We start from the raw sequence: 144,179 nt of genomic DNA on the forward strand, positions 1-144,179 counted from the left end.
GAAGATCAGTCCCAAGCTTGTGTTGTCCAATAAAGGCGCCAATGCGCATTAGGCGTCCGCGTTCCGCTCCTCGTCTAGGGCCTGCTCTTCCGCTGTCAAAGGTCCCACGGGCTCGGTAAGAATGGTGGTTTTCAGCCCCACACCATGCATGCAACAGAGCATTCGCTCTTCCCACAGTTCATACTCATCGGCCTGTCCGTTGAATATGGGCCACCTGCTCTTCTTCCGCTCCATCTCCCTAGGTAGCGTTAGCTTAGCTTAGCGTTCCGTTAGCTTCCCGATAGTCTCTCTCGATGCTAACTAGCGTCACACTTGCTAACTTGCTACTCCGTGCTAACCTGCGCGCATCCCGCCATCCGAGGTTATCACACTTCGTGTACTTCTTTTATCAAACTACTAAATAATCCAACGTTATCTGGGCCCATAACCTGTTAGAAGACTAGACTAATACTTTATGTCTATCTCTGCGCAGATGAAGTAGATTATTAAACCGTTATAAAGAATCGTACTGACTACCGAACTTCTGCTGGAGGGAAAAATGCAGCCTTCGTTTATTCGGTAGTTTTGAGAGAAGAAGAAAATGAACAGCGTCTCAGTGACGTAATCAATCCGCGCATGCAAGCGCAACACCGCCCACTTGTGGACAAACAAAGTCGTAAACAAAATAGTACACAGTAACACATAGCCATACAAATACACTGGTGTCATATCTCAACAGAGATGAATATAAACTAAGCTCAAAAACTAAGGAAATTTGTGTAGCCGGTTATTTTCTTGCCCGGTGCGGGATTCGATACGGGGTAAACTGCACCACAAGGCGACATCACTAACCGCTCGGCTAAAGGGTCAGACTCGTTAGCTAGGGACTAACGTGTGTTATTAGTAGTTTACAGTCGTCACTCTACCCGGAAGCGCGCCCTCGCGCTTTGTTATTCCCGCGCTCCGAAGAGAGACTTCTGAGGATCTGCACACTTCCGGATCACACTACCAAACTTGAAGTTTGCCACTACTGTTGGAGCAGCCGAGAAATGCACAGCTTCTTCCCGACTTCCCTAGATATCGTTGTCAAATGTAACGTTCAATAATGTTAAAAAGATAAAAGTAGAAAATTGTACACTTTTTAGCACAGCTTGCATTCAAACGCGTGCGTATTGTAGGGAAGCGCCACCGCAGTAATGGCGACTTGTTAACTTCCGGTATTTCGCCGGATTAGTCAATATGTTGTTTCCTCACAGCAAGAAGGTCCTGTGTTCGAACCCCAGGCCGTCCAGGGTCCTATCTGTGTGGCGTTTGCATGTTCTCCCTGTTGTCTGTGGGTTTCCCCCGGGTGTTCTGGTTTCCTTCCACCATCAAAAAGACATGCATGTTATGGTTAATATTCCTGCCTGTGTCCTTGAACTAGGCAATGGAAAGAACTGGAGTTGGTCCCCGGGCACTGCAGCTGCCTACTGCTCCTATATAATAGGATGGGTTAAATGCAAGCGCGTGGGAAGATATTTTACGGGGGGGGGGGGGCTGCCAACTAAAACGAAAAGTGTTGTGGCGAGCCAGCGTGGAAGAATGAGTCGAGAGGCAGGCCTCTCCCGTCCCCCTTACACCGCACGACCCTAGGAGTGTTCTTTTATTCACACCGGTCAGCAGGACTACCCGATGTTATCCATTCTGGTCACATTAACAACTGGCGACATCAGTCCCAGTCACGGTCCTACAGTCAGTTAGTCAGTAAACGGTCTCCTACTTAGAGTGAGTCAAACTCCCAAAACAACAACACAAGAAAAACAACAACATGAGCACCACATCATTAAAACACAATTTTAAATCTAATATTAACAGTCCCATCTGCCATTGCGCTCCCCCAACGCGCCGACAGTCAGAGCGACCGCCTCCCCCGGTCGCTACAGTATGACGTCTTTGTTTTGTTTGTAAGGTGCGTGTATAGAAGATTTGGAATAGAGTGTTTACTCACTTTATTATTAAAAATGTACATTCCAGGCAGCCCTATCCCACTGTTTAAAATAAAGGTATGTTTTATTTATTTATTTATTTATTTAATTATTTATTGTGTAACCCACTCAAAAATAACCTACAAGCAGGCTTAGGTTGTTTACAGTCTAATTTCTCATTTCTAGGTATATTTTAATTATATGTTTCACCTGCATATTATTTTTAGCCCAGCAGAGGGCAGTAGTGGTGCCGCAGCTAGAGAAACCTACCGCAACGTCTCAGTGAGAGGAGGAGCGAAGTCGAAAACAGCAGAGAGCAGTAACTTGAAGTTGAAACGCGAGCTCAAAGAAAAAACGGAATTGAAGAAATAGTTAAAGGGTTTTCTCCACAGAACCCGCCTCTAAGCAAGTAACAAACGGAAAGGGATTGAAATTCCGGCGGGGATTTTCGAGAATTGTATTCTTTTCTCCGGTGAGTGTCTTACTAAGTGTTCGCCATGTGCGTTGCTAGCAAACAGCGTAATGGATTTGTTTCATAAGTAGAGCGTGTAAAGTTCTCTTTATGAGAGTGGGTTTTTTTCTTTTCTTTTTTTTTGCTGTTAACTTAGTTCTTTGCCTTAAATTGTGGAAATTTCTTGATGAGATGTGCCAACGTAAACAATAAACGAATCGGAGTTGATCTCAAGTCAAACTAACGAAAGTGTTATTAGAAGCCATGTTTCAACATGTGCAGCGACTGAGAGAATCAATTGTATACCAATTGTAAGCTGCTATATGTTCATGGATATGGATTTTTTTGAGTGATATTAGTGTCAGATCTGGTCATGTCTAGTTTGATATGTCGTTGAATGTTGCCCTGCCATGCAGGGTTTTTTTTTGTGGTTTTTTTTTAATGAGGTGATTTGGGACAGTCCATTGGACAAATCGCCAACGGATGCGCGGCAGATGAGCAGAGGGCGTGAAGAGGAACATCTCGCCAGCAACCGGAACTGTTCTACTCCACATGTCTTCATTTCATCGGGCAGATAAGCGCTGAGATCTCCCCACACTTAATACAAAAACAAACTACCCAGGTAGATGCACACGGTTTGCTTTTATTTTTTTGAGGGGGGGGCTATTTCATCAGAGCCCTGAAAGGCTTTTTAATTTTCTATTTTTTCCACAACTGATGTTGTTTAAAGACTAAAAAAGAGAAAACATTGATTTTCGCAACTAAAAGGGACAGTACAACACAAAAAAAGAGAAAACAGGATCATAATATGTTTAATGTTACAGTAAAATAAATGCCGGCTGTTTGACTAAAACGTAATAGGTGTTTTTGGTGTTTTCATTCCTCTACTCCTGTTTGAAGAGTACCTTATACAAGCACTTGCAGTCTATAGTATATCTATCAAGTGCCCCCTTACGTTTGCATTTGTACGGTAGGACAAGCTTGGCATACTGTAGGGTCTAAGATGTTACACAGCCAACTGCCACAATGGGGGTGGGGGGGGTCTGCACCCCCCACTAGGGGGAGCTGCAGCCCCCCACTTCCCGCAATAATGGTTAAATGCAGAGAGGAGTTTCATTGGAAAGCGGTTTGGATAATGGATGGATGGATAGATACAATGCCAAATAAAGTGTATTTGTCTTGGACTATCTCTCATAGGTCACAAAACCAAGGGACCACAGCAAGAAATCTCTTTTAATCTAAAGCACGTTAAAAAAAAAAAGCAGAAATATATACCTTTGCAGTTTTCTGAACAAAAACACAACAACAAAGGAAAAGCAAAACAGAGCAAATGCTTAGCTGGCATGTAAGTGGAAGTCATTTTGCAAAAGGAAATGGTTTTCATAAACTGCAGGGCAAAAAAAAGTTAAATATAAAGGTAATGTCAGTGCATGCAGCGAAAAAGTTTTAATCTGTTTAAATAGAAACGACTGCAGAGATGCTGCTTTCAAGTGGTGTCAGAAATATAGAGACAAAAGACTTTGGGGACCCAACAAAGTTGTAAATGTATCAAAAATTGATGATAAAAGTGATGCATTTTTACCTTTGATATTATTTAGCATTCTGCCTCTAAAACTCCCACAAACATCAGCAAAACTTGTCAAACCAGTACATTCCCACATGAGCTTATAAATTAATCAAAACAAAACATTCATTACTCGCATAATGAGCATTTTTCTTCCCTTCACACCAGCAGCCAAGCACACAGCAGCCCTGCTCTGCCTGGTTAATAAAATAAAACAGCCACCAAACACGGCTCTGGTTACAAGCCGTTGATGACAGAGGCGTCTAGCCGCTGAAACATGAGATGAGCAGAACTGGAGGACGGTGAAAACCGAAGCAGGCTAATGGGAGGCAGGTGCAGTTTGTCCTCTCATCAGGATGCCCCTCGCCTCTCTTCTCCCCCTGACTAATGTCCAACCTCACCCCGCCTCGCCTTGGGAATCAATCAGACTCCACAGCCGCCCTTTGTGTGTGTGTGTGCGCGCGCGCTCTCGTTTGTTTGTGTGCATGCTTACGTGCATGTGTGCACGCACTGCATGTGTGTATGCATGTGCATGCTTGCATGCATGCTTGCCTCGCACACATCACATGCATGTGTGTGCATTCACAAATGCACGCGTGTGTGCATGCACACACACATCGTGCATGCATGTGTGTGTGTGTGTACATTGCCTTGCTAGTTCAGGTTTCCAACTGCTTCGAGTGCTGTGAAATCATATTGCATTGATTTCAGATTGAAAAAAACGTGTGATGCGTACTTAATAGTTTCATGAGTACTTGTGATGAGCACTTGTAATTGGACTGATTGTCATGAGAGCATGACACTGTCAAAGAAAAGGAGAAAAACACAAACACCCCCTCCCCCCAACTTCTTAATAGCTATAGACGTCTCATGAACGGCGAATCTTAGAAGAGACTCTTAGCAAGTTCACTTCAAACGCTTTCATGTAACTTCCTGTGGCAATCAAGACGAAACAAGAAACATCCCTGAACAAGTGGTAGGGGTAAAGCCTTCTGCAGGCACGCACGCATGCCCAAATCTTCCAAATCCCAGTTGATAGCTGACCCCCCGCTGGGAGACAGACAATGGTTTGGCTCTCCCTGCTTGTCTTATTTACACCACTATGCAGACAGATGAACATAATACAGTTAAAATTAGTGAATAAATCCTAAGTGATGTACTTTGCTGGTCAATTCTCTTTAATCAGCTCACTTGGTTATACATTCAGTTATAGCTACCCGGTGCCTTTCAATATGGCAACTCTGATAATTAATACCAATTAAGCCGTGTTATATTTAATTTGAATAGTGTGCCTTGTTAACAAGGGGTCCTCACAATTCTCATGAATATTTGAAATCACAGCTTGACTAGACCCAAACTCATTAAGCGGAAACTGGCGACATATATACATGTATAATTCAAACATCTTGTCTAGCAATGAGGCCATTTTCTTTTCCGTTCTTCTAATTCTCACCATGTTTTTCTTCTCTTCCACCTCCTGCTGCTTTCCATTCTGAAGCAATGGAAGATGCTTACCAAAAGCGTGGGTGTTTCCACCACTGGTAGATTGAGTACTCCCCCAGTCGGTGACTCTTAGTAGCTTCCAGGGATGAAGCAAGTCAACCATAAGAACCGGCAGAGCACTGTGGGGGGTGGGGAGTGGGGTGGACAGCCAGTCAACAGCCAGTCAACATCTGTAAGTCTCCTCGAGGTGAAAAGGAGAACACACAGCCCCAGAGACTGTGGTTGTACGGTGCAACCGGCTCTCTGGGTAGTGCTGACAGGAGCCCCGGGGCCACCCGCTGCAGCCGGGTGTCAAATCCACCCTTCATCTGTAAAGAGATTAATGAGCGTGTGTACTCAGAGAGACTCCCCGTGTTCTTACCCTGGCTCTCACTGAGGAATCAGGGGGGTGGGGGGTTCCCACTCATTACCTGAGATGCTAAATCAGTAAATTTCACTCTAAAACCTTTGGATTTGAGCATTTATAGTGGTTAATTCGTGGCGCAGAGGCTAGCAGGCGTGAACTTTCTATCATTTTGTATAGAACTCAAGGTTGTGCCCGAGGAATTAACAGCCGCAACAGTTAACTGGGCTCCAACGAAACATGGAGATTTAAAGCATTAAACATGAAAAAATTGGTGGATTTAGGAGCAAATGTATTTTCATGCAGAAAAAAGTGTTCGACACTTTTCATGAGCGAATAAAATAATCAGGAGGTTAGAGATTTTCCCTGAGGTGGAAAATGTCTGCTGCAGTTTCCTGAGTCCGGCATCTAATGGGTTAAGTAAAGTAAAACATGCAATTAGTCCTCACACCATCTGTCTTGTAGCCAGCATTCAATCCCTGATGTAGCTTCTAATTTATCTGTCTGCCAGCAAGCAGATTGGCTCTAGGAGCCCCAGAAATATAGCTACACACCTGTACAATAAATTACCTCAATGAAAAGGGGGAAAAAAAATCAATTAAGACTTATATCAAAATGTGTGGTCTCTCGGTCTGTGCATTTATACCATGAAATATATGCTAATTTTATGCATATTCATCTTGTAATTTTACTATATATTCATGCTGCAGCCTTATTTCATGTGGGATAATCTATTCAGAGAATGAGGGTAAGTTACCATCATGTCCTCTTGCCTCTTGACTTGGTGCAAAATTAATTTCTTACCAAAGAAATTATCAGTAAAAATCTGTCTCTTACACTGTCAGTTAAGACATATATCACCTTAACCATTGCACACAGTGTTACATCCATGAATATACACAGGACCGCCCTCAACACCTCGTGCTACCGATTCTTCATCTGACAGACCAAATGGCCACTCACACACGTATGTGTACCCGCTTATTCACATTTGGTCATATTGTGTAATACTTGCTAAGCAGAAAGGGCCCTTCAGACAGGCAGGGCACTACTGTAGTAGACAGGGTGCAGCAGGGGGGAGGTGGGAAACAGCGTCACATCTTCTTATGCTGGTCGAGAACTCCAGCACTTCCTTTGCTAACACAAAATCTCAAGACTGCTTCTTTAACTTAAACGCTTCTTTTGTGACTAGAAATGTGTTGAAACAAGATGAACTGCATACAAAAGCCCACTCCTGGCAGAAGTCTGGCCTCCACACTGAGAGGAACTTTGGTGCTGCACAAATAAATCCTGTTTGTCGCTGTTTCTATTCCTTCACTTTTAGTGTTTTGAGAGATTTTAGCCAACTTAGTTCATGGTTATCTCAGAGTATGAAAGCTTGCTTTTAAATTTTAATTCTAACCCATGGTAGGCATGGCCATCAGGAATGTTAAAACTATTGCTCTCAGTGTGAGTTTATGAGTTAAAACAACACACATTATTTCCAGCGGCACGGTGGTGCAGTGGTTAGTGCAGTCGCCTCACAGCAAGAATGTCTTGAGTTCGAGTCCCGGTGTAGTCCAACCTTGGGGGTCGTCCTCTGTGTGGCGTTTGCATGTTCTCCCCGTGTCTGCGTGGGTTTCCTCCGGGGGCTCTGGTTTCCTCCCACAGTCCAAAGATGTAGGACAGGTGGATCAGCCATACTAAATTGTCCCTAGGTGTGTGTGTGTGTGTGTGTGTGTGTGTGTGTGTGTGTGTGTGTGTGTGTGTGTGTGTGTGTGTGTGTGTGTGTGTCAGCCCTGTGATGGCCTGGTGGCCTGTCCAGGGTGTCTCCCCACCTGCCACTCAATGACTGCTGGGATAGGCTCCAGCATCCCGTGACCCCAATTGGGATAAGCGGCTTGGATAATGGATGGATGGATGAATGAGAACATTCACAGACATGGATGGACATTATTTCCAATTTTTGTTGTGAATGTGTCATTTGTTGGGGCATACACCCTTACTACTCCCCTCTCTGCTGTGTCAGGTGAATGAATTCATACTTTGACTGAAATAAGAGAAATACCCTCAAAATCATTAACACGGTGGCGGTGCTTAATTGATATCTCCATTGAGATGTGGCATTCTCTAAAGAAGAGTGTTGTACCAATACTCATAGGGTTAGGGGTTCAATTCCCAAAGGGGCCAGCCGTGTTAGAAATGTTTTGTGGTTTGAATGTTGGTCAGGGGACAGACAGGAAGAAACGGGAGAGGTCTGTCAACGGGACACAACTGTGTCCAATATACACCTATCAGCCAAAACATTAAAACCACCTGCCTAATATTGTGTAGATACCCCTCGTGCCACCAAAACAGCTCTGACCCGTTGAGGCATGGACTCCACAAGCATGGCCAGATTAACCCACCAGGGGTCCCCGGGGCATGCACGTCCATTGGGCCCCCGCCCCGTCAGATAGGCTACGCAAACAAAACTAAACATGTTAAATGTAAAATTCATGCAAACACCCAACATGGTAGTCGACGCTATGCCAATCTGCATGGACCTTGTAGCTTGGGGCCCTGCATCAGTAGAGACTCTAGTTTGGGGTCCCCGCATCAATAGAGACTATCTTGGAACAAAAGTCCCTTGTAGGGTATGATTGGGGATCCCTACTATACACAAACACAATACCCGTGACCTTTTTGGGCCCCTCATGATCTGGGGCCCCGGGGCACTCGCCCAGCATGCCCAGTCCGTAATCCAGCCTTGTCCTCAAGACCTCTGAAGGTGTCTTCTGGTATCTGGCGCCAAGACGTTAGCAGCAGATCCTTTAAGTCCTGTAAATTGTGAGACGGGGCCACCAATGCGCGATCAGATTGAGATCTGGGGAATTTGGAGGCCAAGGCAATACCTTGAACTCTTCGTCATGTCCCTCAAACCATTCTTGAACAATTTTTGCAGTGGGGCAGGGCGCATTATCCTGCTCAAAGAAGCCACTGCCATCAGGGAATACCATTGCCATGAAGGGGTGTACCTGGTCTGCGATGATGTTTAGGTAGGTGGTACATGTCAAAGTAACATCCACATGAATGCCAGGACCCAAGGGTTCCCAGCAGAACATTGCCCTGGGCATCACACTGCCTCCACCGGCTTGCCTTCTTCCCATAGTGCATCCTGGTGCCATCTCTTCCCCAGGTACACGACGCACATGCACCCAGCCATCCACATGATGTAAAAGAAAACACGATTCATCAGACCAGGCCACCTTCTTCCAATACTCCATGGTCCAGTTCTGATGCTCACGTGCCCGTTGTAGGTGCTTTCGGCGGCGGACAGAGGTCATCATGGGCACTCTGACCGGTCTGCAGCTACACAGCCCCATATGCAGCAAGCTGTGATGCACTGCGTGTTCTGACACCTGTCTATCATAGCCAGTGTTAACTTTTTCAGCAATTTGAGCTACAGTAGCTCTTCTGTGGGATCAGACCAGATGAGCTAGCCTTTGCTCCTCACATGAATCAATGAGCCTTGGGCGCCCATGACCCTGTCGCTGGTTCACCGGTTCTTCCTTGGACCACTTTTGTTAGGTACTGACCACTGCATAACAAGTACACCCCACAAGACCTGCTGTTATGGAGATCCTCTGACCCAGTCGACTAGCTATCACAATTTGGCCCATGTAAAAGTCACTCAAATCCTTATGCTTGCCCAATTTTCCTGCTTCCAACACATCAACTTGAAGTACTGACTGTTCACTTACAGCATAATATATCTCACCCCTGGATAGGTGCCATTGTAATGGGATGATCAATTTTATCTCTTCACCTGTCAGTGGTTTTAATGTTTTGGCTTATCGGTGTCAGTGTGTCTGCATTCGAACAGACAGAGAAAGAAGCCTTGGATCTGTGTGATACTCTAGATTGTGTACAGTCTATAGCTGACCGTAAAAGACTGTATGTTTCACTGGTAGCCAGTTAAGTTAACGCATTAAGGAAATTTAAAAAAAACACACACACACAAGAGACATAACAGAACATTCAAAAATTGAGTATCACTTTGTATCACAGACCATAGGGTATTAGATATCAATACTGATTTGAGTATTCACAGTAGCATATGTAAGAGTATAAGAATGTAGACTTTCTCTGTTTGTAGAAATATCAGACTTGGCAGGGAAGTAAAGGAATTAATAGGTACCGTCTGAACAATCCCTTTTGAACTGTTGTTTATAGCCCTGGAAAATGAGACTCATTTACTGGCTTGACTTTGCCTGAAAAGGGGATTATTGACTGAGAGCTTGTTACGTGGTTGTGTTGTGTTGAATAAAGTGTGCACAGCGTGCCAGAATGTTCCTCTCACCCTCAGACTACCTGAACCCCGTTACATTAAGGAACACACACACACGCATGACTGAAAGGCATCATGGATAGGCATCCACCATATGCTGTGCTATTTTATTTGGTCTAATAAATCTCAAACTGAAATTATGTTGGACATCTATAGTTATATAGTATATTTATGTTGTATTATGTTGTCCTCACTACAGCATAGAAGCTGCAGCTATCCAACTAGCTAAACTCTTGCAAAATGATGATTTAAGTCGTAGTCAGCTTTATTTGCTATTTACTGTGGCTCTTTACACCATCTTACACAGAGTGAAAACAAACAAAAACAACATAAACAATCACCATATTGTTGGTAGCATGCGTTTTTGTTTTTTTTTAAATGTAAATACATGTAAATAAAACCCTTTTAATTATAAACAAATCAAATGCTTTTTTATGCAAATAACTTTTTAACATTAACTTATAAGTATAACAATGAAATTATGTACTTACAATATTGCCTCTGCGGCGTTTACAGTGTGGGTTGTCTCATATTTGCTTGGGTTTGTAACTAAACGAACGCACATGTTAAACAAATTCACCCAGCATCCTGGAGCCTGATTTTCCACGTTGATTGCTGGTGGCACATACGCATAGCCAAGATCGCCACTGGCTAATGTGGGGGGGGCTAGTATTGTTTGCATGTAGTGGCTCATTTGGAAAGACAGAGGGCCCCCGTCTTGTGGTGAAAGGATTGTTAGGGCTTACTTGAAAGGTGTCATTTGCAGGGGGCTGAAATGTTGAAGGGCCAGCATTAATGGCCGCTTGCGTTGGGGAGTCGGCAGGTGGATGGCTTTTTTGTACTTGTGGGTCAAAATGAGACTGTGCATATTCATGTGTTCGCTCCGTTTAGTCTTCCTCTGATGGACCCGCTTCATCCAATACAACACGATTTTCCATTGCATCTACTGCTTCCCACACAGTCACTTCGGCTTCGGCAGCCGCTGCCTCTCATAGGATAGCGAGCGTTTCTAGCTCAGTTTCTAGCTCCCCCCCCTTCTTTCTTTCTTTCTTTCTTTTTCTTTTCTTTTTTTTTTTGCCTTGTCTAGCTGCGCTTCTAGGTCTTTAGCTGCTTTCTCTTTCTGGTATTCAGCTTCTCTTGCCAGGTCATTTTGCCAGGGCTGAAGCCCCGAATGTTTTGCGTGTAGCCCAAATATAATTTTAAATTTAAGCCTATGTGAAGTCTGACCAAAAAACGTAATGTGTGTGAATGTCCGATAGTCTTCGCAACATAGCCTATCAAAATAAATGCAGGTATCTAAACTAACTCTGTGTGTGTGTGTGTGTGTCTGTCTGTCTGTCTGTCTGTCTGTCTGTCTGTCTGTCTGTCTGTCTGTCTGTGTGTCTGTGGGAGGGTCTGATGGTCAGGGCTGAGCGACGTCCCAGCTTGGTGGGGACGTCCGCGGGACGTTTACAGGACATTTATAACATCTCTGGTCCCCACCACAATGTTCTCTGAGAGACGGTACCGGGACCTTATTGACGTCCGCAACAAGTTCTTGTTTGGTCCTTCAAAACGTATTGAGAGCGTCCTATTTTTGTCTCTCATAAAGGGGACGTTAATGGAAGTTTCCTAGGACGTTTATTTACTTTTGTGCTCACACATACAATATTATATATTAATATATATGCATTATATATATATATATATATATATATATATATAATAAATCAATCTTATATAGCTCTTTTCTAATACTCAAAGTCGCTTTACGATAAACGGGGTGAAACAAGACAACTGATAAACATAGCACAAACATACAGGGGTGGATGGGAAGGGGGGCTACGAGAGGGAGAAGCAGCAGCCACACACGACACCAGCAGTACTCTCCGACTTAAACAGACACAAAAGGGCAAGAAAAACAAAAAATAACAATACTGTAGATGTTGATTTTCTGCAGGGGTTTCCTGCCGTAGCCTATTCCTCTCCTGAGGTATCCACTAGGCAGTGGCAGTATTTAACCCATAGCTGGGGGCTGGTTCATGGCCATCAGGGAATATCCACACACTGGTGGGCCTGCGTACCGCAAGTCTAAGGGCCAGACCTCCTCCGAGTCCCTTGTAGTTCAGCCAGGGTCCAAGGTGTACCCAGTTACCGTGTGTCGCCACGAGGTGGCACTACATAGGGCTTGCTGTTGGAGAGGCTATGTACTGGCATAGCAGGGAGAGATGTAACATGCTCGGCTCTCCTGTTCACATTTCTGCTAGCCAGCGGTGAAGGTTGAGAGTGAAACGTGACAACCACAGAACACTACACCAACACACTAGACGCTTCACAACAACCCCACTTCTTACACAAGAATGTCTAACCCTAACCCTATACATATACTATATATCAACAAGGATACAGGAAAAAAGATTTTAATACATTGCAGTACAGGCCTGCTTCGTGCGTCTCGCACTCTTCAATTATAAACAAATCAAATGCTTTTTCATGTAAATAACTTTTTTAACATATAACAATGAAATTATTTACTCACAATATTGCCTCTGTGGCGTTTACAGTGTGGGTTGTCTCCTATTTCCTTGGGTTTGTAACTAAACAAATGCACATGTTAAGCAAATTCAGCCGGCTTCCTCAGCATGACTGAGAGGATGTGATGACTAACACTTATCAAAATAAAGGTCTTGTCAAAATAAAAGTCCACCAATCGTTATGCCTTAAAGGTAACACATGTGTAGTTGTATAGTTGTGTAGGCGGTACAGTGGCGCAGTGGTTAGCGCTGTCGCCTCACAGTAAGATGGTCCTGGTTTCGAGCCTCGGGGTAGTCCAAATTTGGGTGTCGTCCTCTGTGTGGAGTTTGCATGTCCTCCCCATGTCTGCTCCGGTTTCCTCCTGCAGTCCAAAGACAATGTAGGCCAGGTGAATCAGCCGTATTAAATTGTCCCTAAGTGTGCGTGTGTGTGTGTTTCGGCCCTGAGTTGGACTGGTGGCCTGTCCAGGGTGTCTCCCCGGATAGGCCCCAGCATCCCGCGACCCTGCTTAGGATAAGCGGCTTGGATAAAGGATGGATGGATCTATAGTTGTGTATCGGACAACTTTCATCACATGGCAAAATCCTACATGCATCTCAAAAATATGAGCAACTTTAATAACATCATTGTTACATGCTGTAAATCAAATTGCAACTCTAAATGAGCATTTTAGGTTTACTTTCACTATGCCCAAACAACAAATAAACGGGGAAAAAATGACACAGGTGGTTTTATTCTCTTCCCTTGCCACTGAGCATTAAAAGTGTCATTGGCCAGTTTGTTCACAAACCTCCCTGCACAGATTTTCCATGCCAGACCCGGTATTGGGCCATGGCTCTCTTCAAAAAAATGAAGTGCCCAGTCAATTAGATTCGAATCTGATTGTTGACAACCGTTTTTATGATTTGGGGCACTCTAACCTTAGTGGCCAGTTGAGTTCTATGGAGAGGCTCTTACCAACATAATACCTGGAGTAAAGTCTGGCATGAACACGACCAATTGGTTTGGAGCACCATGGATAGACCCTCGTACCATGGATGAGATGCTGTGGCATGGTCAAAACAACACCGCACAAAGCTGGATGTGGAAACCCCCAGACGCTCTAGGGCCTAGCCTCTCACATGTCTTTCCTTGTTGTGGAATAGACCTTACCATGAATCTTCATTCCCATTACTATCCTCTCCCAATCTGCTGTCAAGGTAGCAACTAAAGTGGCTAACTGAATTTAACTCATCAATATAACTAGATAACTTAGGAGCAAACTAAGTGATCTACCGTGTTTTTTCCCCCTTTTTTTCTCCCCAATTGTACTTGGCCAATTACCTTATTTTCCGAGCCGTCCCGGTCGCTGCTCCAGCCCCCACCCACCCTCTGCTGATCTGGGAGGGCTGGAGACTACCACATGCCTCCTCTGATATATGTTAGGTTGCCAGCCGCTTCTTTTCACCTGACAGTGAGGAGTTTCGCAGGGGCGTAGCCAGGACTTTTTTACTGGGGGGGGGGCAGCCATTTAATTAGGATGGCACTTGTCAAAACTACCATTTTAAAACTACTTTCGAAGATTACGATAGCCCTTTTAACAATGCCATGGATTGTGTATAGCCAAAGGGTATGGAATAGTATCATTCATCTAATCTACATGTCCCATGCACGGGTGTTAATGCAAGGGGTATGGTTTAAGTGTTGTAAAGTGTTAAGACCGAAGACAGAAATGTCATTTAGTATTTCAATTGCAATTTCAATTGCATGAAGGAAAAATGTACACAATGAAGCCAACATTTCCATATCCTGGACACACAAAACTAAATAAACTACATCACTTGGATTTGCCATGCTGCACTTACACAGTCTTGCTTTTACACTTGGATTTACACACGCTGCACTTTTTACTCCTCATTAAATTCTTTCTTGATCTTAAAAATCCCTTAAAAATAGCCCATTGGGCTCATAACTTTAGTGGCAGAGGACAAGACTTAATAATAATACAGTGCATTCAGAAAGTATTCACACCCCTTCACTTTCCCCACATTTTGTTATGTTACAGCCTTATTCCAAAATGGATTAAATTCCTTTTTTTCTTATCAATCTACATACAATCCCCAATAATGACAATGCGAAAAAGGTTTTGTAGAAATTTTTGCAAATTTATTAAAAATAAAAAACTGAAATATTGCATGTACATAAGTGTTCACACCCTTTACTCAGTACTTGGTTGAGGCACCCTTGGCAGTGATTACAGCCTTAAGTCTTGTTGGGTACGAAGCTACAAGCTTGGCACACCTATATTTGGGGTATTGCTCCCATTCTTCTCTGCAGATCCTCTCGAGCTCTGTAAGGTTAGATGGGGAGCGTCGCTGCACAGCTATTTTCAGGTCTTTCCAGAGATGTTCAATGGGGTTCAAGTCTGGGCTCTGGCTGGGCCACTCAAGGACATTCACAGACTTGTCCCGAAGCCACTCCTTCATTGTCTTGGCTGTGTGCTTAGGGTCGTTGTCATGTTGAAAGGTAAACCTTCGCCCCAGTCTGAGATCCTGAGCACTCTGGAGCAGGTTTACATCAAGGATCTCTCTGTACTTTGCTCCAGTCATCTTTCCCTCGATCCTGACTAGTCTCCCAGTTCCTGCCGCTGAAAAACATCCCCACAGCATGATGCGCCACCACCATGCTTCACTGTAGGAATGGTATTAGCAAGATGATGAGAGGTGCCTGGTTTCCTCCAGACGTGACGTTTGGCATTCAGGCCAAAGAGTTCAATCTTGGTTTCATCAGACCAGAGAATCTTGTTTCTCATGGTCTGAGAATCCTTTAGGTGCTTTCTGGCAAACTCCAAGCGGGCTGTCATGTGCCTTTTACTGAGCAGAGTTTTCCGTCTGGCCACTCTACCATAAAGGCCTGATTGGTGGAATGCTGCAGAGATGGTTGTCCTTCTGGAAGGTTCTCCCATCTCCACAGAGGAACGCTGGAGCTCTGTCAGAGTGACCATCGGGTTCTTGGTAACCTCCCTGACCAAGGTCCTTCTCCCCCGATTGCTCAGTTTGGCTGGGCGGCCAGCTCTAGAAAGAGTCCTGGTGAATCCAAACTTCTTCCATTTACGAATAATGGAGACCACTGTGCTCTTCGGGACCTTCAAAGCTGTAGAAATGTTTTTGTACCCTTCCCCAGATCTGTGCCTCGATACAATCCTGTCTCGGAGGTCCACAGACAATTCCTTTGACCTCATGGCTTGGTTTCTGCTCTGACATGCACTGTCAACAGTGGGACCTTATATAGACAGGTGTGTGCCTTTCCAAATCATGTCCAATCAATTGAATTTACTACAGGTGGACTCCAATCAAGATGTAGAAACATCTCAAGGATGATCAGTGGAAAAAGGATGAACCTGAGCTCAATTTTGAGTGTCATAGCAAATGGTGTGAATACTTATATGTACATGCAATATTTCAGTTTTTTATTTTTAATAAATTTGCAAAAATTTCTACAAAACCTTTTTCACTTTGTCATTATGGGGTATTGTGTGTAGATTGATGAGAAAATAAAGGAATTTAATCCATTTTGGAATAAGGCTGTAACATAACAAAATGTGGGGAAAGTGAAGGGTTGTGAATACTTTCCAGATGCACTGTAGGCTAAAGTTAATAATGCATGTATTTCAGCTTCCATTTGACTGTTTCTGTGCAGGTGTGTTTTTGTTTTTTTTACCCACTCGGGACAGGGAAAGGGGGCGGGGGGGCCATGCTCTGACCACTGGCCCCCACGTGGCCACGCCCCTGGAGTTTCGCCAGGGGTACATAGAGCGTGGGAGGAGCCCGCTATTCCCCCCCAGTCCCCCCCCCCGAACAGGCACCCAAACCGACCAGAGGAGACACTAGTGAAGTGACCAGGACACATACCCACATCCGGCTTCGCACCAGCAGACACAGCCAGTTGCCTCTGTAGGGACGCCCGACCAAGCCGGAGGTAACACAGAGATCCCCGTGTTGGTAGGCAATGGTAGAGACTCCCACACCACCCGGACGCCCTTACAATCTGGTTTTGCCTTACGCAAAAAGCTTTGACTTTTTATTCCCATTGCTGATTCATTGACTTCCGCTTCCGAGCGGAAGTCAATGAATTCGTGCTGCCGCTGTGGGAAGATGGCAGCACGAATTCACATTTGCAGTGGCCTGACCCAGTGCCAGTGTGGGAATTTAGTTTGCGGTGGCTTCACCCAGTACTGTCCATGTAGTGTCTTTGTCCATGTCTGCGTCTAAGTTTGTGTCTTCGTTTGAGCTTGGTCTGCTGCATCCTGTGGGCCCAGGGACCACAGCCCTGCCCGGAGCTGTACCTGAAGAGGAAACACCGAGGGCGGTTTGACAGGACGCGGAAGCGAGGCAGGCTAAGCTAACTGCTAGCCCATGCAGACCGGTAGTTCCGATAACACCGAGGGCGGTCTGGCGGCGGCCTCGCCTAGTGTTGACTGTTTTTGGTGTCGTCGTGTGGAGTGCAGGGAGGTGTGTCGAGGGTGTCTGGCTGGGAGAACTGGCATTGGATCGGCTGGGGGAGCCTGGTCTGCTGCGTCCAGTGAGCCCAGGGACCACGGCCCTGCCTGGAGCTACGCCCGAGGAGGAAACCCCGAGGGCGTTCTGGCAGGACGTGGAAGCAGGGCAGGCTTAATTAACTGCTAGGCCGTGTAGACCGGCAGTTCCGACACTCATCCTGTCTGACGTTTGTTTTATTTTTTTCTCTTGGACAGTGATTTTTTTTTTTTTTTTTTTTTTGGTAGTTTGATATATGGTTCTTGTAGTTTTTGAATATGTGTTTCTGTCTTTGTGTTGCGTGGCTGTGGGCTGGAGGAAACAATATTTCGTTTCATTTCACGTACGTAATGTATGCTGATTGAAAAATATGCATTATAGTGTAGACACATGGTATTGCGGTAAACACTGAGAGGAAATTGGCCCCATCTTCACAAGACAGCTGATGATGATCATGATGACGAGGAAGCACGCTGCCTCTCCCATAGGCTGCATAGACAGTTTTTACTCACGGCAAGGTAAATGGCCACCATATGGTTCCAGTCTTGAAGGGATGTCTTATGACATTTAATCTCTATGGTTAAACGCCCTGTGGGTTCAACAACTCATCAGATGTGCACTATTGTTGTCTTGCCTCCAGCACAATCTCTCCAACCAACAACATATGGCAGCAAGCAGGCAGTTGATCAGTGGAATGGAGAGCATGCCCAATCAGTAGAAAATATTCAAGTTAACGAGTACTGAGCCAAAAGAGGGCTCCGCAGTTTCTGCAAACTGATTAAAAATAAAACAGCTACCATTAACCAGATTGTGTGGACACAAATCTAAAATAATTAGGGGCATGCAGATTAGATCAGGTAATCCCAAAGCCCAACTAACTCGCAACTGCTTTCATTTGTAGTCATTCCCATGAATCCAGCTTCAAAATGGTTGGCCTCCGCGGGCACTCTCTGCTGGGTTTTGCAATTCAAATCAAAGAAAAAAGCCACGAGCGACCAGAGCTTTCAAAAGAAAATAATACCCAGCTTCGAGTCCTGTTTGAAGCATTAACAGAAAGAAAAGAAACCACCTGTTGATTCTGAAGCCATGTGGTGAAAGGATTTTTTAACTTTTTTTTTGGCCTACGTGCCAAATATTATAATTTGCAAAATCGAATACAATACATCAGCGACAAGAACGCCTTCTCTTCTGTGAGGCATGATGCTGTCAGCTTTACTGTCATGGCGTTGTTTTCCTTTAGCACCGGAACAATTCATCAGCCTAGACAGGGAATTTATGAACAGAACAAACTATGAATACAATCTTGAGGAAAATCTTTCTGTTGTTTGCAGGAATACTGAGGAGTTTCAGCTCTCAGTGTGGCCATCACCCAAAACACCAGGCCAACGGGAAACAACGATCTGGTTGAGTCAGAGCCCAAACCCAAGTCCTATTGAAAATCAATACAATTACAAGATCTGTGCAGTCCATTAACAGTCCCCTGGAAACTGGACTGAGATTGAACAGTTATGTAAGGAAAGGGAGAGTATGGCTCCAATCAGTGAGCAAAGTTCAGACACCTTTTTAACCCGAGTTGTGGCTTTTGTTTTGTTTTTGTTTTTTCCTTCTTTTCTCCCCAGTTGTATCTTGTAACTACCCCCTACTCTTCCGAGCCGTCCCGGTCGCTGCTCCACCCCCTCTGCCAATCCGGGGAGAGCTGCAGACTACCACATGCGTCCTCCAATACATGTGGAGTCGCCAGCTGCTGCTTCTTTTCACCTGACAGTGAGGAGTTTCACCAGGGGGACATAGCGCGTGGAAGGCTCACGTTATTCCCCCCAGTTCCCCCTCCCGAACAGGCAACCGACCAGAGGAGACGCTAGTGCAGCGACCAGGACAAATACCCACATCCAGCTTCCCACCCGCAGACACAGCCAATTGTGTCTGTAGAGATGCCCAACCAAGCCGAAGGTAATACGGGGATTCGAACCGGAGATCCCCGTGTTGGTATGCAACGGAATAGACCGCTACGCTACCCGGACGCCCCCTCCGCCACCGAGTTGTGGGTTTAATTCATGTAAAAGGTATGTAGGAAAAAAGAAAAGAAAAAAAGGGTATATAGACCATGTACTAATTATTCTAAGGGTACATTTGCACAACCCAATTATTACAGATTTTCATTTTTAATTGAATTGACCTTTTGCAAAGTCACGCCCCCCCCCCCCGAATTACTGTTGCTATGCCCATCAAGCATTTCAGAACCAACCAAGAAGTAGCCAGAAAACCCCAAAACATGAATCAATGCATTCCCAGAGAAAATAAGTGATGCATTTTGGAGTAATTCATCCTTAATGTCATCCCGTGAAAGGCTGAAGGGGTTACAGTATGCCGTGGTGGGATACATTCAGAATATTAAAAGTAAAACTGACTTGCGTGGACTCCGGGCTGCCGGGTGCAACTGTAATTGAGGGTAAAGCTTACCGGTCACAATCAAAGAATGAGAAACCCCATCGACCAATTCTGAAACACATTTTGGACCAATTGTGTTCTTGCACTGTAGGGTAAGTTAAATATTTCAGCTATTATTGGAATATTTTTAATAATCCATTGTCAACATCACTGTATTATAGTGTTGATTTTGGTCAAGGTTCCCCATGGCGTTCTTTTATCCAGGCTTTTTTGGGGTTCTGTATAGGCTCCTGGGGGTCGCAAGGTGGCCAGGGACATGCCCCAGGGCCGGGCGAACCGCCCCATGTTTTTTTGTTTTTTAACCTTCGGACCAGAACCGGTATTTTCGACAACATAAGGCAAACGAGATGCCTCCGCTGGTGTGATGACTTTTCCGAACGGCCGGTCCCCACCTGGAGCACACAGAGGGGGGAGAAATGTTTAAAATAGGCTGGATATGGGGAGGTGAGACTAGCCAGAGACCATCCCAGCCAGCCCGGTATCACGAGATGTAGTGTCATAGTCACGAAATTTAATCTATGAAATCGTCCTGCGGGACACGATGTCACTGAAATTTTCTTGTCTGGGGGCCCTTGTACTGGTGGGTTTGGTGGCTTGCCAAATGCCAGATCCACAGGCGTCCGTAGCTCCCAACTAAACATTAATGCAGCTGGGGTGCACCCCTTAGACTCCTGAGTGGCAGACCGGTATGCCATGAGTACCATACCAAGGTTCCGGTGGAACAGCTCAACCAGGCCATCACTTTGAGGGTGTAGGGGAGTGGTCCTGGTCTTCTGCACCCCAAGGCAACGACACACCTCCCCAAACACCTGGAATTCGATAATTGCGTCCCTGGTCACTATGCAACTTCTCTGGCACCCCAAACCAGGTAAACATCCCCTCAATGAGGCAGTCTACCACTGTGGCTGTAGATTGGTCAGGGATGGCATAGGCCTCGGTCCACTTCGTGAAATAATCCATCCCTGTGAGGATGTAGCGATTACCATCCTCTGTCACAGGGAATGGCCCAGCCACGTCCACTCCAATTCTTTCCATGGGCGCCCCCACCCTGTATTGCTGCAGGAGGGCGTGGGATTGTCCAGCCAGCCCCTTCTTTGCATTGCAGGTGTTACAGTTACGGCAGAACCGCTCCACCTCTCGCCGGCACATTCTCTAGTTGAATCCCACTTCTGACACCAATGCAGCAAATTCATGAGGGCAGTCCTGGAACCGTCGCCACAGCCGGGATGTGAATCCGTATCTCCCGCACCACGGGCGACAACGTTAACCAGTCGACTAAAGGGTCCGACTCTTTAGTCGACTGGTTAATGTGTAGTTATCCGTGCACGTTACACTTCCCCCCCCCTCTTTCGGGAAAAGCACCTCCGTGCTTCAGCATATCAGCCCCCTCACGCCTCTGGGCGCACGCACTTCCGATGACCTCACGGTCTCACCATCCCACTTCTGACACCAATGCAGTGAATTGGGGGGACAGCCCAGGACCGCCACAGCCAGGACGTGAACCCATATCTCCTGCACCACAGGCGACAACGTTAACCACTCAACTAAAAGGTCCGACCCATTAACCAAGGCCTGACGTGTCTACTTATTCATGCACGTTACACTATATTTGAAAACACAAAACTACCCTAACCCTAACTGTTATTTATCCACATATCAGGCAGCAGAAACGACACAACTTCTCGGTAACCGTCTACATCAGCGCTCTTTATTTTCCTTGCTGCTTTTTTACATGTCATTTTCTTACGTCTCCCTTCTACTGCCCCGTCTAGTGGGCGGCGGACTAACTACAAGATATAACACTAACCCTAACCCTAACTGCTGTAGTTTTTGTGTTTTCAAATAGATGTAAGTGACCGGCATTCTCCCGGGAGGCCAGACCAGCCAATCTTGATAACGTGACTCGCGCAAGGAAAACTTGGCCCGTAGGAATGCATTGGATACAACTTTGTGGTGCCAGACAAGAAAATTTCAGTGACACCGTGTCCCCCAACACGATTTCATAGATTAAATTTCGTGACTATGACACGAAATGTTGTGATGCCGGGTTGTCCCAGCAGACCCTCCCCGCAGGTCTTTATGCTCTGAAATGAAAGGTGGAACCTGGCTAACCTGTGACTAGCATAACAAAGACTAGCTTGGTCTAGTCAGAAAGGCACGAACTGATGAAGCCTCTTGGATGAGAGGCGAAACGTCTTCAGGGATATATACCAAGTCCAGTTGCACTCGATTCAATTCCTTTGGATAACCATGACCTGGATGAATGAGAACATTCACAGACATAACAAAGTTATGTTAGTGGGCTAGCTATAATTAGCTATCATTAAATTAGGTATCTCTGGCCACAGACTAAGCTGGTTACGTTCATCAGGTACGTTAATCAGTAATACGTTGATATGTTGATAATGGTAATAATCATTGTGTGGGTAAAAGTAACAGTAATAATACTGTAACGTGCATAGATAAGTAGACACGTTTGCCGCTGGCTGACGTGTCGGACCCTTTAGTCGACTGGTTAACGTTGTCGCTTGCGGAGTGGGAGACACGGGTTCGCGTCCCGGCTGTGGTGGTCCCGGGCTGTCCCCTTAATTCGCTACATTGGTGTCAGAAGTGGGATGGTGAGACCGTAAGGCCATCGGAAGCATATGCGCCCAGAGGCGTGAAGGAGCTGATATGCTTAAGCGTGGGGACACGCTTCCCGAAGGAGGGGGGTAGTGTAACGTGCATGGATAAGTAGACATGTTGGTCCTTGACTAACGGGTCGGACCCTTTAGTCGACTGGTTAACGTTGTCGCTTGTGGTGTGGGAAACACGGGTTCGCGTCCCGTCTGTGGCGGTGCTCCCGAGTGCCCCCCCCCCAAATTCGCTACAATATGTTAGCTATATTAGCTATCAGTAATAGCAAGCTTAGGTTGGAGCAGACAGGTATTTTTGTTAATTTTGAATGGATTTAGCTGGCCATGGGGTCTGCTATACTGCGAAATCCATTGCCGACATTGTGCTCCTTGCATTCTGGGTTTCAGGAAGGGAAAGAAAATTACACCCCCTCCAAACTTTTCAGATATCTAGTATCCGATTTGCAGATCCCATAGGCACACCATTTCAGCATTTTGCTGTCTGTTTGAAAGCTTGATGGACCTCCCTCACATAGAAACCGTTGCTAAGGTAGGATTGGACAAGCACCGTTCTGGGGCGGTACTTTGCGAAAGGTCAATTGCTCTAAAAAAATAAATGGGACTTTTTTCTGCTTTTTTTTTTTTTTTTTTTTTTTTTTTTTTTTGCTGTTGCGTTATTTGTTAGGTTTAGGTTGTGATGAATCAAGAAATGGTTCTCATTTTGAAAAGTTGTGTAAATATTCTTCAAGCGCTATATTCCAGCTCTGTATGTCATTATAAAACAGGGGTCGGGAACCTTTTTGACTGGGAGAGCCATAAAAGCCAAATATTTCTAAATATATTTCATTGAGAGCCATATAGTATTTTTAACGTATAATAAATTAAATATGTCTTACTTTTAATGCGACTTCTGGTGCTGCATGGTTTTGCTGATGGCCTTGTAGTCTGGTTCATACGTGGTGAGGTTGAGCTTCATGCAGGCGTTGAGGCTTCCATCAGTTAAACGTGAGCGTAGGTTGGTCTTAATGTTCCTCATATGCGAGAATGACTGCTCACATGAATATGTAGAGCCAAACATGGTCAATACGGCAATACTCACACGCTGCATTGTGTGGTATGTCACAGGAAGCTCGTTCCAAGTTTTAAGAATCAGCTGGTCTTCAGGTTGAAGATTTTTAATTTCTGTCCACTTGTGTTCCCTCGCCAGCTCTGCTCGCTGTCGCGCAAGACTTTCCAACTCTCCATTAAGTGACTTGAACTTACTCATCCACATGTCTGATGCCTTCAGGTCAGCAACTTCCAGCTCAAAGTCTCCGATAGAGACCCCGGGGATGCATGTCAGGTCGATTTTGTCCACTGCACACTCATGTGGATGAGTGATGAACTTGAAAAGACCAGTGCGCGCGCGAAATTCTCCAAAACGTGCTTTGAATGACTGCAGGAGATTGGACGTAAAGCCAGCTAGCTGCTGGAGATCCAGATGTTGAGTGGAGTCACTTGCTAAGCATGCATCTCTAAATTGTTGCAGTCTTTCAAAGTGCAGAAGACGACCTGTTTCAATGTCCCTGAGAAAGACTCCCAGCTTGCTTTCAAATGCAAACACTGCTTGTTGAAGGGATGAGATTGTATTTCCAATACCTTGCATTTTCACATTGAGCTGGTTCAGATGGCCAGTTATGTCCACGAGATAGTGAAACTGCAGGAGCCAGTCAGTGTTGTCTAGCTCAGGATGCTTGACGCCTTTCATTTCAAGAAAAGTCCGGATTTCACTCAGGCAAGCTGCAAAACGGCTGAGCACCTTCCCCCTTGACAACCAACGCACGTTGCTGTGTAAAAGCAGACCGGGATAATGATTCCCAACTTCTTCTAACAGAGCTTTAAACTGGCGATCATTTAAAGCTCGGGCAACAATAAAGTTGACCACTTGAATGACCAGAGACATCACCTCGCCAAGCTCCTGGCCACACGTCTGAGCGCAAAGCGCCTCCTGGTGCAGGATGCAATGAAAACTTAGGATGGCTCTCTTTTCATGTTCACGGAGAAGCGCTACAAATCCTTTGTTCTTCCCCAACATACAGGGTGCACCATCAGTACAGACAGAAATAAGTTTATCCATCGGTAGTTTTTTTTCTTTAGCAAACTCCATGAAAGACGTGAATAAATCCTCTCCTCTTGTCGTCCCTTTCATTGGCAAAACAGCCAAGCTTTCCTCTCGCAGTGTGTCACCTGCAGCATACCTGGCAATTATACTGCACCGAGATAGATGGCTAACGTCTGCTGACTCATCTAACGCGAGAGAAAAGTATGTCCCGGCGTTTATGTCCTTAATTTGTGTTTCCTCGACTTGATTTGCCCTCATGATGCTACGATCGTGCACAGTTCTTGCTGACAGGGGCATGTCTTTTATTCGTTTGATTATCTTGTCTTTATTCTGGAAGTCATCAAACAGTTCATTGGCCACATCAAGCATGAATGTTTTGGCATACTCGCCATCTGTGAATGACTTTCCATTCCTTACTATTGCCAAAGCCCCCGCAAAGCTAGCGGAATTCCCGTCACCTTGCTTGGTCCACACACGTGGTTGCTGCTGACTCGTCTGCACTCTCCGCTGTAGCTCCTCGCATGCCCTTTTCCTGCTGTCTGTCCCCCGCTGGAGATTTCCATGCAAATGAAGCATGGTGCGTATCGAAGTGCCGCTTTGTATTTGACCGTTTCATCGATGCAATGTTATCATTGCATATTAGACATACCGCAGATCCTGCTCTCTCCACAAATGCAGATTCCTCTGACCACGCAGCCTGGAATGCACGGTAACCATCGTCTTTTTTTCTTTTCGCCATCTTTTCCGTTACAAGGGTTGAAGCGGATAAACTAGTTGGCTATCTGATAAAATTGATTTTTTTCACCTTTACAATGACCCGGACATGCTCGCAAGCCATTGGTTCCCGACCCGACCCACGGGTGACCCGTGACCCGAAATATCACAAGTATTTTAAAATCAGTTCCAAACTGATTTTTTTTTTAAAAAAAATGTTCAACTCAAAATTGTCTGGGAGCCATATGCCGTCACCAGAAGAGCCATATATGGCTCTTGAGCCATAGGTTCCCGACCGCTGTTATAAAATGTCACCATTGTCAATAGGATTATATATAAGGACAACTTATAAAGAAACTGTCTTCAAAATTCAAACAATGCTCCAGCAACGAGTCCACCAGTATCCTGAGGGGATATTCACAATATACACCATCCATGAGCCCCATCGCTCACAAATCTCCTTAAATCTCTTCAGGACTGAAAAGTTTCCACTCGCTCCTCAATAAGAGAACTGTCTGGCACACAGAATGACAATCTGTCCTTTTGGTAAGATAAAAGAGAAGGCCACTTTGTGTAACAGTTCTCCATGCTGTAGTGTGGAGAACTGTCACACTGTAGTGTGGCCTTTCTCCTGCCAGTGCGAGAGTATGAGCTGAGAGGCTGCCTTGACATTCTTCTCCATTCTGTAAAGTGGTGGGTACATCTCTATCTTGGACTGCACCAAAGAGACTGACTTTTAGAATAAGATCAGATCAGATAAGATGTACTTTATTAATCCCCGTGGGGAAATTCATCCTCTGCATTTAAGCCATCCTATTGTATGGGAGCAGTGGGCAGCTGCAGCACCTTTGGGACCAACTCCAGTTCTTCTTCCATTGCCTTGCTCAGGGGCACAGGCAGGAGTATTTACCCTCCTAACATGCATGTATTTTTGATGGTGGGAGGAAACCGGAGCACCCAGAGGAAACCCATGCAGACACAGGGAGAACATGCAAACTCCACACAGAAAGGATGCGGGACTTGAACCCAGGACCTCCTTTCTGTGAGGCAACAGCGCTAACCACTGGGCCACCATGCTGCCCATGAGCATCTCTGATGGGTTTTCTTTTTTGTTTTTTTTTTGTTTTTTTACACTATTCATCATTTACCATTTGTCACATTCTCATTAACAGTTGTTGAATATTGGGGGCGTCTGGGTGGCATGGCAGTCTATTCCGTTGCCTATCCAACATGGGGATCACTGGTTCAAGTCGTGTTACCTCTGGCTTGGTCAGGCATCCCTACAGATATGTGGGTATGTGTCCTGCTCACTGCACTAGCACTTCCTCTGGTCAGTCGGGGCGCCTGTTCAAGGGGGAGGGGGAACTGGGGGGAATAGCGTGATCTTCCCACGCGCTAAGTCTCCCTAGCGAAACTCCTGTCAGGTGAAAAGAAACAGCTGTATCGGAGGAGGCATATGGTAGTCTGCAGCCTCGCCCCCCGCCCCCCCCCCCCCGGATCGGCAGAGAGGGTGGAGCAGCAACTGGGACAGCTCAGAAGAGTGGGGTAATTGGCCAGGTACAATTTTGGAGAAAAAAAAAAGGGGGGGGGTTGCTTGATTTTACAAATTTCATAAATACCTTGATAAATGTGGAATAGAGTTGTGAATTTTGGGATTTGAAGACTGAAAAAAAAGCAACCCCACCATTTCAAACCAGTTTATTATTTTCAACCTTGCTAATGTGGCTTAAGTTTCAAAGAGGAAACTGATACTAGTTCCCAATCCACAAAGCACTTGGCCTTGACCTTCTCTGAACACAGAGCCCTAAAGTTTCAGGCACCACGTGACCAAAGGTAAATTCACACTGTGATCTTATCTGACGTGTCACCCTGCGGCTATTGGTCATCAGTTTGTTTTTTTTTTTGTTTTTTTTTAAGTCAAAAATACATATGCCCAAAAGGGCACAGGGTTTGGGTTATTGCCTTGCCATGTGAAAGCCTCGTACAATCAATGATAAACATTCTCATAAGTACATCACCCTGGGATGTATTTCACATTTGATATGCGATTGTCTATAAAATCCAAATCTATTGTTTGACCCACTTTAAGCAAACTCACAGGTCCTGTTTTCTGCCATTTATCATCCTTTCTTTAAATCTCAGGCTTCATTAACAAGGGAACACAATGTCAAAGAACACAATCCATATACTGTTGTTCTCTCTGTCTCCCCCTCTCTCTCCCTCTGTCTCCCTCCCTCCCACCCCCCTCTCTCTCTCCCCCTCCCTCCCTCCCATGCTGTCTTTCTCCTTCCCGCCCACTCTCTCTACCCCCCTCCCCCTCCCTCTCTCTCCCTTGCTCTCTTGCTCCCCCCCACCTCCAGCTACCACCATTAACCCCTCCAACTCCTATTTCTTTTTCCATAGGACCCTTGTAACCTAACAAAAGCAAAGCTCATGAAGTGAGCACCTGGTCGCCCGCTGATCAGTTTCTGACATGTTTGCTGTAACTGGGTAACATAATACCTGAACAGTCGCGAATATTCAATTGCATGCTTCCTTTTACCCTCACATACACACCGAAGAGGCCCTACATCCATTTGTGCACAGAAAAATGCACCGACAACATGTCAAATGCCTTGCCAAATCCTCTACATTGCAAACTGGAGATGGTGCCAATGACAAAAATTGCAACCAAACTGTTGCGGGGGTTTGGAGTTCATGAAACTGTGCAGATGTATGAAATTATCGTTACAGTAGTCATTACTGTGTTAGTGAATGCCTGCTTGGCTCTATCGGTATTTGGAGACCTGCTGTGGGAATGATGAATGTTGTCAGTTGAGTGTTTCATTTATGGCAACTCAGGTCAGCCCAGGGAATGACTAGAAAGATAGTACGATGAAATATTTCCATTTCTTTAATTTCCTGTCAATTTGACACATCAGGTGGGGTTTTATTTGTTATCGACACAAGGCTAAAATTGTTTCTTTAAGGAAAGAAAGATTAAAAAGCTTTGACTTTTCTCATATCCTGTCTATCAAATTGTGAGCGTTTGAACATAATTTGCTAATTGATATTCAAAGAACCATCAGTCCAAAGCTCATCAGCCATCTTGTATCCTGTATTCAAACAAGCACGCATGTGGCCAAGCAAAGCCATGTTGGTTTCAAACCAAACATTTTGATTTAAAGCTGATGGGTCTTTTGGACGAGGGTGAGTGGACTGAGAAAACCAAGTGGAAGCAGTCTATAATCATCATCATCGGTCACTCAGGGTCAAGTATGACCGTCCTCCCTCTGGGTCTTCAGGTGGGCATAGAGGCCGATCCTGGAGCTGCATAATGGGAGGACGCCTGCAGGTGACAGCTTTTTACATGGGGTGGCTGATGCACCTGCAGCCACTACATGGTCCTTGGCAGGTCAGGAATCAGGAATCAGAATAATGTATTGTCATTTCTTTCATGTACTTGCATATACAAAAGAATCAAAATCCCGTTTTCCCCCAGCCCACAGCAGTGCAACACAAAAGACAAAAACACACATCCCAAATTTCCCAAAAAAAATGACACCACCAAAAACATACAAAAACGGAGAGAACAAAGCAAAAAATAAACCACACACAAACAGCTAACAACACAGTCCACTTAGTGCAACACAGTCCACAAATTCCACTGTTCAGAGAACAAACGCCAGCCTGGATGACTGTCGGAACTGTCAGTCTGCATGGACTAGCAGTTTAGCCTGCCCCGCTTCAGACCGCCCTCTGTGTTTCCTCCTCAGGTGCAGCTCTGGCAGGGCCGTCCCTGGGCCCACTGGATGCAGCAGACCAGGCTCCCCCAACCGATCCAACGCCAGCTCTCCCAGCCAGACACCTTCGACACACCTCCCCGCACTCCACACAATGACACTAAAACACAGTCAATGCTCGGCAAGACTGCTGCCAGACTGCCCTCAATGTTATCAGAACTGCCAGTCTGCGTGGGCTAGCAGTTAGCTTAGCCTGCCCCTCTTCTGTGTCCTGTCAGACTGCCCTTGGAGTTACATCTTTGGGCGCAGCTCCGGTCAGGGATGTGGTCCCTGGGCCCACAGGATGCAGCAGACCAAGGTCTCCCAGCCGATCCAGGATCGGCTTTCCCAGCCATCAAACAAAGACAAAACAAACTACAAACTTAGACACAGATTTGGACAAAGACACTGCATGGATGGTACTAGGTGAGGCCGCTGCAAACGTAACTTCGCACCACCATCTTCCCAGACCGGTACTGGGTGAGGGCGCTGCAAACGTGAATTCACACCGGCATCTGCCCACACCGGAAGCAGAAAGCGGTGGTGGCCAGAGTCCAATGGCATGGAGAACCAAAACGATTGAGGACCATCCTCTGTTCCAGCCTTCATCCGCCTTCACTGCCGTTGTGACCTGGAGACATCTTCCACCACTTCCACCGTTGAGGTCTTTGTTGGATTGCGCTTCATCTGGAACCACCCCCTTGATCTATCCACCTTGGGTGACCCTACAAGGAGCCAGGTTCTGGACAGCATAGCTCTTGGCATCATTGGTACACACAAGCTTCTCCACCATGGTAAGGTGGCAATCCAGGAGAGGTCTCTATAATGACATTAAGTGAACATTTTCCTGTATATATAGCGTTTTTTTCCGAAACAGTCAATGGTGTTGTGAGTGCTCGACTAATGAGGAGCGGAATACAGGAAAAAAATATTTTAATGCATAGCAGTACAGGCCTGTTTCATGCGTCTCGCACTCATCAGGTGCTAATGTTTTTTTTCACAAGTAATCATAAGTTTATGTTGCTCAGCATCACGCCCCTAATTTCGGTTGGACAGTGACCAATCAAATGGGGAAACATTCAAATTGGTTGCTGTGCATCATTGGTTGCTGTGCATCATAAGTACCTACCCCATTAGTTGTTATAATTTGAATGTTTCCCCATCTGATTGGTCACTGTCCAACCGAAATTAGGGTCATGATGCTGGGCAACGTAACTGTATGATTCTTTTGGAAAAAAACATTAGCAGCTGATGAGTGCGAGACGCACGAAACAGGCCTGTACTGCAATGCATTAAAATCTCTTTTCCTTTATCCAGATACAGGAAAAAAAGTTTTCCTGTATCTGTGTTGATATTCCGCTCCTCATTAGTTGAGCACTTATAACACCATTGGCGGTTTTGTAAAAATACGCTATACATATATATATATATATATTATAAATCCTCTCCACTTACACAATGTGTTTACATACAAAGTTTGCAGGACTGGATCATAACACTGTCCAGCTCACAGTTCATATAGGTTTTAATACACATCCTCCCACAACCTTAAACACAATGACTGACAGACGATTTCAGAAGTTCCCACGTTGGGAAGAGTCATCCAGCAAATAAGATTAGGTATTTTCATACTTGTGTCTTTGTCAATCGTGTCTTATCATGATTATGATAAGCTGCTTTTTAAAAATAAAGCAGGATAGAGGTGCACCAAGTTTGTTTAAAACAGGATATCTGGAAAATTAATTCACCATTAAGACATTGGACAAATAATGTACATTTAAATGCCTTCAAGGAAAACCAAATTCAAGCATTTCAGGTAGAAATATCAGCACAGAAGAGATTCATTTTCAAAATGTAGGCTATCATAGAGGCAGATCAATATAAGCGGGTCATATGCTCTCCACCTAGTTAATTAAGTAAAATCTGTAGATGGGCACTACAACCATGCCCTCCACCGTGCTGCTGAAAACAAGCACAGACTCAGAAAAGAGTGAGTTACCAGAAAGGCCCAAACTACGTCCTCAACCACTTCTTCACACCTTTGCCCACATTGCCCCAAAATAAGCAGCTCCAGGATCAGCCTCTCCACCCACCTGAAGACCCACAAGGACCCAGAAGAAGGACAGTCGTACTCAACCCCGAGTTACCACCGACTATGAGCTACATTCAACTCACCAGATGGACAGAAATCAACCCAGAATGAACCGTTATTCATTACTGGCCCCTGTGTTGCTCAGCTTCAATGATATTTCCATAAAGCCAATACTTAGTTTAGAAAGAAATGCCATCTAAATACCAAAGAGCTGCATAATCAACAAATAATGATACATATATGTAATTGGTCATCTCTTCTCTTCTCTGCCCATCAGGTTCATCAAGAGGCAAGGCCGATCCTCTCCATTCAAAACAATTACCTTTTACAGAGGTGACTCCCCCTCTTCTGATGAGCTAATTTTAGAAAGGCCATGAATGTTTCAGCACAGAACATATCACTCATCCTACAAGACAGAAGAAGGCCAAATGGAGGGTTTATTGATTTATTCATGTGGCCCTTCTCTGTCACTGGTACCATAAATGCAGGCAGATTAAGTCATAATAAGGTTTAGAAATTCTATTTCATGGAATAATGAAACTTCAGTGAACATCTATTTTGGGCTTGATCTGATTTCAGCTACTGTATTAATTTGCTGGTAATTTGAAGGACATCTCTTCATGAAGAAATACTCCATGGTCAAGCTGAAATAGCTGATTAATAAAATTGAGAACTTCTAATTTGTTAGAATGTACCTCATAGGTCTTATTAATCCTGTCCAGCTTTGTGTTTACTTATTCATGTCTTACACACAAACATTCATGAAAAAGAACTTCCCCTGCTTACAGAAACATTATTTTGTCATGCACAACATCCATCCATCCATCCATTATCCATACCACTTATCCTGCTCTCAGGGTCACGGGGATGCTGGAGCCTATCCCAGGAGTCATTGGGCAGCAGGCAGGGACACCCTGAACAGGCTGCCAGGCCATCTCAACCCCCCTCCCCCACACCACACCACACACACGCACACACAAACGGACAATTTAGTATGGCCGATTCACCTGACCTACATGTCTTTGGACTGTGGGAGGAAACCCACACAGACACAGGGGGAACATGCAAACTCCACACAGAGGATGACCCGAGACAACCCCCAAGGATATACTACCCCAGGGCTCAAACCCGGGACCTTCTTGCTGTGAGGCGACCACGCTAACCACTGTGCCACCATGCTGCCCTGGAAGAAGACATTAAAATCCTGGTTTTCATACCACTTCCTCAAACTTAATAGTGATAAAACCGAGGTCCTTAGTAGGTACTAAATCTACTTTGACTAAACCTGATAGTTTTCCCTAACTATTGACAATTCTATAGTTCCTCCATCGCCTCAGGTTAAGAGTGTGGGTGTCATCTTGGACAGCACATTATCTTTTGTAGCTCACATCAACAATGTTACTCGGTCTGCATACTTCCACCTACGCAATACTAATTGGCTTCGCCCGTCACTTACACCTAACAGCACAGCCATACTCACTCACACCGTGGTTACATCCCGTAGTGACTACTGCAGTTCTATCTTCTTTGGTCTTCCTTCAAGTGTCTTCATAAACTTCAATTGGTCCAGAATTCAGCTGCCCGTATCATTACCAGAACTCCATCCATAGATCATATCACTCCTGTTCTTCAGCAACTCCATTGGTTCCCTGTTAAATACTGTATTGACTTCAAGATCCTCCTCCTCACCTTTAAAGCCCTTAATAGCCTAGCTCTGTATCTTTCTGAACTCCTTCACATCCACACACCCTCCCACACTCTGTGATCCTCTTCTGCTCTCCAACCCACTACACTATTGGCCCGCTTGACTACCATGGGGTCTAGAGCCTTCCGTCATTCTGCCCCCTGCCTATGGACCTCTCTCCCATAAGACATTCACAACATTGACTCTTTCAACCTTCAAATCCCATCTCAAAATGTACCTTTTCAAACTGGCAAATTCAGTCTGATCCACACTTCACTGAGTTTTGTGCAGATGACGATTTTATACTTAGCTGTTGTATTAACTTTTTATTGTCTACCCTGCTGTTTTGATTTTATGCTGTCTGATACAGTGCTGCTTGTTTTTTTAACTGTGTTCTGTCAGGGTGTCCTCAAGTGCTCTGAAAAACACCCACAAATAAAATGTATTATGATTATTATTATCCATTAAACATATTTAGAATTATATCCTCTGTTACTGGTCTATTAGGTCACTCTTGAAAATTGCATTAGAAACTGTTTCCTTCCAAAAGAAAGGAGAGCTGTGAGTACATGGTACATTGGAGGCTAATCAATGTCATCTTAGGAGAGAGGGTGCCGTGCATTGTACCACTTTATTTTGAAATAATCATCATCATGTCACTCCAGTTATGAGGCAATGACAACTTTCCCATTTAATCTCATAACACTGCTCCTATACAATAGGATGGGTTAAAAGCAGAAGACAAATCTCATTGTAACCAAACAACTGTACAATGACAAAAATGTGGCTTTTAAAAAAAAAGGGAAAAAATGGTACCGACAGAGAATCAGCCAATCAAGCCTTAAAAAAAATGGTTTCAAAACACTGTGCAGAATTGGGTAAGAGGAAAAATTAGAACTTTTAATGACACAAAAGGTAGCTCCCCAGTAACCAACTCACTGGATTTAGATATGAAAGACTAATTTAAAGAAGAATCCGTGATGGTAGCCGGTCTGAGATCACATAACATGAAAAGGACATTGTTATGCTGTGACAGAGCCCGGCCATGTTTGTTGTGCTCTGAGCTTCACTAGCACCCTCTTTCATTTATCATGCTGTTTTTCCTTTAAAAACTCATAATGAGAGGATGATTTCATATTTCTACATGGCTAGCAGTGCAAATTATTGGCATAAGCACCACTGGCAAATGACTTTCTGCTACAAAACAAATTCCACACTGACTTTGAGGAGCAAATACTCAGCAAACAATAACTTGAGAGAAAACACAGGGTGAGGCTATTAAGGGACGCCACCCTGGAGAGTTTGGCGTAGGTTTACAAATTTTATTGATGGGATTTTTTTTTTTTACTGTTGATTCTTACTGTTTGTATGGATAAAGTCAATCTGTGCAGTGAACCAGTTGAGTTGGTGTAGCTGGGCTATCACAGCTAAGCCTTTATGTTACTTCAAGAGTGCCATCTTCTGGTGCATGTTTTACCAAGGGCCCTGTCTTCCATTCATGTTCATTCTATTCACCAGTGCTGATCAACAACATATTTGATTGTCCTGTGAATTTCACAAGGACATCTAAATGCAAGGTACAACAGCTGTCACACACTTTAACAAATAATTTAGAATGCAGTTTGATTAGAACCAGGAGATAAACATAAGAAGAAGAAAAAATAACCTGGATGAAAACAATCATTTCGCCGGCTTTTTGTACATTCTAGCAAGGAAAAAAAGCTCAGCTGAATCCTTCCTGCAGGCTTTTGGCTTTAATACCCTAACACCGCTGAAAACATCGGACAGCTTCTCCTGGAGTTTAGGAGCGAAAATGCCATCCCAGTATTTACAGACCAGAGTGCCCTCTGGCTGTAAAACCCTCTCAGCCAGGTCTAGCAAAGTGAAACACATAGTGATGAGCTTCTCATGGTCCATCTCTTTAAAGCCACTGGCATTGGGTGCCATGTCACTCAGGATGACATGAGCTTGTTTGTTGGGGAGAAGTTCCAGTATCCTGGCATGTGTAACAGGGTCAGTAATGTCATGACTGGACAAAAAGTGGGCCCCGTCCAGAGATGCTATGTTGAGGAGATCGATCCCAATAACTGTACCACATGGCAAATCCGTATCTAGAATGAAAGAAAAAAAAGTGTTGTCTTAATTCACAATGACATCTACCACTAATAAACCACTTGCAATACTTCATTTCGTGAAAAATATTTTGTAAGTGTGTAATAATAAATATTGCAGTGATAATAGTGGTTTCACTATTTGTACATGTCCAATAGTCAGGTTTGGCTTATTTTATAATCCATCTGATATCTTCATACCTGCTGTAACACAAATCAAGTTCCCTGATGGGGATTATTTAAATACAATCTCATCTTGCCTTATTTTATGTCAGCCTCAAACATCTCAATTCCATAGATTCCTAGAGAGAAATCACTCACTTTTCCCGTTTGAATTGACCCTCTCAACAGCTACTTGACTCCAAGCACCCGGCGCAGCGCCACAATCAACAACGCTGTATCCCGGTCTCAAAATGTCAAATCTGTCGTCTATCTCCAACAGCTTGAAGGCACTTCGGCACCGGTAATTAAGGTCATGAGAAGCCTTTACAAAAGGATCGTTCAGCTGCCGAAAGAGCCAGTGCTGCGCTGTCGTAGTTCTGCCTTTCAGTGTTTTGGGGCTCTTCTTCAAGAGACGTAGTGAGGTGTGCAGACATCTCTTATGGACAGCGGACAACCACATTGTTTGACAGCTAGCAACATTGCTAGTGTAGCGTACGGTCAACTGCGCATGCGCGAAAGTAAAACTTCCAATTGGTCGATACTCCCTGTTTTTGTGTTTTTTTTTATATGGGAAACTGGCTGAAATAAATAGTTCCTAGTTCGCTATTGATAGTCTACACCTTTGAGTCCATTCGCAGTATTTGACGTGTTCTCAACAGTAATGAAAATGTTTTTGTGGCTTTCCTAATACATTTCATTGTTTGGAATTAACAGAGCTGCCCTAATTAGACACAATAATTCTCTAGGTTTTTAGTCCTAAAACACACGAGTATTTTTAAACCTATGTATCTATTTATTATCTAATTTCTTTATATATATATATACACACACACACACACATATATATATATATATATATATATATATATATATATATATATATATATATACATATATATACATATATATACATATATATAAAACCAACTGGAAGATTAGACAATGATAATGGATGGCTGGATGGATGGGCTGATAGAGAGGCTGTGGGATCTCAAAACCTGACTAAACAGAGTCTTTGGTATTATAGCATAATTCGAGTAGAAAGGTATCATAGATGAAAGGTGCAAATCAAAAAGTTCAGAAGCATGGAGGACAGTTGCTGAGCTGTGTTTTACAAAATACAAAGTGTATATGCATCATGTTGGTGTTCAAATGACCTAATTTAGTCCATTTAAAGGCTGCAGACCATTGTTCCCGGGTCAAATTCCCCGCATATTCCACGTGAAAGGGTGTTATCTTAATACACAAGTCATTTCAATGATAGAACACGGTGCTCTAAAGCGGAGAAGATAAACCTCTGGTCTTCGCAGGAGCATGGACGGACAAGAAGTATGAACCGAGTCAAACTGGTTTCAAGTCGGGCACATTTAAAGGTAACGCTATAGTGCTGATCGTGTGTGTGGTGTGACTTGGCCATCGAAACTGGTACAGGACTTTGAAATCAGTATAAATTTGTATAAATACACACGTAACGCACAACACACGAGGCTGCTCGGTGTAAGAGCGAGTTAGTTATTCATCGCGAAAATCAGCTTCTGCCGTCTGCACACTCATTTCCCCGCTCAGGTTGGACCACTATTTGTCAACGTCGAGAGTGAGTACGTCGAGATGCTTGAAGTGTTGAATGTGCACACTAATAATGAGGGGCGATGTTGGCATGAAAACTATGATGGGGGGGCCACATAATATTCACTCAAGGAAATGATGCGGTCTTACCGTAGAGATATAGTCACACGACGAACAACCTGCGCGCTAGCGAGAGATGGAGAGGCATGCTGTATCTTTGATTTTAGTCCGTTGAGGTTTTATTTACGAACGCGAAAAAACATCTCTTAATTCTTGAAAGATGACAAAGTCATGCGGTCACTGTGGTGTCAAACTTTTTTATTTTCCTTTTTTGCTCAAGGGTTAAAGTGCTAAATCTTATTGTGGTTAAATAACTGACGTGTTTCATCATGATGATTATCGTAACTTAACATTGGCCACCATATCCGTCCCAGTAGACGTGTAGCCAGTAGGTCTACAGAGGTACAGGCTAGATGAAGAGAGAGCTTGTCAACCGTGCCCAGCAGCAGCATATCTTGTATTTTGTACTTTGTTAAATTTAAAGAAATTGGTTTTGAACAGCAGTAAATGAATGAATGGGGGGGGTGGAATGGTGAGGATGCAAGGAATAGAGGTGACAAAGGTGTATGGATTTAAATACTTGGGGTCAACTGTCCAAAGTAACAGGGAGTGCAGAAAAGAGCTGACGAAGAGAGTGCAGGCAGGGTGGAGAAGCATGTCAGGAGTGATTTGTGACAGAAGGGTACCAGCAAGAGTTAAAGGGAAGATGGTAATGAGACCAGCTATGTTATTTGGTTTGGAGACAGTGGCACTGACGAAAAGACAAGAGGCGGAGCTGGAGGCGGCAGAGTTGAAGTTGCAAGGATTTTCATTGAAAGTGACGAAGAAGGACAGGATTAGGAACGATTATATTAGAGAGACGCTCAGGTTGTGGGAGGAGAGATGCTGGGTATATTGGGAGAAGGATGCTGAATATAGAGCTGCCAGGGAAGAGGAAAAGAGGAAGGCCAAAGAGGAGGTTTATGGATGTGGTGAGAGAGGACATGCAGGTAGGTGGCTGGTGTGACAGAGGAAGATGCAGAGGACAGGAAGAAATGGAAACGGATGATCTGCTGTGGCGACCCCTAACGGGAGCAGCCAAAAGTAGTAGTAGTAAATTCTGAACAGCAGTAACACAGTTATGATCGTGACAATTGGGTTTATCATAAACACACCAAATTTGCCATACAGTGTTTATGGTACGCTGTTTGTTTTGGTAGTACAGTGCCATATGCTAAGACATCACGATATTTTTTATAACAACACCTTCTTGCGGTGGGGTTGTGTGATGACAACATTAAAGAAACCGATATTGAACTGTTATTGCTTAAACAGGTGACATGTTGACCCCCAAGCTGCTGACACTAGTGCTGGTGGTTGAGCCGCAGCGAGTGCTGCTGGGCATGAAGAAGAGAGGCTTCGGAGCAGGCAAATGGAATGGCTTCGGAGGCAAAGTGCAACCTGGAGAGACCATCGGAGATGCTGCGAGACGGTAAACCAATTTGTCAATGATTATTACTGTTGTTGTCTGTGTTGCTGTTGTTGTTGTTGTTTTGAAGAAATTATAAAAAGCTGCTGTCTGGAGTGCCAACTGTCTCACATCCAAAGACTTGATAACTTTAAAATCTATCTGTGACCACTTTCAGAGACAGGGGTCTCCAATGTCTTCTAACTGATGGCAACAGGGCCTTCAGTATGCCATGGAGTATATGTGCATACTACATGAAATAAAATTCACAGCCTTATTCATTCACGCGAAATGTAAAGACAGCCTGAATGACATTAGCAACAGTTGTTCTGCCCAAGAGCCCTCTGGTTGGTGGGTCAAAAGAAAAAAGAAAAAAGGGGTCAATTCCCAAACTTTGGGAGGGAGGCCCGATAAGACAGAGATTTTCCTGACCAAAAATGAAGAGAAGATGGTACCTGTGGGCCGAGGAGGGAAATTATGTATGATTTATAAGTATAGTGTTAAGGCTATTTTGATTTAACAAATAAAAGGAGAGTTGATTAAATGAATAGCAAAACGAAACATAGTGAACAACTATAATAAATGAATGGGTATGTAGTGAATAATCATGCCGTCCTCACTATGCCCGAGCCAGCTGAAAGCCTCTGACTACTGAGGGCCAAAACCTTTGGCTCTATGTTTGTTTGAAGTTCTGGGAAGACATAATTAAAAAGTGATGTCAAATCACTCATAAGACCTGGCACGTCATCTTAATAATTTATCTGTGTCAATAGACTCCTAAGAACCCAGCAGCAGAGCCATAAATAATGACTCGCCTTGACTCCTCATCTCAACTCCTAACTTCCTTCAGCAGCAGTACCCTCCTCCTCTGCGCATTCACCTTCACACCTGATATGTACCGTATATGTACCCTTGTTAGAAATGTGAATTATGCGTTTTAATGACTGGTACACTTGTTGCTAATTAGATTACATGATGTTGCACCATATTTTCCGCTTCACTTCCTCTTCATCTTCCTTGCAAACTGTTTAAGAAATACTGTGATTCTATAAGCCATATCTGCAAATTTGGAAATTTAAACTACTACTACTACTATTTTCGACTGCTCCTGTTAGGGGTCGCAACTGCGGATCATCCGTTTCCATCTCTTCCTGTCCTCTGCATCTTCCTCTGTCACACCAGCCACCTGCATGTCCTCCCTCACCACATCCATAAACCTCCTCTTTGGCCTTCCTCTTTTCCTCTTCCCTGGCAGCTCCATATTCAGCATCCTTCTCCCAAATACCCAGCATCTCTCCTCCACACATGTCCAAGCCATCTCAATCTTGCCTCTCCTGCTTTGTCTCCAAACCGTCCAACCTGAGCTGTCCCACTAATATAATCGTTCCTAATCCTGTCCTTCTTCGTCACTCCCAATGAAAATCTTAGCATCTTCAACTCTGCCACCTCCAGCTCCACCTCCTGTCTTTTTGTCAGTGCCACTGTCTCCAAACAATATAACATAGCTGGTCTCACAACCATCTTGTAAACCTTCCCTTTAACTCTTGCTGTTCTGTTGCAAATCACTCCTGACATGCTTCTCCACCCACTCCACCCTACCTGCACTCTCTTCTTCACGTCTCTTCTGCACTCCCTGTTACTTTGGACAGTTGACCCCAAGTATTTAAATTCATACGCCTTCATCACCTCTATTCCTTGCATCCTCACCATTCCACTGCCCTCCCTCTCATTCACACATAGGTATTCCGTCTTGCTCCTACCAACTTTCTCCTCTTCTCACCTCCACCTCTCCAGGCTCTCCTCAACTTGCACCCTACTCTCGCTACAGATCACAATGTCATCCGCAAACATCATAGTCCACGGAGACTCCTGCCTGATCTCGTCTGTCAACCTGTCCATCACCATTGCAAACAAGAAAGGGCTCAGAGCCGATCCTTGATAATAACAATAATAATAATAATAACAATATATCAAACATATATAGCGCTTTTCTAACACTCAAAGTAGCTTTACAATAAACAGCAGTGAAACAAGACAACAGATAAATATAGCACAAACAGACAGGGGTGGATGGGAAAGGGGGGGGGGGCTACGAAAGAGAGAAGTGGCAGGCACACACGACACCAGAAGTACTCTCTGACTTAAACAGATACAAAAGGGCAAAAAAGAAAAAAAGAACAGCTCTGTAGACGTTGATTTTCTGTAGGGGCTTACTCCCGTAGCCTATTCCTCTCCCGAGGTATCCACTAGGCAGTGACACTATTTAAACCATAGCTGGGGGCTGGTTCGTGGGCATCAGGGAATATTCACACACTGGTGGGCCTGCGTACCTCACGTCTAGGGGCCAGACCTCCTCCGAGTCCCTTGTGGTTCAGCCAGGATCCAAGGTGTACCCAGTTACCGTGTGTCGCCACAAGGAGGCACCACATAGAGCTTGCTGTTGGAGAGGCTATGTACTGACAGGGAGAGACTTACTTGCTCGGCTCTCCTGTTTGCATTTCTGCTAGCCAGCGGTGAAGGTTGAGAGAGACGTGACAGGCACAGAACACTACACCAACACACTAGACGTTTCACAACAACCTCCACCCAGTGGCGCCCCCAGAAATGTTTCATAGGGGTGGCCAAATGGGGCCACTGAAAATCTTGGGGTGGCACACCAAAACCAAAAGCCATGACTGAATTTTGGGAATTCTATGATGCTGTTGTAGTATACTGTATAGCCTAGTGGAAAACTGTCAATATGAGAGTTAAGAAAAATATACATTATTGATTTAAATGAACAGCACCTAATGCAAAATATCAGATAGAAGCATATTATGCATAATCAGAAGCATATTCTGCATATGTGACTCGTGGCTGGGGGGCCAGCGGGGGGATAGTATCAGGGTGGCCGTGGCCACCCCTGGCCACCCCTTGGGGGCGCCACTGCCTCCACCTTGAACCCATATGTCATTCCAACCACACACCTCACCATTGTCACACTTCCCTGATACATGTCTTTCACCACTCCTACATACTTATCTGCAACTCCCAACTTCCTCATATAATACCACACCTCCTCTCTCTGCACCCTGTTATATGCCTTCTCTAAATCCAAAAAGACACAATGTAACTCTTTCTGGCCTTCTCTGTACTTCTCAATCAACATTCTCAAAGCAAACATCATATCTGTGGTGCTCTTTTCGTGGCATGAAGCCATACTGCTGCTCGCTAATCATCACCTCTCCGCTTAACCTAGCTTCTATTACACTTTCCCATATCTTCATGCTGTGGCTGATCAACTTTATACCTCTGTAGTTGCTACAGTTCTGCACATCGCCCTTATTCTTGAAAATCGGTACCACTATGCTTGTTCTCCACTCCTCAGGCATCCTCTCACTTTCCAAGATTGTGTTAAACAATCTCGTTAAAAACTCCATTGCCATCTCTCTTAAACGCCTCCACAGGTATGTCATCAGGACCAACTGCCTTTCCACTGTTCATAGCTGCTCTCACTTCCTCATCGCTAATCCATTGCACTTCCTGATTCACTATCCCCACATCATCCAACCGTCTCTCTCTCTCTAATTTTCTTTATTCATCAGCCCCTCGAAGTACTCCTTCCACCTTCTCAACACACTCTCCTCACTTGTCAGCACATTTCCATCTCTGTCCTTGATCGCCCTAACCTGCTGCACATCCTTCCCAGCTCAGACCCTCTGTCTAGCCAATCAGTACAAGTCCTTTTCTCCTTCCTTAGTGTCTAACCCTCTCATACAACTCACCATACACCTTTTCCTTTGCCTTTACCACCTCTCTCTTCACTTTATGCTGCATCTGCTTGTACTCCTTTCTACTTTCTTCATCTCTCTGACTATCCCACTTCTTCTTTGCCAACCTCTTCCTCATTTGCTGTACTTCATCATTTCACCACCTAGTCTCCTTGTCTTCCTTCCTCTGTCCTGATGACACACCAAGTACCTTCCTAGCTCTCGCCCTCACTATTTCTGCAGTGCTTGCCCAGCCATGCGGCAACTCTTCACTTTCACCCAGTGCCTGTCTTAACTCCTCACTGAACTACACACAACAGTCTTCCTTCTTCAACTTCTACCATTTGATCTTTGGCTCTGCCTTCACTCGCTTCCTCTTCTTGGTCTCCAAAGTCATCCTACAGACCACCATCCAGTGCTGCCTAGCTACATTCTCCCCTGTCACCACCTTGCAGCCACCAATGCCTTTCAGATCATGCCTTCTACCTAAGTTATAGTCCACCTGTGTGCACTTCCCTCCACTCTTGTACGTGACCATGTGTTCCTCCCTCTTCTTGAAATATGTATTCACCACAGCCATTTCCATCCTTTTCGCAAAATCCGCCACCACCTGTCCTTCCACATTTCTCTCCTTGACACCATACCTGTCCATCACCTCCTCATCACCTCTGTTCCCTTCACCAACATGCCGATTGAAGTCCACTCCAATCACCACTCTCTCCTCATTGGGTACCCTCTCCACCACTTCATCCAACTCACTCCAGAATTCCTCTTTCTCTTCCATCTCACACCCAACTTGTGGGGCATATGTGCCGATAACATTCATCAATACACTTTCAATTTCCACCTTCATACTAGTTGCTCTGTCTGACACTCTTTTTACCTCCAGCACACTCTTGACATATTGTTCCTTCAGAATTATCCTACCCCATTTCTCCTCCCATTCGCACCATGGTAGAAGACTTTGAACCCATCTCCAATGCTGCTGGCCTTACTCCCCTTCCACCTGGTATGCCTACCTTTTTTCTTTCCATCATATCAGCCAGCTCTCTCCCTATACCAGTCATAGTGCCAACATTCAATGTTCTGACTCTCACCTCCACACTCCTACCCTTTCACTGCCTCTGGACATGCCTTCCCCCTCTCCTTCTTCTTCGCCCAACAATAGCATAGTTTCCACCAGCACCCTGCTGGCCAACAGTACAAGTGGCGGTTGTTGGTAACCCAGGCCTTGACTGATCCGGTATGGAAATCTTACTTATGATCCACATATTTGATTTGGCAAAGATTTTACGCCAGATACCCTTCCTGATTCAACCCTCCCCATTTATCCAGGCTTGGGACCGGCACTAAGGATGCACTGGTTTGTGCATTCTCAGTGGCTGGGTTAAATTTGGAAATATAAGACTAATAGAATGAAATTAATGAACTTTTGTTGAAATATTTAGATGTGTTTGGGTGCAAAAGAAAACAAGATTCATCTGTCAGCTCACAGGACTCCCTATTTAAGTGCTATTTCACCTGTGGGTTAACATTAGATTAAGGTTAGGTTAAGATTAGGGTTAAGGTGAGAGTTAAGAGTTATAGTTAAGGTTAGAGCCAGGGTTGAGGTGGGGTTTAAGATTAAAATAAATAAATAAATAAAAAACAAGGTTGGAAAACATCATACTCGTGTGCTTGTTCAGTATCTTATTCCAAAACCATGGGCATTAATATGGAGTTGGTCCACTTTGCTGCTATGCTAAAACAGCCTCCAATCTTCTGGGAAGGCTTTCCTCTAGACTTTTGAACATGGCTGTGGGAATTCACTCCCATTCAGCCACAAGAGCATTAATGAGGTCAGGCACTGATGTTGGGGAGAAGGCCTGGATCACAGTCGGCGTCCCAATTAATCAGAAAGGTGATGGATGGGGTTGAGGTCAGGGCTCTGCGCAGGGCAAACTTGGCAAACCATGTCTTTGTGGACCTTGCTTTGTGCATGGGGGCATTGTCTTGCTGAAAAAGAAAAGAGCCTTTCTCAAACTATTACCACAATGTTTGAGGCACACAATTCTCTAGAATGTCATTGTATGCTGTAGCATTAAGGGGCCTAGCCCAAACCATGGAAAACAGCTCCAGACCATTATTCTGCCACCAAACTTTACAGTTGGCACTATGCATTCAGGCAGGTAGCATTTTCCTGGCATTCATCAAACCCAGATTGGTCCATCAGACTGCCAAATAGTGAAGCATGGTTCATCACTCTAGTGAACACCTTTCCAATGCTCCAGAGTCTAATGGTGTGCTTCACGCCGCTCTAGCCGATGCTTGGCATTGTGCATGGTGATCTTAGGCTTGTGTGTGGCTGCTTAGCCATGGAAACCCATTTTGTGAAGCTCCCAATGAACAGTTGTTGTGCTGACATTGCTTCCAGGGGCAGGTTGGAACTCAACAGTGACTGTCGCAACCGAGGTCTGAAAAATTTTACTTTCTACACACTTCAGCACTGTTCTGTGGTCTTGGTGTGTTCTCCCATTTCATGGCTGAGTTGTTGTTTCTCTGATGTGTTTCCACTTCACAATAACAGACTTATAGTTGACCGGGGCAGATCTCGCACGGCAGAAATCTGACGAACTGACTTGTTGGAAAAGAGGCATCTTATGACAGACATGATGAAGTCACTGAGCACGTCAATACGACCTATGTTTTTCTGTGGAAATTGCATGGATGTGTGCTTGATTTTATGCATCTTTCAGCAGTGGATGTGGCTGAAATAGCCAAATCCACTCATTAAAAGTGATGTCCACATACTTTTGGCCATATACTGTAGTTAAGTAAGGTGGCGTCATCCTGTCAAAATGGCGCACAAGTAGGGAGTCCCATTAGCTCACAGCCATCCAATTTCGCTGTGACATATGGTCCAGGGCACACAACTGATTGCAGCTCATTCTTCTTCAGCAGTTCTTTGGCAGTGTATTTTGGGATGTGCTTTGCAGGTTACGATATGGGACTTCCTACAGTAGTGCTTGAAAGTTTGTGAGCCCTTTAGAATTTTCTTAGGGTTAGAATTAGAATTTTAGTTAGGGTTAGGATCAGGAGTACTGTGGGAGTTAAGCTTGGAAATTCTTAAATTGGCATCATCCAGATAAAATGGCGTAGAATCCCATATGCAGTGGTGCTTGAAAGTTTGTGAACCCTTTAGAATTTTCTATATTTCTGCATAAATATGACCTAAAACATCCTCAGAATTTCACACAAGTCCTAAAAGTAGATAAAGAGAACCCAATTAAACAAATTAGACAAAAATATCATACTTGGTCTTTTATTTATTGAGGAAAATGATCCAATATTACATATGTGAGTGGCAAAAGTATGTGACCCTCTAGGATGAGCAGTTAATTTGAAGGTGAAATTACAGTCAGGCCTTTTCAATCAATGGGATGACAATCAGGTATTAGTGATCGCCCTGTTTTATTTAAAGAACATGGATCTATCAAAGCCTGATCTTCACAACACATGTTTCTGGAAGTGTATCATGGCAAGAACAAAGGAGATTTCTGAGGACCTCAAAAAAAGCATTGGTGAGGCTCATCACACTGGAAAAGGTTACTAAACCATCTCTGAAGAGTTTGGACTCCACCAATCCACAGTCAGACAGATTGTGTACAAATGGAGGAAATTCAAGACCATTGTTACCCTCACCAGGAGTGGTCGACTATCAAAGATCACTCCAAGAGCAAGGCGTGTAATAGTCGGCCAGGTCACAAAAGAACCCAGGGTAACTTCTAAGCATCTAAAGGCCTCTCTCACATTGGCTAATGCTAATGTTCATGACTCTACCATCAGGACAACACTGAACAACAATGGTGTGCATGGCAGGGTTTCAAGGAGAAAGCTACTGCTCTCCAAACAGAACACTGCTGCCCATCTGCAGTTTGCTAAAGATCCCATGGACATGCCAGAAGGCTGTTGGAAGAATGTTTTGTGGACGGATGAGACCAAAATAGAACTTTTTGGTTTAAAGGATATACAACGTAGTAAAGGTATGCTGATGAGCAACGAAAAGCAGAATATTCAGATGTGGACGTTGGAGATCACGTCCTGGTGAGACAAGAGAAGGTGGATAAGTTCAGTACAACTTTTGGCAAGATACAACATAAAGTAGTCAGTAAAAATGGAAACAAAGTAACCATTTAATTACCTACCAGAGCTCAGTACAGCAGAAACACAACCTGTGTGAATAAGCATATCACAGAGGGAACAGGGGACTAACAATTGGAAGATGGGAATGCTGGTTTGAACCCAGGGCAACAATCAGCTATAGACTCTTCCAGATGTCCTGCCACGCAAGCTGAACACAGCAGACCTTTAACAACTCCTCTAAGGCCTCTGTGGCAGAGGAACCCACCTGACAGACTGAAGGACTATGTCCTTACTTAAATCAAATGTATTGACTGTAGAAATTTTGAAGTAGAAGAAGATTCCAGAGATTATTGTTTTGGTTGTATTTGCAATTGGAAATTTTACTCATTTGAGAAAATTTGGTTATAAGATAAGAGTTTATATCCTAGTAAAAGGGGGATGTCATGTACTGAATGGTGTAATTTACCTTTAAGAGGAACTCTGTGATAGAGATAGGTAACTAAGGTAAGACATTTCATGTAACACACATCCGCAGTTGAGACATCAGTAAATGAGTTGGAGTTCAAAAAAGGTGTCCGTGGATGGTTCCGATAAACCTAATTCAAAGAATTTCGGTAAAGGAAGAAGTTACAAAATATAACGGGACACACAATGTACACTGCATGGACTGTTCCATGATGATTACTGGCAAGGTAAAGGGAGGTGATGTATGCTTCTTTGTTAACAATTCATGATGCAGTGACGTGGAAATAGCCTCTCAGTCCTGTTCGCCAGTGTTGAAACAACTAACAATGAGGTGAAGACCATTCTATCTCCGAAGGGAAGTTCCGTACGTGTTGTTAACTGCTGTGTACATACTGCTGCAAGCTACTGCCGCAGCAATGCTGGACAAACTGTGTGGAGCCATTAGCAGGCAGGAGAACTTGCACCCTGAGGCCATTTCATTTGTGATGGGGGACTTTAACCACTTTAACCTGAAATATTTGCTACCAAAATTTTACCAACATGTCACCTGCCCAACCAGAGGCAGTAAGACTCTCGACCACTTTTACTCCACAATCAAGGCAGCTTACAGGTCTATCCCATGACCTCACTTGGGGACATCTGACCACCTGTCAGTGCTCTTGCTTCCTGCCTACAAGCAGAAAGTGAAGTGTGTGCAGCCCACTGTGAGAACAGTACAGTGCTGGACTACAGAACACGAATCCAAACTTCAGGGATATTTTGAATCAACAGACTGGTCAATCTTTAAGGATTCAGCCTCGAGTTTGGATGGGTATGCTGAATCGGTCACTGGCTATGTTAGATTCTGTGTGGATAACTGTATCCCAGTACAGACCATTTGCTCCCACCACAACCAGAAGCCATGGATTAATAGCAGCATTCACCCAAGGTTGAGGGTGCATACCACTGCTCTTAAATCAGGGGACAAAGAATGCTACAAAAAAAAAATCTAGGTATGACTTAAGGAGAGCCATCAAGGCTGCTAAAAGACATTATAGGGACAAACTGGAAAATAACTACAGTGGCTATAACTCGCAGCGTATGTGGAGGGGGCTGCAGGCGATTATGGACTATAAATCTAAACCCAGTGTGCCTGTCAACACCTCTGCCTTTCTCCCAGTGAGCTTAGCAATCTTTATGCCCACTTTAAAGCTCACAACTTGGACCCAGTGACAGCCGCACAGTACCCACCCAATGAAGTCAATCTACAGGTGATAAGTAAAACTTCTGAAAGGGTTAAGGCTTATAAAGCTGCTGGCCCAGATGGCATCCTTCCTGTGTCCTCAAGGCATGTTACACTCAGCTATCTCAGATTTTACTGACATTATTAACCTGTCCCTGTCATTGTGTGTGGTCCCACTGTGTTTTAAGAAAACCACCATTGTACCTGTACCTAAACAAACAAAAAACACCTGTCTCTTGCCTTAATGATTACCGACCTGTTGCTTTGACCTCTGTTATTATGAAGTGCCTGGAATGACTGGTTATATCATATATAAAATATAACATTCCTGCTATCCTGGACCCATTATTATTGCCTACTGTTCCAACAGATCTGTAGATGATGCTATCTCACTTGCTCTGCATACTGCTTTAGTATACCTTGAAAAGAAAAAATACCTATATCAGAGTGTTGTTTATTAATTACAGCTCTGCTTTTAATAGAATTGTACCATCCAAACTGGTGTTGAAACGCAGAGGTCTGGGCAACTGTATCTGTAATTGGCTATTTGACTTCCTGACAGTCAGGGCCCAGACTATGAGATTAGGTAAAACATACTCATCTACATTAGTTCTTAAGACCGGTGTGCCTCAGGGCTGCTGTCTCACTCCTCTATCGTACAGTCTGTTTACACACGACTGTGTTGCCAAATATGACAACAGCATCATTAAATTGCAGATGACACCACAGAGATTGGACTAATAAGCGACAATGATGAGAAGACCTATAGGAGGGAAGTGGAAGATTTAACCATATAATAACCATGCCATGATAACAACCTCTTTCTAAATGTCAATAGGTTTTCCTGGGGACATCTGTGCCAGTTTATACAGGAAGTAAGTGGCTGTGGCAAACACCACAGGACTCCCTGCTCTCAGGTCTGGACGTTTACAGGTGGTTGGGATGTACTGTGTTACCTGCAAAATGTTGTCCCAAAACAAATTCAAATCAAAAATACATTCTGAATAAACTTGAAATAAATGAAGATACATGCCATTGTGCTGTGAACAAATTGTTTTCTAAAAGGAGATACATATGTCTTGCTTTTTGAAGGCTTTAAGGACTGCCCTATTGGGAAGTCTTGAAGCCCAGTGAGAAGGATCAGTAAGGTGGTACGTTTCTCAATACTGGAGCAATGAGCATTTGTGTCTTTGTGATTCTAAATTAGGCCTGACAGCGGCTCTATGAGATCTGGGTTCCCTTTTGTCGAACCCACCCTTTTAAGAGACATGTCTGATTTAACCTCATAACATCAGATTTTATAAGCCTGCTTGAAGTTGTATATTATTACATTACATTACAGTCATTTAGCCGACACTTTTATCCAAAGTGACTTACAGTAAGTGCATCATTTAATGTAGGAAATCAGGAGAACTACTAGTCATCAGAGGTCATAAGTGCATCTTCTCTCTAAACAAGCATCTAAGGGCAAAACCAGTGCTAAAGTAAAAGCGCAAGAAAGAGTTTTTTTTTTAAATGAGTGAATACAATAAGTGCTACAAGCAAGTAACAGGGTAGTAGTTCTTGAAGAGGTGAGTTTTCAACCTGCGCCAAAAGATGAGCAGCGACTCTGCTGTCGAGACATCAGTTGGGAGTTCATTCCACCACTGTGGGGCCAGGACAGAAAAGAGCCGTGACCGGGTCGATCGGCAGCAGGGGCCTCTGAGCGACGGGGCAACCAGGCGTCCTGAGGAAGCAGAGTGAAGTGGTCAGACGGGGGTGTAGTGATTGACCATGGCCTGGAGACAGGAAGGAGCTGTTCCTTTCACTGCCCTGTAGGCGAGCACCAGAGTCTTAAACTGGATGTGAGCAGCGACTGGGAGCCACTGTAGGGACATGAGAAGGGGAGTTGTGTGGGCGAACTTAGGATGGTATTATCTGTTTTATTATAAGTTTTACTATTGGAAGTGGAAGAAAATGACAGATGGGTGGACAATGTCAATAAGATATGAAGATGTTAGAGGAACCTTAACTGAACTTTGGGGTGGGCTAGCAGTGGGAGGGCAAAATAAGTCTTAATATTCTAAACATGTATTGCAAAACTCATTTTCAAACATATTTTGTTTGGATTTGGGTTTATTTTTGCTTTGGACACTATCCCTACTGTTGACCTTGTGTTTTCATTTTCAGAGAACTGCAGGAAGAAAGCAGCCTCACAGTGGATACTCTTGAAAAGATTGGAAATATCAAATTTGAATTTGTTGGAGAAACGGAGTTGCTTGACGTCCATATTTTCAGAGCCGATGCTTACAAGGGAGAGCCGAGTGAATCAGAAGGTATGTTTTTCTGTTGCACCATAGTTACAAATTGAACGTAGCCTTGATTTGGAGAATGTTTTCACATTTTCCAATCAAGAATTTACAGTAGTGACAACAACAATGTGACAACAATGCAACAGGGCAAATTAAGATATTGGGTAAAAAATAACTCATTTTGGGCATCCGGGTAGCGTAGCAGTCTATTCCGTTGCCTACCAATACGGGGATCGCCGGTTTGATTCCCTGTGTTACCTCCGGCTTGGTCGGGCATCCCTACAGACACAATTGGCCATGTCTGCGGGTGGGAAGCCGGATGTGGGTAAGTGTCCTGGTCACTGCACTAGCGCCTCCTCTGGTTGGTCGGGGTGCCTGTTCGGGGGGGGGGGACTGGGGGGAATAACATGATCCCTGGCGAAATGTCCCTCTGGCGAAACTCTTCACTCTCAGGTGAAAAGTAGTGGCTGGCGACTGACTCCACATGTATCAGAGGAGGCATGTGGTAGTCTGCAGCCCCCCCCCCGGATCGGCAGAGGGGGTGGAGCAACAACTGGGATGGCTCGGAAGAGTGGGTTAATTGGCCGGATACAACTGGGGAGAAAAGGGGGGAAAAATTAAAAAAAAGTCATTTCTGAAAGGGGGGAATTATTGATGATATATCGAAGGATAATAGAATTGTATCGATATTTCTTTTCTTGCCCTTTTGTATCTGTCCAAGTCAGAGAGTACTGTTGGCATTGTTTGTGGCTGCCACTTCTCCCTCTCATAGCCCTCCTTCCCATCCAACCCTGTATGTCTGTTAAGTTTATCGGTCGTCGTTTCACCCTATTTATTGTAAAACGACTTTGAGTATTAGAAAATCGCTATATAAGATTATTATTATTATCATTTCCTTTCTTACTTACATTTCTCCTTAACCATTTTGTGAGTCAGTTCCAGAATGTAAGGCTTTGCTGTTATAATTTGGAGTTTAATTTATTTATGATCATAAAAGAGAATTCTCTGTGGACTTAGCAATAATTTAGGTATGTCTGAATTAGTGAAAAAAATATGGGTATGAAAACAGGTATGGCCTTTTAAGATGTTACTGAAGATGATAAAAGCAATTTCACTACCACTCGTGAACTTTTTTTTTTTTTGCTTTACAGAGATGAGGCCTCAGTGGTTCGATATCGATTCCATACCTTTCAGTCAAATGTGGCCTGATGATATTCTATGGTTTCCACTGATGCTTCAGAAGAAGAAATTCGTCGGCTATTTCAAGTTTCAGGGTCACGATGTGATCCTCAGCCATAAGCTGGAGGAGGTGGAGGAGCTCTAAATTACTCAGCATCTGATTTCTACCTGAACTGATTCCATTCACACTGGCACCAAAACATCACCGGCCCTCCAAATGCCTTCCTTAATTAAATGCTGTGGCATTCCTGTTGCCCGTTGTTTATTGTTTAGTGGCATTTGGAGGAAGAGGTGGCAAGGCCCTGCTGTTTCAGCAGAACTTTGCAAATACTATTTGAAAATAGAAAACGCCTTTACATTTCTACAAGGCAAAATGTGCCCTCTTCCAACCATTCCTTTTTTCAAATGCAGGTAATGCTGGTTCTTAAGTGTCTTGTGCAAACAATTCATTTTAATACATCATGACTTGTATTATTTGAATGTAAAAGCAGTCATTGACAAACATACATATTTACTTTTAAGTTTAATATGGCATGTAATTATTTTTTTGTAAATTATTTAATGATCAATGCGGAAAGCAATGTCTACCTTTTACAATGACATATTTACGATATCTTTTATAACAATTTGATATGGTTTTCTCATGTTTGTGCACATTTGATTCCAAATAATTTGCCAAAATAAATGGCAATTTTTTATTATTTGCACCTAAGCATTTTTTTTTAGAAAGACTATGTAATTCATACATCATTGACTTAAACCTTCATCATTCACTCAAACAACAAATGTCCTAGGGCGTCCGGGTAGTGTAGAGGTCTATTCCATTGCCTACCAACATGGGGATCCTGGTTCAAATCCCCATGTTGCCTCCAGCTTGGTCGGGCGTCCCTACAAAGACAATTGGCCGTGCCTGCAGGTGGGAAGCCCGATGTGTCCTGGTCGCTGCACTAGTGCCTCCACTGGTCGGTCGGGGCACCTGTTCAGGGGGGAGGGGGAACTGGGGTGAATAGCGTGATCCTCCCATGTGCTACATCGCCCTGGTGAAACTCCTCACTGTCAGGTGAAAAGAAGCGGCAGGCGACTCAAAATGTATCGGAGGAGGCATGTGGTAGTCTGCAGCCCTCCCCAGATTGGCAGAGGGGGTGGAGCAGCAACCAGGAAGGCTCAGAAGAGTTGGGTAATTAGCCAGATACAATTGGAGAGAAAAGGGAGGGGAGGGGAGACAAAGAACAAAAAAAACAACAAATGTCCAAAGTTCTCTAAATGACATTTAAAAAAAAAACCCTAAAAAATATACCTCTACTTCTTAAAGAAACTTGGACAAGGTAGTTGAGAGTTTAGTTATATTTGTGAGGTAAAGTAAAACATATCAGCTTTAATATTTGGCAAAACATCCCTTTGATATGTTTTGGAGAAAAATAGTGTTCCCATAGTACATAGCTGTTATAGACGAGTATTGCTATTTTAATGCCAAATAGCTTAAAAAGTGTCAAAATAGAAAATACTCTGAATTGCATTGCAATGTGGGAATAGACAGTTGACATCTACATCTATTATTGCACTAACAGTTATACACGTGGCAGTATGCCATGTATCTTTGGCATGCCAACCAATAGCGAATAGTGTTGTTAGTGCATAAATCTGCAAAAACAGCTTATCATATAAATGATTTCTGCAGTACAAGCCTAGCATCTTTAAGTTAGCTTGCAAAATAAGTTTGAATTTCTACCGTGCAACTTGGCATAATTGCTTTGGATAGAAGCACAGTTCTCCATAAAAACAAAACCATGCCGCCACATGTCATTGAGTATAACAGTCTGTATCACAAAAACACTGAGCTCCAGCTGTTCAGAGGCAAAACCCAAACACGTTCACAAATAGAAAAGAAAAAAAAATGTAATCCTGCAATCCAGATTAAAAGACAAACCCACATCCCTTTGTGACATCTTTTAGCCATATTAGTGTAATAAATTCCCCACAAATGCAAGTGATAAACATCATTTTGTTCAAGACATGAGTTAAAATACACTGATGTGCTGTGCTCCTTCACCTTTGTGGCCAAGTCCCTTGTCAACTATTGAGGACCTTACAGCAGTTTTCTTCTTTGTTGGCAGTATTGTTGTTTTTTTTTCTTCCAGACTGACTTTTAATCCTCTTCCAGAACAACACACTGCATCAGATCTATGAACACAGTTAAACACAGCCATCCTCGAAACATGTGCCCTTCCATTTAGCTTCAGGACCGACCAATCCCAGTGAAGCTAAACGGCCTTCAGAGGTTAAGCATCATTCAAGCAGACCGCTCACATTCATGAAATACTCTCCCACTGAGGGCAAGGTACAATGAACTGTAGGATTTCAGAATATGTGGATGAAAAGTTCAGTTTTGTTTGCACTCGACATCCTCTTGTAGCTCACGGCGCAAGATCTGTCAGTTTTCAGTTGTCATCAGCAACACAACGAAAACCACCTTCCTCTCCTGCACTCCATGCATAGCTGTGTTTTAGAAGGAGGGTTTTATTCCATTATTGCCAAAAAGACATCCAAGTTTTGGTTGGAGATCACTCCACACCTCGCCCATCTGCACAAAGAGCAAAAGTGTTGATTAGATTATCAATTCTCTAAAAATATCTCCATGAAGGGATCCATAAGTGTTTAAAACCATTAAAACACTATGATGGCTTCCAACAATTATTCTTGGTCATATGCATCTCTTCAATCAAAGTAGTTTGATATCATATTGACAAAACCTATTTGGTGTTAACATCTTGCAGAGATTTCACCCTTAGAAAAGTTTCCTTAAAAGGTGGATATGTGGGCGTCCGGGCAGTGTGGCGGTCTATTCCATTGCCTACCAACATGGGGATCGCCGGTTCGAATCCCCGTGTTACCTCCGACTTGGTCAGGTGTCCCTACAGACACAATTGGCCTTGTCTGCAGGTGGGAAGCCGGATGTGGGTATGTGTCGGTCGCTGCACTAGCACCTCCTCTGGTCGGTTGGGGCACCTGTTCGGGGAGGAGGGGGAACTGGGGGGAATAGCGTGATCCTCCCATGTGCTACGTCCCCCTGGTGAAACTCCTCACTGTCAGGTGAAAAGAAGCGGCTGGCAACTCCACATGTATGGGAGGAGGCATGTGGTAGTCTGCAGCCCTCCCCGGACTGGCAGAGGGGGTGGAGCAGCGACCGGGACGGCTTGGAAGAGTGGGGTAATTGGCTAAGTACAATTGGGGAGGAAAAGAGGGGGAAAAAAGCCAATAAAAAAAAAGGTGGCAATGTGGGAGCTTTTAGCTGTACCTTCAATCAAGTTACATTAGCCAAGAAACACAATGTACTTTACTTTATGCAAGCCACAGATGTAAGATATATTCCCTTACAACAGCTCCAGTGACCACTGCATTCAGCTGATCGGAGCAAACACAAATCATAAAATTTATCTCGGTAACACTCTGACATACCAAACGTGCTTACCGAGTCTTTCTGGAGAGTTCGAAAGTAAGTTTAAAATTAGAAAACTGAAAAATATTTGAATAGGTTATCTGATCCTCAACCAGCACCTCAGTTTTGCATTGACTAAGAAGCGGCTCTGAAGTGAATTATTTCTGGCTGGTCTCACCTCTCGGTGTCCTTGAACCTGGGAGTTGACGAAAGCCCCCAGAATGCTGGACGTGATGGGGAAGTAGGTAAAGATGAGCTGCGTCTCTTGATGAAGGCAGAACAAAGAAAAGTAGTTCCTCAATTCCATGGCCTGAATCGCACTCTCTTGCTGTTAATGGAGGAAAAAAATAATAATTAAAAATTTTGTACAATTGCAACATTATACTTTCCACAATGACCGTACGATGGCACCGGTTTGTGTCTTAATTCAACTATCAAGTAATGAATGAATAGTGATATCACAGGAGTTAAAATTGATGTAATTTTTTTCTTTTTTGGGGGGGGGGATTTTTCCCCCTTTTTTCTCCCCAATTGTACCCACCCAATTACCCCACTCCTCTGAGCCATCCTGGTCGCTGCTCCACCCCCTCTGCTGATCCGGGGAGGGCTGCAGACTACCACATGCCTCCTCCAATACATGTGGAGTTGTCAGCTGCTTCTTTTCACCTGACAGTGGGGAGTTTCACCAGGGGGACATAGCACGTGGGAGGATCACGCTATTCCCACCAGTCCCCCCCCCCCGAACAGGTACCCCGACTGACCAGAGGAGGCGCTAGTGTAGCGACTAGGACACATACCCATATCCGGCTTTCCACCCGCAGACACGGCCAATTGTGTCTCTAGGTATGCCTGACCAAGCCGAAGGTAACACAGGGATTCGAACTGGCGATCCCAGTGTTGTTAGGCAACGGAATAGACCGCCACACTACCCGGACGCGCCCAAAGGTTCTGATTTAGATTTATAATTCATCTGATGATTAAGCTTCACCCTTCTCAATGGCTGTTACCAAGTAGTAAAACACCGCAGACTTTCACAGATTTTTCACAAAAGGCAATTTATAATATTTAGAGAGACAGGCCAATTGTAGGATAGGTTGGTCGGTATTCAAGGGAAAGTTTAAGTGATAGATGAGTTTAGCCAATTTCACCTTTTCCTTTGTTCATGCTCCTTATTTTGCCTACATATTGTAGAATGGACTTAAAATTCAACGAGGTAAACCATAACTGTGTGGAATAAATTATAACTGGGGGCTGAAATAAACAAAATATGAGAGCGAGAGAGAGACCTGAACAATGCGTGACTCCAGCTGTTCCACAGACACCTGTTCTTTGGGCTGGACAGTGGCGCTCATCATCTGCCTCTTCATCACACTGTACTTCTGCAGAGCCTTCTGGTGCTCGTGCAGAACCCCCTTCTCATGCCGCTCACACAAATCCTGCACCGCAATCCCATATCACCGCCATTACTCCATTTTTATTTACCCAACTTACTTCAAAATTGTACAGGATACAGCCAAATGGGGTGTGTGTGTGTGCCTAATTTCAGTGATTTTTAACACAAATTATGAAATTGTTAACTAAAGAATTTAAGGGTGAAGGAGGATGCAATGACAGTTTACTAGACCAACATTTTCTCTTTTGAATCCCCATTTTGAAATGTGGGCAAAATACTGACTACTTATAATAACGACTGCATTTTAAAATAAGACTGGTGTGTCTGACTCTTTGGGTCTGGACAACCAGTGGGTTCCCATTCACGAAAATGATGTGATATGCTATAAATTATAGTGACAATATCTATTGCACAATTGGTTTTTATCTAACAAAGCAGACAGTGAACCACAACAATCTGCTCTTGGATGTCTTTAAAATAGGAAGTGGGAGTCTCATTTCCTATTATTCTCTCTTCCAACTAAATCCTGATAACCTGGTCACCATTTTAAATTCAATGACCACCTACAGTGATTTTTTTGGATCTATAACTCATTGTGGATCACAGCAACCACAATAACAACTACCACATAGTCTGCCTTGATAGTTTTTGCCCAATCGATAAGAGCAGCTCGACTTCTGTGCCCAGATAAAAGATGGATTAGATTGTTTCTACACTCGCTTATAGTAAGAATCATTGCCGTTTGGTGTGAAAGATACATAATTTACATGTTTGTTATTTGTAGTGGTGATAAAACTCCACAAACCAGAATGAGATTACCTGTCCAATAGGGTTAGGAGCACGTGAAGGAAGGCTTTGTGATGGATAGTAGTTTAACTGTAGGTCAATAGCATTAAAGTTTGGAGAGCACATCAAATAATCCCCAACAAAATCGACTTACTCTATATGACTGCAGCAGGTCCAGGAAAAGATTCAGTTTTTCCACAACATCATCCTCTTCCCTTCTGCCCTGCAGATATCGGGAAAATGTTTTTTTTTTATGGTTTCAGTAACAACTTCAGAAAAAGCAGCTATCAGAGCGGCTGACTGGCATGGAGGATGGTACCTGTTGAGCAGCTTTTTCAGACAATAAAGCAAACTCCACCGACAGGCCTTTCAGCGACTGATGCAGGGTCCCCCAGGTGCTTCGAGAGGAGGCCAAGGAGGGAATGGGCGAAGCATCTGAACCCAATGTACTGCAAGAATTATTATTATTAGAACAGTACCACCGGACGGCCTCGGCTGCCAAACCCACTTCCAAGTGCACGACCGAAAGCGAGAAAAAGAATTATCAACTGTGGACTGTACGGAGATACAATAAAACACCAGAATTTAAGAGGCCCCCATAAAGATGATTTGGCCCCGGATGGCCGAACAGTGAAATACCTGAGCTCTCTGCCAAACATGAGCAGGTCGGTCGCGTTTTCCTTGGAGCGCTCTGCCATTCTCTCGGCCCTGTCCCGCAGCTTGAGGAAGCTGTTGTGGATATTTTTGATCAGCTCTCTGCTTGTTGAGAACTGGAGCTGAATCTCAGTGGGGAGGTATTCCTATAAACACAGATCACACAAACCGTTAATGCCCCATTACCATTCAAAACACCAAACCTCTTTTTTGGGGGGGGGGGGGTTCCCCTTTTTTCTCCCCCGTTGTACCTGGCCAATTACCCAACTCTTCTGAGCCATCCTGGTCGCTGCTCCACCCCCTCAGCCCATCGGGGGAGAGCTGCAGACTACCACATGTGGAGTCGCCAGCCACTTCTTTTCACCTGACAGCGAGGAGTTTAGCCAGGGGGACATAGCACGTGGGAGGATCACACTATCCCCCCCCCTAGTTCCCCCTCTGCCCCGAACAGCTGCCCCGACCTACCAGAGGAGGCGCTAGTGCAGCGACCAGGACACATACCCACATTCGGCTTCCCACCCACAGACACGGCCAATTGCCAGAAGTAAACACGGGCACTCAATCCGGCGATCGCCGTGTTGGTAGGCAATGGAATAGACCACTATGCTACCAGGACACCCCTCTCTCTTTTTTTTTTTATAGATTTTCCCAGCACACAAATGTGACAAACCTTTGCCTGGGTTGCAGTTCTATTGGTCATGAACTCATCACCCATTTTCTTGTAGGCATCACGTAGTTTACTCTGAACGTCCTGTTTGAAGAAAAGGATGGATGAGATGCTTAAATCTGGACAGGAAGCCCTCCATTTTCGGTGACCACATTAACTTTTATTGCACAATCGCCCATACCACAGAGCAAGCCACTCAGACAAAGCAGGCCACATACCGAGCTGTTGAAGGTTAGGAAGGTCCTGACCAGCTCATCTTCGGAGAAGAAGGGGTGACGTGCCACTAAGTTGATGAATCTACCGAGAGCCCGCCGCCTTCCTTCTATAAACTCTCTCTCAGAGACGGAGGTCAGGACTACGGGCAGATGTCACAACAACAAGGCAAGGCAATTTTATTTAAACAGCACATTTCATACACAATGCAATTCAGAGTGTTTTACATAGACATAAAAAAATATTAAAAATAAGTGTGAATTTGTAATAGCTGCAACCACGCATGCATCCACCCATAACAACCTCACAAACACCTGACCCCCATGGCAAATTTCAGCCTCATAGGTAGAAAGCTGTGGTTGCATTGGGTTGGGCACAGCTTTGTGGACCAATGAACAGATGAATGGATTTCTATGACAAACAGTTCATAAGTTATGAAAGGGGACGTGGCAAAATAGTGTGTATGTGTGTGGGTATGTGCATATCTGTGTGTGTGTGTGTGTTATGTAAATCCACTTAGAAGTTATGCGCCATTTTGTTATAGGCCACTCCCACTGACACCCCCCCAGTCAGCTGTCTTTTGGTGCATGAACAACCTTTCCACAAAATCTTGTGCAAGTCTGTCCATTTGGAAGTTGTGTGTCTTTTTGCGATAGCCCATGCCCATTACCGCATCCCCTTTTTGCCAACTGGCATGAACACACACACACACACACACTTGACCTCCATGCCAAATTTCAGCCTCCTAGGGTGAAAACTGTGGCCACAAAGGGTGGGGACATTTTTGTGGACCGACAGAGCGAGCTATAGAGCTGCTGGTCACAGCTAAAAGAAGAGATAAAAGATGAATTCAAAAAGATTAAGAGATCATTATAAAAGGATCAGTTAAGAGGTAAAAGAAAACAAAAATGCAGTGAAGTGCATGGCCTGAGAAATTAATCAAAGGAACAGGAAGGGTGAGTTTTTCATCTGGATCTAAAGTTGAGGCGCATTTAAGATTATCTGGAGATTGGTTCCAGCTGTGTGTAGCAGAGTAGCTGAAAGATGCTCTGCAGTGTTTGGTTCTGACTCCAGTCTCCACCCGCTGACTGACTCCTAAAGAGCTAAAGGGGCCTACTGGGTTTGTGTTCTTCAGGCATATCAGATGTGTGTTTTGGCCCAAAGCCATTGAAGAGATTCAGAAACAAACAGCAGCACTTTAAAAGAAGAAAATAAAACTCGTGGCTCTGATGTCATGCAGCACTGCACGTTGCCGCTCTGAGCTACTCACATTCATAGTAATGCAGACAAGTCTAGGGAATGGAAATGCACATTCATCCCGTTTACACCAGGTGCTAAAATGTGTCTTGAATGATCAGGTAGTAAAGGACAGGTCTAATCAACCTTATTCCTGTAAATAAAAAGGATGCAAATGCACCTGAAAGGCCGGGGATGGACTGTAATCCAATTTTGTGTCGACACACATTATAGCTGTGATGCTGAGTATAAATTGAGCTGTTTTTCCCCAAGCTAAACTCAAATTATCTTCTCCTCCCAGATGTATGAAGAGTGGGCTATGTTCAGGAGGAATAACATTAAATTTGCATGTTTTTTTTTAAATTTATTTTGAGATACTATATACCCTCTGCATTTAACCCATCCAAGCTATGTCGCTAGGAGCAGTAGGCAGCCGCCGTGCAAGCACCTGGGGACCAACTCCAGTTATTCCTTCCCGTTGCCTCGGTCAGGGGCACAGACAGGAGTATTAACCCTAACATGCATGTCTTTTTGATGGTGGGGAAAACCGGAGCACCCGGAGAAAACCCACCCGCAGACACGGGGAGAACATGCGAACTCCACACAGAGGACAACCTGGGATGACCCCCAAGGTTGGATAACCCCAGGGTTCGAACCCAGGGAACTTCTTGCTGTGAGGCAACACCGCTAACCACTGCACCACTGTGCCGGCCACAGAGAATATGCAATATGAGAATATGCAGATGGGATCCAATCACATTCTAGTTAACTACCGGAGAAGCATTTTTGGTAACAGGGGTAAATAAAACCTGGATGAATCACATCTGACAACAATCTGGATAAAAGTTGAATAACATGTCAAATGTAATTGGGGCCTCTAATCATCTTTACCAATGGTGGCAACTTGACAGCTTGACAGTTGAGACCAAGAGTACTTTGGCGTGAGATAAACTAAGAGCGGAGGGGGTTGCAGCCAATTTAGATGGGATAATGAGTCTTAAGTAGAAGCACAGCATATTTTTTCCAAGTTGTATTTCCAAAGCTTTTAGAACTTCATGTGCCATTAAATATCCAATTTACAATGCGTTAACTGGTCTGAAGCAATAATTAACCAATGAGAGGTGAACAGGGCTGCCTTATCTGTAGCTTTGGTGTCCTTATTTCTCCCAGGCAATAACTTTTAGAACTAGTCGTCATTGAGACTGAATCACTGCACTCTGCAGGAATAATAGTTTGCATTGCAAAGGATAGCTATAGACATTATTTGACGAGTGTTGTTTTTCAACAGAAAACTATTTTTGCTAGTCCACGGCACTTTATAAGCTTATGACTAAGCGTCACAACTTTTCAATAAAGGTCCACCTGTGGATGCTTACAAAACACAATTGCATGGCTGATCTCATTTCTCTGTATCTGCCTAACCATCTGTAAAAACTTTGACAAGTTGATAGTTTACAATACACATCTGTAAATTCTGCACACATTTATTTAAATGTGACACCTCCATAAATCTGATGTGTGCGGCTAAAAATCCAAATGTGAACACTCATGTATCAATTGTTACTATGGGCAAATTTTTGCATACACACCCATGGAATTTTTTAGCCCTCAAGTTTGTCTGACAGTCATTAGCAAAGCATGATGGTTATTTGTAATTCCTTCCTCCTAACATCTATTGTCTACCTCTTGCAACGAGCAATCACCCAGGCCTGCAAAGACATCAATGTTAGCTAATCGGTGTCTAAATTCAGGGGTTACCCAGGTTCTAGACTGGTCTCTGAGACAAACTTCAGGGCTAAAAAAATCCGATGGGTGTGTACGCACAAATTTGCCCATAGTAACGATTTAAAAAAACCTGATGGAGAGACCCCTCTCAAATGTATAAATTTTGATGAATCAGAGCCGGTTCCACTTCTTTCTGAGATGGGAAAAGCCATCACTAAATTAAGAACTAACAAGGCACCAGGCGTTGATGGAATACCAACAGAGCTTCTGAAAAACAGTGGGCTATAGTAACACTACACCAGCTGGTTTGCAAAATCTGGAATTCACGTGAATGGCCGAAAGACTGGAGAACACAGGAATCTGTCACACTACCGCACAATAAGCGTCATTAGTCGTGCAAATAAAATCATGCTATCCATCTTGTTGGACAGAATGATAAACAAGATGGAATCAGAAATGTCAGATGAGCAAGCAGGTTACAAACAAGGAAGAGGGTGTGCAGAAATGCTGGTAACACTGCAAACACTAATTGAAAAGGTATCCAACACAGATAATAAAGCAATGCTGATTTTCATTGATTATTCACAGGGCATTTGATTCAGTAAGCCATGCACAGCTCTTTAACATCATGCCGGAAATGGGTTTCCCTAGACACCTCGTTGTGCTCCTTCAGGTCTATATATTGGCCAGACAGCAGTGGTGAGATGGAATGGTGAGAACACAGAAGCTTTTCCAATAGAGAAGGGTGTACGTCAAGGTTGCATTGTATCACTACGCTTATTCACACTGTACACAGAACAAGTGATCCGTGAGGCAGATATCGATGAATATGGAGTGAGCATATGTGGTTATAAGATAAGCAATCTTAGATTTGCATATGACACAGTACTAGCAGCTGATGGACAGCAAGATCCAAATGAAATGTTGAGTTGTGTAAATGAGGCAGGGAAAAAGAGGTTGCTCAGTTTGAATGTGAAAAAGACAAAGTGCATGAAAGTGGGTGAAACAGATATTGCAATCTCAGTAGATGGGCAAGATGTAGAACACCTAGACAGCTTCAAATACTTGGGTTCAGTTAAGAAAAATTACAGTGATTGTACAGACGACATAAAAATCAGAATTACCCTATTAAAGAAAAGAATGATGGAGATGGCACAAATATAGAAAGATAGGGGAATAAGAAAAGAAGTGAAAGTCAGTCTACTTAAAGCACTCGTCTGGCCAGTGTTGTCATATGGAGCTGAAAGTTGGACACTGAAGAAAGTGATGGTAAACAGGCTCGAGGCTGCAGAGATGTGGCTTTATCATAGGATACTTTGAATAAGTTGGACAGAGAAATGAACGAATGGGAGCATCCTAAATGAATTAGGAACAAAAACAGAAGTAATGGCACATATAATTAAAAAAAAAGCTATCATTCTTTGGGCATACCTGTCGTCCAGGTGGAAGTAAATTAACAAAGACAGCGATTTTGGGAACTACACCAGCAAAGTGCAATAGAGGCCGACCAAAAAGGGAGTATCATGATGACATCAAAGAATGGCTTAGTCTGAAAATATCAGAGGCAACAAGACCAGCTCAGGACAGAAAGAACTGGAGGAGACTTGTCTGACAAGCATGTCATCCTGATGGTGCTGGCAACCCTTGCTAATGAGGAAGCCTTGAAGAAGAAGAACGGTTGATAGATGAGGTCCCTGGAAACATTTCTGCGTGTTTGTTCTGCTATCACAATGCCTATTAATACAAACGGTGCCTTTCCTTCAACCTGCAAAACTGTCTCCAAGATGCCATACCCTTAATCACTCATTTGACTTTTGCTCGATTATTTTCTATAATTTGGTTGTTGTAGTTACGAACTTTTGCTATCTCCATTACTCCCAATTCATATTCTTTCTTCTTTTTTGGGGGGGAGATTTTTCTCCCCCTTTTCCTCCCTTATTGTATCTGGCCAATTACCCCTCTCTTTCGAGCTGTCCCTGTTGCTGCTCCATCTGCCAATCTGGGGAGGGCTGCAGACTACCACATGTCTCCTCCGATACATGTGGAGTAGCCAGCCGCTTCTTTTCACCTGACAGTGAGGAGTTTCTCCAGGGGGATGTAGTGTGTGGCAGGATCATGCTATCCCCCCCCCCCCGTTCCCCCTCCCCCCTGAACAGGTGCCCTGACCGAAAAGAGGAGGCGCTAGTACAGCTACCAGGACACATACCCACATCCAGCTTCCCACCCACAGACACGGCCATTGTGTCTGTAGGGATGCCCGACCAAGCCAGAGGTAACAGGGATTCGGACCGCCGATCCCCGTGCTGGTGGGCAATGGAATAGACCGCCACGCCACCTGGATGCCCAATTCATATTCTTAAAGAGAGACTGACATGCCCTTTCTGAACACATTTTTTAAAATTGGGAAAATAGGTGTGGTTTTATGAATTCAAAGCTATTGGCTACTGTCTTCCTGGGTGGGTGGGGCTCGGTACCGCTCGTCACTTGTTATTTACAAAAAATGTCGGATAGCGAGAGCGAGAGGGAGATCCTCTGCAAGGATTACAGGTTTGAGGAGGAGGATTCGGGGATACAAATAACTGTTAGATAGATAGATGACAGTGTTATGTCTGCACACATCAACAGTGCTGCATTTGATTTGGTGCTGTTCTATGTCCTGACGTGATTTCTAAACACGATAGACAGATATTTAGATAAATAGATAGATAGACGGATAGATAGATAGATAGATAGATAGATAGATAGATAGATAGATAGATAGATAGATAGATAGATAGATAGATAGATAGATAGATAGATAGATAGATAGATAGATAGATAGATAGATAGATAGATAGATAGATAGATAGATAGATAGATAGATAGATAGATAGATAGATAGATAGATAGATAGATAGATAGATAGATAGCAATACGTCGTAGCAAGATCGATAATAAATCACAGCTCTCTCTCAAGTGGCCTAAGATGCCATGTTTGGCCACTGAATTTCTCCATGGTCACATTCCAACTTGGAACATAGCCTATCAATAGGAATTTTCAGAGTTTGATGTCAGTATCACTTTAATGCCACTGTGAATCTCTGCGACTGTGATGACCGCAGCCGGCTCTACCATGTGGGCAATCTGGGCATAGGCCCAGGGTCCCCTAAGCGCAAAAGGGCCCTCCACAATGTGAGAATTTGTTTTTATACATTTATTTTTCTATTTTTTTATTTTATGTCCGGCACCACAGAAATATGACACAAAGCTCAACCCACTATCTTGATCTTGATAATTATTCAATCAGAATGAAATAAAAGTTGTTTCCATGAAAATTAGCTCTCATGATTGATTATTATATTGGTGAGATCGCTGGGCAAGTGGTGACTGGTGAGCAAGCGGCAATACACTGCATAAATTGGCTAACGGTCAAGGTAGGTGGGCATAGAGACCAGGTGGCTTATGAGCTTCGGTGTCCAGGGGCCCAACCTTGGTGATGACCAAAATTCTCCACGTGGATCATTTAAGTTTCATGTCATCAAATCCAAAAGAAAATAAACCCAAATAAGAAACAAAAGGGGTCATGCGGCAATGCTGGGTAACAGGTAAATGCTGTATGTAAACACAACAGATGCAAATCCAACAACATAAAGTGGAAGTGTCACGGCGGTAATTCAATGAACATGAATTCAGCCGGAGTCCCCCAGCGTCAGACAGATGGACCGAGCACTACACGTACCTCCTTTCAACATCCTCTTGGGCGGCAATGCTGGCACTGTTCTGTAGGCAAATCTCTGCAGCAACAGCTCATGGAACACATCGAAATCACTATACCGCCGATAAACTGAGATCTTGAAACGCTGAAAAAATACAAGTCAGAGAAGCATATCATAGTTAGACAGTGGATTACATTAGGACAGAAGGTTTCTGTTTTGAATTCAGCTAAAAAACTGACAATGAATGGACTCCAAAGGAGAACACTTTTTTTGGGGGGGGGGTGCAGATTGTGACATTTAATACAACAGCCTCCATCTTTGTTCTGTCAGGTGTCTTATAGTAAATCAAGCAAAAAAATCTCTTCATTGCTTTTGGGACCTTCCAGAACAATCTACTTGTTTCTCAAAGCAAATCAGAGATAAAAAATATTTGAGAAGATAAGAATAAATCTGGTAGGAACAATGTAGAGCTTTTTCGAGTAATTACTTTATTTTTCCCTCTCCTTCTTCAGCGTATTCAACTAAAACAATGTTTCAAAGCACGAGAGTATTTTCTGGGAATAGAGTGAAGACAGGCATGTGACTTTTTATGAGTTTTCACTGCAACAAGAAACAATTTATTAGTCACTGGATATTCTGGATTACGTCCCTATTAGACGTGTTGTATTGAATCCCTTGCCTGGCTGGTGATCTGGTACTCCACATGTTTGAGGAACAGGCCTTTCTTCTCGGGGATGAGCTCCACCTGAACAGTGTCCCTGGCCAGCAGGTTCTCCAAGGTCTGGGCCACCATCAGTGGATCGTCCTGAGCCGGCTGCATCCTCAACTTCCACAAGTCCTTCACTTCCCTAAGCTGAGGCTTTGGCAACTCTATCAAACACACATACCACTAAAATTTGCTTTTTGTGATCTTATCAATACATATAGGGTGAAAAAATGCAGTTTTTCAACTCTGTAGAATTCTTGTGGTGGCTGCTTGTGTGAGAGGTTCCATCCTCCAGAATGTGCACATATTTCCTGAATTCCCATACAGTGGTGTCGCAAGTAAAGTAATGCTGATGCTGTGGTTATTATTCATGTGATTTCGTGTCCTCCCTACGCTCTCTCACACATTCCAGAAAAAAATCATAAACAGAATTTCTAAGTACAGTGACAAAGGACAAACTCACTTTCCCACAGATAAGGAAACGTGACCCATCAGTTTCATAGTAGCATGTAGTCAGCTGCCATACTGGCAGCACCTGAAATAACATAGAGGGCCTTAAATAATCTTAGTGGGTTGGAAAAGGAGCTTGGGCCAGTATAATGGCTACCTCTATGAAAACCATAAAGCTCCTCCCTCTCATCTTCCCTACTATGGTACACAAAAGTGAAGGAATACCATATTTATACAGGACAATCTTCCAAAATGTAGCATGCCTCTTTTTGAGAGAACAGTAATTCAAATTATAAATACCCTCAACAGGCTGCTAGTATAAGGAGAGTTCCTGCTAAACACTATAGATCGACCTTTTCCCTAAACATTCAAAACATTATCATAGGTAAAATGTGACCGAGTACTCAGTACTGCAATGAAACAAAACTATGCCGGGTCCATTGTGAACAGATAAGAATGACATTTGCCCTGTGCAAGTATAATACCAAACTCGAAAGGGGTAGGCAAGTTTGCCCTTATGACAAACTAGGCTACTCATTAAACTATGCTTTTATTGCAGTGCTGTCTATGAGACGATGTTACCGAACCTTGTATGCAATTCTCAAAGAGTTTGGGGCTTGGCTGCTTTCCTTGCTGAGCAAGAGCAATCAAAGCTAGTGCTTTATAGAGGGACAACTTGCTCAGGAACCCGTCTGAGGAGTCAACTTGTCCAGCAATCTGGAAAAGACAAAGAGCATACAAGATGGTATAAAGGTCACAGTTTCTCAATCCAAGATCTAAATTCAACTGTTGCTTGCATTCCACAAAGCCAAAAAAAAAACAAGCTCACCGTACATTATAGAAATGATATGCCATCGATGTCAACATATTGAGAAGGAACCTCATTTAACTGGGAGCTGGCCCACTGCTCAAATTTACGGTTTTGGGAATTTTTGCTACATTTAAAGCATCTTGCCGGCTTGTATCACCAGCCCACCTCCTGTATTTCAGCATATTCTTACATTGTTACGTCATACCACTGAGTGAACACAACACTGTTTCTAAGTCAACATGTTGGAATTGTTTTTGCCCCCTCCCAAGAAAAACAAACAGTGAAATCAGAGATACCAACTGAGTTTGTGTAAAGTTCTTGCCAAAAAGATATTCCAACAAAATCAATTTCATACGTATTTCCCAGGACTGTCAAAAATGTAAGCTTATGTGAGACTAAATTCACCTGAAGCAAGTAAATGTAGCCCAGACAGATAGATAGATAGATAGATAGATAGATAGATAGATAGATAGATAGATAGATAGATAGATAGATAGATAGATAGATAGATAGATAGATAGATAGATAGATAGATAGATAGATAGATAGATATCACCTGGTTTAAAACTGGCTTTTGGAGATCTGTGCTGTCGAGTAACCGCTGGAATACTTCAACCTGTACTCGCTCATCTGTCCTACAACTGATGGCCTCATATACTTCCCTGTAGTATGGGGGAACTGAACCTGCAAGAGGAACGACGCCTTTTAGTAAATAACCATAGAGAGACAACAGCAAGCAATATTGTCAAACTTTGATGAGTTTTGGCTTTGCACTCTAACATTCATGGAAAAATTAAGGATGATTTTCTGCTGCTCCCATAAAAAAATAACCATCATCTGAAATCATTCTAGCAACTATTCAAAGGAGGATATCCATGAGCTTATCTTGAGGTTTAACATGGGTATTGTTGATAGGGCTATGGTAGGAGCTCTGTGATTACCCCTTCCTGCTACTCTGATGCAAATTAAAACAGGAAAACTGCACCAAACTTCCAGAAACGACTGCTGTCACGTCATGGTGATCACCAAGAAACTCTCATCGAAAAAAAGTCAAAACCTTAAAATAAATAGATAAAAATAAAAAATCTTTGCAGGAAGTGAATCTAGACAAAGCGACCCCGAATGCAGCAATTTAAGCACACAAAGTTCCAGAAAGGGTTTTAGGATGTGGGAAATAAATCAGAGCGTTGAAGAAAGTTGTCAAGACTTCGCTCATCCTGTCAGGACACAATGTTGCGATTTGTCCAAATTCAACACATCACGTTAAATAATATCCTAACAAATGCTCGGACAAAAAGCACTAAACACGAGTAATTTGGCAACGCATTTTAGCTCATGGGAAGACTTGGGAGAAGTTTTCGTACATTACCTTCATTGATCTCTCCTGCCATGGCTCGGGTTGTCATGTGAGCGCAAGAGCACCTCCATGTGATTTCCTGAAGAAAATCAAAAACAAGGAGTTCAGTTCTTAAAGTTGTAGTGAGCTTTGGACTCGGTCCAAGGTGCACCGTGTGGCGCAAAATGAACGTGTATCGTCATAACCACACTCGTGTTTTACATTTCATGTCAGGGTCAAGATCCGAACATATTGAAGTTGTGACTTTGCCAGCTGTGAAACGGCGTTTATGCGCCGTTTAAATTTGCCTCCCTGATCCCCGTTTTATGCTGGATAACGGCCCGTAGAATTTCACTTAAATTGCAACTCGGACAACCTATCCAATCAATTAATCGACTGATGGGTTATATTGTCCCCCATGGAAAACACTGTTGCGCAGTCAGGATTAAACCATGCGTCAGACAATCTGCACAGTAAGCCATAGTTTCAAAGGGATAGAGGAGCATCACCTCTGACACTAACTCAGCGCAAAACGGCATATAGCCAAATACGCCATGTCAAAGAGGGGGAAAGATAGTAAGTAGAACTGCGAGTAGGCTGATTAACATTTTTCCCCGAGTTGAGAAAATGATTACCGGTGGGACAAACGACGAATCAAAGCTTAGATTTAAATGTAATTATATGTTGGGAGCGTTATCATTTTTGCTCTTCCCCCTTCTCCGCGGTTGTCTTTCATCGCCGGGAGCCACGAAGCCCCTGTAGGTGGCGGTGTTGGGTCAACTATGGGCGCTGCGAGAACGCGTCCGGTTGGCTACCGCTTGACGGGACGCCGTGCACGGTGGCATCCTGTCTGTCTCTCCCACTAGTCAACATTTGGATGCGGTTTCCATTCAAAGGACTGGTTTGGACTGGTACACGTATAACGGTGAAAGAGCGGCTGCACGGCGGTTTAACTCGGGATTTCCCGTTTCGATAAACCGTGATGTCACCGGAGACCGAAGTATCAAGCGGAACAAAAGGAACTTGTTTATTCGCATCTGTGTGTACAAGATATAGTGGACTGAACTAACCAGCCCTGCTACACGAGCTAACGTTAGCTGTGTGTCTAACTAGCGAGCCGACCCAAAAGACTCCCTATCACGCTAACGATAAAATACAGAGTCGTGATCTTGCTGAGGATTTCTGTGTTGGTACGCCACACTCGACAGGTCGCAGTTGCACAGAAACCCTCATCCACGCAGCGTTAGTACACTGTTTACGTCGTGCACTTTACGTTAGTTAGCCTTAACTGCTTTACAAGCTAACTCGCTAGTTGCTCAGATTAAATAAGCTGTTAAGCTACTGAGGTGACGTTTGCCAAGTGGGTGAGCTGTTCGACCTTTGCGTGTCGGCTGAGTGGAGTTGCATTTCTCTCCGCAAATTAAACCCCAAATACCGGATTTTAGACGAACGATGGAGTGATCGTGAGCGGCACGCAGTAAATAAAGCCTGTAACTTTTAAAGTAAGGCGAGACGAAGATGTCCGCCAGCCGGCCAGTTTAACGAACTTGGTATCCCGTTAGCCGATGAGCAACGCAGCGTTTTTTGAACTTTCCATCCCGGGCACTGACTATATGAAGTGGATTCAATCGCCGGCCGACTCCGTAAGCGTCCTTACCGCTGGCTTGTGTACAGAAACAGTTGCGCTGACCGTCTACTCGCCATGGCAGCAGTGGTTAATTACTCTCCACCGTGGTGGGTAAACCTCCTACACAGACTTCCTCATTTCAACCTGCAGTTCAAGCAAACGAGCAGTGATTTTCGACCAGAGGACTGGACATATCAGCAGGTAAAAAGACATCGGCAGTGACAAAATGTTCCCCTGAAATCAGCTGACCGTAACTGTTGTGGTTCCAAGTGAGTTTATGTCAAAAGCTATGATAATCAGCTTATATAAAACTGCGCTTGCATTTATTCAGTCTGTGCGTCTCTGTTCAGACATCATTTAGGCTTCTGTGTTACACCTCATGACGGTAGAGAATAGGATGTGCGTGGTGTGTCATGCCCTATCTGAATTGTTCGCAAGTGTCCTGAACTGCAAAACTAGAAGAAACAGAGTCCAGTCACATTTTCATAAGCTTCCGTAATTGACACACGACATCCACACCTGCTTCCTCCCCAATTTGTTTCTTTCTTGTTTGCTTGCTTCCTTCCTTCCTTATAACATCTTTTGGTCTCTAGCATGGCACCATCTGTCAAGCTCTCACGTCCATGCCTTGACCTTTGCTGTAAATATAGACACTAGCCTACTTATTCTATGTCTTTTCTGAGAATTGGCTCAGATCTCCCATGGGATAACCCTGCCATCCTCAAATGCTACAATAAGCAGTGACAATTTTCACATCTTGTAGGCCTTGTTGGATTTTGTGCTGCCATCGCATAAGACTGCCATCATCTACTCTTAAACTCATAGATTTAAAGAAGTTAAGCCAGGTCCGTCCAAGGGTGAAGAAGAGAGCACCACATGGTTCACAGCTGAAAGTGGGGGAGGGACGAGCCTCCTTCACACTTCACAACATAGCACTTTTACCCCATCATCAACAATGGAGTGAATTCTACAAATTTAATTAAAGCCATATTTCTCTGGGGTATAATGGGGGGATTTTTTGCATGCATATCACTGTGCATGTACATGGCTAGTATATGCTTCTCCTTTCCCTTTGATGATGCCTGAAGCCTCTTTTTTTAACTTTGGTTCTATTGGTCTTTGGATCATGCCTCTTAGTACAAAGATTGGATACTGTTAGCCTTCACTCCCACCCCACCTCTTTTCCATAGATTTGACCTGTGTTATGACAAGGACCAAAGCTGTTGCTTTCTTGAATTGAAAGAGCTCCTTGGCTCTGTAGCTGTTGTTGTACTTGACAGTGTTCAATGACAGTGTTCAATGCCCCAAAATGAATGGAGGCTGGATTGCTCTTTAAAAGGAACTCACAGGCAATTTAGCGGTTTAAAAACATCTCACTCCTGCTTGTTTTTCTCTCTGAACTTAGTGAGTCTGGGATGGATGGATGGATGGATGGATGGATGGATGGATGGATGGATGGATGGATGGATGGATAGTTTTAGTTCAAGAGCTAGGCTGTACGTCAGGATGGTGGCAGTCTACAATGGTGAGCTGCTCTGGAACACCCAAAGGCAGAGTGCCGTCTCCTTCTCAGTTTATGCTCTCACTTTATGACTCACTTCTGTGTCATGTCTTCATGAGAAGTTCTCCAATGATTCAGTGTGGCTCATCAGCGTAGGCAAAGAAACTAAGCGCATGGGATTTACGAAGAACTTAAATGAGTGGTGCAAGAGAAGCCATATGCTACCTAGTTCTTCCAAGACAAGAGAGATGATGGTAGATTTCAGATGGTCAAAGATACACCTCAGACCAATTAATAGCTTGTGGAGATTGTAATATCCCAGTTCTTAAGATTGCATCTGGACAATAAAGTGGACTAGACTGTTAATTCTGTTTTTTTAATTATTATTATTATTATATTAGGGTCTTATTTTGCTAGTTTTTTTCATCATGCCTATCGGTTATGATATAATTTTACTCACTGACTTCGTCATTGAGATGTTGGATACAGGATCACCACTACGCCCAGCTTTAAAATGTCATCGTAAGGGGATATCAGAACATGAGCCCCCACCTAACCTTTCAACAATAACAATGACAACAACCAAAAATGTAGTGCCTTAGTTAGACTGTGTACATTATTTCCCATTTATGTGACTTCCCAATGGTGCTGGCTAGGTAGTTTATCAATGGTTATGACTGCCTACATTAAGTAAGATGTTAGTTCCTGCAAGTTGAACCAGGAAGTAGTTTAGCAATATGACTGATCATTGTTGATAGCATTGGACATTTCTGATACTAACTTTTAACCTGCTCTTTAGTTCTAGCTTCCAGAAACATGTCTGACACTTGTGTAAAACTTTTTCCCCTGACCAAAATCTCGACAATGTAGAGCAAGAAATAGTTACTGTTATGCACAATGGCAAAACTACGAAAATAAGACCCAGGTTATTTTATTAAGCAATTATATCAGCATGTAGTGGCTAGCAACATGGGTGATAACCAGATATAGGGCAACATAATCAGGAGGGCAAACTCAGTCGTTGGTCTCACCTTAGACACACTTGAGACGGTAGTTCAAGAATGAAATTATGATCACTAAGCTGATGGACACCATGAGCAACACCTCCCACCCTCCCCATGACACACTGTTTAAACATTGCACCCCCCTCAGCAACAGGCTGCTAAAATGTATTAAGGAACACCAGTTGTTCTCAGTTATTGTCCTATCAGTTATATTGCGTATTTTATTCTTTTTAGTCCTTACCCAACCTCTACATCACTCATTTTATTTTTACTCCTATCCTTGTTTGTACAATGCCCAAGTACAGTAAATGTTTGTTGCTGGGTGGCCGTTATTACTTCCAATGTGTAGTAAAGTGTACAGTAGTAATACATGTCATAGTTTATCTGCACTGGAGTTGTTCTTGTCTTTTTGCAATATTTATATATGATGCTAAATTAGATGTCCCTACTGTACTCATCAGTGATATGTCAATTATGAATTGCAATAAGGGGCAAACAGCAGTGTATTTTTACACTTAAAAAAAAAAGGTTGGATCTGCCCTACCGTTAATTCTCAGGAGGATACAGTGAAGAGACAGGCCCTCTGTTTGACCTACATAAGTGCTGGCAGCTGAAACCATAGGTCCAACTACCCACAGTATACTACTCTGCTGCTAGCTTTAAAAGGCTCTCAGTGAATAATAATTGCGCCGACACGCAGCTGTTATTGTCTGTGAAATGTGTTTTCTTGTAAAGCCGCACTCTTAGTCTCGTTCTGTTTCTGCTTCTCTCACTTTCTCTCTTGCGCTATATATATTTTTTTCCTATATTTTTTTATTTTTATAATTTGTTTACATTTTTAAATTTTGTATAATTTTTTAATATTTTTTTACATTATATATATATATATATATTTATATATTCATATATGTGTCTGCTCCTCTCTCTCTCTCTCTCTCTCTCTCTCTCTATATATATATATATATATATAGTAAGATAGATGTAGGAAAAAACTAATTCATAGCAGTACAAGACTGTTTCATGCACTCGTCAGTTGCCAACCTACATCTATCTTATTATTCCACTCATTTGTTGAGCACTTTCATCAACACCATTGACGGTTTCCTGAAAAAACGCTGTGTGTGTGTGTGTATATATATACATATATACATATATATGCATATACACTGCTCAAAAAAATAAAGGGAACACCTAAAAACACAATATAGACCTCGATGAATGAAATATTTCAGCTGAAAATCTTAATTTATTAGACAGAGGAATGTGTTTAGAGCAAAATAACCTAAGAATGATCAATGGAAATCAAAATCATTAGCCCATTAAGGTCTGGATTCAGAATCATACTCAAAATCAAAGTGGAAAATGAGAACATAGGCTGATCCAACTTCTGTGGAAATTCTTCAAGAAGATTCAAAATGAGGCTCAGTAGTGTGTGTGGCCTCCACGTGCCTGTATGCACTCCCTACAACGTCTGGGCATGCTCCTGATGAGACGACGGATGGTCTCCTGAGGGATCTCCTCCCAGACCTGGATCAGGGCATCGGTCAACTCCTGGACAGTCTGTGGTGCGACATCACGTTGGCGGATGGTACGAGACATGATGTCCCAGAGGTGCTCGATTGGATTCAGGTCTGGGGAACGTGCAGGCCAGTCCATAGCATCAATGCCCTCGACATACAGGAACTGCTGACACACTCTGGCCACATGAGGACGAGCATTGTCATGCATGAGCAGGAACCCAGGGCCCACTGCACCAGCATATGGTCTGACAATGGGTCTGAGGATCTCATCCCGGTACCTAATGGCAGTCATGGTACCTCTGGCTAGCACGTAGAGGTCTGTGCGGCCCTCCAAGGATATGCCTCCCCAGACCATCACTGACCCACCGCCAAACCGGTCATGCTGGAGGATGTTGCAGGCAGCAGAACGTTCTCCACAGCGTCTCCAGACTCTCTCACGTCTGTCACGTGTTCAGTGTGAACCTGCTCTCATCTGTGAAGAGCACAGGGCGCCAATGGCGAATCTGCCAACCAAGATGTTCTCTGGCAAAGGTCAATCGGGCTGCACCGTGTTGGGCTGTGAGCACAGGCCCCAATTGTGGACGTCGGGCCCTCATACCATCCTCATGCATTCTGTTTCTCACTGTTTGAGCAGAAACCTGCACATTAGTGGCCTGTTGAAGGTCGTTTTGTAGGGCTCCGGCAGTGCTCCTCCTGTTCCTCCTTGCACAAAGGACCAGATAGCGGTCCTGCTGCGGGGTTGTTGTCCTCCTGCGGCCCCCTCCACGTCTCTTGGTGTACTGGCCTGTCTCCTGGTACCTCCTCCATGCTCTGGACACTGTGCTGGGAGACACACCAAATCTTCTTGCCACAGCACGCATTGATGTGCCATCCTGGATGAGCTGCACTACCTGAGCAACTTCTGTAGGTTGCAGATACAGCCTCATGCCACCTCTAGTGGTGAGGGCACTAGCAAAATGAAAAACTAACCAAAGATCGGCCAGAAAAGATGAGGACAGGCAAATGGTCTGTGGCCACCACCTGCAAATCCATTCCTTTTATAGGGGTTGTCTTGCAAATTGTCTAATTTCCACCTGGTGGAAATTAGACAATTTACCAACAGGTGAAATTGATTCACAAATCAGTGTTGCTTCCTAACTGGACAGGTTGATATCTCAAAAGTGTGATTGACTTGGAGCTACATTGCATTGCTTATGTGTTCCCTTTATTTTTTTGAGCAGTGTATAAACTTAGCACAAAAAGTAAGGAAATTTGTGTTTGGTAGATTATTTCTTTGTTGTAACAATGCTTCTTGGCAATAAATCTTATATCAGGCAACTGATTGTCAGCACCTGGGGTACCAGAAGCTCAAAACAAGAGTCAATGGCAACAGCAAAATAAGCTGTTTGGCAATGGCAAAGAAGATTTGGCAAATTTTCCATGGGCGCAACCCACATACTCAGCTCTGCTACTCATCCCACAAATGCATGTTCCTAACATATGTAGCACCATTTAAAAGGGAAATAAACAGGCTTTCCAACGGTATAAGATTTATTGCCAAGAAACCTTGTTACAACAAAGAAATAATCTACCAAACATTTTATTTATATGTATATGAAGTGGCGCAGTGGTTAGTGCGGTCGCATCACAGCAAGATGGTCCTGGGTTCGAGCCCTGGGGTAGTCCAGCCTTGGGGGTCGTCCCGGGTCGTTCTGTGTGGAGTTTGCATTTTCTCCCCATGTCCGCGTGGGTTTCCTCCGGGGGCTCCAGTTTCCTCCCACAGTCCAAAGACATGTAGGTCAGGTGAATTGGCCATACTAAATTGTCCCTAGGTATGAATGTGTGTGTGTGTGTGTGTGTGTGTGTGTGTGTGTGTGTGTGTGTGTGTGTGTGTGTGTGTGTGTGTGTGTGTGTGTGTGTGTGTGTGTGTGTATGTCGGCCCTGTGCGATGGTCTGGCGGCCTGTCCAAGGTGTCTCCCCGCCTGCCACCCAATGACTGCTGGGATAGGCTCCAGCATCCCCGCAACCCTGATAGCAGGATAAGCGGTTCGGAAAATGGATGGATATATAAGTGAGTCCAGTGAGTCAAGTAAGTTTCTTTATGAGATGGTACAAGCCTGTTTCATGCCGTAAGCAATCATCATTATAGCATGAAACAGGCTTGTACTGTCTCATAAATTTACTTGACTCACAGGATTATTTTGCTGTTTATTTGTTGAGCACTTTCTCTACCATTGAGTGTTTCTTTTAACAAAGTTTCATATATATAGAGAGAGAGAGAGATAGTGTTTTTTTTCTGGAAACTGTCAATGGTGTTAAAAGTACTCAACAAATGAGGAGCGGTATATATATCTATATATACACACACACACGCATATACACACATATACACACACACACACACACATATATGTATATATATATGTGTTTGTGTGTGTGTGTATGTGTATGTATAGTATTTTTCTCACTTAAAAGAGTTTTCCCCCCTCAGCTGTCATCTAAGAGATCAGAGAATCATATATCAGAGTCCAACATCTCAAATTAGCTTGAATGAATGGGCTGTTGCATTTTGTTACTTTTTTATTTTTAGCTCTCTGTGTTTCATCAGAATCAAAAGTGGTTGTTGTTGTTGGGGAGAGTCCTAGCCCAGTAAAAAAGCGTGAAGTGTTCTCACAAAGCTTTCAGAATGACTGGGGAATACAGAGAGATGGTCTGTGATGCACTCATTCCTTTCTCGTCAGTGTTCTAGGCTGCACTTCCTGTTCAGCCTCACTTTGGATAAAGTTGGTTTGAATTTGAGACCATCAGTAGAATGAGATTAAATTAGGAGGTATGCTGAATAGTGTGAAAGCAATGAATAGAAATGAATGTAAGGTAAGGTCTGATGTAAGGTCTGAGAGCTGTGTCAGAAAACCATGGGTGTCTAATTGGTTAAGGGATGAGTAGATCAGTATTGAAAAGAGACAGATGGTCATTATCTTTAGCTTTAATCCTAATGACTGTGAAGATTTCATTGATTTAACAGATCTGTTTGCTATTCACAAAGCCTTTTAAAAGGCCTCACTGCCCAAGGGCATATTGGAACATATGACATATTTTTTCGAGGAATTCAGTTAAAACATAATTTGTGGAATAGACAGCATTTCCATTATTTATTGGACATGTTTGTGAAATACGAGAGATGACATATTTCAAATTTTCTTATGTGCGTTTATGCATTTATTTTTGTTGGGAATAAGAAATTGAATGTAAACTCAAGCTTTCATGAGAAAAAATATTAATAACATAACAGTTTATACATTCAGTTGATGTGAAATCAAGATAATGTTAAATGTGTGATTGTGTCTATAAAGGGAATGAGATAAACGACATAGTTAAGGGTAATGGTAGCAGTTTTTGAATAAATGATGACAGGCAATAAAGTCAAGAACCATTGCTTCAGCTATTAAAATACATCCCATGCATGTCTTTGTGATTAGACAGCATGGAGTACAATCAAGCACAGGTATAATTTGCATAACATTTGGATGGAAAGATAGTTAAAATCACCCTTTTTGAGAAAATGGGTTAACTTTATTTCGGTAATGAAGAATGCCTCAATCTCCCTCAAACTGGCAGAAATATTCAGCCAGTGTACAGTGAACAAGCACACACGTTTAAAAAATTTGTCCAAGATTAATACATGTCACAAGCCCTAAACTGTTACTAGCCCAACTATGAAGTTCAAATTGGATGAATTGAGTTTCTCTATGTGGATTTTCTTAATAAGCCACTTCACATTCTTGGCAGCATTCATCGCACAAGTAGGAAGTGGACTATGTCTTTATATAATTGAGACTAAAGCTTTCAATTAATCTTGTAACAAGGTCGTATAAATGAGAGTAAAGGTAAAGTAAAAGTTATATGTAAAGTAAACTCTGCATAGGGGCACAGAGAAGAGGTTTTATTAATAGTCTTTCTGTTTCACCTCCCCCTACTCTAGTCCATCTTGTTGCTGGGAGGCGTGGCCCTGGCATGTCTGGCCCTGGACCTGCTCTTCCTGCTCTTCTACTCTTTCTGGCTGTGCTGCCGGCGGAAGAAAGGCGAGGAGCAGCAAAACGCTGACTGCTGCTGCACCGCCTGGTGTGTCATCATTGCCACGCTGGTCTGCAGGTGAGTGTGCATGCAGGAACCCGGCTGGTTGGTATTTTAAAGGGGATTCAGTTCTTCCTAGCTCATCCCCCCTGCCCCCCCCAAACTCCTTGAGGATAGTCACTGCCCTGCTGCTCATTACAAGAACAATCATTAATCCCTCTTTCCCCTTCAAATGGCTTCTAAAAACATTGTCAGCGGGGTTATTTGGAGGTTTTGCGGGGGGGCTTTGGTTTTTTACTCTTTGGGGTCTGATTAAAAGTTGTACCCAGGCAGCCATAGCTAAATAGGCATGCTAAATGTTATGATCATACTTTATATTGCCCATCCTGTCCACCTGAAAATCGTAACAACTACAATATGCTCTCGTCATACTGTTTTTTGTTTATTTACATTTGTCAGCAGTGTATAAATGAGCAGTTACATATTTCAGAATACTGTACAACTTAGTCGTTATAGGAGCTTTTGGATATTGCTGTGGTTGGGGTGTTTGTTTCGCTATTTAGTAGGGATATACCAATATCACTTTTTTCGCTACTGATGTCTATTTCAAATATGTTTTTAAGTGTTGTAATTGTTGCCACGTTACTCATGACTTTTGGTATTGGATTTTAGTCTTAGGTAAAATCTCTGATACCAGTATGTATCCCTGGTAGTAGTAGATATCCCTACTATGTAGTACACTTCTCAGTAAAGCAAAATGAATGTGTATGACCATTATTACCCTTGAGAAAATTATCTCAAAGATGTCCACATCTTGGACATCTAAAATGTGTTTTAATGATCAGCCAAAACGTTAAAACTACCTGCCTAATATTTTGTAGGTCCCTCTCGTGCTGCCAAAACAGCTTTGACCCGCCAAGGCATAGACTCCACAAGACCTCTTAAGGTTTCCTCTAGTATCTGGCACCAAGATGTAAGCAGCAGATCCTTTAAGTCCTGTGAGGTGGGGCCTCCATGGATCGTACTTGTTTTTCCAGCACATCCCACAGGTGCTCGATCGGATTGAGATATAGGGAATTTGGAGGCCAAGGCAACACCTTGAACTCTTTGTCATGTTCCTCAAACCATTCCTGAACAATTTTGCAGTGTGGCAGGTCACATTTTCCTGCTGAAAGAGGCCACTGCCATCAGGGAATACCATTGCCATGAAGGGGTGTACTTGGTCTGCAACGATGTTTAGGTAGGTGGTATGTGTCAAAGTAACATCCACATGGGCGTCCAGCTAGCGTGGTGGTATATTCCGTTGCCTACCAACACGGGGATTGCTGGTTCGAATCCCCTTGTTACCACTGGCTTGGTCAGGCATCCCTACAGACACAATTGGCCATGTCTGTGGGTCGGAAGCTGGATGTGGGTATGTGTCCTGGTTGCTGCACTAGCGCTTCCTCTGGTCGGTCGGGCTGCCTGCTTGGGGGGTCGGGGAACTGGCGGGAATAGTGTGATCCTCCCACGCGCTGCATCCCTCCCCAGTGAAACACCTCACTGTCAGGTGAAAAGAAGCGACTGGCGACTCCACATATATCAGAGGAGGCGCGTGGTAGTTTGCAGACCTCCCCGGATCGGCAGAGGAGGTGGAGCAGCAAACGGAACAGCTCAGAAGAATGGGGTAATTGGCCAAGTACAATTGGGGAGAAAATGGGGGAAAAATCCCAAAAAAAAAAAAAGTAGCATCCACATGAATGCCAGGACCCAAGGTTTCCCAGCAGAACTTTGCTCAGAGCATCACACTGCCACCGCCGGCTTGCCATCTTCCCATAGTGCATCCTGGTGCTATCTCTTCCCCAGGTAAACAATGCACACGCACCCAGCCGTCCACTTGATTTAAAAGAAAACGCGATTCATCAGATCAGGCCACGTTCTTCCACTGCTCCATGGTCCAGATCTGAAAACTCACGTGCCCATTGTAGGCGCTTTCAGTGGCGGACAGGGGCACTCTGACCGATCTGTGGCTACACAGCTCCATACGCAGCAAGATGCGGTGCACTATGTGTTCTGATACCTGTCTATCATAGCCAGCATTAACTTTTTCAGCAATTTGAGCTACAGTAGCTCTTCTGTGGGATTGGACCAGATGGGCTAGCCGTTGCTCCCTGCACACACTTTTGGTAGGCACTGACCCCGTGTTGCCTCCGGCTTGGTCGGGCGTCCCTAGAGACACAATTGGCTGTGTCTGTTAGTGGGAAGCTGGATATGGGTATGTGTCCTGGTCACCGCACTAGTGCCTCCTTTGATTGGTAGGGGCGCCTGTTCGGGGGGGGGGGCTGGGGGGGAATAGTGTGATCCTCCCACGTGCTACGTCCCCTCGGTGAAACTCCTCACTATCAGGTGAAAAGAAGCGGCTGGCGACTCCACATGTATCAGAGGAGGCATGTTGTAGTCTGCAGCCCTCCCCGGATCAACAGAGGGGGTGGAGCAGAGACTGGGATGGCTCGGAAGAGTGGGGCCCGGTACAGTTGGGGAGACTCCCCAAAAAAACCCACATTTAGATAAAACCCATTGTGATGTAACTTTTTGTATCATTGCAGTGTCACAGAGGACAAGTCAGGATTTGCATGCATGGTATTTGCTTGTGTTTTGAATAATTTTAAGAAAAATTTTGTAGTACAGTGAAAGCAGACCTAGCACTGTATTGCAGTTTGAACATTGTGAAGGTCAAAACGTTGTCTGCAAAACTCTTAATTGCCAACGGTAATCCCAACACTGCAGAGTTGATTGGAAAGATGACTGGATAAAAAAAAAGAAACATAAAAGTATGTTACAAATGACCACAAAAATCACTCAAACACACAAAACTCAAATGTTCTAGAGATAAAAAAAGATCAAGATGCACATTAGCACCTCCTCCGTGAGTTGGAGCCCTTGGAGCATAGACGCACAATGAAAAGCCATTACTATCATATTGGCAGGTACTTTCAAAACCCAGACAGGAGCTTGACTGTGCTTTTGATAACATCCTGTTTTATTTCCGTCGAGTCCTCAGAGCACAGTGTTTGTGTTCCCAGGTTATTCTCTTGTTCTGTTGATGGCTCACGAGAGAGACATCTTGGTTGAGTCAGTTTAGACTGATGTAAAGTCACACACAAAAGCATGGAGGCCTGATTAGGATGAGAACTGCATTTCAATGACCCGCAGCTGCATCTATGAGCTTGTGCGCGCGCACACACACACACAGATGTGGGTCTGTGAAAGCAGGAAAAAGCTGATTTGGAGCAATTAGAAGTTGGTGTGTCTTGGCGGAAAAAAAGTAGCAGGAGGGTGCTTTGCCTCTTTCAGCATGATGCCATTCTTGTACAGTAATTACATGCAAACTGGTAAGCAGAGCTACATCCCTGCCAAGAATGTTGTTGTTGAACTCAAAGGAATAAGTGAAATGAACTTTGAAAATTTTTCTTCAACTGCTTTTGGCACATGGTGATGGTTACCACTTTGGAATACTCTTTTCAGGCCCTATCAGAAATCAGAAACACTTCATTTGTCATTTTATTTCATGCGCTTGCGCACATGATATGAAACAAAATGTTGTTTCCCCCAGCCCACAGCAGTGCAACACCGAGACAAAACCATATCCCAAAACCACAAGAACACATATATCCAAACTAACGCATATATCTAAAAAAAAAAATCACTCTCCAGGAGAACAAACACCAGCCAGGATGACTGTAAGAGTTGCTGGTCTGCATGGGCTGGCAGTTAGCTTAGCCTGCCCCGCTTCCGCGTCCTGTCAGACCGCCCTCGGTGTTTTCTCCTCGGACACAGCTCCAGGCAGGGCCATGGTCCCTGGGCCCACAGGACGCTCAGACCAAGCTCTCCCAGCCGATCCAGCGCCAGCTCTCCCAGCCATCAAACAAAAACACAAACTTAGATGTAGACGTGGACAAAGACACTGCATGGACAGTACTGGGGGAGGCCGCTTCAAACATAAGTTCATGCTGCCATCTTCCCACACTGGTACTGGGTGAGGCCGCTGCAGACGTGAATTCACGCAGCCATCTTCCCACACCAGAAGCGGAAAGCATCAATCATAATGTGAAACAAGGATTGGTGATGTTAAATGCGTAGTACAGTTTAATTTGTTGTTGACACTTTAACTTGTAAATTTACACTAAGATATTCTTGCACTGTGGCTAAATTAATTCATTTAATATTTTCTTATGGTGTGATAAAAGTTTGTGTTTTAACTTTTTTGTTTTTTGTGAATTTATTAATTTACTTAGATGACTAGTGTCTGTCTCCACCAATGAGGGCTGAGCTCCTATCTCAGTGCAGCCTTTGTCAGCTGTAGTGTAGGCTTTGGGGCATAGCTTGCCCATTCTTCTGGGTTGCTACGGTCCTGTATGGAGGCTTTCTGCTCAAGCTCAATGCAGCCTGTTTACTGTGGGGTCTGAACTGATGGGGTTAATGTAGAGTTCACACGCCTCTGTGTTTGTGTGTGTGTGTGTATGTGCGTGTGTGTGTGCGTGTGCGTGCGCACTCACATGTGCGCGCCTCACGTTTCTTTTTGAGCTAACATTCCCCCACCACCACCCCATATTCTTCAACTCACCAACCACCCCCACCTCCCCCTTTCCTCTCTTTTGTCTCCCCTTAGCGCTGGCATAGCTGTTGGTTTCTATGGGAACGGTGAGACCTGTGATGGAGTGAACCAACTGACGTATTCTCTGCGGCATGTCAACCACACTATCACTGGGGTGCAGATGCTGGTAAGTCTCTCCCAGCCAAAGTTAAATGAATAAAAGTGTAAAACTCTGTTGTTTTTTTTTCCTCCCCGATTTTTTATTCTTTTATTCACTCCCCACAAAAACATTTCAAACACATCACCAAACACTGTCCATCATTTAGCCTCAGTTTGATCAGTTTCCCATACCAACAGACCTAGCCAATGGATCCCTATTCGTTCTGTAATACATTCTGTTTGTGTGCGTGTGCTGGTTGTAGGTTTATGACAGCACATCCTCCTTGAACCAGACGGTGGACAACAATCTGCAACAGCTTGAGGGCCAGTATGCTGAACACACTGACTACATGTCCATCATCCAGAAGCTGCAGGGCCAGCTGGACGAGCTGGTTAGACAGATGGTGGAGATCCCCTTCTGGGACAACAAGAACATCTCCCTCGACAGGCTGGCTGTCAAGATAGAGTTCTACGATTGGTACAGGTGAGTTTATGACTGAGGGGCACTATGAGGAAAAAAAATCCCTCCTTTTTAAGGATTTGTACAATTTTGTGGCCAGAGATTACTAAGGGGTGCGGTCTCCTCACCCCTTGAACCCCACATTTTTCTCTTTTTGTCTCCCATGCTGTGATTCCTTCAGTAAATTCAATAAATTATTCTTCCAATGTTTTTTATGTTATTCTTTATTATTTTTTAATAATTATAATAATAATTATTATTTATATACTTTTATATATATAATTATATATAGCCCTGTGATTGTCTGGCAGCCTGTCCAGGGTGTCTCCCCGCCTGCTGCCCAATGACTGCTGGGATAGGCTCCAGCATATATATATATATATAATCCAGTGATTCAAATAAATTATTTGTTATATAAATGTTATACAAAGTTGTTGTGTATGTAATACAAAGTTTTATATATATATATATATATATATATATATATATATATATATATATTATTTTTATTTTTTTTTAGACACACATCAAATCAAATCAATTTTATTTGTATAGCCCAATATCACAAATTACAAATTTTCCTCAGTGGGCTTAACAGCAACACAACATCCTGTCCTTAGACCCTCTCATCGGATAAGGAACAACTCCCTAAAAAAAAACCTTTAACAGGGAGAAGAAATAGGAAGAAACCTCAGGGAGAGCCCTCTGTTGCACTTTCCCTACACTCAATGGTAGGGAAAATGCTCAACAAATAAGGAGCAAAATAATCCAGTGAGTCAAGTAAATTCTTTATGAGACAGTACAAGCCTGTTTGATGCCACAAGAAGTCTCACTGGATTATCTCAATAAATTACATAAATTCAAAATGGTAGTGGATGGGACACTCCCTTTGGAGGTGGTGGAAGCTTTTGCTATGCCTTTGATTAAAATTGTCATCCTCAGAGCTTGGCAGATAAGTGAAGCAAACCAAACCAGCACAAGAGCTGAGAAAACAAATGCATATAACAAAAGGATTCAACAAGAATAACCCTGTTATCCCGCCGTTTCATTGTTATCGTATCAATGAAATTGGAGCTTTGTTTCTGAGTTTGGTTGGATTATGTTATGGGTGTCATACAACTTGTATTTGCTGCCTCATTTACATTGTTGTGAAGCTCCCAGGAATCTTACTGTCACATTAACTTACACACAAAGAGTGTGACTGTGTCCATTCTGAGGCATATGCTGCAGAGCCTGTAGCTGCAGTGGCAGTATTGTAAATTTGCATATCAATTCCCATACCTATGTTTTACACTATTGTCAAACTGTACAGGCAGTGGTAACAGTATGAATGTAAGAAGAAAAAAACAAGTTATATTTGTTTGCCTTATCGCCTAATTGAAGGTTTATACACACACAAAAACCACCAAAGCACAGCAAGACAAAGATTCTCACTGAACTCTTCAGTTGAACATTTGCTTTCTTCCCTAATAAGACAGTGCCAGTCAGGCTGTTCTATCTGTAACATTGGAACAAACCTTACACAGGAAATCAAGGACTTGTGCTGTCAGTGGGGAACAGCACTTTCTTACTGAGTGTCTTGCCTGCAAGAAATCTCAAGGCTGTCCACTGCTTCCCTTCCAGGATAAAATAAAAGGTGTTCTTTCACTTTTCAGGGCTTTAATATGCCGAGTATTTTGACCACATTTGTTTGTTAGACTATAAAATGTTTAAGTGAGACCAAGCACCTCATCCTTGGCATTTAACAGGCTTTTAACTGCAGTTGGAATAAATTAATTCACATATGATGTACCTAATGAAGTTGCACTACAAGACAAGTTCCTCATTACACCTTAACCATGTTACCTAATGCTGGCAAATTTGTAATTTGCGATATTGGGCGATACAAATAAAATTGACTTGACTTGGCCTAAGTAAAATTTCAGTGACCATTGCTGATGGATTTTCAAGTGCTGCCCAAGTTCAGGCCACAATAAACTAGACAGGGTTAAGAAGAATGTATTACCAAGTCAACTATAAAGTTTTGTATAAGCTCCTTTCGATGTGTGTTTGGGATGAATCTGAGAGAAGCTATTCCCTGTTTTTATACATTCTTATCAAAAATCTGCAGTGGTGGCAGCGTCCAGGTAGCGTAGCAGTCTATTCCATTGCCTGCCAACATGGGGATCGCCGGTTCGAATCCTCGTGTTATCTCCAGCTTGGTTGGGCGTCCCTACAGACACAATTTACCATGTCTGCAGGTGGGAAGCCGAATGTGGGTATGTGTCCTGGTCGCTGCACTAGCGCCTCCTCTGGTCGGTCTGGGTGCCTGTTTAGGGGGGGGGAACTGGGGGGAATAGTGTGATCCTCCCACGTGCTATGTCCCCCTGACAAAACTCCTCATTGTCAGGTGAAAAGAAGCTGCTGGCGGCTCCACAAGTATCGGAGGAGGCATGTGGTAGTCTGCAGCCCTCCCCAGATCGGCAGAGGGGGGTGGAGCAGTGACCGGGATGGCTCAGAAGAATTGAGTAATTGGCCGGATACAATTGGGGAGAAAAAGGGGGCAAAAATCCAAATTTTAAAATAAAAAAAATGCAGTGGTTTATGTAATTCTAATTTTGCTGGTTGACTTTTTTTGCCAGAAAAATTATTTATTTGGGGAGAACCTGTTTTTTTTTTTTTTCATTCATTTTATTTGAGGGATGATATGTTGTAGTGGTGTAATCTCTCATCCATTTGTTGTGCCTAATGGTGTTTGTCCTACAGGTGGCTGAGTTACTTAGGCCTATTGCTGTTTGACGTCCTCATCTGCCTTCTGGTGCTGTTTGGCCTCATTCGAAACTCCAAAGTAACGCTCGTTGGGTGAGTCTGATCACAAGACCATGTGCACAAGAGCACCCCGGGGAAAATGGTTTTGCCCCAGGGAAATAGTTTTAGCTGTTGTGATGGAGTGAGCGACAATTACATGAAAACCCAAATTCATCAGAACAACCTTGTCATTACAATTAAGCTGAGAGGCATTAATGGCCTGTAAAAAATACCAGCCCAGTCACATTATTTGGCACGGGTGTTAAAAAGAATTCCTTTCTCTGGTTTTTAAATTTTGTCTGTGCTGCTTAGCTTTTGTTTCTGAAACAAAGGCTTAACTAAATGTTGACAGCATATTTTACGTCCCTATTTACTTCATGAAACTTAAATGACCAAAGAACCCTTGCTACTAAGGGTCATTAAGACCCTAATTAATTACAATTGTTTTCTAATTAGAGCACCTGTCAAATATTTTAAATTAGTTTTTATAAAGTAATTGTTATTCACAATTAAGTCCAATTTGCAAATTACAGGCAGTAAATGAAGATGCAGTACGTGCAATATGGACTTAAAAGGAAATTAAATTATGACAAGTAAACCCATTGTTCTCCCTTTAATAGCAGCTAAGATGAACCATAAGCAAATAGGCTAACAATAATAATAATAAATCAATCTTGTATAGTGCTTTTCTAGTACTCAAAGTCGCTTTACAATAAATGGAGTGAAACAAGACGACAGATGAACATAACACAGACATACAGGGGTGGATGGGAAGGGGGGGCTACGGGAGGGAGAAGCGGCAGCCACACACAATGCCAGCAGTACTCTCTGACTTGGGCAGATATAAAGGGAAAGAAAAACAAACATCATAAATCACATAAATCACAGATGCAGGTCAAGCGCTCAGTCCCCAGCCTGCCCCAGACCAGGGGTGTATGAGTGGACGGGGGGGCACGAGAAGGCAATGGAGAAAAGGTGTGTCTTGAGATGGGATTGGAAGAGTGGGAGGGATTCTGAGTCTCTCATGATTTGGGGAAGTGAGTTCCAGAGCCTGGGAGCTGCTCTGGAGAAAGCTTGGTCACCAAAGCCGCGGAGGTTGGACCTGGGGGTAGAGAGAAGGGAAGCTGAGGTGGATCTGAGGGACCAAGAGGGTTGGTAGGGGGAGAGGAGATCGGTGAGGTATGGGGGAGCCAGTTTGTGAAGGGCTTTATAAGTAAGAACCAGGAGTTTGTAATTGATCCGGTGGGAGATGGGTAGCCAGTGGAGGTCTTTTAGGACTGGGGTGATGTAGTGCCAGGATTTGGTGAAAGTTAAAAGTCGGGCAGATGCGTTCTGGACCAATTGGAGTCTCTTGATAGAGCTAGCACTGATGCTATAGAGGAGTGAGTTGCAATAATCGAGGCGGGAGGAGATGAAGGCATGGATCAGTATCTCAGCAGCAGGGCGTGTGAGAGAGGATCTTATTTTTGCAATGTTGCGAAGGTGGTAGAAGGAGGATTTGACCATTTGGCGGATATGTGGCTCAAGAGAGAGGGTGGGATCAAGGATCACACCAAGGTTGCGTGCCTGGGGGGAAGGGGAGACAGTAGTGCCATCGATGGTGAGTGCAAGATTATTGATTTGGCTAAGAGTGGACTTGGAGCCAATGAAGAGGAGTCAACATTCATTGACCATCAATGCTTAATGTAAAATTAATGTTTTGTTTTTGTTTTGTTTTTTGTATTTGGTGACTGAGAATTTCAATTTTCATCAATTATTTCCCTAATAGTTGTTATCAGTGCAAAAGAATTCTTAATTTCCATCAGACATGAGGTAAAAACTGCTTACACCTCTCCTCACTGTGCTGTTTGCCTGTCTCTCTCTCTCTCTCTCTCTCTCTCTCTCTCTCTCTCTCTCTCTCTCTCTCTCTCTCTCTCTCTCTCTCTCTCTCTCTCTCTCTCCTCAGAGTGTGTTTGTTAGGTGTCTTGGCTATTATCATCAGCTGGGCGTCCCTGGGACTGGAGGTGGCTGTTTCAGCGGTAAGTAGTTCCTTGGAAATATGAATGGGTGTTCCAGGTAGGGCCACCACAGTGAGTCATGTGAAACCATATACTACCATTTCATTTTCCTTTAATAATAATAATAATACATTTTATTTATGGGCACCTTTCAGAGCATTCAAGGACACCTTACAGAACACAGTAAAAAAGAACAAGCAGCACTGTATCAGACAGCATAAAATCAAAGCAAAGCAAGGTAGACAATAAAAAGTTAATACAACAGATAAGTATAAAATCATCATCTGCACAAAACTCAATGAAGTGTGGATCAGACTGGATATGACAGTTTGAAAAGGTACATTTTGAGATGGGCTTTGAAGATTGAAAGAGAGCCAATGTTGTGAATTTCATGTGGGAGAGAGTCCCATAGGCGGTGGTGGGGGCAGAATGACTGAAGGCTCTAGTCCCCATGGTATTCAAGCAGGCCGATAGTGTAGTGAGTTGGAGAGCAGAAGAGGATCAGAGAGTGCGGGAGGGCGTGTGGATATGAAGGAGTTCGGAAAGATATGAAGGAGCTAGGTTATTCAGGGCCTTAAAGGTGAGGAGGAGGATCTTGAAGTCAATACGGTATTTAACAGGGAGCCAATGGAGTTGCTGAAGAACAGAAGTGATATGATCTATGGAAGGAGTTGTGGTAATGACACGGGCAGCTGAATGCTGGACCAATTGAAGTTTATGAAGACACTTGACGGGAAGACCAAAGAGGATAGAATTATAGTAGTCAATACGGGATGTAACCAGGGTGTGAGTGAGTATGGCTGTGCTGTTAGGTGTAAGTGATGGGTGAAGACAATAAATATTGCTTAGGTGGAAGTATGCAGACCGAGTAACATTGTTGATGTGAGCTACAAAAGATAATGTGCTGTCCAGGATGACACCCAGACTCTTAACCTGAGGTGATGGAGGAACTATGGAATTGTCAATAGTCAGAGAAAAACTATCAGGTTTGGCCAAAGTAGATTTAGTGCCTACTAGGAGGATCTCAGTTTTAGCACTATTAAGTTTGAGGAAGTGGTATGAAAACCAGAATTTAATTTGTAGTAAGCAGTCAGAAAGGGAAGTGGGCGAAAGAGTGGAGGTAGGCTTGGTGGATAGATAAAGCTGGGTGTCATCCGCATAGCAGTGAAATTGAATGCCACATTTCCTGAAAATGTGGCCAAGGGGTTGTAGGTAAATAATAAATAGGAGGGGTCCGAATACAGAGCCCTGGGGAACACCGGCAGTAACAGGAAAGGACTGTGATCTCAAACTTTTCAGTTGGACAAACTGAGTGTGGCCAGAGAGATATGATCTAAACCAGGATATTAAGAAACATGCACTGTAATGCCATTTTTTACAAATTCAATTAATAATGGATGATCCGCTGTGGTGACCCCTAACGGGAGCAGCCGAAAGTAGTAGTAGCACTGTAATGCCATTGTGCCACTTAGAATGCATGCTGTAGTTGTGTTTCACTTTGAATGCCCACTAATAGGGCTGTGCGATATGACCAAAATCTCATATCCCGATATAGGTCCGTCATATCATGATAACGATACATATCACAATATAGCACACACACTGTAAATTCAATTAATAAATAGTTTATATAAAATGACCACGTGGAAAGGCCTTTTTCTTATTACATTTTTAATTATATACTCAATAAATAAAAGGTACTTATTCATATTTGATTATTTTTCTCCTTTTATTTAGAGCCTTTGCGCAAATTGGCATAATGGTTTTATAGGTGGTAAAAGAGGCTAGTGATGTTTGAGTCTGTTGTGGGGACCAGCGTGCGGCATATTTTGCAAAGTAAGGTTTTCTGGTCCGTGTCAGACTCATCCCCAAACCACATCCATATGATAGAAGTAGACCCTCTTGTAAGTACAAGCTCCTCATTTTGTTCTGGCTGGTCAGAGTCCTTCTGTTCGGAATTACCTCATTCTGCATTATGTTCACTGTCCTCCGTGTTTGTTTGTTTGCCTTCATGCAAATTTTCTGCCTGCGTCCATGCTGTGCAAAGAGCGGAAAGGGTCGTCCAATTGATGAAAAATATAACCATAAAGAGTGTGATTTGTGACACAATTAAATAAATGATAGAGCTTAATATGAAACGATAGACGTCTTCTATCATCACACGATATATATCGTCATATCGCATAGCCCTGCCCACTAATATCCAGATATTGACAAACGATGCAGAATTCGCTTGTCAGTTTGTTCCACAAATTATAAAGATAAATAATGGTGGCAGACAATTGTGATCTCGGTACCGAGGAACATAATTAAGACTGTCATCGAAGTGCTAATCTTATAGCCACTGTTTCAAATGGACCTAAGCTGCATCTTTTGAAATAAAACAAGCAGACTGGTACTGCTGTTGAAAAGAGTTGCAATATAAAACTGAGAAGAGCTTGTCTGTATATGGTTGCGTGATCTTTATGGGAAATATTCTCAAAATGTTTTTTTTCTAATGTGAAAAGTTTCCTCTCTTGATAGAAATCAACAAGTACCATGCTGAAAGTCCCTACCCTTCCCTTATACTTCACCTGTTCATCACAAAATTACAACAGTTCCATTGTCCATATGTTAAGAATGACATTTTCCCATATTTCAACAGTTTGTTAGAATTATATTTTTTTCTTCCTTCCCAAGACTGCCGGTGACTTTTGTTCTGCTCCTGACATGTATGTGACCAAAGTGGCAGACCAATATGGAGTCATCAATCAAGGTATAAACTACATAGTTTATGTAATTTAACTTTATAGTATTATAATCATACTGATTGGGGTTTTTTTTGTGCATTTGTAAGGGGTGGGGGGTTAGCTGACTGTACAGGTCGTTTTTGTTTTATCTGTCTGCACACAGATAATGACATACCTAGATTTATCCACTGAAAAATGTTGCTTCGTGTCAGTTTTCAAGGGTCCCACTTTATTAATTGATGTTGTGCACCAGGTTTAGTTTGAAGGGGTGTTTGCTGTGTTAGTAGTTTTTCCTCTGCCTTGACATTAGCGGCTGGACACAAATGTACATTGTAAAAGATTGTCCTATGGAATCCTACAGGAGAAAATAGCAGATCGGTCTTCTGAAAAGTGCTTACATTTTTGAGAAATATTGATTTGCAGAATTATATTTATGCAAGTTAGTCAGTACTGTTGTTTTAAGGTCATAACATAATGTGTGGAACGTAACATGCTGTAATAAGTCAAGTCAATTTTGTTTGTATAGCCCAATATCACAAATTACAAATTTGCATTATGTTGTTTTTGACTCACTTTTGCACAATATGACAGCTCTTCTAAATGATGACTGCTGGTCATCTGTTAGGATGAGGGGCAAATTAAACTAAAATGTTTTATCCCCTCCTAACTGCTTCCCCGCATCCCAATATAGGTGACCATCAGAGGAGTTTATTTCATGGAACAATGCTCGGCTCTCTCAGCCCATAAAGACACTTAAAAGAAATTAGCTGCTCCATCTGTGACAGCGGAGCTGCACTGAAAGCATCATAAACACCTCTCCTGTTAGGCTATTTTAGTAATTGACAAGCCAGAGCCCATGATGGGATGAATGCAAGAGGAGAAAAAAAAAAGATATGATGGAGCCTGAGGTGTGTTTGTGTGGAGCAGAATGCTTGATGAAGATAAAAGTAGGAGGAAAGAAGATGGGAAACAATATGCTTCTTCCATCCTTGAAAGTGGTGGACGAAAATGGGTCTGGGAAAAGAAGTCACTGATGACTCCTTTCACACTTGTCATTTTTGCTTAAAAAATAGAATTCTGGCATCTGGGTGGCGTGGCGGTCTATTCCGTTGCCTACCAACATGGGGATCACCAGTTCGAATCCCCGTGTTACCTTTGGCTTGGTTCAATATAGTATTGGGCAAATGAGTCCAGGATAGTGTAGACTAAATCAACTAAATCAACTGTAGTTGTTGTGATGTCTGGTTCATTTGACATGTGGTTACCATCTCGTCTCCCCCCCCCTTTTTGTATTGTATTGTACTTCAGCGTTGAACTGTATTGTACTGGCCTTGGGATGAGTCGGGACAGATTTCTCCTATGCTTGTGTGTTCTCTCACTGCTCAGTCAAATTAATTACCCTCACTTTTTGAGAGATGACATTTTTTTAGGTTGTCCCCACCCCCCCGCCTTTTTCTCCCCAATTGTATCTGGCCAATGACACCAGTCTTCCGAGCCGTCCCAGTCGCTGATCCACCCCTTCTGCCGATCCAGGGAGGGCTGCAGACTACCACATGCCTCCTCCAATACATGTGGAGTCGCCAGCCACTTCTTTTCACCTGACAGTGAGGAGTTTTGCCAGGGGGACTTAGCACGTGGGAGGATCACACTATTCCCCCAGTTCCCCCTCCCCCTGAGCAGGCACCCCGACCGACCAGAGGAGGTGCTAGTGCAGCGACCAGAACACACACCCACATCCAGCTTCCCACCTGCAGACATGGTCAATTGTGTATGTAGGAACACCCAACCAAGCCAGAGGTAACACGGGGATTCGAACTGGCGATCCCCGTGTTAGTAGGCAACAGAATAGACTGCTACGCTACCCAGACACCCTGACATTTTTTTAGTTTTGATGGATAAACTTCATTTGGCCCTCTCCTTTTGTTGGTAGTGTTTCAAATTCTTCTCAAAACACGCAGCATGATTTGGAAGATATAATTTTCCTTTTGCCCTTCGGTAACCTTTATCTGCAGTTTCAGAGTTTTGAAAGGTCACTCCTTACTTTCAGTCTGTTTCATCAACGCTGCATGTGTTTGGATAGTAGTCCTGAAGAAAATTTTGTATTACTGTTCTGAATTTCCTGCTTATCTAGCCCCTGCTTGACCAATATGTTTCCCTAGTAGCATAGGCATCATGTTAATAATCTTTTTCAATTTTCATTTTCCTCTTGATTCCTCATTGGGTCAACATCGTTATTGCCTTTTCCTAATCGGGACAGAATAGGTCATTTGTACGTTGTGCAATTTCTCATTCCTCAACCACTCTTTTCTACTATCTTAAATAAATCGCTTGCTTCCAGTGATGAAATACACAAACGTTTGAGCAGAGGCAGGAATGAGTCATCTCCCTAACTGAAGTGCTTCATGGAAATGTCCTCCAGTTTTAGGATCCATGCTGTTTTGTGGCTCAAAGTTCAATTGAGGGGAGCTGTACCCACCTCAGTACACACACACACACACACACACACATCTTTGGAGCTGTTTGTATACCCCGATTGGCCTTGGGTTGACTAGTGCCAACAGTTTCTCTCCTTTGGCTCCATTTCTTATCTCCCCCTCAGCTTTCCTGTTGTCTTTGGACTGGATCCTCCCTCATAGAAAAATAAACTCTTTCTCAGTTTTTTCATCGAGGATCTTTTGATCAAAACTCTCTTGCATAAACACCTCCATGTCAAAACTAGAAACCAGAAACAAATTTGGAATTTTATCAAAAGTTTAATACATAAATGTTTATTGCATTTTTTTGTTTTTTTAAGGAGGTTTTTCTCCCCTAAGTGATCCTCATAGTAAATGGACTGCATTTTATAAAGCACTTTTCTAGTCTACCGACCACTCAAAGCACTTTTTGACAATATATGACTCACATTCAGGGCAGCACGTGGCACAGTGGTTAGCACGGTCGCCTCACAGCAAGAAGGTCCTGGGTTCGAACCCCGGGGTAGCCCAAACTTGAGGGTCATCCCGGGTCGTCCTCTGTGTGAAGTTTGCATGTTCTCCCTGTGTCTGCGTGAGTTTCCCCCAGGTGCTCCGGTTTCCTCCCAGTCCAAAGACATATAGGTCAGGTGAATTGGCCATATTAAATTGTCCCTAGGTGTGAATGTGTCGGCCCTGTGATGGCCTGGTGGCCTGTCCAGGGTGTCTCCCCGCCTGCCACCCAATGACTGCTGGGATAGGCTTCAGCATCCCACAACCTTGAGCAGGATAAGCGACTTGGATAATGGATGGATGGACTCACATTCACCCATTCACACACACATTCATATGCCATCAGCCATTGAAAGCCATTGAAACTCACCCACAGGTGGATCAGTATAAAGTTCTGTCTTGAATAAGATAGTTGTGGCCTGTCCTGCTGGCGTACAGTAGACTGAATGTCACTGTTTGTGCATCCAGTCTGCATGAGCTGGAACAGAGTTTCATCTGTCAGCCTGTTTCTCTCTTTTGACTTGAGGTGCTTCATTGTTGAGAAGCTGCTCTCACAGATGAAAGTGCTCCCAAACATGCTGGCCATTGAGAGTGTAAAATCCCCGAGGAATGGAAAGCGGGACTCGGGTAGTAGTCTCCAAAATGAAATTCCTCTCTCATTGCGCTTTGCTTGAAAGAAGGGGTCTGACTGTAATATCCTCCATCCATCCATTATCCAAACTGCTTATCCTGCTCTCAGGGTCGCAGGGATGCTGGAGCCTATCCCAGCAGTCATTGGGCGGCAGGCAAGGAGACACCCTGGACAGGCCTCAAGGCCATAACAGGGCAGGGACACACACACACACATTCACACCTAGAGACAATTTAGTATGACCGATTCACCTGACCTACATGTCTTTGGACTGTGGGAGATAAACTGGAGCCCCCAGAGGAAACCGATGCAGACACAGGGAGAACATGCAAACTCCACACACAGGATGACCTGGGACAACCCCCAAGGATGGACTACCCCGGGGCTCGAACCCAGGACCTTCTTGCTGTGAGGCGACCATGCTAACCACTGCGCCACCGTGCTGCCCCTGACTGTAAAAATAATAATAATCCTCATCATTACATTTATATAGTGCTTTTCTAGACACCCAAAGTGCTTCATATTGAAGGTGGTAACTCACTTCAGCCACCACATAGTCTGAATATCAATCAATCAATCAGATTTTATTTGTATAGCACTTTTCATACAAACAAATTTAACACAAAATGCTTCACACAATAAAACAATAAAATCCCTCGCCCATCACAAAAAAATAAAAGTACAGGCAAATTTGATAAAAGTACAGACAAGTTTAAAACTGAGTTAGTAAAATAAATAAAAGTGCCATAAACACTGATTAATTAAAAGTAACAACAGAGCAGAATATATAAAAATAGCAAAATATATAAAACACACTCTCACTCTCACACACACACACACACACACACACACACACACACACACACACACACACACACACTATGAATTTAGCTGTAGGCTGTTTTAAGTAAGTAAGGATTTTAACCTGCTTTTAAATGTGTCCAGTGTGGGGGCCTCTCTTAGGTCCTCATGCAGTGCGTTCCATGTACTTGGAGTGTAAATAGAAAATGCAGCTTCCCCTGCTCTAGACCTAGCACAAGGGATGGTTAAAAGACCACTGCCATTGGACCTGAGAATTCTTGCTGGTTTGTAAGGAATTAACATGTCTTTTCAATAGTGTGGTGCAAGGCAATTTAGCGCTTTGTATACAATTAACAGAATTTTAAAATCAATTCTTTGATGGGGAGTCAGTGCAATATCTAAGAACAGGTGTAATGTGCTCATACGTTTTAGCTCTGGTGAGAACACGTGCTGCTGCATTTTGAATTAACTGTAGTTGGCGTACAACTGATTTTGGGAGGCCGGTGAATAGTCCATTGCAGTAGTCTATTCTACTTGTTATAAATGCGTGGATTAATTTCTCACAGTCTGATATTGATAGAAAGCCCTTTAGTTTTGAAATGTTTTGAAGATGGTAGAAGGCTGATCTTGTGAGGTGATTGATGTGGCTCTTAAATGTTAGATCACTGTCTATGATTACACCAAGATTTCTAGCTTTACTTTTGCACTCCAGAGACAGAGAGCTGAGATGAGCTGCAATTCTCTGTCTATGAGTCTTTGTACCAAAAAATAAGTATTTCTGTCTTGTCTTTGTTCAGTTGTAAAAAGTTATTTGACATCCATAGATTAATATCGTCAATACACTGAATTAGGAAATGTATGGGATCTAGGTCATCAGGAGATAGGGATATGTACAGTTGTGAATCATCTGCATAATTATGGTAATTTATTTTGTGTTTTTGTATAACATGTGCAAGTGGGAGCATACAGAGATTGAATAGTAGTGGTCCAAAAATCGAACCTTGGGGTACCTAACATATTATACCCACTTTGTCTGAGGAAAAGTCGCCAATAGACACAAAGAACTGCCTGTCTTGAAGGTATATGTTCTAAACCAGCTGAGAACCAGGCCAGAAAGGCCGACCCATTTTTTTAATCTCTCTAGCAAAATGTCATGATCAACAGTGTCGAAAGCAGCACTGAGATCCAGGAGCACAAGAAATGACAACTTATTAGAAGCTGTGTTCATATGCAGATCATTCACAACTTTGATAATTGCTGTTTCTATGCTAAGGTGAGATCGAAAACATGATTGATAAATGTCTAGAAGTTTGTTAGATATTTTGAAGTTATTAACTTGAGAATGAACTGTTTTTTCAAGGATTTTGCTGAGGGATGGTAAGTTGGAGATGGGCCTGTAGTTGGCAATGGCTGTCGCATCAAGATTACTCCTCTTCAGAAGTGGTTTAATGACAGCTGTCTTAAGTGCTGCAGGAAATATACCTGGCTGAAGAGAGTAGTTAATAATTTCTAAAACATCATGTGCTAAGCAATTAAAAACTCTTTTTTTTAATTTGCTAGGGAGAGGATCCAAGCAGCAGGTGGAGGACCTGAGCTGCCAAACAATATTGTCTAGACTTTTAAGGTCTAGAGTGTCAAAGTGAGACATAGTGCCAGTGATATTTCGGGAGAACTGGAGGGTAGGTTCATTACTGGCTCTAGAGGCACTAATGTTCTGTCTAATGGCAATAATTTTGTTATTGAAGAATGTAGCGAATTGCTCACATTTTTCAGTGGACAGCATCTCTGATGGATTTGGAGATGGTGGATTAATAAGTCGGTCAATAGTAGAGAAAAGCACTTCACTATTGTTAATATTTTCATTAAGGATTTTAGAGAAAGAAGAAAACTGTCTGGCCTGTTTAATTTCTTTGCTGTACTTGTTTAGTCTATCCTTGTAAATTTCATGGTGAACCTGAAGTTTAGTCTTTCTCCACTGTCATTCTGCCTGGCGACAGTCTCTCTTAAACTGCCTAACAACTACTCCATTTCTCCAGGGGGCTTTTTGTTTTTCTATGTTTTTAGTTTTAACAAGTGCAATGTTGTCAAAGATATTTTGTATTTTTGAGTTGAAGTTGTTAACAAGATCCTCAGTTTGTGATGACATGAGCAGCGACAACTCACTTACAGTTTTCTGAAAGGTTTCAATTTTATCATTATCAATGAAGTGTTTTTTGATCATTCAAGTGCTCTTCTGTTGTACAGGAAAAGCAGACACATCAAAAAATATACACTACCGTTCAAAAGTTTGGGATCACCCAAACAATTTTGTGTTTTCCATGAAAAGTCACACTTATTCACCACCATATGTTGTGAAATGAATAGAAAATAGAGTCAAGACATTGACAAGGTTAGAAATAATAATTTGTATTTGAAATAAGATTTTTTTTACATCAAACTTTGCTTTCGTCAAAGAATCCTCCATTTGCAGCAATTACAGCATTGCAGACCTTTGGCATTCTAGCTGTTAATTTGTTGAGGTAATCTGGAGAAATTGCACCCCACGCTTCCAGAAGCAGCTCCCACAAGTTGGATTGGTTGGATGGGCACTTCTTTGAGCAGATTGAGTTTCTGGAGCATCACATTTGTGGGGTCAATTAAACGCTCAAAATGGCCAGAAAAAGAGAACTTTCATCTGAAACTCGACAGTCTATTCTTGTTCTTAGAAATGAAGGCTATTCCATGCGAGAAATTGCTAAGAAATTGAAGATTTCCTACACCGGTGTGTACTACTCCCTTCAGAGGACAGCACAAACAGGCTCTAACCAGAGTAGAAAAAGAAGTGGGAGGCCGCGTTGCACAACTGAGCAAGAAGATAAGTACATTAGAGTCTCTAGTTTGAGAAACAGACGCCTCACAGGTCCCCAACTGGCATCTTCATTAAATAGTACCTGTTAGAGCCTGTTTGTGCTGTCCTCTGAAGGGAGTAGTACACACCGGTGTAGGAAATCTTCAATTTCTTAGCAATTTCTCGCATGGAATAGCCTTCATTTCTAAGAACAAGAATAGACTGTCGAGTTTCAGATGAAAGTTCTCTTTTTCTGGCCATTTTGAGCGTTTAATTGACCCCACAAATGTGATGCTCCAGAAACTCAATCTGCTCAAAGAAGTGCCCATCCAACCAATCCAACTTGTGGGAGCTGCTTCTGGAAGCGTGGGGTGCAATTTCTCCAGATTACCTCAACAAATTAACAGCTAGAATGCCAAAGGTCTGCAATGCTGTAATTGCTGCAAATGGAGGATTCTTTGACGAAAGCAAAGTTTGATGTAAAAAAAATCTTATTTCAAATACAAATTATTATTTCTAACCTTGTCAATGTCTTGACTCTATTTTCTATTCATTTCACAACATATGGTGGTGAATAAGTGTGACTTTTCATGGAAAACACAAAATTGTTTGGGTGATCCCAAACTTTTGAACGGTAGTGTACAACAGTGATCTGATATAGCAACATCCATGACACAGGGTACAGTAACATTAAGTCCTTTTGATATGACTAAGTCTAGAGTAGGAACCTTATTGTGGGTGGGGCCGGAAACATGCTGAGTGAGAGCAAATGCTTCCAGTAAGCTAATTAGGTTTCTAGCATCAGGGTCTGTTTGATTGTCAACATGAACATAAAAATCACCCAAGATGATGAAACAATCAATCAGTAGAAACTATAGACAGTAGCACCAAAAACTCATCAAGAAAGCCATGTTTAGATTTTGGTGGCCAATCGACAGTAATTATTAAAATTGTAGCATTACAATGTGTAGTAAAAGCAAGGTATTCAAAAGATGTTAATTCCCCAAGGGGGATTTCCTTGCAGCTATAGGTGTCAGAGAAGACAGCAGCTACTCCACCGCTTTTCTTATCAGATCTGGTGGTATGGATGAATTTGAAGCCAGGAAGTGCAGTCTAAATGAACACGACTGCACCGTTTCTATCCAGCCAGGTCTCGGTCAGTAGGGTGAAGTCCAGGTTATAGGTACTTATAAGATCATTAACTAAAAATGACTCATTAGTTAGCAACCTGACGTTTGATAAAGCCATTTTTATTGTCTGAGGTGCATGGCTTTATCGGGGAGTGATAATTGAAGTCTGAGCTGGCAGTAAATTGTTTAGCTCCCTGTATGTTACAGGGCTATTGCGGGGTCTGTGTCTATGGTTTATTATTACAGGAATTAGTATGGCAAAGTGACAGTCATTAGTATAATGGATCGAACTCACCAAAGGACTGGAATAAGTATGGTTTACAACGGAACCAAAATTGAAACCACTCTGCTCCTGTGGACGTCAATTAGTGATGGTACTGTCCGCACCTGTGTTTATAGAAGGGCAATGCCATATCCCCTGAGAATCCCCACAGAAGCCCCCCCAATCACCATGTCCCTGTTTTCCAATTCATTCTAAACATAGCTGTATACAATTTGAAACCACTGATTTGGCCGAAAAACTCCGTTCTCATTTCTGGCTCAGTGGTTATACAAAGAGTGCTGACTACACAAGAAATTGACCTGTGATAGGACAAAGGAAAGACATTTTTAAAAAAAAACATCGAGGCTCGAAGTACACTGGCATTTTCCCATTTCAGGAGCCATTACAAGCCATAAATTAATGGTCCATTTGGCCTCTTGATATTGGCAGACAGGCAGCACGGTGGTGCAGTGGTTGGCACGGTCGCCTCACAGCAAGAAAATCCTGGGTTCAATCCCCAGGGTAGTCCAACCTTGGGGGTCGTCCTGTGTGGAGTTTGCATGTTCTCCTCGTGTCTGCGTGGTTTTCTTCCGGGGGCTCCGGTTTCCTCCCACAGTCCAAAGACATGTAGGTCAGGTGAATCGGCCATACTAAATTGTCCCTAGGTATGAATGTGTGTGTGTATGTCAGCCCTGTGTAATAGTCTGACGGCCTGCCCAGGGTGTCTTCCTGCCTGCCGCCCAATGACTGCTGGGATAGGCTCCAGCATCCCCGCAACCCTGAGAGCAAGATAAGCGGTTCAGAAAATGGATGGATGGATATTGCCAGACAAGTTTATTTTCATTGTCAGCAGCATAATGAAAGTATTTATGAGAGAGCCTGAGCTACAGCAGCTATGTCAGCTACAGCCTCGGTTAGCGGATCAGCTGGAGGGAATCTGTGGCTTCCAATATTTATTTGCTACCAATATTAAGGAACCGTAGTCAAATTCCTTGTATGTGGAGGCCTACATATACTTGGGCAAATAAAATCAATTGGGCGGCATGGTCACGCAGTGGTTAGCATTGTCGCCTCACAGCAAGAAGGTCCTGGGTTTGAACCGCGGGGTTGTCCTACATTGGGAGTCATCCTCTTATGTGGAGTTTCCATGTTCTCTCCGTGTCTGTGGTGGATTTTCTTCGGGTGCTCCGGTTTCCCCCACCATTGGTTTAATTGGTTTCACATACACACACACACATCTGTCGGCTCAGAATTCTTATTTTCTGAATTCTGTGTGGGAAGGAAGTGCACATCACAGTGGCCTGTGGACCACGGTTTCCGTTAGCTGATAAATAGTGGTTTTTGACCGGTAAGATTTATGAAAAACCGGAAAAATAAAAACTTGCTGGTCAAAATGTCCAGTAGGCATGCACATAAAAAAACGTAGCCTAGATATAACATTAGCTACCCCTCACCTTGACATTTCTGTTTTGACAGCGAAACAACCCATTAACAGCCTGCAGTGGTCTTTTCCGCCATAGGGGTCTGCTCTTTAATTGCGTGATACTACCACCTTATTCCTGGCCAAACAATGGGCGTCGCCATGACACCGCTGTCCAGTTTTCTACTTCAATCCGAAGCTGCATTGAATGGAACTAGCTGGGATGGCTTGTAGTTTTACAAATTAAAATAATTCACGAAAAGGTTATGTATGTGGTCGTTTTCATTCTATGGACAAAAAGCCAATGAAAAGCACAGTGATGAGCCGCACCTTAAGTTACAGCGTAACTGCAGAATATTTATATCAGCAGTAAGACCTATGGACGATATTGAGTCAACATTAGGTTTGAAGTTATTGTTATCATAGGTTTCATAACTGAAAGACAGTGTCTAATGTATCCTAAACAGTGTCAAAGTAAATTGTTCTATCAGTTCTGTATTAAAACATATTTACACAAATGATCGATTGATTGCAGAATTTGTCAACAGAATTTTTTAAAGTTATTCAAGTTAACTTGAACAAATATTACAGGAGACGTCATAATGTCATGTGGCACGTTGGCGGAGGCGGCATTATCACAGCTGGCATTATCACAGGAGGCGTATCTGCAGAGCAAGGAAAGAGTCGTTCGTCTCAGTTTCCTGTCTGTATGCCGCTGCAGCATCTGAGTTACAAACTCAAAATATCACTTTCATCAAATTGTATGTAGGAGGGATTTCTCATCACCTCCTCTTCACGTGGCATCGTGGGATACGGATAGATAGGATAGCCAGCTAGGTGGGAGAGAGGGGTATATTTTAAAAAAAAACAGCTTTGTTCATAACGCAACTGTGAAGAGACTACAAGTTTAATCATGCTGTAATCTGACACACCATCAAGGTTACCTGTCGGCTGTGGTATTTTGGACTTCATCTATAAAGATATAGCAAATGTGTGCCCAATTTTAAAGTTGTGGAGCATTTTATTTGAAAACACAGGATTAGCTCATTGGAGCTTCAACATAACAAGGAAAAAAGACTAGACTAGGCTTGGAGTAAAATGGCCACTGCCTAGTTCTGTTATGTGGCTTTTGGCAAATGGTCCAGAACAATGATGGGAAAACATTTGCGGAAAAAAAATGGGCACTGAGGATAAATTTTGGACAATGCAAGTTCCACACCATGTGTGCTCGTTGGTAATAAGAAGTTGTGATGACCTAATTTCTGTAATGTCTGACTTTCCGAGCCGGTGCTTGTCCCTGAAATATGACTTCCACTTAAATTTTAGAATATTTCTGCTTCAACTTGTAGCCCTGCTAACAAGTCCAGCTCCCAGCAGCTGCATCAAGTTTTATTAGCCGGTGTTCATGGAGCTCATTCTGGCTCATTAGCATTGTTTACAGGGCTCTAACACCCCAACTCCTCCCCAAGTCCCCTTTCACACACACACACGCACACACACCACACTGGGGAGTTGTGCTTCAGTTGGTTAAGAAGCTATTGAGTAAGCATTGATTACTCTGGTCCCCATCCAGTATTGACTGACTCTTGCCAAAACAAATTTCAGGCTTTTGGACTGGCTGACCTGAGATGGAACAGTATCCTCCCACTATGGTGCTCTGGTTGCTGGTCCAGTTCATAGCCTGGCCCGCTCCACACACATCCTCACCAGTCACACTGTGCTCTCAGTTCAGTTGCCCCCCCCCCCTTTTCTCCCCAATTGTACTTGGCCAATTACCCTACTCTTCCGAGCCGTCCCGGTCGCTGCTCCACCCCCTCTGTTGATCCGGGCAGGGCTGCAGGCTACCACATGCTTCCTCCGATACATGTGGAGTCGCCAGCCGCTTCTTTTCACCTGACAGTGAGGAGTTTCGCCAGGGGGACAAAGCACATGGGAGGATCATGCTATTCCCCCCAGTCCCCCCCCCCCAAACAGATGCCCCGACTGACCAGAGGAGGAGCTAGTGCAGTGACCAGGACACATACCCACATCCGGCTTCCCACTCGCAGACATGCCCAATTGAGTCTATAGGGACGCCCGACCAAGCCGGAGGTAACACAGGGATTCGAACTGGTGATGCCCATGTTGGTAGGCAACAAAATAGACTGCCACACCACCCGGACACCCCCTTCAGTTGTTGTTTTTAATTTACATGGGTGTCAAGTTTGATTCTTTCAAATGTCGTTGCGATGGCACAATGTCAGCTCCCAATTTCTGATGCCACAGTTGAAACCGTGAACCAATTTACAGTTTTCCAGCTCTGTAATATTTCATCAGGAATATTTTTAGCCAGCTCTTTCATGGAGTTTATAGTGGAGCTGCAAACATCATCTGATGTATTCCCTTGTTTTTCGGTTTTTGTTTTTGTTTGTACAGATATCCTGCAGTATTACCTTGGATGTACTTTGGATCAAGTCAACCCTTTCCAGCAGGTTTGTTGCACATGAAGCTAAGTTGTTTTCTACATGTTTTCATATTCAAGCTGTTCTCTCAGTCCCCTTTCTTCAAAGGTAAACGGGTTGAATATGGATAAAATGTTGCTCATGCTCCAATCTAGGCAGAAATAGATCGCAGTAATGTGTAACTATATATTGGTGCTCATTCCTGATTTCTTAACTAGCTACAAGAATGACGGTGGGTACAGCAACTCACTCCGATGGGCTCTGCAGAATGTCTTTTGCTTTTCTTGATGTGATCAAAACAATACTTTACTGCCTCGCAACAGGAAGATAGAAGCTACCTCCTTATGTCACCATGGTTACACAGGAAAACTACTATTGTGTCAGAGCACATAATGTGTGTTGGAAGCAAGAGATGTCATATCGGAACAAAATACTATTTTAGAATAAAATCTACTCTTTGCTTTTAACAGACTGTTGTTTTTTGGTTTTTTTTTTGCACCCAACCCTCATGAAAGAATTAACAGCTGAGTGCTGCTGAAGCCCAGGCCAAGCCCTGTTGACGCATCTGTACAGAAATAGAGGTTATATATAATGTAAGCTATGTAGCCCAAAGCTACTCAATGTTGATGTTGCATCCCCTGTTTGGCTGACTACAAAGGAAGACACGTGACTGATGGGACGCACTGGGCAATAACCATTGTGGTTCTCAGTTAAGATGTTATTTTCTCAACTGATGCAACATGGTGTTTTCTCCATTATTTTTTTTCTTTTTTCCAGAAGCTTTCAGGGAGCCATAAAGCATTAGTAGAGATGCAGGATGATGTGTCTGAACTTCTGCGCTCTGCCACCAGAGAGTACGCTGAAACGAAGGTGTGTCCCCAGACCAGTAACGGTTACCCCCCCCCCACACACACACACACACACGCATGCATACATAAACTTTCCATTAGCCCCAAAAGCTGTCCTGGACTACTGTTTTGCTTATAATGACAGAATAGGAATGAAGTGCACCTGTTCACAGAAAGGTCTGCTGATGTGCCCACCTGGGCTCCACATTATGTCCACGGTACTGCATTATTCTTTCACCGTCACTTGTCAACACAGTGGTATTGTCCAGCTTGCGGTCCCTCAACAAGGCTCACTGAGGGACAAACGAGAGCTGACGTTTTGGAATAGAGAGAGGAACAGAAAGAGAGGCATACTTCCCCTTCACCGATAGCTGCAAAGAGAAATGTGCTGAGTTGGCGAAAACATTTATATCACGCTGACAGACGCATTTACCAACAGAGCATAATGATTTTTAAGATGAGGAAGAAGCCAGACAGATTTTGAAATCACTCCAAAGCGGCTGTGGTATAATAAAATTAACTTTTTGGTGTACATGGCAGTATGTTGGTGTAAGACAAATTTTTGCCATATTTTCAATATTCAGTCACATGGTTAAACAAATATTTAACCTGTTATTACTGCTCATATCCTCCTAATCGTTCAAGTCAGCACCTCATTAGTCTTATATAATCCTTGCTTCTGCACGTGTATATGTCAAAAGATCTATATGCTTCAGAAAATAGAAACCCTGCCTCTGGAGAGGATGTGGGCAATTTGCACGTATCTACATGAATCTGTGCATGCAACAGTATTTCCATTTCCACAACTGCTTTGCATGTGAACAGAATGAGCTTAAAACGTGATCCAGCAGAGTTTGAATAAGGCTTTATTGTGTATGCCAAGAGCATTGGCAAGACCAAAGAGTTGCTGAGCTTTTTCCTAGGCGGCAATCTCAAAAGTCTACAATGAATGGACCAGAACACATGACACCTCATCAAAACATTTGCTATGTAGGAGGCAGCCCTTGGTAAGTGAATGTGGGAGACATCAGCTTGCTCAGTAATTGCCAGTCCACAGTATGACAGTTAACATCAAAGTACAATTGTGGGGTACAACTACCAATTTTTTTTTTTTATGTTCCCCCTTTTTCTCCCCAATCGAATTTTTTGCCCAATTATCCCACTCTTCCGAGCCGTCTCGGTTGCAGCTCCACCCCCTCTGCCAATCCGGGGAGGGCCGCAGACCACCACATGTCTTCTCCGACACATGTCGAGTCGCCAACCGCTTCCTCTGACCAGACTGAGGAGTTTCGCCAGCGGGACATAGCGCATGGGAGGATCACGCTATTCCCCCAGTTCCCCCTCCCCCCTGAACAGGCGCCCTGACTGACCAGAGGAGGTGCTAGTGCAGCGACCAGGACGCATACTCACATCTGGCTTCCCACCCACAGACACAGCCAATTGTGTCTGTAGGGATGCCCGACCAAGCCGGAGGTAACACGGGAATTCGAACTGGCAACTATCAATTTCTAAACACATAATGTGTCGCACACTTGCCTGTGTGGGGTATAATGGCAAACCACCATGCAGAGTACCTCATCTGTCCATAGTAAATCACTGAAGGTGTTAATAATAATAATGGATTACATTTATATCATGCTTTATCTTGACACCCAAAGTGCTTCACAGTGAAGGGGGTAACTCACTTCAACCACCACCAATGTGCAGCACCTACCTGGGTGATGCATGTCAGCCATTTTGCACCAGAACGCTCACCACACATCAGTTTGAGGTGGAGAGAGAGGAATCATTTAGCGAATTACACAGGAGGATTATTGGGTGGCCAGACGGAGAGAGCCAGGTTGGAAATTTTGCCAGGATACCGGGGGACCCCCTACACGTTGCGATAAATGCCATGGGATCTTTAATGACCACAGTGAGTCCAGACTTCAGTTTAAAGTCTCATCCGAAGGATGGCATCTCCTACAGCACTGTGTGCCGTCATTGCACTGGGATTTTTGTTGTTTATTAGGACCAGAGGGAAGACTGTCCCCTACTGGCCCACCAAGATCACTTCCAGCAGCAACTCAGTTTTCCCATGAGGTCTCCCATCCAAGTACCCACACCTGCTTAACTTCTATCATTCAGCAGAACCAGGGTACATGTTGGTATGGCTGCTGGCAAAGAGTGTTGGCGTGGGCAAAGAAACATCAGCACTGGACTGTTAATGAATGAAAAAAGGTTGTCTGGTCTGTTGAATCCCAGTTCCAATTTCACCACCAAGATGGTGGACTCAAGATTTGGCCTTAACAACACGAGGCAATGGACCATCATGCGTGGTTACAACTGTACAGACTTGTGGGGGAGGTGTTATGGTTTTTTGGGGGGGCAATCAGCTAGTATACACTGGGCAGGGTTTCCATGGATCATAGAAAACCTGGAAAACCTGAAACTTTATAGACTAGTTATCCAGTCATGGAAAACAACTGGAAAATGACAAAATTGATCATATATCTTGGGAATTTTACTGAGGTAATGGAAAATTGTAAAGTTAGGTCTTAAACTTGTATTTGCATGTGCATGATGAGATTGCATATTTTTAGCATAATTTTTAGCTGAGGTCTTTTTTTTATTATTTATTGCACATCAATGCGTGAAGTTTGGGCAGTATGTTCAGTAAGCAGCTAAAAATAATAGTCAATTTAAAGACTGAGGCTTCCACTCAATACTGAATAATATGGCCTCTATGTGTAACGGCTGTCATGTATATCCAAGTAAAAGTCATGGCAAATGTCCTTGAAAAGTTGTGAAAAATTATTTCCTAAAAAAAGTAGAAACCCCAACTTGGTCTGTTTGTACCCATTTATACCCGTAGATCAATGTCTTGATGCCAGAGTGTGCCTTAATATCATACCAGACCAGGTTCATCCATTCATGGCCATCATCCCAAGGGGATTGGTACTTTCACCAAATTAATGCTCCCTGTCTTACTGCAAGAACTATCCAGGAACAGTTTGAGGAACATTCAAGTGAAATGACGTTAATGACCTGGCCACCACAGTCCCTTGCTATCACTCCCATTGAACACCTTTGGCATGAACTCAACCACAGCATCCATAGAGGGAAGCATTTGCCCATCAACCTTGGGCAGTTGTGCAAAAAACTGTTGTCTGTATGGTCAACTTTAACACCAGGACCTTACAGGATCCTGCTGAGTCACTGCCACAACATATGGCCAATGTTCTTGGGGGGCCAAAAGTGGTCCAACACAGTACTGCATATATGTTTTCTATTTTTCTGCTCACTAAGTCACTCTTAGTGCTGACTTTGTACACTGAAGCCAAGCAGATGTTGAACAGTGGAGGTGATGGTCGTTGTTGTCCTTTTTTGGTGAAAACAACCAATTTTCATAGCTTCACAGTCATCTCATCATCTCATCTCATCATCAGCCGCTTCTCCGGGGTCAGGTCGCGGTGGCAGCAAGCTTAAGTAGGGCACTCCAGATGTCCCTCTCCCCAGCAACGCCCTCCATTCATTGTATTGTACTCCATTCATTTCATTGTAGACAACCTTTGTTGTCTACAATTGCTACCAGTAACCAGTACATAGAATTGTTTTTAATGGTTAACAGTGTAAATCTTGCCTTACAGGCTTTTTGAAAAAGTTTTCAGATAAGAATGAAGTTAATGTAAATTTTCATACAGGGAATCTAATGAAATGCTTGTCTCTAATAATAGCTTGACAAACCATCAGGTACATTCTGTTGCTACACGCTTTGGCCATTAGTTGATGTTTTACAGTGGCACAGGACACAGAAATGCATGACCTGGTGCTGGCTCTAGCCCTAAGCCTGTTTAAGTACTGAAGTGCAATTTTTCTGTCATTCTCTTCCAGGGGAGTCTGGAACAGATCCAGGGAGTGCTGAATAACACAGAGATCAGCCTGCATCAGCTCACTGCCCTGGTGGACTGTCGTAGCCTGCACATGGTGAGCTGGAGCAGGAAGGCTTTCCATGGCCATTCTCATTCTAAGGTGGTGTTCTGTCTGGGATAGGAGGAGGGGTTGATAATTGGTTTGTTTCATATCTGTGCGGCACGCTCTCTTTGTGCCAAGTGGGTCCTGCAGTGCATCCACTGCACACGTCAACTCTGATAATGTTTGCCTTTGTGTGCATGAGCTGTGGTGCAGTGCTGTGTGCGCAACCATGTAAGATACTAGTCATGTGACCCGTTACTGGCCATCATTACGCCTTCATGCATTTGCCCGCAGTGTCTTCAAACCAGTGCACACATGCATTTATGACCCTCTCTGGATTTTCTTCTTCTCTCTGTCCTTCACGACCCTGTCTTGAAGCTTATTAATTATTGCATGGGAATTGCAATATCTCCCCTAGATCAATGGATGTATTTTTGTTCTCTTTAATGGTGAATTTAACATGTTAAAGGGAGAAAGCTATCTCTAAAACCCTGCAGTTTGATTTTTAATTGTGATAAATTTGATAACAGACCTGTTGTTTGTAGCACCATCAAATTTATGTGCAAATGAACTTCCTTCCTCCTTTGTAAGGACAACTGTGGGCCTGTCAGTGTTACCTCTTTCTCATGAAAATTGCAGTACTGGAGATGCATTACATTTTAACTTATTTCTCCTTTTCAACATGAATCACTGCACAGATTTATTCATTATTTAATGTCTCGGGTACACAATGTTGCTACTGGGAATAAGATGGGGAAAAAATCTGGGCAGGAAATCCCATAAGCCCATTTCCTGGTGTTGATTCTTACTGTCAGGCCGACATTTTCTCCTACTAAAAAATATACATGCCACGGTTTCACAGCATTAGGCAATTCTAATAACTTTGCCTGTATGATTTTCAGACTATACCTCACTTTCCTTCCCTCGACATGCAAGAGATTTTTCTAGCCTAGTAACCTGTGTATCTCCAAAAATAAAATCTCAGAATATTTTTACATGAAGACTGTACCCTTTTGAATGTATTGGTTAAATGCGATTGGTTATATCCTGTTACAACTAAATCCTTGCCCTCCCCTACCCCACCCCTGCTACAGGCCTATGTCCAGGCCATAACGGGACTGTGTTATGATGGACTGGAGGGTCTTATCTACCTGCTGCTCTTCTCCTTCGTCACCGCTCTCATGTTCAGCTCCATCGTGTGCAGTGTGCCCCACACTTGGAATAGCAAGCGGTAAGATAGTCAACATCTACTGCATACCGTCCTCCTTCCATGAGAGGGTCGGTTGCTGGTGTCACCACAAAGCGTAGGACCCACTAGCAGGGGGATAGGGTGGGGTGGGGCCAGCTTTCTAACTGTGTATCTATGTAGCCCTTTGCTTACAGTAAGAAAGAATTTTGTGGCATATACAGTTTCTTTATTTAGCTAGATTTCATTTTTTGCATTTCAGGGAAAGCAGGGAAATTCCATTACAATGAGGAAATGAGACAATTCTTGCATTATTTGTGAATATACTTGGCCATGTAAGACCTTTCTGTACTTTGGAAAGACTGGCTGTGGTTTTACCATCGGGACTTGGACCACAAAGCTCCAGCTGCTTCCCCAAAATAGATTGTTTCCTGTTATCCCTTTCTAATTGTGCAGAACTGGCCTCAATCTGTCACAACTACTGCCTAAGCTTGTGTCATTTTCTGCTGCAAAATTATGAAATCAACCTGGCTTTTCTCTGCCTATGGGCAGTAGATAGGGTGGAAGGGGTTAGCTCAATGCCCACAAGGGAAAAGTAAATGTCCAGGCATGGCCTGTAGCTCAACTACACCCAATAATTAGCAGAGTCCTCTTTTCCATCGGGGATAAAGGGCGGGTGTGTTTATCAAAAGGTCTCTTCCTCTAATATCAATTAGATCTTCCTTTTATGCAGGCAAAGGCTTAGGCACTACCGGATAGTATAATCAAAATGCAGAGCATTGTTAGAGCACAGACCTCAAATAAAGGCAACTCTTAGAGACCAGGGTTTTCAGAAATGTTTTAAAGGAGGTCACTGAGTCAGCTTACCTGATCTTGTCAGGTAGGTTACTTTCCAGAGCCCAGCAGTCCAACCATAGACAACTCAGTCTGCCCTTAGTCTTCAGCCAAGACTGAAGTGACCTAAAGACCTCGGATCTCAGGCTGCTCTTGGGCTCACAGGGGATGGAGATAGCAGGTTGCAGTGAAAATTCACGTTTGATCCTAAAGATTAGAGTTTAGATTGATATCATTCAAGATAAATGACCTTATATTACCTTTCTCATTTCTCTCTTTGATGCACAGTGTGGTAAATGGATTTTGTGTAGCACTAAATTTGATTCTATGATGTCATCAATTGACTATGCAGGGGAACACCCTGGGATGCCATCAACACTAGAGGGAGACAGGCTCCACGATGTTAGCACTGCTGCACAAACTATCTGTTCTTTTTTTTTTTTTTTTAGATTTTTGTTGTTTGCATTATTGTTGACTTACTTAATGGTGTCTAGTGCTGCAGAGATTAAGTGGTTTCACATGTAGCTTTTTAAAAACAACAGTGAAACTTTTACTCATTCAAACATTTCTGAATGGAACAATGCCTGTTTTTTGTCATAGCAAAATTAGAGCATTTATACTCCTCTTGCACACAGTGAACTAATTACATTATGCTATTTTCAAAGTCTTTGTTCTATCCCATCAGGCCCGGCGGAATGCTGTATCTTCCTCACTTCAGAAAGCAGGAAAATCATCTTTTTCCCCTCCCTTGGGCAGTGTTGAAATTAAATCAAAACGTGACGGAGTATAAACACAAAACGTGACCACGTGGCGACTTTGCGCTGCTCTGCTATCTGTAAGGTAGAAGGTGGGCTCCCTCTGGTGGTGACATCTGACTTGCACCGTGTTGTGTGTTTGTTTATATGTGCTTTGCAGGAGTGAAGAGGACAGTGAAGATGACTCCCTGTCCCACGGAGGCAGGCAGAACCATGAAAACCTGTACCGGGTGCACATGCCTAGCCTGTATAGCTGTGGCAGCAGCTACGGCAGCGAGACCAGTATCCCTGCCGCAGCCCACACTGTCAGCAATGCCCCCGTCACAGAGTACATGTGAGTTACAGCAACTGGAGCTGCTCTGGTGGTTCTTCCTCATTTGTCTTTTTTCTATATGATTTATAACATGTGGCGTGCAAGGGCAGGGCCATTGTAGAGTAAAAGGTGAGGTACCTTAGAGAAGTGGAAGCCTATCTTGGAGAGAAAATTGTCTGCCTTTAAAGACCACAGCCGGTAGTTAGCAAACGTCTCAGAGTAGGAAATTGTTCAAAAATTCTCGGTGAAGCAATTTTGGCCCTATTTTTATCAGTAGGAGCGAGATCATATTAGCTTCACCTTCCAAGTAAAGCACTCCTAAGTTCATCAGTATTTGAGAGATATCGTAACCTGTTAGGAGTTCTTAGCAAATTGAGTTGAGACAAAGACATACTCGTACATTCCGTGGTAGGAGGGAAGTATTGGGAATTCTTTACAATGCAGACTTTATGAAAAGGAATTGACTTAGTCCGAATGGAATATTTTTGGTGGCTGACTTCATCCGAGATTCAAACTCTCCAACATCTATGTCTTGTGCTATCTTGTGCGGAAACAAGTTCTTGCAAATTTATGCTTCTTGGCAACTGTAAAAATGCAACGGCGACGAATTAGGTCCTTGACAAATATTTATCAATAGAATAACAAATCAAACTTTGAGTCCCCTAACATGGCGTCCACAAATGCGCAGATCTGTTCATTTTCCCGACACATGGAAACAAGCTGCCTTCATGCAAGTTGTTGGGTTTCTGGGAGTTGTTGGTGCCATCAGTGGAGCACATATTATTGCTCTAAGCGTGGACTAGAATGCATTTGTGTAGCGCAAGCAATAGCACAGTATAGATACCCAATTTTGGACGGATGCAAAGAATCTGATTATCAGTATAGTTGCCAGATGGCCTGGGTCTATGCATAACTTTAGGGGGCTCAGTGAGAGCGATCTCAAGCTCTTGTTTAAGTGCAGCCACATTCAGCCCTGACTGTCATTTGCTTGTGGCAAAGACTATCTCCAAAAGTCCATGAAATATATATTGAAATATATGGGCAGAACGGTGGCACAGTGGTTAGCGCGGTCGCCTCACAGCAAGAAGGTCCTGGGTCCAATTGGGATAAGCAGCTTGGATAATGGGTGGATGGATGGATATACAGTGCATCCAGAAAGTATTCAGACCCCTTCACTTTCCCCACATTTTGTTATGTTACAGCCTTATTCCAAAATGGATTAAATTCCTTTTTTTTCTCATCAATCTACACATAATACCCAAAATGACAAAGTGAAAAAAGTTTTGTAGACATTTTGCAAATTTATTAAAAATAAACTGAAATATTGCATGTACATAAGTTTTCACACCCTTTGCTATGACACTCAAAATTAAGCTCAGGTTCATCCTGTTTCCACTGATCATCATCGAGATGTTTCTACATCTTGATTAGAGTCCACCTGTAGTAAATTCAATTGATCCAACATGATTTGGAAAGGCACACACCTGTCTATATAAGGTCCCACTGTTGACAGTGCATGTCAGAGCAGAAACCAAGCCATGAAGTCAAAGGAATTGTCTGTGGACCTCCGAGACAGGATTGTATCGAGGCACAGATCTGGGGAAGGGTACAAAAAAAATTCTACAGCTTTGAAGGTCCCGAAGAGCACAGTGGTCTCCATCATTCGTAAATGGAGGAAGTTTGGATCCACCAGGACTCTTCCTAAAGCTGGCCGCCCAGCCAAACTGAGCAATCGGGGGAGAAGGGCCTTGGTCAGGGAGGTGACCAAGAATCCGATGGTCACTCTGACAGAGCTCCAGCGTTCCTCTGTAGAGATGGGAGAACCTTCCAGAAGGACAACCATCTCTGCAGCATTCCACCAATCAGGCCTTTATGGTAGAGTGGCCAGACGGAAACCTCTGCTCAGTAAAAGGCACATGACAGCCCGCTTGGAGTTTGCCAGAAAGCACCTAAAGGACTCTCAGACCATGAGAAACAAGATTCTCTGGTCTGATGAAACCAAGATTTAACTCCTTGGCCTGAATGCCAAACGTCACGTCTGGAGGAAACGAGGCACCTCTCATCACTTTGCTAATACCATCCCTACAGTGAAGCATGGTGGTGGCAGCATCATGCTGTGGGGATGTTTTTCAGCGGCAGGAACTGGGAGACTAGTCAGGATCGAGGGAAAGATGAATGGAGCAAAGTACAGAAAGATCCTTGATGAAAACCTGCTCCAGAGCGCTCAGGACCTCAGACTGGGGCGACGGTTTACCTTTCAACACGACAACAACTCTAAGCACACAGCCAAGACAACGAAGGAGTGGCTTTGGGACAAGTCTGTGAATGTCCTTGAGTGGCCCAGCCAGAGCCCAGACTTGAACCCCATTGAACTTCTCTGGAAAGACCTGAAAATAGCTGTGCAGCGACGCTCCCCATCTAACCTTACAGAGCTCGAGAGGATCTGCAGAGAAGAATGGGAGAAATACCCCAAATATAGGTGTGCCAAGCTTGTAGCTTCATACCCAAGAAGACTTGAGGCTGTAATCACTGCCAAGGGTGCCTCAACCAAGTACTGAGTAAAGGGTGTGAATACTTATGTACATGCAATATTTCAGTTTTTTATTTTTAATAAATTTGCAAAAATTTCTACAAAACCTTTTTCGCTTTGTCATTATGGGGTATTGTGTGTAGATTGATGAGAAAAAAAAGAAATTTAATCCATTTTGGAATAAGGCTGTAACATAACAAAATGTGGGGAAAGTGAAGGGGTGTGAATACTTTCCGGATGCACTGTATGTCACGCTGAAAGGTGCATGTTGTAAAGAAAATTAAACCACAGCATTGTGATTTCACTTTTCAGCTCAAAATGTCAAACGATAGCAGCAGCAGCACATTTTCTCTAAAGAGTCCCAGTCCTTGATGAGAGCGCGTCTAGAAAGCTTCATAACTAACTCCATAGTCTTACTCTAAAGGAGGAATATTAGTCCTAGTCAAACATTTAGTGCAATTCCTATGAGTAATTCTGAGATTATTTGAAAATTACAGGCCCAGATAAGATGAGCATTTTTGAAGCACATCTTATCAAATGCTGGATTTTCTTTAATGGAATCTTGGAACCCTTCTCGGACACATTCCTTTAGCATCACACCTTTCATATGTTGAATAAAGAATAACCATTTCAGCCTGGTTTATACAATCATCAGCTGCTGAACTCGTTGTAGTCAAATTGAATATGCATATCAAGGGCTTTTCCCTGGTTATTTACTGGCAATACATCCAACACCAAAGCCAAAATGGTGATCTCAAACTATATGTGATTAGATACAGGCAGAAGGTAAGAGACAAAACGATGGATGTCCTGTTTCTACAGTGCTGTCCAGGCATGCTGTGGGTGAGGAACATGAGACACCTTATATGCTCTCGGGTCCATGTTTAAGAACCCCCTGGATGGAGCTTAGCGCTCCCATAGAAAGTCAAGTGGTGCCCAGCAGATGCAGCTGTCGTGTCTCCAGCTGCAGGGCCTTTGAAACCCAAGGCCATCGTCAGCCTTATGAATGAAGCTCAGGCTTAGGGAGACCGGGGGAGGGGATCACTCTGAATCTGGCATTTCTGGACTAGACAACTTTGGAATGCTGAGAATCATGACTTAGTGTGTTTCAGTATGTATAGCAAAGTGATGTGCGGGAGAATATGCTTATGTAGCACAGCGTGTTAAATAATGTATGGCTAAACATCTGCACATCATGGATGTACCCGCTTATGTAGCTTAGGTTGTTGGTTGTTTCAGTATGGGTTTTTTTAATGCTGTTTTGCCTTTCAGGGCTCAGAACACCAACTTCCAGAACCCACGCTGTGAAAACACCCCCCTGATAGGACGAGAGTCTCCTCCCCCCTCAGTAAGTACAAGTCTTTGTGTAAAATGCGTCAATCCACAGAACAGCGTGGGTCATTTGGCCACCTCATGTGGCAGAAGGATTGTAATAACACAGATATTTTACCATCCACTAAACAGAACTCAATCACACAGGTTTTTAGGGAATATGTCAGAACAGTGGAGAATTGGCAGAAACGGGCCTTGGATGAACTGTATGCATATTACAGTTTACCCTAGTAACTCCTCTGTGGTGGCTGTGTTTTCTATTTGCCCACCTGATGCAATTCATTATTGTGTACATGGGGTAGAAACATTTCCTGTGTTGTAAGTTCAAGCATTTGTAAGCAAACCTCTATCGTTCTATGACACCGACTGTTCCCTGCTAGCTCAGCCCACCCCGCCTCCCTCGGGTCTGAACCTCCTCTGGAAATCCTGCCTCTTTTCCCCATTCTTCAGTATTTAGCTGGACCTAGATGCTGCTTTTTTTGTCTTTTCTATATTCTCTTGTTTTTTTTTTTCTTTTTCTTCTACGAATCCATACAGTTATATTTGACTGCCGCCAACAGTAACAGTCGTCACAGCTGGCAGTTAAAGCCCTCGGAGAGTTCCAGATCGTTTTGGTAACCTCCCCTCCTGTCCGCTATGCTAACAGGTACAAAAACCCATCCACTTGTCAACTCCATCTGCTGGCCTGTAACCCCCCCACCCACCCACACCTGTAGTAATGCCTCCACCCACCCCTCCCATCCACAGCCAGCCAGAGTGAGCGGATCGCCAAACTCCCCCGCCTCCTGTCTTGAGTCTGGCTGGTGTTCCAGCACCTGACCTCTCACCTGATGTCTGTTCCCAGTGGCCTTTGGCTGCATGCTTCCCCTATCTCCTCCCACCCTGCACTGCAGTGTTAGAAGCTTTAAACCTGTCCCGAGACTCACCGTGACCATCCACTGCACAGCGGTTCAACCTTCAAGTTGGAAAGCCCCTTTGTGAGCCATCTTGATAATCATGTGATTTTTTTTTCCTCCTTATTCACGATGAGATGTTTCGAAAGGGAAAGCTCACTGGGGACTGAAAAAGGGAACATCAAGTCCCTGACTTCAAATGTCCTTTGAGATTCAGTCACTGGGTTTTGTACAAAGAAGAGGCGATGACAGAAAGCCACTTAGTGTTTTACACTGTCTTTTGATTTTTAAGAAGGTGTTATTCTTCTCATTTGTAATATGTGCTTCCTGGTGATAAAACTAAGCTGTCGACGTGCAGCATGTTTTAGCAGCTGTTAAAACAGGCTATATCTGATCCACTTTTATAGACATCGTTCAGTATCTTTCCCTGGCACCCAAGGTAGGTCATATGTTCACACTGAGCTGTTCGCAGTGCCTACGCTTCATCCTCACATCTTCAAAACACTGTCCAGATTGCTAGTAAAGAGTAACCGAAATGACCCAGCCAACACACTGATGTATGGAATCCTTCAAAAATATACCGACATGGAAATAAAATCAGTGGCTTTATGTCAAAATGGCACTTTTTTTTCCCAGAATGGTTTCAAGTGCCAACTTTTTGTGCTTGCGTTGCCTGTATCACAATGTATGCACGTGTGCATCCTGAACAGCTGGTGCTGCCACTGTGCATGAGTTTAGCACAACAGGTCTCAAAATGAGCAACCTCCACTACTGTTGAGCCGATGTTTTCATATGCATTGTTCTGTTTACTCTCACTGTACAAAAGCACTCTGTGGCTGCTGTACAATGTACATTTTGTTGTAAATTTCTTTGACCAAATCACTTGCAAGACTCCAATATTCTATAGATACATAACCTTTTGAGTTAATTATGTAAGTGGTAATAAAAGTAATTTGTGTTTTTTGTATTTTAAAATTAATTTTTGTGCCATAATCTTTTTTCTTCTTCTTTTTTTTTGCCCCCCCCCTTTTTTTTTTCCCTTATTGTATCCGGCCAATTACCCCACTCTTCTAGCCGTCCCGGTCACTGCTCCACCCCCTCTGCATATCTGGGGAGGGCTGCAGACTACCACATGCCCTCTCCAATACATGTGGAGTCACCAGCCGCTTCTTTTCACCTGACAGTGAGGAGTTTCGCCAGGGGGACATAGCACATGGGAGGATCACGCTATTCCCCCCAGTTCCCCCTTCCCCCTGAACAGGCGCCCCGACCGACCCGAGGAGGCGCTAGTGCAGCAACCAGGACACATACCCACATCCAGCTTCCCACCCGCAGACATGGCCAATTGCGTCTGTAGGGACGCCCGACCAAGCCAGAGGTAACACGGGGATTTGAACCAGTGATCCCCGTGTTGGTAGGCCACGCCACCCGGATGCCCCTTTGCGCCATAGTCATACGCTTTTTGTAATTGTGCTAACTCCATTTTTTTAACGTTAGTATTACCTGGCCTCAGTCATGTGCTACTTCCCGTTAGACAGGATCCACGGTCTTCTCTTATTCTCTAAATAATGACAGCCCCACAAACGTCAAACTGGGCTAGGCAAAAGTTCATTTGACGGTATCTTTTGCTGTTTTAGTGTAGTACTATTTTTTTATGCTCTTTCATTTCATTTTTAATTTTCTTTTTTTCCATGTGATGTAGGATGATAATGAGAAGATCCTACACATAATGTCTTTGATTGTCAGTGTATGTGAGAAAATATTGGCTATTTTTCCTGTTGTTGTTGTTGTTTTGTTTTTTTTTTGGTACCATGGCTAATTTATTTAACATAAATTAGACGTAGTACAAAAAACAAGGGTCAGAACGGATTGGAACAAAAGAATTATGACTCCTGACTTGCTGGCGTTATTTTCCATGTCTCCCTATAGTACACCTCCAGCATGAGGGCAAAGTACCTGGCCAACAGCCAACCAGAGGAAACCACCGCCCAGGCACACTAGACAACACTGGACCAGCCCTGCCCCCTGCTCTGACCACTAGTCTCAGTCTCTCTCTCTCTCGCTCTCTCTCTCTCTCTCTCTCTCTCTCTCTCTCTCTCTCTCTCTCTCTCTCTCTCTCTCTCTCTCTCTCTCTCTCTCTCTCTCTCTCTCTCTCTCTCTCTCTCTCTCTCTCCTCCATCAGTAATTCTTTCATTTAGTCAATTTTACCCATCCTTTGCCTTCCTATTCAACCACTGGCTTACACCTTCAGCAAATGTAAAGTGATTTTTTTTTTGACATGGTGGCTGAAGCATGTGTAAAGGAGCCCTCCTTTTCCACTCAGACTGTTTTGTCACAAGTAATGAGTAATAGGCACATACTTGTTTTAGGTTATTTTTAAAAACTTACGTATCTCTCTTTGTTTCACATTATCCACAATCAAAGGTCGGTGTTTATCACTAAAAAGAACAGTCCTGGTGCTGGTAATATTGTGACAGACTTGAGAAATTTCCCTCTCATAACTCAGTGATATGTAATATAACCTGGACAAACTTGGGGATCTTTTTATAATGTCACTTGGCATGTTTTTTTTCCCTCCCCTGAAATCACTTCCTTTGGATTTTTTGATCAAAAAAAATGTGTAATAGTATTTCCAGTATCAGATCTAACAAGACGTTGCTGTGATGAGGACTCTAGAAGTGCTCAGAGACTAAACCTGGTTCCTACTGGTTGTGATTTATTTTTAATATGTCCTGTACTGTACTGTGCTCTGTCGTTACTGTAGGACAGTGTGAGAAATGCCTTATACATAACTAAACACACCTGTGGGAGAAATCCACATTGTAGACATGGTTCCTTACAGAATACAGAACACAGTTTGAACTTCACGTCTGTGAAGACGTCTGAGAGACAGTTCTCAGATTTTCCCAAGACGTTCATTTTCTTTTTTAATGTTGCAGCATATCGGTTCCCTTTTCTTTACTCTGAGTCCTGTCTGGGACTCGCAACCGAACCTGTTAAATTCAGGTCAACCGTCGAGATTTACATTATCCGCTTCACGTTGACACATGCCGGCAACGAGCTTCAACTAAATTGACGTGGGCCTGGCATTGCAAATTTCTTAAATCTGACCACGTCTGGGACCAGCTATCTTGTAGTGTTGCACATGTCTTACAGGTCTGTGATGAAAAGGCCTTGGATCATTTTCTTTTTGGAGCACTAGACCTTTTCAAAGTGGCATTTTTTTTTTTTTATTGATGGAGTTATAAGCCACTAGTTCACATCAGTGACTATAACAGAACCGACGAGTGCTGTGAAGCTGTGAACTTGACCAACATCTTGGCACCCGCTTCAGGGGATTTAGGAACAAAGTTGAGCTGCAATGATGGAGTTGCAGTTGCTGGACAGGCAGAACATCTCAGCAGGAGAGGGACTTTCATCAAGCAATTCAACTTGTTTGTGATGAGTTCCTCCATTTCTGTACCCTATTGAGAGGAAGGGTGGGGGGGATAATGTCTACAACTGGAAGCACAAACATGCCTGCAGCTTGTTTGAGATCAGCCATTACCACCTCAGATCCTGAATCACAGGGTGGAGGAGTGCACTGTGGCATCAACGGCAAAATTATGAGACTTGCATAGATATTTGCATTGCCATCTTCTCTTGCAGAACTCTTGTTTTGTCTGTGCTCCTCTCTATAAGGGAGCCAGTGTATTTTCTTTGCCAGCTGTGTGTCTTTCAACATTCATTCATTCATTATCCAAACTGCTTGTCCTGCTCTCAGGGTCATGGGGACGCAGGAGCCTATCCCAGCAGTCATTGGGCGGCAGGCAGGGAGACACCCTGGACAAGCTGCCAGTCCATCACAGGACCGACGCATTCACACCATTCACAATTAAGTATGGCCGATTCACCTGACCTACATGTGTTTTGACTGTGGGAGGAAACTGGAGCACCCGAGGGAAACCAACGCAGACACAGGGAGAACATGAAAACTCCACACGCAGGACAACCAGGACGACCTCCAAGGTTGGACTACTGCGGGGCTCAACCCAGGACCTTCTTCCTGTGAGGCAACCCCGCTAACCACTATGCCGCCCTTGTCTTTCAACATCATCATTATTCCAAAGTGATTCTACTCATCCTGCAATGCTTAATTTTTTTTCTTCTCTTCTTGATCCGATGGTTTCAAAGAGTCAAGACCTCACCAAATGTTCCTGTGTGGGTCGCTTACATTCAATTATCCTTCCCAACAGGAATCTTAATTTGAATTCTCTCAGCCGGAGAGTCTCTTAAGAGGAGCCGTATGGCTCAGCAGTGGGGTGACTGACAAATGTGTTTTAGCATTTAAGAATGATGGGTAAGAGAAATTTGGCGAGAGCATGCTTTTGATGATGGCCGGGGATATTGGAATCGGATGACACAAGCATTTCCTCCCCCCCCCCAACTCTTCTTTTATAGAGCCACCCGATCTAGGCGTCATTTGTCGGGCTAACCTTCCTCCTGTAGCATGTCGATCCCTCAAAACGTGGAGTGAAATGTTTGTACTACTGTTGCTTCCCCCGGCTTCTCTTATTAACTCTGCATTAGTGACGCGAGAGCTATTTTCTTAAGAGTGTGCCAATGACCAAACACAACCCCCCCGCCCTTTTTTTTTTATTATTTTGGCTATATCTTTTTAATGTTTTCACTTGGGCCTGTTTGTAAAGTTCACAGCCCTCGATTGCCTCAGCAATCAAAATAATTGAAATGAGCCTGAATATTATGAATTGTCATCATGTATGCTCCGTTTAAGGTCTTTTTGCTATACTGATGCAATCTTACTGTTTTTTTTTTAATAGTAGTCATATTCTCTTTGTTCATTGTTATGCAAAGCTGTTGTACAGACTATAAACGTATGCAAAATGAAGAAAAAAACATTGGTGAAATTCTTTTTTTATTTCAAGTATCTTTGACATGATTGTGACAAGCTTTTTTTGCTTATGTCTTTTTTTTTCTTTTTTTTTTTTGCATTTTAGAAACTATCGAAGAAAATGTACCATTTTAATTCATGTGAATAGAATGAAAACATTTAATCTCCCGTTGCTTTTTTTTTTCCTGGCAAAACATGATCACTGTAGGTTTTGTTTTTATACGTCATTTTTTTAGTGATAACTAAAATACTGTACATGATAAACCTGTGGCTATACTGAGCTTGAACACAATTGTTTTGAAAATAAACGGAAAAAAATATCCACTGTAATGCACTGCCTCATTCGCTTCAATGAAGGAAATCAGATCATGCTATTTTACAAAACGATGAATGCCTCTTTTGCTTTTAAGCTTTTTTTTCATTGAGTCACCTGCAGGTCCTGTGTGCTGCATCACAATTCCATGCGGCCTGCAGACAGCCTCAGCAGCGACACTAGGTAGCAGCATAGCCTCACTGAACAAGCTGTGGCTCGTTCCATCAGGTTTACAGCATACACATGAATGCTGCCCAAAATATATAGTGGCATTACTAAACCACCCACTCAGTTCAGTATTCACACTGTATTGCTGTATAGTGAAGTACACAATGTAAAGGATTCATGCATGTTTTCTTATCAGGGCAGTCTGACTCTTACTTGATACTGGTACTTATTTAATACTTGATAGTAGTGTGCAGCAGAGCTGTTATCGGCAGATATTCATATTTGTGATTGTCTTTACACGGTGCATTTTATCATTCCATAATCCTCACATAGTATGATTATGGGAGTATGGGGTACCGGGGCAGTTGCTACAAGCCATCCAGTCTTTGTATAACCAAAGTGAGAGCTGTGTCCGCATTCTCGGCACAAAGTCGAACACGTTTTCGGTGGGTGTCGGACACCGCCAAGGATGTCTCTTGTCTCCAATTTTGTTTGTGATATTCATGGACAGGATCTCAAGGTGCAGCCAAGGTGAAGTATCTCGGGGTCTTGTTCACGAGTGAGGGTAGGATGGAGTGGGAGATTGACATGCGGATTGGTGCAGCATCAGCAGTAATGTGGATGTCCTCTTCTGTTTCCAAGGCCTGTGTTCACGTACCAGGGATTTGCTCACTGACACGATCTGACATAGCTCAATGTAACATAAATATAAACAGATATAAGTCTGGGATTTATGCATATATAAGAGCAGTGCAAGCAAATGTTTGTCATGTGTTCTGCTCTTATGATCTCCGGTTATGTACTCTTGCATACCGGTGCTGTAGTGTGATGCTGGGATGTGTGTCCTTTGGACAGCAGGAGAAAGGCAGCCTTGTGTAGTTTGAACTCTGGGCAGGCGGGAGGTCAGTGTCACTAGCAGGCCTCAAGTCTGGCTTTGTCCACTTCCTATGGACTACCAGCCAGCTGCTCTCCCCCAGATACCCGCATCCCTCTTTAGGAAATGACGGGTCAAACTGAGTATGGACGAATATGAGAAGTGGAACTTCCTGACAACTTTTAACCTGAAGAGATCAGCGGAGACGACTGAAACTTGCAATCCTGCAAGGTTTTTCCAGTGGGATTGGTGATCATTTCTAACCTTTTGTCCAAAAAGCTGGTTTGTCTTTATAGGTAGAGGACTGTAGAGGTGATGTCATATCCCAGGCTCCACATTGTCTGCCTTTGTGGTTGCACAGAGCAGTAAACAAACAAAAGCTCCACTGAGGAAGCCGGGTTTTTTTTTTCTTTTCTTTTACAACCCAGCTTATTGGATGAGGAGAGGCGCAAATGAAATTTCACACAGTCTTACTGATGGGGAAATTGAATTAGCCTGCTCGTTGTTGGATGGGAGGAATGCGTTACTAATGCTTTGAGGTTAGGGGCTGAATGGTGGGAGGGCGGGATGCTCGCGCCCTCTGACCCCCCGCAGACACTTCCTGAATATGTCCGGGCAGTCTGCCAGGTACCCTGCTTCTCCTCCTGACCCCATCTATCTATCTGTCCATCTATCTGTCCATCTATCTATCTGTCCATCTATCTCTCTCCCACAGCCAAGCAGCTGCATGACAGTCATAGCAAGAAATAATGAGAGATTTATGCTGCTCCGAAGAGAAAAAACATCTGCCAGCAAGATGATACCACCTGTCGTTCACTTTCATCACTCGTCTCTCTACACGTGCAGATATAATATATGCACACACACACACACACACACACACACAGACACACACATCGCATGCATATGTGTCATTACTCTGTCACACGGGGACTGGCAAGGCAAGTGAGTTGTGGGTGCAGACTCCAACTCTCACTGAACTTGCATCACTTCTTTTTCAACCAGCACGTTACCCCGTCTCACCAGGCCTGATTAGGCATGTGAGCGCTGAACGCAGACCCCCCCCCCCCCTCAACCTATTCTTTGGTGGGTCTTGCCAGACAAATTGTTCTTCCATGTCCAGGAGGTGATGGGAGTCAAGGAAACCGGATGCATTGCCAGTCTCCTTTATGCCAGTGGCTGAAAGGAGAGGAGGAAGCTGGGTGTCCTGGGTGTCGGTGTGCACATTATTCACACCCGGCCTTCCTCCTTTGTACACATCACCAACAGCAGTCAACAGGGAGCACGCATGCGATGAGGGCTTTATGGAGCTTCCATACCACCACCACCACCCCCCCCCCCCGGTATGGAAAACTAGTCATTTCTCCTCCCCTATTCTCTCTGACCTTTTCATCGCTCTAAAGCAGATCCCTCCTTCCAGTTCTTTAAGGTCATTTTAAGTCTTTTTTTTTAAAAGTGTGTGTAATGATCCAGCCATCTAACCGCCACCTTCACAGCTCTCCACATTAGAGAAGGTAGTGCATTATTTCAGCACACCGCCAGGATATTAACGTCTGCATATCGCCGGTGTCACAGCAGCTGCTGGATGTGCAGGACACAGTTGAAGTCATTTGCATTCAGAGAGGACGCGGCTACCTTTTTAATCATCTTCCTAAGATCTCATATTTAATAAAGCAAATCCAAACCTCTCATCCATCCCTTCAGGATCATTTCAATCCATTGTGCTTTGTAGGTCGGTGTGGTTGCAGGCCGTAATGCTGTATGTGGTGTAGTGGGTCAAAGTTTAGAAGCTCTTAACTGGAGGTTGTTGACAGGTTTTGAGTGCTTATAATGATCTGGGGTTATTGATAGAGGTGACCTCAACTTTTCTGCCTATTGGAATAAATTGAGCTTCTAAAACACTCATACACACAGAGGCACGTGCAAGTGCATATCTTCTGTAAATGTAATCAATCTCACAGAGTCACATTAAAATCCAGTCTGGAGAGTACACACTATCAGCTGTTTGTCATTTTAAATGATCAGCACTGGCATCCACCAGCTCATAATGTTTGATCAACAGTTTCTGTGATTTCTCGCAATCACATTTTGCATCAACCCCCCGCCCCCAACAGCTCACCAACAGCCAGTATGCCAAGAGGACAACAGGTCGATATTTGCAGGGCTGATATGTATTCTTAGCATCACATATCAAACGATGTAGATCCTGAAAGGAATTTCTGCTGGTTTCTGAGCTGCTGAAGTTGAGACGCTTTCTTAGTTCATAATGATCCATTGCTTCTGTTCAGCTTGTCCAGAAATGAGTCCACCCTGATCTCTCATGGACTCTTAATTTGTTTTTTGTTGTTGTTTTTCTCTTTTTTTATCAGCCATTTAAGAGTCCATCTCAGTTAAAGAGTCAACCTCAAAGATTCAAAGATTCTCACTTAAAAAAAATGTCTGTTAAGTGTCTATCATGCGCTGAATTAATGACTATTCAGCGATCGGCCACTGCCAAAACTCATTGCATCTGCATCAACAGAGAAATATAAACGTGTCTATGGCGACATTCCCGCCAAAAACGCCAAGCGTCACACAGGAAGTGACGTGTTTCCACCAGAGGGGCTAGGAGCAACAAGCGCTCTGTGTTCTGGTGTCGTGGTGGACAAGTTAGACAGCAGTTTCAAAATGACTCCGAGGAAGTGCATGCCAAAAAAAGAAAAACAACTGCAATCTTCAAGATCACCACTTTATAAAAATGAACGAGAGGGTCGTCACAGGGGGTCAGCGTAGAAAAGCTCCGTGTGGGTTGAGGTCTTTGCGGCGTGCCTTCCCCCTTCCCTCTCCCAACATTATTCTGCCCAAGAAAGGAAGGAACAAATCAAGTTGATACATAAATTGATGAGAGCGAATGAAAAATGTGGTGGAGTAATTATATATTTTTTTTCATCTCCTATGTATGGTGAGCAAACCCTTTCCCCCGTCATCTTACTGAGCAGCGGCTACATGAGGCCGCGCCTCCTTCAGAACAACCAGGGCGGAGAGAAAAAACACCTTCAAGACAACGAAGTGTGGGTAGCTGTGAAGTTCATGACCCCTTTAATGTAGGGCTATGTGATACCTGGATTATGGTAAATATCTCTCTTCCTCCCGCCTTTTTGAACACATGTTTGGAGGAGGATTAAAGCCTCTGCCAGCGGGGCGAGGAGCGCCGCCCCACCGCCTCTTAATCCTGCAAGACAATGCAGGCCTGTTAATTGGAGACCGGCCGATGGGGGCAAAGCAAAAGAAATGATGACGCGGCTGCAAGTCTCCACACTCCCACACACGCCCCTTCTTCGCAACGTTCCCCTCCCTCCCTGCCAGTTGCGCCCCCTCTTTGGCGGCGGTCCATATGCATAAACGGACTGCGGCTCGGGGGGTCGAGATTCTCGGCCTTATACACAGCTAATCTCCAGCTCCTCTGCTCCTCCTTCCAGCACATTCCATCTCTCCGGCGGGCGGATGGGTCGCCTCATTCCTCTGCAGCAGAACTCAACCAGTTGCAACTTGACGATGACCTCGACCAGCTGTGAAACTTCACGTCTTTCCATCCGACTCCGTGACTCTGTGTGTGTGCATGTGTGTGCGTGTGTGTGTGTGTGAGAAAGAACACTTTGGTGTTTGTGTTTCCATCAGCGGAGGAAAACATCATTAACACACTTACAAGCGCTGATCACACAGTTTTCTCCATCGATGCACGTCAACACGGAATTGAAACTACTTGAATATTTTACAGGTTGTTCGACATGTTGTATGTTTGTTTGTTTCCTCACTGCTGAGTGGTATACTGATGGTTTGTAATCAGAACCGTTGACTACTGTCACAATATGAGGTTCACAACGGGTTTCTTTTGTGCAGCTCAGGACGGACATGTAAAGATAATGTTAGATTTCCATCTGAGTAGGACACTACACTGATGAAGTGTACACGCTATAGTTTCTACAGCGGGATTAAAGGCTGCTGGAGGTTCTGTTGGGGGTCGAGATTAGGAAAGCGCTCACAGCAGAGTGGGTGAAACTAAGCGGGTGCTGAAGTGCAGAGTGTGTTTGTCTTGCAGCTCATCGCTGCAGTTTATCTATCCAGCATGTTGAAGCGCTGTCGTTTCACATGCAGTTGAATTGTCAGCGTCAGGTATGAGAGTTCATGACAGACCCGGCACACGTCGCTCAAGAGGCGGGATGAGAGTCCTTGTTGGTTCTTCTTTTTGTCTTTCTTTCTTTCATAGCTGTCTGAGGCTGAAGGCCTGGAGCGACACGCAGGCCATGCGGGAGTCGAACTGCTGTGTAAACAGGACAGGACAGACATTTGGATACGGGACTCATTATAGCAGATAATCTCATCGATAATCTCTGAGATAATCTGAAACATCAACGGCCTCCGATCACATATCAGCAGCCTGGTGGCGGCTGGTGGAGCAGAAACAGGGTGTGGAGGTCGCACACACTGCTGCAGCGCCCTGCCACACCTCTGTGATGACAACCATCTAACCAGTTACACACCGTCTGATAATCCCCCACCTGTCATCACACCCCCACCCCACCCCACCCCAACACACACACACACACACGCACACACACACACACTCTCTCTCTCTCTCACATACACACACACGCAAACACTCTCATACACACACACACTCACATACACGCACACACTCTCTCTCTCTCTCACACACACACACACGCAAACACTCTCTCTCTCTCTCTCTCTCTCTCTCTCTCTCTCTCTCTCACACACACATACACACACACACATGAACAGACACACATGCACACACACAAACACACTCTCTCACACACACATGCACACACACATGCAAACACACTCTCATACACACACACTCACATACACGCACACACACTCTCTCTTACACACACGCACACACACATACACGCACACACACACACTCTCGCACACACACATGCACACACGCTCACATACACATGCATGCACACACACGCACGAACAGACACACATAAACACACACGCACAAACAAACACACATAAACACACACGCAAACACACTCTCTTACACACACACACTCACATACACGCACACACACTCTCTCACACACACACACGTACACACATACGCACACACACACTCTCACGCGCTCTCACACCCACACTCACACTTGCGCTCTCTTGCTCTCTCTCACACACAAACACTCACACTCTCTTGCACACATTCACACACTCTCTCGCTCACACACAAACACACTCAAACACACACGCACACTCACATACATGCACACATTCTCATACACACATTCACACTCACATACATGCACACACTCTCATACACACATTCACACACATACGCACACAAGCACACACTCTCTCCCACACAAACACACACACACACTCTCTCTCTCACACACGCACACACACACACTCTCACTCTCCTTCGCTCACACACACACGAACACTCATGCACTACCGTACACGCACACACACACACACACACACACACACTCACATATATGCGCACAGACACACACACTCACACACTCATACACACACACACACACGTAGGACTACATTAAGACCCTGTTACCCAGCTCATGTGGAGACGGCCTGTGTGGAGGCCTGTACAGCCGGAGCTCCATCAGCTGAACCTCCTCGCATGGGAGACAAATTACTCGAACAAACATCAACACCACAAACCATAATCACAGCGTTGCCATGCCGGAGCGCACAGTGGGAAAATGTTGGGAGCTTTTATCTGTCTGAATCTCATGTTCAAACAAACATCAGTCCCCAAAAGCCCCCTCCACACACACACACACACACACACACACACACACACACACACACACACACACACACACACACACACACACACACACACACACACACACACACACACACACACTCCCTTCTCTTTGGTGACTCATCAGCTGTGACTAGCACCATGAATCTATCCAGAATCTGAAAATGTGATTTATGGGAGACGGAGCTATGAAAAAAACCACACCGGTTATAAGTCATTCATTACCCGTTTGTTTGGTGACAAATGGTTGATTAAGTTAAGGGCTCGTTGAGCTTGACGAGCCTAACAAGAGGAAGAGGAAGATCCCTCGTCTGGCTCGGCAACCATGGGAAAAAAGGGGATGGTGGCTTAAGTGTAAAACTCTTGTCTTATTAAATTGGCAGGCGGTGAATGTGCGGCCAGTGATTGTTCAGGAGCAGTTTGATGTTTTAGCTCAAAACAAAATAAGCTTTACATAAACAAACGATAAAAAAAACTTCTGGTGTAGTTGTAATTTCATTTTAGGCTCTTAACACCAGTCTGTGACCCACAAACACAACTCAGGTCAGAATTGAGAGTAGTATTTGGGTTCCTTTTTCCCTTTTTTGAGGAATATTTGGGAATTTTTTAGGAATATTTGATAATAAATGAAATTGCCAGAAAACAGGGACGCGGAACACAAATTGGCATAACACCGTCTCTCCAAATCCCCCATGTAATCCTAGCTCCTCGGCCTTGATTCAATTCCTTTGGATAGCTCCTCGGTAGTTCTGCAGGCATGTGGAGGCATCACCTCTCCTCACTTCCTCGTCTGAAGTGCAACTGTTAGACATGTGATCACTGTTACGTGGAGCTTTTCCATGGTTTGTTTTCTCTTAATGCTTGCAAGCGCAATTATGTCCGTTCCCATACCCGCGCCGCAGTTGCAGAACAATAAACACTGCTCAGCCAGCCAGCGCTTTACAGGGAGGGCCATTAGCATCACAATTCACACCCTGCCTGGTCCCGGGCCAGCTCCTCCCCACACAGGGAGACACTTTTGGCCGATTGGCTCGCTAAAAAAAAAAACGGGGCTTTAACAATGAACAGGAAACACTTGGACAACACTACGTCCTATTGATGGTTAAATTAAATCAGCAGAACAAACTCCAGGTTATTCATTCTCCGCGTCCTTCACCAAATGTCATCAACACGCTGAATCATTAAAGCCGGTGGAGTCAAATAAAAAAAAATAGGCAGACAAATCAGTTGTATTTCTCAGCGGTTATGCAACTTTATTCCAAGGACTTGTTCTCACTGTGGTTCCCACAGTCGTAATACCAGGATCAGCTCATAATCCCTGAGAAGCCGGTGTTCTGATAGACCGCTGGCGCTCTCCAGATACTGGAGTGCAGACCGCGGTCGTTACGTTCAAAGCAGTAGAAAATCATGTCAAGGTCGTCAGAAAGCGTGTGTGAACCACAATAGGAAATTACATTCTAGACATACGGCCGTTTCTACAAAGTGGAGCGAGGGCACAGTACACAATACTGCTGCATAAACCAAAGATGTACAGTCGAACCCAATGTGGGTCAGGGACGGGCAGAAATGAAAACACCTCTGTAAGAAAATAAAACAGCGTCTACGTTTACATGCACGCCATATCCGGCGAGTCTTGCGGAGTTTCTCACATCCGGGTCATCGTCATCGACATAGGGCCGCTAACGTGAGCCAGCTGAAACCGGGTACTCTCCGGTATCCGTAATGCCGGTGGGATTTACGTGTGCATGTGAACGTAGCCGCTGACGTTGCTCTTGTAAAGCTCTCACCTCACAGAGACTATTAGGAAGAAATGAGGACCCTTAATGTCTGTTATCACAGGAGTCAGCCAGACTCTCGTTACTCCGTGTTGTGCAAACCACAGACGACTGCGGCTCATGTTATTGGTGGTATGAAAACCAAGCTGCCGTTGTTTTGTTTTTTTTTTAAAAGAAAAAGTATTTCTATGATGGCTTCTCTTCAAATGGCACGATGCAAACGTCCTCATCTCATTGGCTGTCGGGCTGTTTCGAGGTGAGCTTCTTCACAGGAGCAAACTTAACAGTTTCACCAAACAACTCAGATGTGCAACGTTTATAGAAAAACATCTCGGAGCAAATTAAAAAAGCATACCCCAAATCGATATCTCTGCCATATATTATTCTCCCTGATTGTAATAAATGCAAGGGGCGTCATTAAATACGTTATAATGTAGAGATATTGAGGTTCTGGGGTGGTTGCTCAGTTCCGACACAGGTCTGAAGCGTGTCGTTAGCTAAAGTAAACTCAGTCATCTCAATCTAGGACACCAAAGGGGGGGGAAAGTGCTTTAACTTATACGCCTCAGATCATTTTACCCACGTGGGAAACGACTGACAGCCAGCTCGAGCTGTGAGAGTAAAGTCGCTGACGTACACCATTAACTTAAAGCGTCGTAAAAATCTTCATATTACAGAGTTTGTCCGGAGTCATGTGAGCTCAGTGACCTTAAAACAACAAAAAATGCCTTATAAGTAAGTTATTTTTCCCCACAATCTTGATCTTTTGTGAAATAAAAAGGCCAATGATGTTACACAGACAGATCTGAATGCCTTTCCAATTTGTGAAAAAGGGAGGGGGAAAAAAGAATTAAAAAAAACAGAGAAGCTGTGTAAAGCTGGCATAAAGGGAAAGCATGAATAAAGGGAAATACATTCTATGAGAATCGCAAATACATTTACAAGCAACATATACATGACAAAGCTCAAGTGATTGCCTGCAAAGCTCAACGGTGAAAGCTGCTTCCTGTCCAGAGCTCGGCTCGTCAGCCCCCCCCCCTCCCCCGCCACACGGGAGAGGGTCCAGGCACCAGCCAGCGAAGGAAGGAAGGAAGGGTCCCGAGGCGGGCCGCACAGCAGCCCAGTAAAAAAACCAATAAAAAAGACCATGAACCCGCTGCGGTAAAAATACGGCAGCCTCACGGTCCAATACCAAACGCTGGTCCCCGTTTTAGCCTTTCAGATACCGAGGCACAACGGGGACGGGGATGAGGAAGGAGCGGTCGCCCTAAAGGACAACCTGAGGGGGGCACCAAGGGGTGTCCGGATAAAGCAGACAGTGCACAGACCTGAACCTGAAAGACAATGGAAAAAGACAGGTTTAGAGGTGGGATCTGTCCGCTTTCAACTTCCTCTGATGTCACCAAATTGTCTTGCAAACTTTGAATCCTGAACATTGTGGAATAACACGTACACTGGTTGGCAGTGGAAGGAGTTACATGTCCCCCCCCCTTTTTCTCCCCAATTGCACCCAGCCAATTACCCCACTCTTCCGAGTCGTCCCGGTCGCTCCACCCCCTCTGCCGATCCGGGGAGGGCTGCAGACTACCACATGCCTCCTCTGATACATGTGGAGTCACCAGCCACATCTTTTCACCTGACAGTGAGGAGTTTCACCAGGGGCACATAGCACATGGGAGGATCATGCTATTCCCCCAAGCTCCCCCTCCCCCCCGAAAAGGCACCCTGACCAATCAGAGGAGGTGCTAGTGCAGCGGCTAGGACACATACCCACATCGCTTCCCACCTGCAGACACGGCCAATTGTGTCTGTAGGGACGCCCGACCAAGTAGGAGGTAACTCGGGGATTTGAACCGACGATCCCCATGTTGGTAGGCAACGGAATAGACCACCACGCTACCCGAACACCCCGAAGAAGTTACATGTTAATTACAAGATTATGTGAGGAGAGCAAATGGAGGTGAAGCTATGGGATAAGTGATGACGTAATGGATAAACTACTAAATAACCCTTCTCCCTTCTTCTCTTAGATGGTTTAATGCTTCACGTCTCCCTTCACATGGGGAGAGTTATTTGTTCACCCAAAACCAGCAAATGAAAACATGCCTGATTCGCAACTCGATTTTCTCCCCCTTCCACAAGTTTGCACACTTTAACATGTGGCTGTCAGTGTTGGTATTAAAAGAAAACGCCAGTCTCTTACCTTGATGGGTCATCCTCCACAGAAAAAGCCCCTTTCATATTGATGATGTTCCGCTTGTTTTCAAACATTCCATAACTCAGTGTGATCTGAAATAGAAATGTTAAAGTTCACATGAGCACCAACAAGCAAATTAACTTGAAACCGTCTTCCCACTAAAGCATTTGCAAAACAACATGCCCTACAAACTTCATGTTAAGTTTGTGGCCCGAGTTCATAATTTCAACTTCTTTCCTTTTTTTTTTTACTTTCCCCCCCCCCCTTTTCTCCCCAATTGTATCCGGCCAATTAACCCACTCTTCCGAACCGTCCCGGTTTCTGCTTCAACCCCTCTGCCGATCCGGGGAGGGCTGCACACTACCACATGCCTCCTCCAATACACGTGGAATCGCCAGCCGCTTCTTTTCACCTGACAGTGGGGAGTTTCGCCAGGGGTACGTAGCACGTGGGAGGATCACACTATTCCCCCCAGTTCCCCCTCCCCGCTGAACAGGCGCCCAGCCGACCAGAGGAGGCGTTAGTGCAGCAACCAGGACACATACCCACATCCGGTTTCCCACCTGCAGACACAGCTAATTGTGTCTGTAGTGACGCCCGAGGTAACACGAGGATTTTAACCAGAGGTCCCCATGTTGGTAGGCAACGGAATAGACCGCCACGCCAACTAGATGCTCCATTATTTTCATTTCTTACCAGTTTCTAGCTTGCACCGCCTCCCAAAGGCTTGCAGAAAATGCTTAATGATTGCCAAATATACAAAGCATGTGCATGAGACTGATACAACACAATGGCCAATAAGTAGGAGCATCTCACCTGCTTATGAATCTCAGATCTAGACACTTGTTGCAGGTTCTCCAGGTGGGAGTGGAACAGGTTGCTGCGGGTCAGTGGTACCCCCAGCACCGACTCAATGATGTAACCGATGGTGCAGTCGTCGGGCAGCCGGATCTTTTCCGCTGTGTTCATGAAATGGCCACCGCTGAGGAGATGGGAGGTAAAGAACATGGAGAATGAATAAAAACATAAAGACACCAAGGGCAATGAGAGCAAAGTGAGAACAATGATGGTAAAATGTGGATTGGGGATTGGATGGGACAAGGGTCATCATTTTACCTGGCCCACGGGCTCATCTTCAATGCCAGACCACGACTCACACAGAAACCTGCTCCTCCTGTGGCAAACCAGAAGTTTACTGGTCTCTGAAAGAGGAGAAAGGGAGCTTGTTAGTATGAATTCATCATCCACCTATTATGACCCTGAAAGTGTTGTGTGAAAAAAGTGAATTAAAACGAAATCATCCACACACCATTTTGTTGTCCCCCAGCCTCTCGGTGGCCTCAATGGGCCGGTCCAGGCTGGGTTTACCGATATACATGTCCTGGGTGTGGGGGTACTGGGACAGGTGCCGCACCAGAGCCCTCACATTCACATAGTTGTCATCGTCTACATGACAGAACCACCTGAGAGGGTAAACCATTGGTTACTATTTACAGCACTCACACAAAAAATGCAAAATGGCCACCGAAAATAATTTGACTGTATGCTATAAAACAACAGGGATGCCACTCACTTTTTACCAGACTCTATGAACTTGTCGTACTCCACTGCCATCTTGCAGGATAGAGCTTGTCGGCTGTGAGCTGCTGAACAGTTTGTGTTGATGGCGTGACTTCCTGTAGCATTAATGAGAGGAAAACACAGCAAGTTACATCCATAGCTTTTTACCGAGACGCTTTAATGTTGTGTCTATGGGTCCGAGGGAGTACATCTACCATAGAGAACACAATCAATGAGGCTCAAAACAGAATTTGTCGAAATCTCCAGGCCCTTTGTCGTTTATCAACAACTTACCAATTTTCTTCTTCAGCTCTTCATCTTCTCCATCTGTGAAGATGAAGGTCTGTAAACAAAAACATGGGAAAATTCAGATGAGTTTACTTGGTTTCTTGAAATGCATGAAATTAAAACCACCCAGTGAAGCGGTCACATGAGCGTCAATGGGACGCCGCATAGTGTCTGACGGTCATGTCCCTTAAATATAACTGATTAGCATCTATCAGCAGCCTTTTATGCAGTGGAAAAAGCACATTGAGTTAAACAAGCCGCTGCTCTAATAAAGGCCTTTTGTCCAGTGTTTCACTCTCTCCATGGCAACGATGCAAACTGCCCCAAAGTATCCCAGACATAGAACAAAAGAGGGAAGGCAAAGCATCAAATCACCCCTCTACCCCACACCCCACCCCTGTATCCTGCCGCTATGGCTAAGCCCCTTCTTGTGCCGGACCCACTGCCTCACTCTACCATGCCAAACACAACCAAAATTGGAGGATACATCGCCAACGCCAAAATCACAGGCCAAATTGCATCAAAATAAACCACCAATGGGAAGTTTAGAAAGCCTGGAAAGAGTCGACCTGTAACGCTTGCGCTGGCAATAAAAGGAGCTAGCAACAAAGGGTCATCTGAAGTGGCACACATTAAAAGGCAGGTAGGGATTAGCTGCTCTTTTATGATGGCCCTGAATGAGCAAGGTTGCCAGGTGGCGCATCTCCCGACAAAGCAGCGCCCGCCCCAGGCTTTGTAACTGCCACTGGTCTGTTTACTCATTACCTCAGGTGTGAGGCAGCACCTGCCAGACACATCACGCTACCTTATCAACGCCACGTGTCTGGACAAGCCAGGTCATGCTACCCCAACCCTCGTCCCTGCTGCCGTCAGCTCTGCGTGGCTATATGACAGCCTTGGGTGATTTATTCCACCGAACCCCACGCTCCCCGCCGAATGGCTCACCCCGCTGCCGAGCAACGGCAGTTTGTGATCTGCATCTTAACTGATAGCAGCATTCACGGTGTGCAGGAGGGTGGGGGGCCCTTCTGTCTCGGTGCAGGTTCAGCTTGAGTGGTTTACGAAACAAACTCTGAGCAGATGCTGTGCGCCACAAGAGCCGTGAGCATGTATTTGTTTAAAGGGAGGGTGGCGGTTTCACTGGTGATAAAATTTAAAAAAAAACTAAAAAAAAAACTAAAAAAAAACAAAAGGATCAGACGGCTGGCACTGTTTGCTTTTAAAGCCCATTGAATAGACGGCCTAATCACTGAGGCAGCTGCCCTGAACTGAGTACTGACAGAGAGCGGGGAGGAGGGGGTGGGATCTCACTACTGATTAGTAAATCGAAATCCGTGTGTGGCCATTCATCCCCTCTTCACCCCCCCTAACACACACACACACACACACACACACACACACACACACACACACACACACACACACACACACCACCACCACCACCACCACCAACTTCTGAATGGAACAATGCTGTATGTTTTCATGCTGGGTAAAGCCTCTACTGGGTAAATTCTAAATATGTTTGCAAGCATTTGCATACAGCTGCAGGAGTTAACTAAAGAGGAGCCTACTGGGGTGTGGAGTGGGGATGGGTGGGGGGGTCCCTCTCCTTCAGTCTTTTGTCTCTTTAACTGCAAATTCTAAACGACAGTTACTTACACGGAATACTAATTTATACTCTGTCATAAAAATTCAAAGAGAAAAGAAAAAAAGTGACGCTGTCTGCGTGAACGACGGCTAGGAGATGAGAGGGCTTGGGGTCGACGGCCATCGAGGGAGATGAGAGGCTGAGCTCTCCGCCACAGGAAGGCCTGGCACAGCCCAGTCTGAGCTGGATGAATGTGGTGCCTGGCTGGCTGTCTCCTGCTCCCCGGGAAGGAAAGGCACCAACGGGCCCCTCCCTCCCCTCCATCAACAGTAGCCCCACCCCACCATGGACAACCACCACTGCCACCCTCTTCCCCCTTTTGTCCAAGTCATGCAGCTCTTTGATTTGAAGGGGACAAGGGATTTGTTGAACACCAGTGGAGTTACTGGATCTATTATAGCAGGAAAGGATCATGGCGGCTTTAGCTGCTTATAAATTACTGCTGCTGATGGACACAGTCAGGGACAGACAATGAAGAGGTGTGCAACAATGGCTGCAATACCAAACACCAATACAGATACTGAACCATGAGGGCTACTCTGTGATCACTCTGGTTGCATGCTTACTAACTAAATGTGCCTTCTATGAAAGTAAATATCAACATCTGAGAAACCTGTAAGACCTTCCAAAGGACCTGTGGCGTTCTCCAGATTTTATTCAGAGAACTAAAGGTATATCATGCCACGTGTTAACAACAGGACCCGCAGAATGACATTTTCCCTCTCTTTGACCAGCTGCACATAGTTCACCCTGTAGCTCTGCATCGCCAAGTGCCATTGGATTAACTCAACAATGGTGTCAAGTTTCTTTCTAATAGTAAGCCAAACAGGCCATCATCATTCTTGGGGTGCTGGCTGATTATTGCAAACCTCAATTAAGAATGGCATGCATAGCGCACCACCACTTGGAGGTTAGCGCCAGCTGTGGCCCGACTCTACCGGAATCAATGTGAAGCCAAAAAAAGACAGTTACGGACCATGCTTACAGACCAGACATGAGCACGGTGGAAATCTAACATTTCCTGTTGCTCTATAAAAAGAGATAAATGTTAAAATTGTTGTTTTCAGTGTGGTAGTCTGCCATTAGCTGCAGATGTAGATGCTGGATATCCAAGAAAAACAGCAATAAGTATGTGAAAATCTGTCACACAATGACAAGTCATGGAAAATGCACAACCTATGTGAGATGAAAACCTTGATGTTGCTTTTTCAGCGACTCGCAAATAGCACCCTGCATGTCTTGAGTTCAGTATAAGTTTTAACAGAGGGTTTTTCTCGACACCAGAAAGAACTAAAATCAAATGTAAGTGCTCTGGGCATTAGTTTTACTTCTGAATGGGCTAAATTAACATGATACAAACAGAGAAAGGCACAGTTGTGTCCACACAGTTGTCAGACAGTCGATCTTCTCTCTCTGTTTGTGAGTAAATAACATCTGATACTGTAGTAGTCAGCCTTCATGGAAGTAAAAGAGCCGGCAGCTGCCCCAAAAAGCCCTCTTTGAAGAAAAGCAACAAAAGGTTTTGTAAACGGGAGCCCTGAAACCAAGGCAAAGAGCTTTCCACACGCCATGGAGCAGATCACCATAACGTGGCCCCCTGGCTGCAGGGACAGAAGGTTAAACGGCACAGTCGGGCCCCTTTCTTTCCATTTATTTTAACTGTACGAACAGCCGAACCTCCACAGGTGTTCATCAGCTGAGAATGAGAATTAAAGCCAAGAGCAGAGGATGGCCATATGTATATGGTGGGAATTCACCGCATCATATGTCTGGCATTAAGGCCATCTTTTGTTCTCCGTCTCCCCTGACCACCTGGCACCCGTCCTCCAGGAACTCCCTCTTGTATTGTGGGCTCAGTCTGATCCTTTATGTCAGCCCATACCAGCTGCCGGCCTATGAGCCCTGCTGTTACCTCTGTAGGATGGGTTAACTAACAGTAAGCACAATGCACCCCCCCGTGTAATCCCACCATTCCACACAGCTGATCTTGGGCCTCCGAAATGTAGTGCTGGATGTAGTGTCTCTCGTCAAACGTCAAGATATTAGTGGGAATGAATAGGTGTAATCGGACAACCCGGAGTATATTCAAACTACTGATGTCAGTTTTCAAACAAACAAGCAAAACCCTCTGAGGTTTTGCATCATAAAAAAGAGCCCTCCCCTCATCTGGCCCTTGTCATTTCCAAATCTGCATCAGAAATATTTTGCATAAAACGGAGGGGTGGGTTTTTTTTCTCCTTTGAAGGGCACAAACAAGAGAGGATGACGGCAGTTTGATTATGCCCGAAGCAAATTCAACTGACTTCTGGAAAACTGTGGGTGACAACTCTAGTCGCTTGGGCAAAATCACTTTGACTAGTTTCTGTTTTCACCAGACTAGCTGTGAGCGAGTGCCTTTGTGTTGAGCTTGGTTCTCAAGGCCACATTTTCATACTCGGCGTGCGATTCCCAGCACAAACTTCCCCACAGCACCCCTTTGTCCCAGGCATCCCCTTTTAACGAAAGCCCCCGTTTTTTTTCCCCCATCCCGCGGAAGCTTGACCCAGACGCTGCTCCCACGTTCCCATGGAGAGAGCGAGACAAGGGGCCAGGAAAGCTTTTCTTCCCCCTTCAGAAAGACGCTTTGTTTGTCCTGGAAGGGGGACAGCGCTGGAGTCGCCGCTGTGAAGCATCCATTGCACCAGGCCATTCACGGGGACATCCAAAAGAGGGGGATAATAGAGAGGGAGCGGGTAGAGAGGGGGGTTTGAAAAAGAAAAAAAAGTGTGTGTGGGGGGGGTGACACAGCTCCCTCCCTTCCTCTGGGACATCACTCAAAGGAGAAGAAAAAGTGTCAGAGAGCCTAGGAAATTCAGCATGGCTTTAGAAGGGGATGTGTGGCCATTTCACTGTGTGTCATCCGGAGACAGGGGAACAATGTGACCCTGTAGCTGCTTTTATCACCTGAGCGGCTTATTGTTCAACACGGCAAAAGACAATGGCAGCAAACAGTTGCACAAGTTGAACAACTAACAATTACACGTGAGATAAAGGGTGAGATAGACTCACACTTGCACTTTGAAAGGTGGTCCTTTTCAGATATAGCTCATGGCAGCGGTGCCAAACCATGTGCCATGGAGGGCTCTGTGTATGTGCAGGCGTTCATTCCAACACGAAACATTATAAAATGTCACAGATTAACACACAGGATAGGATTGAAATCAAATGATGTAGTGTTGGGATGAAAAGAAAACCTGTGTACACATGGCTGTGCATGGCACATGATTGGGCACCACACCACAGGTTCGTGGCAAGTACAGAAATAGCATCCGAAGTGATCAGTAAGTTTTTTCAAGACTGAGCATCAATCATGGGATAGATGTTTTTTTTTTTTAATTCACCTCTTGCATGTTCCTTGAAATCCAGGTGTCCAGGAGCAGGTTCAGCCTCAACTGGTGAAACTTTTTCGTGGTCTTCACGGCAATGAAGATGTCAGAGGAGCCGATGTCCTCGGCGGGAGAGGCGTCGGTGGAGGACGCCGCGGACCGTCCGGGTCTCTCCACCTCCCTCCGTCCACGGCTCAGTTTGGTGAAATACGCCGAGAAGCCTTTCTGCGCCGGGCGCGCCTCCTCCAGCCCGACGCGACGGTGATGTTGCGCCACAAGCAGCAGCAGCGCGGCGCACACACACGCCGCGCTGACTACGGCGATGACTGTCTTTTTTCCATTGTTTTTCAACATGATTATATCTACAAAAATAAAATAAAATAATAATAATAATAAAAATTAGCTAGGATTTACGAGGCCACGATCCTACTCCCAAACATAAGGTCCATATGGGGTTTTTTTCCCACGCAACGGAACAAAAAAAAAATGTTGCGTTAGTTCCCGCTAAGGTGCATAGTTACGAAGCAAAAAAGCGCAGCATGAATGAGGATAAGCAATATAAGCGTCCACGCTGACTCCTCCCTGTGGGCGGCCCTTTGGTAGCGGTATGTAAAACAGCAAGCGGACTGGAACCGTCTCTGTGTACATTCTCTCGGAAAACACGTGACTAACGAGGACAGCCGATACATATTCCCAGCGAGCAAATGTCCAATGCGTACGTAAATATAGCTTCAGATCGGTTTCAGTGGTTAAGTTTACAGTTAACGTTACAGCATTTAGTTAGACTGGCGTAAAACAGTTTGGCGAGCGTCATCTAATCACGTGGTGTCTGAAAAAATGTCTACAGGGACTCGCGCGTGTGTGTGTGTGTGTGTGTGGTGGATGGAGGCAACACTCAGGAGATCTAATGCAGGGTTCAGTTTGTCCTTCAAAGATAATGGTGAAAGACTGACCCTGAGAAAACAATGCAGAAGGTGGTCCAGTAATGGACCATTTCTGTAATAGGGATGAGTTCAGTTTCTATTTTGATCAACCGTAAAAGGATTTCCCTTACAATTTGAATTTGAAATCTAAAATATTAATATTTTTTTCTGCCAGTCAGAATTTAATGTTTATTTTGCAAGTGAAGTTATTTTACTTCAGCCCAGCGCAGGCTGCTTGTTCACCACAAAGTCCAACTATATTGTGCACCAGCAACATTCTTTCAAGTCCGTCTTCTAGAATTAGAGTAAATACAATTAAATGCAGTAATACAATTCTGGCGGCACGGTGGCACAGTGGTTAGCGCGGTCGCCTCACAGCAAGAAGGTCCTCGGTTTGAGCCCCGGGGTAGTCCAACCTTGGGGGTCGTCCTTGGGTCGTCCTCTATGTGGCGTTTGCATGTTCTCCCAGTGTCTGCGTGGGTTTCCTCTGGGTGCTCTGGTTTCCTCTCACAGTCCAAAGACATGTAGGTCAGCTGAATCAGCCATACTAAATTGTCCCTAGCTGTGTGTGAGCGAGCGAGCCCTGTGATGGCCTGGCGGCCTGTCCAGGATGTCTCCCTACCTGTCGCCTAATGACTACTGGGATAGGCTCCAGCATCCCCGCGACCCTGGGAGTAGGATAAGCAGTTTGGATAATGGATGGATGGATGGATGGATGGATGGATGGATGGATGGATGACCTTGGGGAGGAGGGGGGCTAAACAGTCAGCCATTCCTGAATGTTTGTTATTCAAATTTTGTCTCTCACATCTTCGGGCCCTCTGGCAGTGGGAGCCTGACCCCAGACATGACATCACATTTCGACTGGGATGCAACTGGTGAAAATAAATCTAAACAGCCTCATTCCCAAGAGCCCCCGGATTCAGCAGCAACTTCCAAAGAAACTCGGACACTCTGTAAAAAATTGTGAATCACTCTTGAGATTAATTGATTCAGCTTTGTCATCAGTTTTGGTTGCATCTTTGCCAGGAACTTGTTCGAGATTAATACATTTGCAAAAGAGTAAGTCCTATCCACATGCTGTGGATGAGACTTACTTAATATTAAGGTACCTTCTGGGACTGGTGGCCCTGAAATTGCCTTTTGTTCATGTTGTGTCTGTAGAAAGGGATCTGAAAACAAGCATAATAAACTTGGTAGAGGGGTTATCTCTTTGACCCTGATTCTGCTTGGATAAACAAGCTATTTCTCAAGTATTTGCAGGACATTCGTCCCACCATCTCCCCATTTCTGGCCAAACTGCATCTTGGACTTGTGAAAACAATGATAGTTAAAATGGTGGGTGAATTGTAAAGACATACGTTCTCCCTCTGTATAACCCTCCATACCCTCTATTTTCAGCCCTGTGTTGCCACCAATGACACCAACAACAGAGAAAGAAAACAGCCTGTGTCCCGTTAAAACCATTGCACCACCACATCATCCTTGAGCCCCTCCAGACAACATGGCCGCTGAATTCCTGCAAAATTGAATCATCCCTTTATTGAGAAAAGCCCACTTCCCAAACAGAGAGCCCACAGACTCACAAATAAACACTGCAGCGCTTGAGTTTCTTCTGATCATATCAACAGTTTGGGGGCCCGAGACGCCTCTGACGGATGGACATGATTAAAGGGCTGCTATTCATAGCCAAACTGGTGCAGTGATGAGGCATGTACATCAGGTAAAGTATCTCTGTGACTTCTGAGATCGCTGGCTGTTGCAATTGTTATGATATGAGGTCGTCTCTCTGTGGTCAACCTCAAAAATGCTGTGGTTTGTCCCGGAAAATGTAGTGACTGCCCAGAATGTGTCTCCGTAATCCTTCATATATGCCCAGAATGAAAGATTTTCATAGCGAAACTTGAAAACACATGCGCTCACATCTGTGAGAGATGGAGCTATAAGTTGGTGCCGCACCGTATGCGGATCCAGCTTGCCTTGTGGGTAAAGAAAACATGGAAGGCATTAGCGCAAGGCTACAGTTCTCTTTTGAACGCCTAACGGTTTGAATTATTCTATTTTAATCCATTTCACATTCCCGAGGATGAGAACTGGTCATAAATGCTTCTGCTTTTCAGAACATCGGCACTCATTTTAGTGGCAAAATCTAGTTTATCCATCAGTTCGTGGTTTATTTAGATCTATCGACCAAATTCTGCTGTTTCATATCAATAGCACTGGTGTGCAAGGGAAACCATGGCCCAAGGCCTTGGATCATGTAGCTTTGCTATGCGTTTACCTCTGGATCAATCTGGTCTTCACCCCACTGAGAATCCACTCTTCTCAGTCTGGACCCATGAACAATGGGATGATGAGGGGATGACCTTACACCTCCAAGTTAAGGACAACAGAGTCTCTCCCTGTCCATATTTATGGCCTAAAAGTTATAGAGTTATCTGTCTTTAAGAAACACCTCATGTCATCTTTTCCACAAAAGGAGAAAAAAGGGTGGAATGAGGAAGTAAAAGTACTATGTTGATGTCAAAGATTTTAGACACATTGTTCCTTGCAGGTTCATCAGATACTCACCCGTCTTTCTCAGAGAGGGTTTTGCTTAGTGGGGATCAGAGGAGAACAGGGGGGGGGGTAGAGAGAGAGGGGGAGACGGAGAAGAGGGGGGGGGTGGGAGCAGGCTCTGGGTCTATTTATTTTCCTAGCGCGGACACTTTAGCTCTGATAGGATTACAGGTCACACCAGAAGTGAGAGCCAAGGGACCGGCGGCTCTTCAGTAGTCAGCTACAATTTCCTTGGCCTCCATGCTGCACTAGATGGTGCTCCCAAAGGACACTGCCAGTGGATCCCTGCTTGAGAACAAATAAATAGAGGCCATCCTCATTGATCCACATACGTCAATTTTCCATCGGTTTGAATGGACCTCCTCTATGCTGGACATTATGGGCTAATTGTATAACAATGTAGCCCTGAAAATGGGTTTAAACTGCCCAGAGATATGGAAACTTCTCTGCTAAAGAAGACCTACTCAGAGGTACAAACTGAAAGTCAACCCTGCTGAGACAAGGAAACTGGATATAATTGGTGAAAGAGTGACTAAATGTAAATACAGCCCAATCAAAAATAAACAAGTGTTTAACAGCATCCTATTGCCAGTAATTTGTGTGACACGTGTACACTGAAATGGTGTATAATAATAATGGTTATCATAGCATGCATAAAACAATATGACTGCTAATGTCTCTAATGCTAATATTGGGAAATATTACAGCAGTTCAAATACAAACAAACCACAAAGTAATGAGATTTTTCTAACAAGGCGAAATGTAAATTAATAATGGCTTAATGCAAAAGTGTTATTGTAAAATATGAACATTTTGAGTCCTGCGCTCATGCTCTCTATCTTTTCCCACGACCTAAGTGTACCTCTACTGGCTCTGCATGGTTAGACCAGAAAGGTCTCATCCTTGCTTGTGAGGCTGAAGTTCGTTATAAGTTTCCCCTATGTTTAACACACAGGTTTGTCCCGTACAGATTCAAGAGGTGTACTGGAAACCTATCTATGCATATCCTGGCCACAAAACAGTCTCCTTTTGGTTGTGACAAACAACGTATGTAAAATAGCAGCACTGCCACTTGGGGAAAACAGGGAAACATTTCAGGGGATGCCAAGCAAGAGAGGGCCATTTTGGAAGGCAATATGAATGGTGATACAGTAATAAATTGCATTGGGGTTTGGGGTCTGGGGTCAAATGTTGTCAAGGAACATTGGCTGCCTTGAGGTGCCCCTGAACACCAGAATTTGCTCAGATGGAAGTCCAGTGATCTTAGTGTAGCATGCAGACCAGGAATCAAGCTCATGTCTATGAAATTTGCTACATTTGACTGAGACTATCTAGACATTATAATGATGAATAGAGTAATACAAAGGTGTGTCCGTTGCATATGAGTATTTTGGGTTCGCACATGTGCTGTTGTCTTTTTCTACTGGAGCAATCTGTTGTGGAAAATAATGTTAACAATTATACAGCCAGGCAAAGTCAGATTATATGTTCACTAGCTCAGTGGCACAAAACTCTTTTTCTTATTTCTATAACGTCACCTTCTTAAAATAATGGCCTAAGTCATATTTTCAAGTTTTTCAAAAAACAGAATAAACTGACAAATTTTGTTTAAGTTTCAGTTTATTCTGTTTTTTGAAAAACTTGAAAATATGACTTAGGCCATTATTTTCAGAAGGTGACAATAAGTAGATCTAGATATAAATCTTATATTGGAGAGCAACCTATAAATCATTATCAGGTGAGGATAGTATCTGAGCTATATCTGATAAAAATAAAGACTATGTTATGCCATTAAAGTACTCATCATCTCCACCAAGTTGTCATATAGAATAATCTGTTGGTATGAACGGTTTATTTTCTTTAACCGGTATATATAATCTTCTGTTTGGTCCATTTCCACTCGTTAACTTATCTGCATTTCATTGTCGCTCAGACAAAACAACAGCATTGAGTTTACTTTAACCTGCTGAATGTGCCCTTGGTGATCTGCCCCCTATAAGCACAGCACATCACATCACATCACACCACATCACATCATGTCATGTCACATCACATATCACTACATCACATCACAGCACATCACATCACACTACATCAGTGTTTCCCAACCCAGTCCTCAAGGAACACCTATCCTGCAGATTTTCTTTGCAACCCTGAATAGGTACCTGTTTGTAGTTATTCAACCAATCAGCAATTAATTATGTCAACTGTTGCACACCTTGCATAATTAAGTGCTGTGAGATGATTGGTTGAGTA

The 144,179-nt window shown here is 43.9% G+C and overlaps 5 protein-coding genes across 5 annotated transcripts; 2 read left to right on the forward strand and 3 right to left on the reverse strand.

Annotated features, from left to right (window-relative positions):
* Positions 1 to 33,178: 33,178 nt before the first annotated feature.
* mrm2 (mitochondrial rRNA methyltransferase 2) lies at positions 33,179 to 35,295 on the reverse strand. Its single transcript, XM_056288562.1, has 2 exons — positions 34,989 to 35,295; positions 33,179 to 34,667 (listed from the first exon to the last, which is right to left on the reverse strand). Exons 1-2 carry the CDS (start codon positions 35,287 to 35,289, stop codon positions 34,237 to 34,239), a joined length of 732 nt encoding a protein of 243 aa, XP_056144537.1. The 5' UTR covers positions 35,290 to 35,295; the 3' UTR covers positions 33,179 to 34,236.
* A 918-nt stretch (positions 35,296 to 36,213) lies between these two features.
* On the forward strand, positions 36,214 to 52,061 carry nudt1 (nudix (nucleoside diphosphate linked moiety X)-type motif 1). Its single transcript, XM_056287937.1, has 4 exons — positions 36,214 to 36,423; positions 37,770 to 37,926; positions 49,630 to 49,775; positions 50,903 to 52,061. Exons 2-4 carry the CDS (start codon positions 37,775 to 37,777, stop codon positions 51,073 to 51,075), a joined length of 471 nt encoding a protein of 156 aa, XP_056143912.1. The 5' UTR covers positions 36,214 to 36,423; positions 37,770 to 37,774; the 3' UTR covers positions 51,076 to 52,061.
* A 183-nt stretch (positions 52,062 to 52,244) lies between these two features.
* Positions 52,245 to 69,717, reverse strand: snx8a (sorting nexin 8a). The gene is made up of 14 exons (XM_056287936.1): positions 69,696 to 69,717; positions 68,072 to 68,138; positions 67,259 to 67,386; positions 66,479 to 66,608; positions 65,415 to 65,605; positions 64,759 to 64,879; positions 58,085 to 58,221; positions 57,870 to 57,950; positions 57,185 to 57,345; positions 56,865 to 56,994; positions 56,700 to 56,768; positions 55,653 to 55,802; positions 54,545 to 54,694; positions 52,245 to 53,511 (listed from the first exon to the last, which is right to left on the reverse strand). Exons 2-14 carry the CDS (start codon positions 68,106 to 68,108, stop codon positions 53,434 to 53,436), a joined length of 1,563 nt encoding a protein of 520 aa, XP_056143911.1. The 5' UTR covers positions 68,109 to 68,138; positions 69,696 to 69,717; the 3' UTR covers positions 52,245 to 53,433.
* On the forward strand, positions 68,912 to 117,635 carry ttyh3a (tweety family member 3a). Its single transcript, XM_056287935.1, has 14 exons — positions 68,912 to 69,866; positions 77,652 to 77,821; positions 82,392 to 82,503; positions 82,739 to 82,959; positions 85,681 to 85,776; positions 87,668 to 87,740; positions 90,399 to 90,474; positions 102,898 to 102,953; positions 103,701 to 103,793; positions 107,645 to 107,737; positions 108,820 to 108,956; positions 110,661 to 110,834; positions 114,616 to 114,691; positions 117,498 to 117,635. The coding sequence occupies exons 1-14, from the start codon at positions 69,741 to 69,743 to the stop codon at positions 117,567 to 117,569; spliced, it is 1,575 nt and encodes a 524-aa protein (XP_056143910.1). The 5' UTR covers positions 68,912 to 69,740; the 3' UTR covers positions 117,570 to 117,635.
* Positions 117,636 to 128,835: 11,200 nt separating this feature from the next.
* lfng (LFNG O-fucosylpeptide 3-beta-N-acetylglucosaminyltransferase) lies at positions 128,836 to 138,944 on the reverse strand. The gene is made up of 8 exons (XM_056287903.1): positions 138,457 to 138,944; positions 133,435 to 133,483; positions 133,154 to 133,256; positions 132,890 to 133,043; positions 132,697 to 132,782; positions 132,397 to 132,562; positions 131,587 to 131,672; positions 128,836 to 130,717 (listed from the first exon to the last, which is right to left on the reverse strand). Exons 1-8 carry the CDS (start codon positions 138,793 to 138,795, stop codon positions 130,651 to 130,653), a joined length of 1,050 nt encoding a protein of 349 aa, XP_056143878.1. The 5' UTR covers positions 138,796 to 138,944; the 3' UTR covers positions 128,836 to 130,650.
* Positions 138,945 to 144,179: the final 5,235 nt, after the last annotated feature.

This window comes from Lampris incognitus, chromosome 10 (genome assembly GCF_029633865.1).
Source record: "Lampris incognitus isolate fLamInc1 chromosome 10, fLamInc1.hap2, whole genome shotgun sequence".
Taxonomy (NCBI): domain Eukaryota; kingdom Metazoa; phylum Chordata; class Actinopteri; order Lampriformes; family Lampridae; genus Lampris; species Lampris incognitus.

Coding starts and splice junctions, on each gene's coding strand:
- mrm2 (XM_056288562.1), bottom strand. CDS start 35,289: ATGTGGTTGTCCGCTGTCCATAAGAGATGTCTGCACACCTCACTACGT. Junction 34,668..34,988: donor GGTCAATTCAAACGGGAAAA/GTGAGTGATTTC, acceptor CTTTCATTCTAG/ATACGGATTTGCCATGTGGT.
- nudt1 (XM_056287937.1), top strand. CDS start 37,775: ATGTTGACCCCCAAGCTGCTGACACTAGTGCTGGTGGTTGAGCCGCAG. Junction 37,927..49,629: donor ATCGGAGATGCTGCGAGACG/GTAAACCAATTT, acceptor TTTCATTTTCAG/AGAACTGCAGGAAGAAAGCA. Junction 49,776..50,902: donor AGAGCCGAGTGAATCAGAAG/GTATGTTTTTCT, acceptor TTTGCTTTACAG/AGATGAGGCCTCAGTGGTTC.
- snx8a (XM_056287936.1), bottom strand. CDS start 68,108: ATGACAACCCGAGCCATGGCAGGAGAGATCAATGAAG. Junction 66,609..67,258: donor AAAAGCCAGTTTTAAACCAG/GTGATATCTATC, acceptor TGTCTTTTCCAG/ATTGCTGGACAAGTTGACTC. Junction 56,995..57,184: donor ATGTTTGGCAGAGAGCTCAG/GTATTTCACTGT, acceptor TAATTCTTGCAG/TACATTGGGTTCAGATGCTT.
- ttyh3a (XM_056287935.1), top strand. CDS start 69,741: ATGGCAGCAGTGGTTAATTACTCTCCACCGTGGTGGGTAAACCTCCTA. Junction 82,504..82,738: donor TCACTGGGGTGCAGATGCTG/GTAAGTCTCTCC, acceptor TGCTGGTTGTAG/GTTTATGACAGCACATCCTC. Junction 114,692..117,497: donor GAGAGTCTCCTCCCCCCTCA/GTAAGTACAAGT, acceptor GTCTCCCTATAG/TACACCTCCAGCATGAGGGC.
- lfng (XM_056287903.1), bottom strand. CDS start 138,795: ATGTTGAAAAACAATGGAAAAAAGACAGTCATCGCCGTAGTCAGCGCG. Junction 132,563..132,696: donor AAGATGAGCCCGTGGGCCAG/GTAAAATGATGA, acceptor CCATCTCCTCAG/CGGTGGCCATTTCATGAACA. Junction 131,673..132,396: donor GATCTGAGATTCATAAGCAG/GTGAGATGCTCC, acceptor TTTCTATTTCAG/ATCACACTGAGTTATGGAAT.